The 119,854-nt window shown below is 44.2% G+C and overlaps 4 protein-coding genes across 10 annotated transcripts in view; 1 reads left to right on the plus strand and 3 right to left on the minus strand.

Annotated features, from left to right (window-relative positions):
* xylt1 (xylosyltransferase I) overlaps nucleotides 1-11,111 on the plus strand; it is a 67,186-nt gene extending 56,075 nt beyond the window's left edge. The window contains exons 9-11 of the mRNA XM_061232851.1: nucleotides 1,217-1,412; nucleotides 3,862-4,195; nucleotides 6,941-11,111. Coding sequence (XP_061088835.1) covers nucleotides 1,217-1,412; nucleotides 3,862-4,195; nucleotides 6,941-7,263 — 853 coding nt within the window. The 3' untranslated portion in view covers nucleotides 7,264-11,111. The remainder of the gene's footprint in view (nucleotides 1-1,216; nucleotides 1,413-3,861; nucleotides 4,196-6,940) is intronic.
* Nucleotides 11,112-58,067: 46,956 nt separating this feature from the next.
* LOC133122855 (small ribosomal subunit protein uS8-like) lies at nucleotides 58,068-61,564 on the minus strand. Of its 3 annotated transcripts, none has more exons than XM_061233083.1 (5): nucleotides 61,455-61,564; nucleotides 60,325-60,462; nucleotides 60,014-60,093; nucleotides 59,845-59,930; nucleotides 58,068-58,204 (listed from the first exon to the last, which is right to left on the minus strand). In XM_061233083.1, the coding sequence occupies exons 2-5, from the start codon at nucleotides 60,455-60,457 to the stop codon at nucleotides 58,111-58,113; spliced, it is 393 nt and encodes a 130-aa protein (XP_061089067.1). In that variant the 5' UTR covers nucleotides 60,458-60,462; nucleotides 61,455-61,564; the 3' UTR covers nucleotides 58,068-58,110. The 3 variants fall into 3 exon arrangements, with proteins under 3 accessions (XP_061089067.1, XP_061089068.1, XP_061089066.1); XM_061233084.1 differs by lacking the exon at nucleotides 61,455-61,564 and adding an exon at nucleotides 61,068-61,371; XM_061233082.1 differs by lacking the exon at nucleotides 61,455-61,564 and adding an exon at nucleotides 60,855-60,894.
* A 2,019-nt stretch (nucleotides 61,565-63,583) lies between these two features.
* Nucleotides 63,584-71,941, minus strand: arl6ip1 (ADP-ribosylation factor-like 6 interacting protein 1). 2 transcript variants are annotated; one of them, XM_061231537.1, is made up of 6 exons: nucleotides 71,638-71,941; nucleotides 70,403-70,536; nucleotides 67,918-68,037; nucleotides 66,589-66,706; nucleotides 65,112-65,196; nucleotides 63,584-64,534 (listed from the first exon to the last, which is right to left on the minus strand). In XM_061231537.1, the coding sequence occupies exons 1-6, from the start codon at nucleotides 71,671-71,673 to the stop codon at nucleotides 64,416-64,418; spliced, it is 612 nt and encodes a 203-aa protein (XP_061087521.1). In that variant the 5' UTR covers nucleotides 71,674-71,941; the 3' UTR covers nucleotides 63,584-64,415. The 2 variants fall into 2 exon arrangements, with proteins under 2 accessions (XP_061087521.1, XP_061087520.1); XM_061231536.1 differs by lacking the exon at nucleotides 71,638-71,941 and adding an exon at nucleotides 70,871-70,965 and having other exon boundaries at nucleotides 70,403-70,558.
* A 2,318-nt stretch (nucleotides 71,942-74,259) lies between these two features.
* Nucleotides 74,260-113,089, minus strand: smg1 (SMG1 nonsense mediated mRNA decay associated PI3K related kinase). Of its 4 annotated transcripts, none has more exons than XM_061225468.1 (62): nucleotides 112,906-113,089; nucleotides 108,453-108,610; nucleotides 107,171-107,323; nucleotides 106,954-107,090; nucleotides 105,996-106,054; nucleotides 105,623-105,836; nucleotides 105,404-105,529; nucleotides 105,237-105,309; nucleotides 105,052-105,149; nucleotides 104,683-104,856; nucleotides 104,275-104,499; nucleotides 103,774-103,875; nucleotides 103,236-103,505; nucleotides 103,008-103,138; nucleotides 102,751-102,912; nucleotides 101,945-102,063; nucleotides 101,745-101,832; nucleotides 101,536-101,637; nucleotides 100,594-100,734; nucleotides 99,914-100,113; nucleotides 99,628-99,824; nucleotides 98,879-99,040; nucleotides 97,787-97,941; nucleotides 97,562-97,695; nucleotides 97,128-97,329; nucleotides 96,928-97,037; nucleotides 96,627-96,774; nucleotides 96,279-96,438; nucleotides 96,070-96,190; nucleotides 95,727-95,975; nucleotides 95,210-95,479; nucleotides 94,835-94,979; nucleotides 94,566-94,704; nucleotides 94,238-94,459; nucleotides 93,268-93,448; nucleotides 92,821-92,982; nucleotides 92,218-92,438; nucleotides 91,473-91,627; nucleotides 90,886-91,108; nucleotides 90,357-90,603; nucleotides 90,035-90,264; nucleotides 89,241-89,489; nucleotides 89,010-89,148; nucleotides 88,813-88,922; nucleotides 88,264-88,482; nucleotides 87,946-88,139; nucleotides 87,678-87,850; nucleotides 87,297-87,576; nucleotides 86,377-86,649; nucleotides 85,620-85,854; nucleotides 84,340-84,566; nucleotides 83,400-83,556; nucleotides 82,917-83,106; nucleotides 82,359-82,831; nucleotides 81,307-81,444; nucleotides 80,282-80,614; nucleotides 79,783-80,010; nucleotides 79,132-79,343; nucleotides 78,554-78,654; nucleotides 78,230-78,406; nucleotides 77,930-78,036; nucleotides 74,260-75,698 (listed from the first exon to the last, which is right to left on the minus strand). In XM_061225468.1, the coding sequence occupies exons 1-62, from the start codon at nucleotides 112,920-112,922 to the stop codon at nucleotides 75,621-75,623; spliced, it is 10,875 nt and encodes a 3,624-aa protein (XP_061081452.1). In that variant the 5' UTR covers nucleotides 112,923-113,089; the 3' UTR covers nucleotides 74,260-75,620. The 4 variants fall into 4 exon arrangements, with proteins under 4 accessions (XP_061081452.1, XP_061081443.1, XP_061081434.1 ...); XM_061225459.1 differs by having other exon boundaries at nucleotides 106,954-107,069; nucleotides 112,826-113,089; XM_061225450.1 differs by having other exon boundaries at nucleotides 78,230-78,403; nucleotides 112,826-113,089.
* Nucleotides 113,090-119,854: the final 6,765 nt, after the last annotated feature.

Genomic DNA, 119,854 nt, shown 5'->3' on the forward strand with positions numbered 1-119,854 from the left:
TCGCACCGCCAGACCTCTTCCTCCACGGTGCGGGGGGCTCCCCGCTCGGCCGGGACGGGGGGCTCAGACAACACTGAGCCCATTCACGCGGCCGGCCTTTATTAGATCTCAGCGAGCGGCCATTACGGCTCCGCGGAAGGGGGGGAGCGATTTGCACGGAATTCGCGCCTCCCCCCCTTTACCTTTTGTGCGTTTACAAAGGTTCCTCGGGACGGCGGCGACGGTAATTCTTCTCGCCTCTCCTTAATTTGTTTTTTGAGACGCGATAACGTTAATAGAGCGCAGGGGCGATGGGAGCATTAGCGCATAATGCACGGCGCAGTTAAACAAGCGGAGATAAGGGGAGCGGGGGATTAGGACCGCGAGCGATGAAGCCGTCATCTGTGGTCCGGGAGAAGACAACGCTACCCTCGCGCCGTCGCTAATTTCCTCTAACAAGCCCCCGCCCCCCTCCCCGAATGCAGAGGTTTGTTCAGCTGTCATCTCCGGCATTCGCTCGGAATATACATGCGCTCAGGAATCGGCTGGGCTTCTTACGTGTGCTAATTTCTGCTGCATTCCGTTCCCCTGAATTTCCTGAGGTGGCTTGCTGGGAGACTGTGTCCTTTTCCCCCTCCCTCGTACCTTTGTTTAACCTTCTCTCTGGTGGGACTGCTGTCCTTGGAGCGCGCTCAGTACGAGGAGGTAGCGGTGGGAGGTGAAGGGGCTTTTTTGGGGCTGGGGGGGGGGGTCCTCTCCGTGTGTCTGTTCCACAGGGCCGGGGTGACGTGTAAGAAGCCGCCAGACGGTCAGAATGTCAGCGTCTGGTGACGTCACCGGCTGAGAATGCGTCAGGCTCCGGGGAGGTTGTCTGTGTGCGTCTCGGTGGGTTTGTGTTTCTTTGGGGGGGGGGCTCAGACGGACCGTGACGGGGTCCGTATGCCCGGAGTGGGGGGCCGGAACAGACCGCCGCTCGGTCTGGACCAATCGGACGGGTCTCGCTGGCAGAGCTGGCCAGCAGATGCTAAAGAATAAAGGTCACAGAACAAGGAGGCCTTATCCAGTCCTGCCAGCAGCACACACTGAGAGGCCCCAGATTAGATCTGCATCAGCATAACAGAGCATCCTCCTGACTGGGCACCTTCATGGGCAAGCGGGCGTCCTGCTCTCACGCTTGTGTAGGACAGGAGGTGGAGACGTTCCCAGTAGCCTCTGAATGTGTCCGTTTGTGTCTCAGGTACTTTCCCATGGGCCACCCGGTGTCAGTCCACGCGTACTTCCTGTCCGACCGCTTCCAGGGGTACCTGGTGAGGCACCACGCCACCAACCTGGCCACCAGCAAGCTGGAGACCATGGAGACCTGGGTCATGCCCAAGAAGGGCTTCAAGATCGCCAACCCGCCCAACAGCTTCACCCGCCTACAGTTTGCAGAGGTATAACATCTGTGACAAAAAAGATAGACCATTATGAAATGAACTATTCTCTTTTTTGGTTGATATTGCCATGATGGTTTTACACAGATAGTACACAGTCGTGATGATATTGCATGAATAATATATAGTTTGGTTAGTAATGTTCTGTTATATATACCCATATTGCAATGTTGATAATGCTCGAGTAATACACCACTGATCTGGTGATCTACCATTGGTCCAGGAGCACTGGCTGAGAAATATGTAAAAACCACGTGTGTCTAAATGCTGCACTCATTCCTCTCATTTGTTGTTGTGTGGCGATAGCTCCCATCACTGTCTTTGCGCATTAAGTGTAAAAGATCCTGTTTGCATTTTAATCTAAAGCCTAGAGCCTCCCACAGTCAAGATGTTCCTTTCTTCCTGTATCTGCCTCTCTCCATCTTGCATCACAACACCGGAGCGCGTCCTCAAAGGCGGCGTGTTAACATGCAGGACGCACGCCCTGAAAATCTCAATAATTAGACCAGAAGGAACAGAGACGTTTCTGTTTTTCACACTTGAGTCGCCTTCCCTGGCAGGCAGAATAATTCGGAACGTCAGTGTCAGATGTTGCATCAATTCATATTCTGCCTCCTCTTCATAAGCATTTTAGAGATATTCTGTGATCTCCGGCTGAAAGGCTGGGGGAGAGAACAGCGCTTCCCTTCCATATTAACTCGTCTCGACTGCGCGAAGCCTGCCCTGTTTCGGAGGAGGGCAGCGTGGCAGCAGTGGATATTCTTCCTGGGATGGGGGGAGGAAACGGTGTACGTGTCCTGTTGAGAAACGGTCTGGCTGTGCTGGGACGGAACAACATGGCCGCCGTCCTCAGCACGGCTCTGGTTATACATGTTTCTCAGGCAGGGGGGCTCCTCCTGGTTCGTATTAAACACCTGCATGCGCTTACCCGGAGAAGGCTGCCACTAATAAGGCCCGAACAGACCCCGAGGGCCCTGCCTCGCAGCCGTAAAATACTTTTAATAAACTCCAGCTGTGGCTTTCGCCGCTCGGTAACAGATGATCAAATTGACCTGTCATGTTTTATAGTGGTACTTTATTGGCTAGCCGGTAGGGGCTCTTTTTTCCAGCACTGGAGCGGGGGGGGGGAAAGCCGGGCCATATAGAACTGTGTAAGGAAGCTCCCAGTCTCCTTGGTGACCGGAACATTCCACACTAAGAACTTGCGTATCCTGCAACGGAAAACATGGCTACGAGCAAAAAAAAAAACATACAAAGTCTCTTATTCACGAGGCTGCGACTACTTGCTTAGGCACGCGGTGACGTTACCTGCCTTCCTTAAGCCGCGTTAGCTCCTGAAGAGCGCATGGTGATTTACTGTCGATATGGCTCAAAGCGCAGACGCCAGCAGGCCTCCTTCACATGATAGATAAGTCTCGAGGCAGGCAATCACGATGCGGCGCATAAACAATAAAGAGAAGGCACCGTTGCAGAAAGGATACGACTTCGGCCTGTCCTGCATTAGCTGTTTCCAAACGGCCGGCCCCTCCAGTCGATGGACTCTGTGGTCAAGTGCTTTGTGCTTATGATGGAGGTCAGGGAAGTGCTGAATGCTCAGAAGCAGATGTATTTATAAAGCCCCCCGTTCTCACTTCTCCGCCTGCTTAATATAGACACGTTTACAGGCAGCCATTGATCGGCAGGCTCTGTTAATCAGCCGCTGTAATGACCATCAGATCCCAGAGCCGCCATCCGGCTCGCGTTTCTTAACGCCCCCTCTAGACGCCTCCGCCTCCGCCTTCCTCGCTTTCGGGACGCACCGCGGTCGTTACCGCGGTAAGGCGCTGGCCGATTGTCTTCCACCGCTGTTTGTTTAGGTGTGAGAGCGATCCCGGTCCCCAGGGGGCCTCGGGGCGAGGCGTCCGGTTAACACAGGGATCACCGCAGCGGCCCCTCCCTCTGCATTGATCCGCAGGATCATTTACCTTAAGTGTGTCTCGCATCGACCCGGCCGCGGTGCAAGGTCCGCTGGGAAACCGGCGGGTTCTCGCCCCGCTCCCCCCACCTCCCCTTAGCGCCGGGCTACCTCTGCTACCTCAGGAGGCGGCCACTTGCTTTTGAAGAACATGACTTTTCAATTAATGGCCGTTTGAAGGGTTTAGGCAGGCATTTGCTACTTAGTTGAGAGAGTAACCTCTGAACTCTGCTATTCCTCGCTCTGCTTCCTTCTTCCTGTTTCCCTTCTGTCTGCCTACTCTGTTCCTCTTTCTTGGACTTTTTTGTTTCTCTCGCTCTTACTCTCTGTTTCACTCTTTCCTGCTGTTTCCCCTTCACTCTCTTACCCTCTATTTCCTTCTTCCTCTCTGTCACTTTCTCTCTCATATCCTCCCTATTTCAATCTGTCTTTCTCTCTCATCCTCCCTATTTCAATCTGTCTTTCTCTCTCTCCCTCTCCCCCGCTTTCTCTCAGATTGGGACAGAGTGGGACGCTAAAGAAAGATTGTTCCGGAACTTCGGGGGGCTGATGGGGCCCACAGAGGAGCCGGTGGGAATGCAGAAGTGGGGCAAAGGCGCCAACGTGACTGTGACGGTGGTGTGGGTGGACCCCACTAACGTCATCGCCGCCACTTACGACATCCTGATCGACGCCAGCGCGGAGTACACGCACTACAGACCCCCCCTGAACCTGCCCCTGAGGCCCGGGGTGTGGACTGTGCGTGTGCTGCACCACTGGACCCCGGTGGCCGAAACGCGCTTCCTCATCACGCCCCTGGCCTACAGCAAGCACCAGCCCATCCGCCAAGGTGAGCGACCGACCGCCGCATTGCACACACACGCACACACACACGCACGCACACACACACACACGTGCACGCAGGCACGCACACACACACACACGCACGTGCGCAGATACACACACGTGCGCGCACACACATACACACACCTACATGCACACACACACACACACACACACACATACGGTTCAGGGGGTGGCAGTTATACCTTCACACCAGCACAGGGAGCTCTGAGCTGTGCACAGTTGGAAGCGGGAATTATCCCTCATTCATCCAGTGGCGTGTTGGATTTGCATGAGAACTGTAATGAAAAATCCAAAAATAACCGTATTGATGAGTCAGATTTCAATACCGACTAATTAGAGCTGCACTTGTTTGCTGTCAGCGCCTCAGACGTGTGTTACGTTAAATACAGTAACGAAGCTGGGCCCCCACTGACGGGTCCGTGACACTGCTAGACTAATGAACTGAAAGTTTCACTACCAGTCGGCTGGGAAACGCAGCCAAACGAGTTGGAAAGTGTCGGAAAATGTTGGTCAGCGAGCTCTGTTGCTTTAATTATATATGCATAAACAAATGGAGCTTGGATTCTAAAGTTACCTGCTGTGGGACTTGGAGCATTGCGCCACTGAAGCAATTCAATTATTTTACTTTTCCTGGCAAATGTTACTGTTTGTTTGCTCCTTGTTGATGATACGAAACAGATGCCTAACTGGTTTACATAGCCTCGGTCCCTGAGCAGGGGGCTCTTCGCGTCTGCGAAGGTCAGTCACGCTGGGTCTCAAAGGCACTTTCAGAGCTGCACGCTCCCGCTACCTTTCCCGCTGGCCGTGTGTGCGCATGCAGACCGCCAAACCGCCGGCTCCAGCCTCCCGAGAGGCGGTACACCTGGGCCGGCCGTCTCATCTCGCGGACGCCGAAGTTAGCACCTTCCTCGCCGAAGCCGCGTCTCTCTCGCCAAGCTCGCAGCTCCGTTCCCCCCCCCCTCCTCCTCCTCCTCCTCCTCCCCCCAGATTTACGGCCTGGCCTGGCGTCTGCCCCCCCGCTCCAAGCTGTTCCTCCGTCGCGGCGAGCCAATAAGCGTTTAGGGAGCGGCGTCTCGCAGGCCGACGCCCGCGGTGCCGCTGGCCCCTGAAGGCCGGCAGTCTGGCGGAGCGCAGGGCCCCCGGCCCCTGGGTGCTCCGGGGAGGAGCCCGGAGAAGCGCTGAGTCTGGGTAACGTGTGGGTGCGAGTCTGGAGGCACAATACTCGCCCTGAGGAGGGCAGCTCGAGCCCTGGTGTGAGGAGGGATGAGGAATCTACATCTTTACCCTCAGTCCCCTGTAGTCTTCCTGTGACCCCACCCTCCCCAACCGCACCACCACACTGCTACCTCTATACTGCTGAAACCAGGACAAATGTCCCCCTGTGGCTGTAATCAGACCTGGAAAAATGTCATTGTTTTGGATTCAAATACTTCTTCGTGCTCGATTGATCTTGCCTGGTGCAGTTGGACCAACCAAGAGGACCAGAAGGTGGTGTTTGCACTTTTTGAGAGGTTCCCATACACCAGACAAGCCCAGTAGAGTGTAAAAAAAAGTACGAATAAGAATCCAAAACAATGAAGTATTTGACCCAGGTCTGGACATAACTCTTATGTAGTGCTGATATAGATTGGCATTGTCCTGCTTGTACAGCCTGGCAGCCTCCCAACCTTTGATGGAAGAAGAGGCACCCAGTAAATCCCGCAGTTTAATTTTGCAGCACTGCAGCATAGCCAAATTGGATTAAAAGGCTGCAATATGCAACACACTGTTTTCAAATCTTATTGTGTTAAGCCCATGTTACACAAAGTCATTTACATGCAACTATAATTGTACGGCTAAATCCATCTTAGATTTGGTCTTGTAGCACGGAGCTCAGTCTCTCTGCAACGCACTGGCAGCCCTGCTCAGCTAATTGAAGTAGACATCAGTTATTTTCCACGAAACTGATTTTGTGCAATATCCATTCCGTGCACACAGACTTTTCATACTATTTATCTGTTTAGAATTATATTGGCTAGCCATCTCCCAATTCACACATGGTTTTAGTTTTGTTAGCTCTCATCCCTGAGGATTAACAAAACTAAAGAACATAATGCAAGCTCTTAGGATGAATTTTCCTTGCTGTAAAATATAGCTCAATACTGGTAGCATATGGCCATATTACTCACATACTTCTATTGCATTTCACTTTCCCATAAATCTTATAAAATTTCCTATAAATGTTCCTATAACAATAAAAGTGATCACATGATACACCATCTGTGTATTTGTAGTCCATGGGGGGGGGGGGCAACTCTGTTCCTGGGCAGCCACAGGGTGTGCTGGTTTTTGTTTTCACCTCAAATACAACAACCATTAAGACCAAGAAAACCATACGAGATGAGTCAACTGCAATGGACTACTGTAATGGATAATTAAGTGCAGAGTTACCGCAAAAACCAGCAGACTCTGCGCCTCTCCAGGACCAATGCCAACTATGGTGTAGTCCATTGTTTCTCAACTCCAGTCCAGAAGATTTTTGTTGTAACCAGGAACACCCACACCTGATTTAACTAGTCAAGGGCATTCTTGGTGGTTTGATTGCTTCAGTCATTAAATCAGGCGTGTAACTTCCTGGTCACAACAAAAAACCTTCTGGTAAGTGGCTCCTGTGGACTTGCCAGAGTTTAGAAACGCTCATGTTTCCACAGTCCATTGCGCCATAACTGAATCCGTTTCCGTCTCACAGAGGATGCCCTGAGGTTCCACAACGGGCCGGCCAAGAACAGCTACATGGAGCAGAGCTTCCACGGCCTGAACCCGGTGCTGAACATCCCGGTGCACCTGGGCCAGGTGGAGGAGGCCCAGCGCAACGCGGGCCTGACGGGGGCCGAGCTGGAGCGCTGGGTGGACAGCCTGGTGCGGGAGGTGTGGTCGGCCGTGGACGTGTGTTCGACGGGCCCCAGCGCCTGCCCCGTCATGCAGGCCTGCGCCAAAACGGCCTGGAGCTCCCTCAGCCCCGACCCCAAGTCCCAGCTGGGGCCGCCCGGCGCCGACGGCCGCATCAGGTAGCACCCTCTGCTGGCCAGGAGGCTCCGCGGTTACGGTTGTTTTTTAAATTATGATTTTTTATTTCTGTCATCCCTTATTGAGAAATGAAGTGCATTTTTATACATTTTTAAGAAAACGTTAGGCAGAAAACGCGATGAAATGACAAGCACCAATCCGGGGGGTGTTCTGCAAAAGTTTTAGAGTATTCCCTTCTGGTCTGATAGGCTTTTAGGTTTTATTTTCTTAAGTATTTTTTAATTTTATTACGGACAATACTGTGATTGATGCTTCGGTTCCTGTATTTGGATGAGAGGAAAGCAGTGCTACAGAATGCCTTGCCCATGCTGAGTAAAGGGACAAGAGACTGATCTCACAACATCTGAATGCAGCAAGCGTACTGTAGAGTGCACATTAAACACTGGTAGCCAGACCAAAAGGGAATCTCGTCTGGGTAGTTCTTACTGTCGCGCACTCCAGAGACACTCGAACGCTCCTCCGAACAGGCGCTCGGATTTATTTAAGAAGCACAGATCCGGGCCAAAATCAGCCTGGCAGTGCGCGTATCTCTGGCAGGATCACAGCACTACTAAACCGTGGGAGTTTAGAGTGGAGGTCTGGAGAGAAGGCCTGCGGCCCGGGGCCCTGATGCAGGAGGGAGCCCTGGGTGGAGGCGGGGTGCTGTCGATGTGTATCGGGGTGTCGGAGCGTTGCTCCTGCAGACTGCCCGAAACTTGAAGTGCGGGCGTGTCAGCTGTGCTGGCGCTCTGCTCCTCCAGCGTTTCTCTTCTCTGTTTCTTTTATTGTATGTACACTTATTATTTTTGACCAAGCTGGGAAAAAAAGCTGAAAGAAATTAACGTTGGGTTGGAAAATGAGTAATGAGTAGCTATTTATTTATAAGTTTATATAAATACAAATATTTTTAGTCAATGACTAATGACTTCACGCTGCTTTTGCAGCTTGGTGAATATTTTTTGTAAACAAGCTGCCTTTATTTACAAAGGCCATCGCCCCGATCCGGTACCTGTAGGCAGAGTCCTGTGTCTCAGTGTGGTCCAGTCTCAGTAAAATCCCTATAGCGCTATATTACATATTTCAAGCACATTACTTATAACTCCATAGCTGGGGGCTAACGGGTCAGCCGATCCTTCCAACTCCTCCAGTTTGGAAAGTATAAAAAAACATTAAAAATGAAGATTAATGTTGTGTTGTGCAATTCTTTAATTGGTCGATGTTGGTCCCAGAATGTGAGTGCTTTCAGTGCTGTGATAACATGTATTAATGAACATTTTGGTTCAGGTTGGATCAAATGACAAATTAACTGAACTGTCAGATTAACCCCCAGGGCTGTTGAATTGTAGAGACAAATGTCACCTCATTGGCTCCAGTAGTGATAAGCGTTCTCTGTCCTGCTGCTCTGGTCACACTCACTCTCTGTGTGTGCTTTCTATGGTTTTAATTTCTCTGGAAACCTGCAAGCTCTCTGCTTTGCTCAGTAAAAAATAATCAAAAACCAAAATCAGGAAAATACCTCCTTCTTCATTGGCCTGTCAAATACAAAGAGACTCATCTTGAATGAATCAGTCAAAAAAAAATCAATTTATCATTCCCACTGAGCTTAAAGTGTCGATTACAAACATAGTTCATAGTTATTTTAAGATCAGTCAGTCTGCCCTCCGCAAGCCTTTTGCTGGTGAGATTAAAGATGGAATGAGGTCTGGGACTTTTAATTGAATGACTTTCATGGTGCATTGTGGGATGTGAAGGAGGCCCTGCGCCAGCCCTCCTGCGGAAGGCCTCGGGTCACTGCGGCCCGGGCCCCGTCGTACTGGACTGACACCTCAGCACTTACTGCCACCGATGCTGTATAGTCACTCGTGCTGATGTCCTCCGTAGCGGAAAGCACCACTGCTGCTGCTACATCCCATCTCACAGGCCTCTGCTCACGGACCTGCTCACCGCACTGATGCTCATTGGGCGCTGATGCGGCAGCACCGGAGTGACTGGGGCAGGTGTTCCTGTCCTCTCACACGTGTCAGAGTCAGACAGAGACCGCCATCGAAGCTGAGCCGGGCAGAGAGCCGCGCAGACAGCAGGGTGTGAAAGCTCGCCGCCGAGAGAGAGCCCGGTCCGGCCTGGTCTCACTGCAGACACCAGGGCCTGCGCTCCTGCAGTGAGATCAGGTGTCTCAGCAGCACAGTACTGTAAATACTGTTCTGCACTCATGTCAACCTGTACGTTTTGTAGTAACGGGCCATAAACGGGTGCATTCTCAAAGAGTGCACTCTTTGTACACACTCAAAGTTGTGTGTGTTTTTGAGGGTTGGGAGGACAGAAATGGGGAATCTTCCTGGAACACATGTACAGTGCTGGCACGAATTATGGAAACACTGCATTCGATTTTGATGATTAATGCAATATTTTGCAACAATTTCTCTTTTGGACATGATGTTAAATGTAAATTGAGCAGTCTATTGTTGAACGTTTTATAATCAGCTTGGATTGGTATCTCGTTGTCCGGTGTATTTCTATATACGATAATGATATTCATGCAAAGAAAATTATTTTTATTTTTATTCTTGCCTTGTATACTTTATTTCAAATTACTGATGGTCACATAAGGTCATTTGCCCTTGTGGTTAAGAAGATAACCGCTTTGAATACATTTTTACAGACTTTACAAAATTGCACAGAGAAAACTTAAGAGTACAAAACTTATTTAAGCACAGTGTTTCCATCATTTGCAGCAGTACTATATTCGTCTGATTGTAAGGGAAATTGAGGGCTTCGTAATTAACAGTTGTAATATTGTTTCTGAGGACTTTGTCGTGTACACAACACAGAATCATGGGTTTGAAGCTGATTTCCTTTCCTGTGTTTCACTTCCTGCTGTGGGTAAATTATGTGTTTAACGGCGTTGTCAACGGAGAGATTGACAAAGTAATCAAACATGAATGGTGGGGGCGGGGTAATGCACACAAAAATGGTGGGTGAAAACATCTCTCTGCTGTCACAAGCCGGCTAACATTTCAGCACAATGGAAAATACTTAAGTGGCATTTACATTTCTTGAAAGAGTCGCAAACCGTCAGTTGTTTTCCTTTAAGGAAAATGCCCAAGGGCCTCTGGTGAGCCACGGATGGAGGTAGATCAAACAGGATATCTGTGTGGCCCTGTCCATGCACCTTCAATTGAGTCCTTCATACTTCACCCATTGTTTAAAAATGATTATTTAAAAAAATAATTCTACAAGTTAATCTATGTGAAATAACTATTTTGTTATAAATAATATACATGAAGAAAATGTACATAGGTATTTTGTAATGGGAAGATGTTTAAAAAAAAGTATTGTAAATACTGTTCTGTTCAAAGGTAAAAAATAAATGAAGGTACAGACATGGATAAAATTAAGAATCTCGCTGCCTAGCACATGAAGAGACATTTAAGACGTGGTGTATGTTTTGTAAATGTATCGAATCCACAAGGAAGCGGAATTAGTTTGGACGCTCTTTGTCAGTATTCACCGTTCAGAGAATATCATGTCGGATTGTTGTTCTCTCTGCTGGAATGTTTTGTTGAGCAACTGTTGCACAAACTTCTCTGAATTCCCCATTCCCTCTACTACAGGGGAGCTCTGTGCCTTAGCTGTTGTCCTGTCTAGGGAACTATTACTTTGTGTCTATGAACAAAAATGATATTTCTTTCAGTTCTGCAACAATGGAAAAGTACCATGCTGTATGTGAAGATAATGGTAACAAACCAAAAAGATGTCCGCTGATGTAAATATGAGGCCTTCTTTTTTTCTTTTCTTTGTTTTCGTTTGTTTGTTTTGTTTTTTGAATTTTAAAATAAAAGATATTGAAATATTCACTGCGGAGTTCTTGTCTCTCTGCTTCTCCTTGGGAAATCATTATGCGCATTCGTGTTTCTGAACGGAGATGGTACGGTCCGTACAGTCTGTACAGTCTGTAGACGCAAATGAAATGAGGCTGCAATAACAGGCAAAGTGATCTGCTTGACATTACGGAGTGAAAAGAGGTAATATGATATGACCTTTTGTGGAGCTGGTACGAATGGTATCTTTAGGAATCGGCATTTTCTCATTGAGGAATCCTGCCAGGTGACACAATGCACTTTCAGTTTCTACTGATGATTGATGAGATAGTCGAGACCAATATCGTCGGCTTAGGAAGCTCCATTTCAATGTACTCTCCAAAGCAGAATTTCCATTCACAGGCTCCCGACTCCCCCACAAAAATTCAAACATTAGGCCACGAGTGGTGACCAGCATTCGTTATAGATGAGAGCAGTGCATTGGCTATGTATGAAACCACATATTGTCCGTACTTGGCATACTGTGACATAGAACGAGTATGTCGTATTTATCATGTGCATAGTCCGCTTATTTAGGGTAGGCTACATGTAAAGTACCTGGATACTGCATTAGCAAAAAAATATTGGTATTAATTGGTATTAAATGGTATTAAATGTTGGATTAATATATTGTGGCTGCATATCATCTGGGCAACGATTTGTATGGTGTGATTGCAAGGAATAATTTCTGATGGCAGAGCGAAGAGCACCACTTGGCTTTTAACTGGAAACAAGTGTTTTCATGCTAGCTATGCTATTCTTCAATGCGGGAAGAATTCCATAGGGACAGAGGGCAACCCTAAAAAGTGGGTATATAACTTTTGGTATCTTAAAAAAATATATAAATGAGGGCAGTAATTACCTAAAGGAGAATATTTGGACAGAGACTGAGAGTAATCACAATTAATGGAAAATTATCCCTAGCTATGAATAGTTCATACCTTCTAGCAGCCACCCATTTTGGCTAGTAGTTCCTTTAGTGAGTTAAATTTGTTTAGTTTTTTGCTTATTCCGGGATTAATTGGTAATTGAGAGCAGCATGGTGCCCTGTTGGCCAATCAGGGTGTGATGGCATCGCGTTTGCTTCCGCTCTCGATACGTTTCGCATCCAGAATAAATCGCCGATGTTGAGACACCCGTCAGTAACAATGTAGCTAATATTCAAAAGCGAGAAAACAAACGGTGTTTAGAAGAACTTTTTCTGGGCGAAACACGCCGGATTAGTCTTCAACCTTTTCCTCCACCATCCTCAAATTATGCGCGTGGATGTTAGATGACGTAGTCACTATGACCGGAGGATGCAATCTCTGCTCTTACTATAGAATTCGTGGATCTTTCGCTGTGTGACAGTAATGAAAGACGGGATATTGGCGGAGCTACATCGCACGGTGTGACATGTACTAACCGTTAAAGACGGCCGATATCGCAGTGTACAACCAGCATTAAGAGAGTCAGTAACTTGCTCACCTGGTTGATTGATCCTACTTTTTTGCAGAATGAAAGGAAGAAATTGGGAAAATTTCAGTTTTCTTCATTATGGAAGAGGTATTTGGTATCAGTATTATTGGAGGCTTTCGTTCGTTAATTTTTGAAGTGGTGTTTGTTAATTATACTGCAACAAGTCCATCCTTCTTCCCTGTATTTTATGTGGTCGGGAACTGGTTCTCAGGCTTCTTCCTGATCAGGTGTACAAGGTCATGGATAAAAGCTACTCTATTGTCACAAATAATGAGGTTTATTTCTCTGTGTTTTTGCTTCACATGTCTTTGGTATGCTTAAATATACCAAGACATCATTCCAAAACGTCCTGTGTAGGCTACAACTGTAGCTATTCACACTAACATCTTACTATGTTAGTATGCACTGTGTACTACATACTATGTTAGCATTTGGTTTCAAACACAGCAGGAACAGGAAGCAGGTATTGCTCTTGTGTATACGTATGGTGGTTTTTGAATATAGACAGGTGAATACATTTTACATTTAAGTTTGACATTTTAGTCATTTAACTTTGAATCCAAAAGCCTCTTTCAAGTGCATGTGTGCTTGAAGTGACAAGCATCAAATCCATAAATAGCAAAACACAATACAGAGATTGCAGTGACAGTCAGCATGCTCTCTTGCATGTACTGTACGGTGCTTTTTGAACGCAGACGGGTTGAGCGTGCAGTCTCAGCCGTGGTGTTCAGCTTGTGTTCAGGGTCCCCGGGGGCTTCGCTCTGCCGTGCCGAGCATCCCTCAGTCCGGGATCAAAGACACACCGAGCCATTAGCTCTCACTACATCCCACCCGGCTGGAAACAGGGCGTCTAATTAGTCTCTGAGCACTCCTTTGAGGAGAGCACACCTGCATCTCACCTGCAGCTAAGAAAAGCCGCCTGTCTCTCCATATTTATTTTCTGAAAATGTAAATCTGTGGTTGTTAGTGCAGACCTCGTGGATGTCACCTGTTATTGAGGCAAACTGAATATGTATGCCGTGTGACTGAGATGTTACACAAGGGGACCTGCCTGGGAAGAGTGCTATTTCGGTGGCTGATGAACATGTAGCCACGTAGAGGAGATTAGAATACACATCGACGCAGAGCGTTGATGGTTTTGTTTCGTTAAACAAACAGATATGCTGCTTTGCTGGTGATTATGCTCCCTTGGAATATTTAAACAGAAAATGTAATTAAATTAAAGCAGATTAAATGTAAGTACAAAAAAGGTTGGCTAAATCCAGGAGGGTGACCGTTTGCTTAGATGGCTGCAATAACAAGCTCTGAGTGAGTTTTGTTTATTCAGAGGGGCTGGCTTGTTTTTAAAGCTCTGTGTATTCAGACATTTTCCCTCCACCGAAATATACATGTTTTGTATTTCTGAAGCAGTGATCCAAATACCAATGTTGCCACGAATAGTATACTATACTCAATACTGTGTCTTTGCAATGACATTAAAGTTACTTCAGAGACAGTGAAAAGTGCCAAAATGTAGATTTTGCTAAATATGATGCTTTGTGCAAATGATTGACCATTTCAGGCGCATCTACTGATGAGGCAGTAGAATGGATTAAGGATCTCTTAACAGTCTGCTATGTCCAGCATATAACTGAAAAATAAGATCTGGTCGAAAATAAAATAAAAAAAGTTCTGAGTACAATTGAAAATGGTCACCTTGAACTTTCATTAGCTGGGTTCTTGGGGACACATTATCCTCATTCATAGAGTGTATGGAATATTACTCAAAGGACTTTACATTGAAACAGGGAAAATGGTTCTGAGAATTTGTGGTGGAGCTGAAATGGAGATGAATTAAAAATGTATAAGCCCATTAAGAAGCACAAGTGAACATAAGATATGATCATGGTCTCTTCTTCCATTTTTTAAATCTAGTGCTAGAGAAGATCGTTTCCTCCTCCAGAATGAGAAGCAACACTTTCACTCCTCTCAGAGACAGAGCTAAAAGCTCCACTGCTCTCTGACATCACCGTATGTGGCCTTTGCCAAAAGTCAGGGGCCAAGGGTTGGCCATCATCGACGGCACTGATTAACTCTCCCACCTAGATGATTATGAACCAAGTGTGGACATCCTTCCCTCCTATCCTGTACTCCAAGATCTAAGAGGACATATCCCCAGTGGTTGCCAGGTAAAGTGCTAGCTCAATGTGTTGATTTACCTTACAATCTTTAATTGAATCCTGAACATGTCAGTACAAACTGTCAGCTATGCAGTCAGATATAATTAACTATAGAATCGGTGGGGGGGTTTTGCAGTCATTGGACCAGAGACTCTGGCCAAACTGGTATCTGGACCCTGAAATGAAGGTGTACTTTTTTTTGAGTGATTCGTTGCAGCAGAGCTGGTGGTCTGCAGAGTGGAAAGGGCTTTGGCTGGTATGTGAGGAGAATGCGCTCTGGGCATTGCCGAATAGGTGGAAGACAGGCATACATTTAGGCATTCCAAATTGGACGAGGAAAGAGCAATTGTTGATTAGGAAAAGGTCATATTCTTCATTCAATTTATACTTTGTAAAAACAAAGCAAAGACTTTTCAGTTTTCTTGTAAGAACAAACAAGATTGAAAAGGTCAAAGTAAACAGAATTACAAAAGGATTACAGTAACTGAAAAATCTTCTAAATATACACCTCTGTGCAAGATGAAAAAGATATTCAGCTGCGCTTTGACTTTGTTGCAGGCTAATAAGTCTGGATGTCTCTCCCTTAAATCTTCCCTTGTAACAAAAGGAGAAGCAGCCATTAGTAATCCTGTGATCAGATACACTTCCACATTCCTCAGCAGTGTGGGATAATATGATCCTTGTCATTGTGATTTCTGTTGGTAATACATTGTCCTGCTAGTACTGGAAGGTCATCGTCTGCAGAAACAAATGCAAAGATAAAATATCTATTTATATTTGTTTTAAAAATGTAATCTAAGACACGTAGGAGTATTTTATTGAAGGAAAAACATTAGAATGTGTTTCATTTGAAAAACACTTTGTTGAAGTAGTTGTAATAGTCTATTTGGATCTAGACTTTGTACTGTAGTAGTTTGATAATTCCTGCTGCATACTTATATATACAGCAAAGCATATTGAGTATACATCAAAGGACGTTGCATTGATGATGTACAATGCCTTTTTCAGACCACATGACAAGAAAGATATAGAAGCTTCAAAGCTCTGAAAAACCTATAAAGAAGGGCAATTCAATTTATTCCTGGTATAAAATGTAAAAGTTGTGAGGAAAGAATTCTCCAAGCTAAGCAGAAGGAGAATAAGATGAGTACGATTTTTAAAATAATAAAAGAGATTAACAAAGTTCAAATCAAAAGGGAAAAGAATTGGGATGGAAAGTTGCTAAAGCTAAATTCCTTGGATATATGGATATATTTTCATAGTTAGAAATATGTGGAGTGGCTTTTCTGGCCATGTTGTAGAGCAAGAGACCCTCTGGGTCATTGCTTGGTGCAATGTTGGATACTGTCTAGTAAGGCCTGACCCTGACCCTGACCCTTTCACCACCTTTAGGGCAATTCTGCCGGTTTGTTCTGAAAAATCGCAGGTGAAACAAAGCACTATACCACATGTACAGATGCTATACTATACAACTGTTAAATCCCACCATTAACCATACCATCCTTTAGCTGTTTTTTCTCTGTGTTAATGTGCATCTTGGGCTTGTGATAGTGTATTGGGTGGTAGAGATTGTAATTGCAGACAGGGGGAAAAGGGAGATTGTGAACAAGAACAACATCTCTTTAAGTATCTCTTTCCCCATGACTCCACCATGTTTTAACAGTGGTTATAAGCCGAGAAGGGGCCTTTTTGTGGGAGGCTGCGCATCTATGTATCTCATTCATAGATGTATGGCAAGAATAGATGAACTGGATTTTCATCAGTGTGTATTTGTACATTTTTATTTGTTGTTTTCTTTTTCTCTCTGACAAGGAAAATGGACATGAATCATCTCAAAGGCCTAGTCACTGAATTCAGGACTTAAAATGATGGTTATCATATTCCTCAACATCATCCAAATAGTATTTTTACTGATAATTTTTACTGATATTTCCCCATGCTAGCCACTGAATATCCAATGCACTGGGAATTTGACTTGTAGTTGGCCAGTAGTTGTTCGGTTCTGTTTTGGAGAAGTACATCAGCAGGTGACATAGTTTGCAGTTTTAATTTGTGAAGAGTTTATATTATATTTATATTCTTTTGTAGTTATGAGAGGATTTTTAAAATATATTCAGGTTTTGAACATAGAACAGAACATGAAATTCTTTCATTTAAGCCCCTTATGTTAAATATCTCCCCTGTGTTTACAACGGTGCAGGGCCTGCTTCTTGAAAATCATGGCCAAAAAAACTGCCTATTCAACTTAATATGTATTCTAGACACATTTTCATTAGACATTTACTGCACTCGCATACAATGTACCCAAGGCAGTATAATGCATTTTAGCATTTGCTCAGAATACCAATAATGAGGCTTCTATGAACCCTATAGTGCATTGGAGGCATTCAGCTGATTGTCCTCCCCAGACTCATCCTGTGGAGATGGATTTGCTAAATCTGAATCTACCACAGTCTGGATGGGAGCTAGTTTACATACGTACATGTGAGTGGTGGTGGTGAGTTGCGTTTTTCCCATTCATTTTAAAATAAGTATTCAGATTCAATATTTTTGGTGCCCCTCCCCCTCTTTTTTAGTCACTTACAAGTGTACTTGTGCTGGCGAGAGAGAGAGAGAGAGACAGAGACAGAGGGAGGGAGGGAGGGGTAAGAGAAATGAGAGAGCAGAGAGAAGAGATGAGAAAGACATAGCTCTGTTATTTGAAGATAAATTGTTTGAATCGTTGTTTCTACAAACTCGCTGTGTCCCAGTCCATGAAGCCTTGAGTTCAAAGGATCTTGTAAAAAAAAAAAAAAAAAAAAAAAAAAGCGCTGTGACAAACTGTCATCATAACAAGCAGTCAGTTGTTATACAGTTACATCAAAGGCCCTTTCTGTTGTTCATATGGCGTCTCTGAGCGTTGTGTTCCACTGGAAAAAGAAGCTTCTCTTCAGTGTAGACATTAAAGCGGCCTTCATACGACGTACTGATTTAATTTTACTGGGTGCTCTTTGTAGAGCACCAGTACGACATTCTCACGGTCATGTACAGACAGAGGCCTTTACCCTTACTTCCATCTGCCGGCTACAGTGCAGTCTGCTGCTCTAAACAGCCACTCACATTTGCAGAAGGCAGGCGGCAGCAAATGGAAAATTAATTTAAGGGGGAAAAAAACACTCTTCTGTTGTTTCTTAATGGGCGCGTTCATACCCAATGTGGAATGACAGACCATCAAGTAAAAAACTGCAACAGATGGATCTACCGATCGCTGAAGTGTTCTTGTGTGATATTATTTCCATAACATATGTTTGCGATAATGAATGAACACAATCAGCATTCAGTGCATTTTCTTCAGTGCTGAAAGAAAGCCTGCCTAGCTAGCGTCCATTTTGTAAGAACAACATTTTAGTGGTGGAGCACAGATCACCACTGCCTATCTCTGATCTACTCTGATCTAAACTTGTTTATCTGATGTCTAATGTATATTTTCAAACAATAAAAATCACACTGAAAAATTTCACCGTCGAGCTGAAAATGTGTATACCTACATGAAGTGTCTTCCAAATGTATTCACGCCCTTGATAAAAATGTATTAAAATAAAAAAAGGCTATTAAATAAATAATACTGAGCTATATTTTAATTTCTAAAAACATGGAAAATATTGTACTTATAATGATTTATGAGTTCATGACTCCATTCACCTTCACATGATCCACAGGAACAGTTGCAACAACCTCATAACATCAAATATCCACGATGTACGATAGGTTTTTAAATTATTTGTAACCATCACCTGACTTGAAGGTCAACAACCCTTTGTCTGGTTTCCTCTGGAAGCCATTTGCCTTTCCCATGAATTTTATATGTGTTATAAAAATGAGGTATCTTTTATACCCCAGTGTAACAGAAAGCTACACAAGGCCACAATACAGCACCCTAAGAACTTAATAGAAACTTAAAAAGTGGCATGTTATATCTTTATTTTTATTTCATTAATGATTAGTTGTTAATTAACCCGTTTTTCTCTGAGTAATTGTATTCATATAAAGGAATATACTTTTACCATTTGTTTTGAGAATACAATAGATCTTATTACCTGTAGTTTATTGTATATGATGCTGGTTATCAAGGGTGTGAAAATTATTTTTCCAATTACATTTATAAAGTTTGCCATATTGCATTTACAACCTATTGGATTCTGCATAAAATACTTTAATAATTTCTCCTCTGTTATCCTATCAACATTGAACTTGATATATTCAGTGGATTTTAACCTTTAAGTTAATAAAATATTGACATAAAACAGTATGGCTGAAGTAAGCCAACCAATTCTGTTTGCACAAAAATGATAACTCTTACCAATAGTGGTAAACAATTTGAGAAACATGGTTACCATGATTCAATTAACCTTGCCCATTGCAGTAGTTGTACATGTGGCACTCAGGTGTACAGGTGTTCCTAATAAAGTGCTCTGTAAGTGTATATTTTATTTTGAGTTACTGCTTAGCCATGTAGCTCTTCGATATTCTTTTAGCTCTGCTTTGTGCTGCTGGACCCAGCGATCAGTGGTGATGGCTGAGATGCAATCGATTCCAGTAGCTCATGCACACGTATCTCATTCACTTCTCATTTCCTGTAACTGTTTTAAAAGGTGGCATAAAACCGTTTTGCATTATGGGTAATAACCAACAAACATCCACAGTGGTTTTTTTTCTTGGCACTTATCTTCTGCTTAGCTGGGTCTTAAAATACATTTGCTATTAATGATCTGAGATGTACTCCTGGCCAGCACTCTGGCGGTTGTTTTAAAGTGCACTGCTGAGTGGTATGGGCAGCATATCAGCCATTCAATCTTGTGGTTTAGGATTTGACCGCAGTTTTACCTTATTTCAGCTGTCAAATAGAACCATTAAGCAGCCTTCGTATTTACCGTTGTAAACGTTTGAAATATATTTTTTAGTTCCTTTTTTTTTGTAATGTATGATTAATGCTTGGCGCCCTTAATTGCTGCAGGCGTCTTTTTGTTATTGCTGTTGTTGTTCTGCTTCTTCTGACTCTTCTTCCCCTTCTGGTTCTTCTCATTATTATTACCACAGCAGTCTAACCGTCCTGCAGAACATTTCAGCACAGTACTTATAACACCTCCAGTGGTAGCCCTGCCTCAGACAGCGCCCTCCACCCTAATGGCCTTTAGATAAAGGTTGTTTTGCCAGCAGACAGCTTGGCAGAGTCCCCTCTCTTAGTGGCAGGGCCTGATGGACGGTGTCTCTGGGCTCTGCAGCACTGGAGAGGGCTCAGGATTGATTCAGTAGCCCCTGAATTATGAAACAGAGCACACAGGGCTGACAGAGAGGAATTGGAACATTTGCAGGTGCTGGTAATAAAGGGCTGATAACTATCCTTTTCCACGCTGAGGGTTAATTACACCCAAACAGATAAAGTGTAATAAATCGCTGGGTGTAATTGTGAGAGCAACCGACACGTCGTGTCCCTCGTTCATCTTGCACATTTTAAAAGTCGGAGATGAGCCCGGCGCTGGAGCAGAGAGCACGCTCTAACCCACACGCATTCCCCTGTTTAGGCACATTTTCCAGGCCCGTCTCTGGCAGAAGGGGGTGACATCATGCTCAGAGCTGTGAGGGAGGGAGCGGGGAAGGGCGACTCGTGCTGGGAGGCACGGAGCAGCTGTCTGGAATGATTTTAATGCTTCTGACTGGGCTGTGCGGATGAGGCCTGAGGGACTATTGACAGACTTCTCTGTAGAGGTGTTTGTTAAGAGATCAATTCCCCTGATTTTGCTTGGGGCTCTTCGGAGCTATTTTTCGCCTCAACCGCTGTCCTGGGCTGAATGTGAATTTGACTGGAGGACATGGCATTGCAGGTGAGAGGACATTGTTGCTCAGCAAACCTTTTGTGTCTACTGATCTCCCTCAGTGACATCATGTACTGTACAGTACGCTGTCCCTCATAGGTAGATGGCATTCATCAAATAATGTGGCAGGCTTCAGCTTAAAGACATTACTAATTGGCTTTACAAGAGGAAAACGGTGTTTTAAAAACGCTTCTTATTTATAACCGGCAACATCTGGGACGTTGAAAGATCTGTATTTTCTCCCCTCAATGTTGCAGTCCCCAGAGACGGGCTTTAAGCCGCTGACGAGTCACAGCGGTTGGTGATAGTGATGTGATGGCAGTGTAGCACCAGTGCATCGCTGGCTCAGCCTGAATTCAACCAGGAGTGTGCTGACATGCCAAATCCCCAGCATATACACATTCATTACCAGGAGACCTGGCGCCATTAGGATGCCAGTCAGAAGCACTGATGTTCAGAGCAGAGCTGGCACGGTGTTGAGGTTCTGCTGGAACCAGCTGCTCTGCTCATGCGGGGTTCAGCAGGAGTGAAAACAAGGTCCATTGTAATAAATCCGCTGTGACATCCCCGCCTGAATCGCATAAACACACATTCAGCACCCAACAGAATGTCAACCCCTCAGAAACAAATGTCCTTTGACAAGCCTTGATTAAGAAATAACTGGGAGACACGGATGAGTTGACGCTGATACAGTGATTCTGCTACAATTTACATTGCAACATACAGTACACGGCTAGATGTTTAAAATCAAAGAAAAGTTGGAGAGATAATGTAGAATGCTGTTCAAATAATATTGCTGTTGTACCCACAATCATCCAAGTTGATGCAATGATGTAAATACGTATATTGAATGGAAGGCTTACTGTGTCAAACATGATCTTTCCACTGACACAGATTCTGGATAACATACTGTATGTTTGTTACTCAAGAACTGTTTTGGAAATGTGGGATACTTCACTTTCAGGAGAGGTTTATTTCAGTTTTATGTTCATTTTCAGTTTTGTGTTTGAATAAAAAAAAATCTTATTTAAACATCCTTAAAAACACATCAAAAACTGTGCTAATCAAAATATTACAATGCCAAAACCTAAATTAAAAAAATGGAGTGAATTATCTCATCGACCTGACTGACAAGAAAAACGTAGCTAATCAGTGGGGGTGGATTACATTCCAATTCTCTCAGTTCAGGAAATATAAATCAATGTATGAATAGAAAAATGTTCATACTATTCTGTGAGGATTTCCAACCAGGAAATGGTGGTTCTTGAATTGACTGAGTTGGTATCTGAAACTCCAAACCACCTATTACTATGTTTTGAATAAACCTGGTTGGAGTAGACCATCATACATTTAGCTGTGGTTTCTATAGTACAAGTTATAGTTGCAATTACCAATTATCTATAGCTATTCACATCTGTAACTGAGACCTATAGCTAGAGAATGTGAAAGTTATTCTGACCTACTTGAAACTCCAACATTTTTTTATAATCAATATTATCAAGCTTTACATTTGTTTATCTATATACACTATCAAGCTAATTAACATTTACTTTAGGGTTCATTGTGATATACTGTTGTATTTATATAGCAATTCAAGTATTGTTCTGTTGTTATTGATATAAATACATTTAATATGCATCCTATACTGTGGACAGCTGTAGCCTTGGCAACAATGTGAATATTGCACTGCAAAAACCAATAGTGCTAAAGAAATCCAAACAAGCCAGGCACAGCTTCCTTCCAGTTCAGCCCAGGGCAGTTATATATTAATCATCATGGGTATGTCTCCCTGATGATTAATGTATAGCCCATCTTGTGAGTAGCATGCAGAGCAGTGAAACACAGCACACATACTGTGGAGCATTGAGCTCCTGTTTTCCATGCCAACATGGACGCAAAGGATATGTATCCAGTTTTGGGTATAGTTTGTCCACAATAACATCCTCCAATATACTTTGTTATGAATGAATAAGTAATTACCGACAAACTTTCTACCCAATTTCAATTTCCCTTCTCTTCTTCTCCCTCTTTACCTCACTTTCCCTCCCTCCCCCTTCACCATCTCTTCTGTGGAAGCTGGGCTCTGACAAGTGTTCAGGAGGGAATCGACTGTGCGCATGGCTGGCCACCCTTATTGTATCATTCCTCAGGAAGACATGCTGTTGTTTTAGAGTTCTGTTGGGAGCTTTCTCTCTGTCTCTCTCTCGCCTTCTCACTCTCCAGTCCCCTCTTGCATTCTCTCCCTCTGTCCATTATCTCTCATTTGGCTTTCTCTCCTACAGCCGGTCGAGTTTACTCTTTGAATCTGCTTCTAGTCAATTCCTTACAGGAAGCACCGGAATACCAAGTTTCAGTTGTGACAAATCGGCTTGTTTAAGCAGGCTGCTGGAGTCTGCTGCAGAGGGTAGTGCTGGTCGGTGATGAGATGGCTGAACTCAGGGCTGGTGAGGTTAAACAGCTGCTGTGTGCTCACTGCCCCGGCGTGGTCAGAGTGCCGGGCTGCAGTTCACAATCTGCCAGCTGGTCAACTGATGCCTTTGTTCCAACTGATCAACGACGGGGACGATATTGATAATTACACCACGGCAACGTCGGCTGCTTATGGGCCTTTGTGATAAGACAGTGAGAAGCTAGGCACTGCTGTACTGGTGTGTGTGTGTGTGTGTGTGTGTGTGTGTTGGTGTGCATCTGTGTGTGTGTGTGTATGGGTTCTGCGGTCATTGCAGTGTCCTTGAAACATTGAGACTTGCCTCCCCTGAGACTGAGCCAAAGCTTTCTCACTGTTCATTATCGCTGTTCTCTTACTGTGTGTTTGCTTTCAGTCTTTCATTTAACACAGCATTTATTTTGCTATTTTATTTCATTGCCTCTGCACACAGCAAACATCAATATGGAGATCAAGCTGTGTACGTGGAAACTTCTTTAATCACTCTTAGATTGAGCCTCTGGGTGAATGAGGAAACTTGCCTCATTTATTCTAACATATGCATGTGCTGTGGTACATATCATAGACACAGAAAATCAAATTACTTACAAATTGCAATTCTGTGCATGCGCAGCCTTCATTTGGGGAAAATAAAAGAGATGATTTTAGCACATCTGTGCGATGGAAAATGTCTTAATTGTCAGGAGAGACAATATTTTACAATATGTGCTTTGAAAGTGTACTGTTGGTGCCCAATAGCAGTGCTACTGTAATATTGATGATAACCCCTGGACTGACATCACTGCAGGTGTAATATTGATGATCACCCCTGGATTCACGTCACTGCACGTGTAATATTGATGATCACCCTGGACTGACATCACTGCAGGTGTAATATTGATGATAGATAACCCCTGGACTGACATCACTGCAGGTGTAATATTGATGATAGATAACCCCTGGACTGACATCACTGCAGGTGTAATATTGATGATAGATAACCCCTGGACTGACATCACTGCAGGTGTAATATTGATGATCACCCCTGGACTCATAGCACTGCCATAAAGGTGTGATTTCCCCTGTGTTTCCTCTGCAAGAGTCTGCTGCACTGGTAGAAGATCAATAGACATGGTGACTTAGCTTTATGGGTATTGACATTGAAGAAGACAAATGCCCAAATGTTGGGTGGCATCAACTGCCTACTGGCCCTGTGTGATGATGTATGAAGGAGTCACCAGGGTTTATGGCAGCTTGCATTGACTTGCATTAACTTGCATTGACTAAGCTGACCCATGTGGCCTTGAAGCTCTGTCCTTCCTCTGTCACATCACTCAACTGCTCTACTACCTAGGGCTACCAGACCATGGCCTGCCATGACTGTTCAAGCCTCTAAACACTTTTTTTGACAAATAATGATGAGTAAATAGTGAATCGGGCCATCTTCAATCATGAAGTTTGAACAGGTATTGAATTTAGGCCATTACAGCATGTTTAATAAAAACAGGAGTAGGCATCAGAGACAGGGTTGGCTGCAGGATTTATAATGAGAGTCCCGGGCATAATTCAGCAGGAAAATATGAGAGCTATGATAAATATGATGAATATACAAAAGCCATGGTGGTACATATAAATTAGCAAAAATTAAAAAGATTTGGTGAAATGTATGAAACAGATACAAACTATGAGGCATCTCCAAGAAAATGTGCAGAGAAAATGGATGCTGAGCCCTCCTTGGATTTATCACTGAAAGCTGCAGGAGTTTTACCTATTCCCAGGAAAGCTCTCTGCAAGCTGGTGTCTGTCGGTTGTGGAACAGCACATAGATGTCCGGGCTTAATGCAGGGAGGGAGGCCCTGAGGGTGGTGGTGTGTGTATGTGTGGGGGGAGGGGGGTGTTCATAAACTGTAACCACCTGCCAGTACCTAAAGAGATAGTTCTTCTACAATGAAGCCGTTCTCACAACTGATGTCTGCAGATGGACAGGAAGTGGTATTGGCAATCCCCACATCGAAAACTAAAACAAATAAAGTAAATTAGAGCATACGCTACCTGTGTACGGGCCTGTCACTCCCACTCCTAGCAACAAAAGGAAAGAAACCAGACACAAGAATCTGCCACAAGACTGTCACAAACATGAGCTCAGCCTGACAAGGCCCATGGAATACTTTCATTATTGTACAGTATGCTCTGATTGGGTGTCTCTGCTACTACGGTACACTGGTATGTTGTTATTCAGGCTTTCAAAATACACGTCAAATTTGAAATAAGACGGTTGTTCACTGCCACCATCGCTAAAATATGGTATTCCTTTCCCCCAGGTCTAACAAGAAGGCAGACACTGAAATATTTATTGTTGAACAGTATGCCTGTGTTATGCTCGGCTGAGCAAATTGGAGTGAGAGGACCACAGTCCACCGGAGGGGCCTGTAAGTTTCATCTGATTAACTTAATTACTTTTCCTAAGGTTGTTCAATTAAACAGGCTGTGGTCTACTCTAAACTGTACAGGAGATGGCTGGGAGTTTTTGAGTCTAGTTTGTCCGCTAGCCCAGTGCAATTAACTAATTTAATGTTGCATGCATAAATGCACAGATGGACTCAAGTGCTGCGTGTGCTGTCACAGATAGTGTGAATAACATTCCTGTGCACTTGGTGATTCAAGTACTGAATTAGTTGTTTCAATTCCTTTTTGATCATGTGATAAGAATCACACTTTCTCCATGTAGATTTGATCAATGTATCTGGATGGCTGCCAGTATGAATGGTTACTGTATTTGGAGTTGTTTTGTTTGATTTATGAGTCCTTTCACACTTGGCATTACATTTTGTAGCCTTTTCCTTCTGATGTATCACTTAGGTGTGAAATGGGGTGTGACAGCTTCTTTATTGAACTGTATTTTCAATTCATGTAAACACTCTGCTCCTACATTTATGACTTGTTATTTTTGCTGAAAAACTGGACAGACAAAGCCCCCAAAAAATAGAGTATGCTTTTATAAGCTCTTTCATTTGTCTGGAAGAGCATGGTACTGTGAAGTGAGGATGCAGCCTTGCACATTCAATAGTTTTTATCTTTATTAGTATGTACTTTCAAAATAAATATGTCCTTCATATTTAGAACTGGACAATATGCCATGAGTCATCAATTGTTGTGACTTGCAAACATGCATTGTTGTCAGTCACCACCAGGTGAACCCTAACAATGATGACAGTTTCCTGTTCAGCCATATTTTTCACAAACAAGTATAGATTCTTTAAAGAAAGAAAATATTTGGCAATAATCAGAAAATATAACTCTCCAGTATTTCCTTGAAATTTGCAAACAACAGTTGGTGCAGAAACCTAGGAACTACAATGAGGATTGACTTGGATTTTGGATTTGAAATGAGAGGATCAAAGGAACAATGCCAGAAGCGTTTGGAAAACTGAAAAATAAAAGAGGTGTACTGCTCATCTATTACTAAGTTGTTGAATAAAACTGATGATGTGTTTAGGAATCAATGTTCTGATGTGGATAAACTTGAAGAGTTTTCTTAAACATTGTCTAAAAAAGAAAAGCTATTAATTTAATTGGATAAGGAAATTGAGTCTGGAACAGAGGGGCATAATTTTGATGAGGAAGTGTAAAGTGTCTCAGAATATATGGATGAAATTAGTGTGAGAAAAAGCAGAATCAGAAAATTTATGAGACAGAATAAAGATGATTTCTTGGACAGCTCAAACATAAGTGCCACACGTAGTTATGGAGTGAAATTACCCAACCTGGTCATTGAAAAATTCACTGGAGATATCAGTTTATGGCAGACTTCCTGGAATCAGTTTGAATGCGCAATTCATAAGAATCCAATCTGAGTAAAACTATTCATCTTAATTTTTTTTAATTTTTTTTTGTCTTAACTGGCAGAGCCGCCAATGTCATTGCAGCCTTATCCCTATCAGATGATGATACAATTAAAATGCTTGCTCATAGATTTGGTCAAAAGGATTTGGTGATAAATGCTCATATGAATAAGTTGATAAATTTGAGTCCAGTTAAGAAAACGAATGACAGTTGCACTGCACAAGTTTTATGATGATTGTGATATCCAAGTACGATTCCGATTCCATGGGTCTTATACTTATGGTGTTATCTGTTATCTCCAATATTGATGAAAATATAGAGATAACATTCAGGTTTAGTTGTCAGCGAGATGAATATGACGCTCTAAATGTGAATCTGATGACATTTCTCCAAAAGGAGGTGGAAAGCAGGGGAAGGACATCAAACTTCACAAAATCAGAAAGTTTTCAAAAGGAGATTAATCGGAAACACTATCAAATCATGGGAATTGAAAGGGAGAAGGGACACACCTGTCTTTAACTTTAACAAAAGTCAAAAGCAAGAATTTAATTGCATATTTGGTGGTAATGAGCATACATTTAAAGACTGTTCTGAGCTGACAGTAGAGGAATGAAGGATGCAATGGCTTCTTAAAATAGGTTATACAGATAGAACCGTGATTTTTAATGCTTTCAAACTGTTTATCCTCTTACCATAGTGATTGAAAATTGCACCCTGAAAAAAATGAATGAAAAAAGAAACCTCACTTATGGAGTTAAAGAAAGGTCCACTACAAATGTCAGAATAGTCTTAGTCTTTGCATCTTCTCATGAGAAAGGAAAAAGCTCACCAAATGATTGTTTGGTGATAGGACTCAATTTAAATCCAGACTTAACTATTTTGATCAAGTTCAGACAGCATGAGGTGGCATTTATGCCAGATATGACAAAGGCATTTTTAAACATTTCTATAACTGAGCAAGCTAGAGATGTGCTAAGATTCCTTTGGACAAATGATTTTCCCAGAAGAAGTGAAGATGTTAACCTACGTACTTTGAGAATGACAAGGGTTTCATTCGGAGCATCTGCAAATCCATTACTGTTAGCAGCCATTACCATTCGCTATCGCCAGAGAAATATGAAGACATCTATGCAGACAGTCACTACATTTAGAGAATGTCTTTTTGTGGATGATCTGATTAGCAGAGTGGAGTGTGGAAGCCGCACTATGCACAACAGCAACAGAGACCAATGGTGACTGTAGGTATGTCATTGTGAAAATGGAAAACCAACTCAGTTGAACTTCAGAAAAAAATGGAAGAAAGAGGGAATGAAGGAAACAAAAGGTCAAGCTACTCCTTTTAAAGTTCTAGGATTGATCTGGAGAACAGATGTCTTTTTCAAGAGACTTGAGAACAAGGGTTTGAGTGGGATGACAAAATGCCAGATTATCTGTCAAGTAAGTGGTACCAGTGGTGTATGGAACTCACAGATCTGGAATCAGTAGCCATATCCTGATTTTAGACAGAGTAATGGTTCAGATACGGAAAATGTAAGTGTTTTGTGTTGCCAGTGACACTACATACTGCAATTAAAAAATACTGCATAGTGCAATTCAAATGTAATTTCTTCTAAAAAGTCTCCCCTTTGAAGAAATCACACTCCCTAGGCTTACAGCTCCATTTCTGGACTTATTCAATTATTGTACTGCATTGTATAAAACCCAGCAAAGCAATGGAAGTGACAAGAGCAGACATTTTGAAGAGTGACCTGCTCTGGTGGCATGGTCCAGACTGAGCATGACTCAGACCCAGCAGTAGATGACTCATTTGGGGAAAGCATCACACTGAACCAACTGCTCAATCTGACCCTGGTGATGATCATTCATTCCCAGAAGCCTCTGGAGAACTACAGCAGACTAACCACAGTGTTGAGGTAATCAGATTTGTTTGTAACGTACAACACCAGAAGAGATCCGGAGAACTGTCCTCTGATGAAATTGAGTTTGCTCAGAGGTATTGGATTCAAGTGACACAAAGGAAAAGTTTTGCAAAGGAGATCAAACAAATAAAAGGTGAACAGAACAATCGAAAATATGCAACCTCAACCCATTCATGGATGGTCATGGACAAAGATTTGGTGGAAGAATAACTAGACATTTCAACAGAAATATCCTTGGATTTTGCCAGCCAATGACAAATTTGAGGATGTAACGCAGTCTGGTCTTTGATTCAAGCCAGCAGAATTTTGTAAAGGGGAAGTGGGTAACAAAGAGAATTGTGAATCACTGTCTCATGCAGAAGATTCAAGGTCAGACAAGGACAACAGGTAACTGAACAAATTAATAAAGCCCTTCCTGTTCAGCCATATTATTGACAACTTTTTTACCAAAGAAGTATAGATTTTTTTAAAAGAGAAAATCTATGTCAATAATCATAAAAGTGTTTCCTTGAAATCATTGAAATCTCTACAGAAATTGCAGTAATAGAATTAAGTTGCAGACTTAAAGATTTAACCAAATGAAAGACTGCCCTCTAGGAGTTCATCCCTGCAGCAAAAAAAATAACAACTACTAGTACTCACAGAAGCTAGGTTATGATATCAGTGAATTTGCTTTGCCTTTTTCACAAGACTCTAGTGAGAGAAGGGAAGGGCCTGAATCATCCATTTGCTTTATAATGATTGCACATATTTGAATTTCAACTAGTTTCTTTCAACTTGCTTCTTTTTGAATTAACAAGATTAGCGTGCAGATACATACACACAGAAACTATTTATTGAATTGTATCACTGGCTTGGTAATTGTAATGGGAGCAAATTACAATGATTTATTTCAGCATCATGATTTTAACATATCAACACTTTCTCCCGCTGCACTGATGCAGGCAGCCAACATCACAAGTGACCCCGTAACCTCCACCCATGGACTTTGAGTAGAGAAGCTAAGCCTCTCTCTTCCTCTTTCTCTAATTTCCTCATAGGTGTATGGTTGAGCCACAAATCAGAACTGAAACAGTGTGACTCCATGTAGATTTAGTTTTTTGTTCACGCTGCACTGTGTCAAATATGAGGGGGGGTATCAGAACTGGGCCACTTTCAGCTGCAGTCTGGACATAAAATGACTAAAATGACTTTACTGTGGAGCTCACTCAGCCATTCCAATTCAATATACGTCTGCTTGGCTGGAGAAACCGGAATGCATGTATTTACTCAATTAAAAAAATACTGCAATTATTACATGGCCAGATGCAGAGAACCAGATTGGGAATTTGGCCAGGGCACACAGGAGTGCTCAATTCTTTGCATGAGTGCTCTGGGATCTTTAATGACTGCAGTGAGTCTAGACCACAGTTTCTGAAAGACAAAATTTCTTCTAAGTGAGCAGGTTTCAGCTAAAGTACAGTCAAGCCATCCCAAGTGTGCCTTATAATGAGTCTTAATGAGTGCTTTAGTTTATTTTTCTTTTCACTTAAAACCTTATCGAAACAAGCCCAAATGACCCATACGAATTAACAATCAAGCGTACCTAGATTACATTACCCTCATCCACATAATATAAAAGAAACACAATCTTTTCAAATACTCAATGCACACTATTTTTTATTTTATGTCACCAAAGTAACCTGATGACTCAGTTAAGGTGAATCCAGATATATCTAGCAGCAGAAAAGGAAATTATCCAACCTTTACAAGACTTTTGAATCCCAATTGTTTACATCATATCCTATAATAATCATGTTCTAACACAACATTCAGTGACAGTTCTTTACAATTTCAGAATGTTACCTCATTATGTTGATGTAAAGTATATGCGCTTTGCTTACACCATTTGTCCGTGTTTTAAGTCTGATTTTTACTTAAGCCCATTGTGTGTGGGAAAATGGCTGAAATGCATTTCTATCCTCTCATATCTTACTGTGTCAACAACGCTGCACAGAAGCTGTCTCCTGACTAATACCATATGCAGCAACTTCCTAATTTTCCCAGGAGGTCCCCTGTGTAAATACAGTACTCACCAAACTCAGCCCCCCTTACCTTCAGCAATATAATAATAGAATGAAAATGGGTAGGAGTAGGGCAGCACACCATTTGAAATGTTCTTCCTCAAGTGTCTTACAGTAGGATCGTATATTTGTCAGAACCTGTGCATCCTTTAAACCGTGCCTGCCCTCACATGTGCCATATAGAGAAATACAGGGAGAAACACACAGCTGTGGGTATGTAAGTCTCATCATTTTCAGAATTTATTTTTTATTTAAAAAAATCTGGAAATATTTTTGGGTTTTCTTTTCCATTAAAAAATATTGGGCCTAACAGTGCCAGAATAAGGACAAAGTCATTCTAATACAAAATACTTAGGAATCCGGTTTAATCTCTTAGGCCACATTGCCAGAGTGTGTTTATTTCCATTCAATCATTTTTAACAGTGAAACAATATTTGTATAAACTAGCAACAATGGTTCCTTATTTTATAACATGTGCGGTGACAACAAGCATGGGAGGACCTCAACTTCTATGCATTTTAGAACTTCACGGATGACATGAATCAGGCTACAATTGGTATTCTTTTCATGGTATTAATTTCTGTCTCAGAACTGTAGTTAGAGACATGGGGGAACTGAACCTCTATTCCTTTTTGATTCCAGGGCCAAAGGTGGACACCCAAGTTCACGATTTAGAGGTCATAGGCATTTGCTTTATTTATTACACGGAAGAAAATTATATGAACTCTGTTGTACAACCGGCTTTTCTCCACAACCATGCTCTCTTTCAAAACGCACACCCAACAACCAAAAATTCCACTGTCTCACCCAGTGGCCTCACATAGACATGGACCAATCGGAGCACTCAAAAAAGAAGCAATCTCCATGATTCCCACTCTTAAAGCGGCATATACTCTTTTACCAACAACGCCAATGGTCTAGAGAACAAAATAATAGATTTAAATTCCAAAAACATTTCAAAGGCAGAGAAACATAAAAAAAAAAAAGAAAAACAATAAGAAAAAAATTATAATCTGGGTGAAAATTGGTTTAATCTAAACTGTCCTATTTTAAAAATCCAGGAGATTTTCTGGGGAAATCGGTTAAAACCGACAGTGATGAGCCTTGAAGCATCAGAGGAGGGAACGGAACGACGGTCACCTCTGAATCGGGCAGAGCTGGCAGCTGCGTGCTGGGGTTTTTATCTCTGCCTTTTGTTGTCATTATCGGGCAGAGGACACGCACGGCGATGATTCTGTCCCATTTCCATGCTGATTGACTTCATCAGGCTGCCAGATTAAATATTTATGGGGTCCCAGAGGCGCCGTGAGGGTTGAGCCGGGGGCGGAGCTCGAGGGAGGCCCGATAATGCGGAGAACGCCGCTCACAACAGGAAAGGAATGAGCCGGGCACTCTCGCATTGATTGCAATTACCCCCGGAGGTCCTGGTCTGCGCGTTCCACGCAAAAGGGCCGTGCTTCTCGCTCCGGCGTTTAACGCACGCCTCTCAGACACCGCCATCGGAGGGCAGGGCAGCGTCTCGCTGCGGGAGACCAACACAAACTGTCATCATCTCCTTCACACTTCTGAACCGCTTTCTTTAATCTTCTGAGCTGACAGACTCGTCAAAGCGCCAGCGTGCGCCAGCCGCCCCGATCAGACGGGACGCCGTGCCGATGTGCTCTCGGTGATGCGCAGCTCCACGCGATAACCGCTAACAGGCCCCAGGGTCACTTCCCCCATTTCACGCCATCTGTGGACATTGTATCTGAGTGTCCGTTTGGGCTGCCGACGCGACCTGCTGCCAGAACGCACGACCGGGGAGGGCTGCACTCGCAAAGCGGGGGTAGATGTGCAGGCTGGAAGTGTGCTTGAGCTTGAACCGGCTCTCAGGGCGGCTGTCCCGTAAATAGCCACCGCACAAGGAAAAGAGTCCATCTCGTACACTGGGAGTGTGCATTTAACCCCATTCACGCAACGGGAAGTCACCTTTTCACTGGCTTATCGCACTAACGGAGCCGACTCACTTCAGCGTGAACCCATCCAGCCGCCTAGGAGCAGCCTTTCGTACTGCCTAACCAGGGATGTGTCCTTGCCTCCAAGCTGTGGCTGGTGCAGTGTACATTGCCCTGGTGTATCATCATCAATTGTATCACATGTGCACTGGTGCATAGAACAGCGCATTACAAATACCAGATGGCTTTACCAATCGCAGAGGTCAGACGCGCATTCACTCTTCCGTAGCCCGCACTGTTTCCCATTTATGTTTTTTAAAATCCCCCTTCGCAATTGCAGCACATATATTCTAATTTACCTTCAGTTTCATAGCTTACCATGCACACCTCCACATCTGCTGCACTTGTAATAATAACAGATACTGCTGAAGTAAGAAAAGTCATATTAAAATGAATTGTATACATACTGGAGCGGTTAACCTTTGGGGTGGAATTTCACTTCTACCTCACGGTGTTGTAAATTAAGTTAACTAATCTATTTTAATTTTCCTTATTGTAGCAAGCTTGATGCTTCATTAAGAACCAGTTCAGAAAGTTGTTGGAGTAAAAGGTAAACAGGTCAATATAAACTGACACAGGCTGTTTAAGCTCAATGAAATTAATACAATTCTAGTACACAAACATATGCATGGATAAAAGACTTCTGAATGGGATCACAAGAATCACAAGAGTCATTAGATGGTGTTTAGGCCGACTCAGCCTCATAGATTACTAAGGGATAAAGGTATTTCTTCTTGCAAGTCCAGTCCACACAGTTCTACAGCTAGATGGGTTTGAAGGCTTAACTGGGGGAATAAAATGTACTGCAAGATTCAATATAAAATGTAGTGCTCCATGCGTGCCTGAATGGCTGCATCTCCCCGTCTCTCCCTCTCTCCCTCTCTCCCTCTCTCCCTCTCTCGTCGACCTCCCCCCAGGCACAGGGTGCAGCTGCAGTGTGCTACAGAAGACAGGGCCTCGGGACCAGGGGAAGGGGAGGCCGGTCACGCGTGTATACGCACACAACAGCCAATTTAAGCCTCATATCTGAACCCACTTCTGAAAGGAATACTTTCTCATTACTACCGTAAACATGCAGGCACCTGGGAAAATGAACATCCCAGCTCATGTGGGAGCTCACTGTGAAGATGTGGCGATGCCTAGGGCTGCAGGGGTCGAGAACAGCAGCCTCCTGCTGCCAACTGATAACAAGACAAACAAATGCATGAACCGGCTCCCTGCTTCTCCTTTCCAAACAGAGTGTTTCCCATAATGCACCCCGCTACTGAGCTGTTTTCACATGCACACCCTGCTGAAAAAAAAAGAAGAAAAAAAAAAAAAAAAACAGCTCAAGCTAGGTTTTGAAACAGGTGGTAGCTGGTTGACCAGTTCAGACCAGCTCAATACTCAACATGGTTTGCCCAATCCAAGCTATGTTTTGAAACAGATGGTAGCTAGTTATTTCAAGCTGGTCATAGCTGGATTTTATACCAGGGTATTCACCCATACACTCTATCATACACACATACACATGCATGTACACAATATACACACACTATACACAATATGTCACCCAAGTATGACAACAATGTCTCCCAGGTTCTACAAAAATGTCTTCCAAGTACTACAAAAATGTCTTTCAGGTACTACAACAATGTCTTCCAGGTTCTACAAAAATGTCTTCCAAGTACTACAGCAATGTCTTCCAGGTTCTACAACAATGTCTTCCGAGTATTACAGCAATGTCTTCCAGGTTCTACAACAATGTCTTCCAGGTACTACAACTATGTCTCCCAGGTACTACAACTATGTCTTCCAGGCACATCCAGCCTTCTGGGGGGGGCTTCCACGGAGTAGGGGCGGACGGACTCGGCAGGCAGCAGTGCGTTAATCAGCCGTGGCAGCTCGTTAGGTAAATAAAGAGGTTTCGTTAAATGGAGATTAAGGCTCTGATTGTTCTGAGCTGCATGTTTGTCTCCTCAAAGCTGACAGATCCCCTTGGAAGAATCCCTCTTCCTCGACCTTATTCATTAGAGAAGAGATGTGCGATAGAGCCGGGGAAATTAGATTCACTGACATCCTGCTAATTGAGTCATCTCCCCTGTGCCTGGCCAGGCTGCCTACTTTTAATTAGCAACTAATCAAATCAATATGGTGTCTGCTGACTAGAGAAGGGGGCATCTTGATTGCAGCCCTGAATTACAGTGAACCCTGACCCCTACCCGGAAGCTAACTTTGGAACTTTGGGAAGGAGAGCAGTTGCAAAAGCTTAACTTTGGTGCAGGACTGCACAGGAGAGCGGCAGTCTTCCTCCACTTTGTCATGCTCACAGAAAACTAGGGAGAAAATTAGAGGAAATTACAACATAATCTCGCACCGATTTTTCATGCCCTGGAAATCGGTTCACGTATAACGGAAACTGTCTGGAACACAGGGAAGTGGCCGCTTCCACCAGAAGTTAATGTCCGTTCAATGGTAGTTTTTTTCCTGAGGAATGTGGTTTATGATTATGGTTGCTTATTGACAATCCCAAACACTAAAACGCTTTGATATGAATTGGACCAATAATTATAGAGAAAACGACAACTGCACAACATCCCTGTATTCGCACTACCCCACGATGATATTCTGCAATTGCAAGGAGAATTATAATACATATATAATCGATGTATTTACATATAATCCATGGGCAGACGGCAAAACATTTTAGCAACGTTATGGTTAGGGTTTGGGTTAAGATTAATCATATTAATTAAGCATAGAGACACAAAAATGTTTTGTACGCACGCGTTTAAGTGCCTCAGTTTTGGTTGGGGAATTAGAATGTACTGTTAACTTCAACTGTTAGGGGCGGATGTTCAGATTTTGGAACACAGAGGTCGATTTCAGTGGCCTGAACATTCATTTGCCTGTCACCGAATTAGTGTGAGTCCAGGCTCGGAAATCACTGTATATGCTAAGTCTGCTAACCCCCCTGCATCGTGGAAAGACTTGTCAGTAAGCGTTTTGTTGTCAGATAAAGCTCTTGTATGGCCACATTGTGGAGACCTTACTCATGCACATGTCCATGAACCATAGGAACCGTCATCCCTGCCTCTGGGCCCTGTCTCTTCTTATTGCCATCCACTGCAGAGGCATGCTGTTCCTTATGCACTCGTTCTTCAGATCCTGATGCAGAACATGACTACCTCAAAACCTTTCCCAGCATGAAGTCCAATACTTTTGCTCATCTTTCATGCAAATGTATGCATTCTGCTGAACTGGAATGGTCTCTCTGTTGGAAAGACCTTGATGTCAGGTTACGAGAGTTCGCAGGCAATAAGGAGGCTTTGCGAAGGTGAAAATGCTACTACAAAGGCTGAGAACCCACTGCTAGGCCAGCTTCACACCTGTAAAGGAATGGAAAAAGGAGCTTAGCATGCCACAAGGGCAAGCAGTGATAGAGTTTAAGCACTGACAGTGATGGCTAAGCAGTGACTGTGGGTCTCCTCCCACCACTGCACCTCGCAACACGGATTGACAAGTTTCTAGCAAATGGTCCCTTTACAATTCTTTCAATCTTTCAGTATGTAATTGCACAGGCCACAAATAAGATAATGGATACTTTCCATTGAAGATAGTTCTCCAGTTTCTTTTCTAGAAATGTCAATTTGGCATCTTTCTTAGGGTTCCTATAGTTGCTGAATGGTAATCCTGAAAGGTGAAATTTGTACTCCACTTTCTCCTTGACTCCGGAGCATGTGGCCAGCTTTTCTCCACAGTGAAAGATGGCTTTCACTGCATGCTGCTACACTGCTGTATTGCCACTTGTCAGTTTGAAGAGCAGTTTTGCTAAAGGGGCAACTGTGATCTCTGGGCAGCAGCTTGAATTACTCTTGGTCATCGTCAGACTCTACACTATTTGAACACATCACTGAATGTGCTCTCATTCGCTCCCAGAATGCATGAGAAAATAGTGTTGTTTCAATGACTTCATTCTGAATTCTTAATGTGAGGCCCAATATGAAAAAATGGCATCCTGAAGTACACTTGAAGTGTACCATTTAATACTTCAGAAAACCTAAAGTATAATTGTGGCTTCTATAATCATACTTCAAGTATTCTAAAGTGCACTATTTCTATGCATGGGGCACTTGATTCTAATGATTAGTATCTTTCATTACACTGTGTCCCACCTCATCAGAACATTTCAGGAATGAGGGGTTCCATTTCTCTTCACGTCACAGACTCAGATGCAAACTATTCTGGCTATTTAACAAGTGTTTAGAGAGGGAAGCAACAGAAGTGAGAGAACTGTTGGGAGGATGTATTTTGTTGTCGTCAGTTTCCCTCTGTTCGCCTGAAGAGGCATTTTTAAGTGGGAAAGAAACGAACGGAGCGCACGGATCCGAGTGACACAGATGACAGGTAGGTGAAAGACGGGTTAAAAGCTTAACAGACACAGCTGCTTATATATGCAGTCAAGTCAGTGATGGAAAGGGAAGGGGTTCTGAGGAAGCAGGTGTGCCGCCCGCTTCGGTATAACAAGCCCCAAGACGCGCTGAGCGAACGTCTGGGCTCCACGATGACATCGGTGAACTAAATAAAACGAGCAGTAGGAAAAAGGCCCACAGGGCTTGGAGGGGGAGAGAGCTGCCTGAAGTAACTGTCGGCACACACAGTCACCCCTGGGGGACACAGCTGCGGCCGTCTCCTTCAGCCAGCCGCTGTGCCCCCTTCAGCTGCGGCTCTGCTGCTGCACGGCACTCTGGGAAACTGAACAAGCTGCTCATTCTTCCTCATCTCCTTCCTGCCTTCACCCATCATCATCATGCTGTACTGCGGCTACAGTATAGGCACAATGCACTTACTCCTGTACTCTGTGTTTACATTCACTGCACAGGCCCAATGCACTTACTCCTGTACTCTCTGTGTTTACATTCACGGCACAGGCCCAGTGCACTTACTCCTGTACTCTCTGTGTTTACATTTACTGCACAGGCCCAGTGCACTTACTCCTGTACTCTCTATGTTTACATTCACTACACAGGCACAATGCACTTACTCCTGTACTCTCTGTGTTTACATTCACTACACAGGCACAATGCACTTACTCTTGTACTCTCTGTGTTTACATTCACTACACAGACCCAGTGCACTTACTTCTGTACTCTCTGTGTTCACTACACAGGCCCAGTGCACTTATTCTTATAATCCAAATATTGAAATTTATACACACATTGCACTCCTTGGACATTATAATCTCAAGTGACCAACGTTTAAATTCCCAAACACAGTGCACTACCTTATAAACATAAAATTAACATTGATAAGCATAATGCACTAGTAACCAGTCTAGTACTACCCATATAACTATAAGCATAAGCACTGCCTTTAGAACCGAACCCAAGCCTTTCCTCGAGTAACCCCAGCCAGTTCCTGCTAATCGATGCATTCCTCCTCAAGCACACCCAATACAACTAATCAAGCACTTGATTGATCAGGTGTGCTTGAGGTAGAACACATCAAATACTAGGATCCGGCTGGGTGTGGCTGAGGAGAGGTTGGGAACTACTGATTTAGAAACATATTGATATTAATAAGCATACTCTTACTCTTACTGTATGTCTCTCTTTCAAAACTGACATTCATATGCACAGTAGACTACTTTTATAGTCATAACATTGTTCTTCATAAACAGAGTGAACTGCTGTTACAACTATAAGGTGCTAACACAGTGAACTGTTTTTATACATGTAACACTGATGAGCTCAGTGCATATCTTTGTAACCATAACACTGACACTGATAAGCATGGCTCACAACTGTCATAACCATAATATTGATATTCATACCAACGCACAATCCTTGTAACCATAGAACATGACATGCATGTTGCATTATCCAAATAATTATGCCATACTACATTCATAAAGTAACAAAAGAATATTACTTTAATAGTAGCATTACCTCATAATGACCTATGCACTGGCATCACATCATCTTGAAACACTTTACAATAAGGTTTATGAATTGGCATGAACTACTGTAGCTGTTAATCATTAATTCATGATTTACAAATAAATTAAGTGCAAAATAACTTTTTGTTAGTTAATGTATTTGTTAACTACTAATGTATTATGTATACTTTAACAAACCATAGGATAAACATATAAGTAGTTATATGTATTTACATAGTTATAGTTATAATTATTAGATAACTTTCCAGTGGTTAGTTTACATTAGTTAATGCCAATTCATGAAGCCTTATTGTAAAGGTTTCCATCATCATCACATACTCTCTTCTTTAATAGACATAATGCATTGTCCTAATAACCCATAGAGGTCTGCGTACATAACCATAATGTACTATCTCCATAATCACACCATGTGTCCCTTGTTGTTCTAACAGTGCAGTATTCATAACTAGGGTATAATTAAAGTAACATGCTGTCTACTTGGCTCACAATCTCATTATCTTTAAGAAGTCAGCACACTACTCATAAACACACAGCTCTACAGTTGTTACCTGCATGGCATGTTGCATTTGTATGCTGAAGTAGTAAGGTATATGACCTGCTTTTACGGCAAACATCCTGACATTTTGAGTGCTAAAATTAAACACAGAAATATCTCATATGATGCCCATCAAATTTTGCAGAGGGAAGCAAATGCACTGTTTTATGTGTAAATATATTGCGAAATCTGAATAATCAAAAGAAAAAGTTTCATTTTGGTCAAAGGAACAATAACAAAAGAATAGAATTGGAACAGAATTTTTGACATTAAAAAAAGTAAGCAAATATTTCAAATGGAACAAAAAAGAAGGATAGTTCTGCCAAAGGGAGATCTTCCCTGTCCCACTTTATATTACAGCTATGGTAGCAGTAAGCCATCTTGACAAGTCACCAAAATGACTCCCACAATCTCATCAAGGAAGGGGAAACTGATATCCACCTGATCTCACATCTCAATATAAAATGTAGTGTATTCAATTTCTCAACATGGATACTTCAACCAGTATTGTCAAACCCAGTGTGTGGGAGAAATGATGTGTTGTGGTTATTACTGCCACACAAATAACATCAATATTATAGAAATACATATGAGCTTAAAACTAGTCAGGCATATTCTGTCAGCTGGGCTAAGGTGGAACCCTGGGAGAATGGAAAGATATTAGCTGTCATATACAATGACTCATCATTCGTGAGAACCATACCTGAACCGTGACCAAGCTGGACATTTTAAAAGCGCATACATTTACTTTGCTTTTTCCCCCCCGATAACCTTGCAGTATGAAATTATATTATGTAATAATATTATATTATTTTGCGTGTGTATACTTAATTTATGATAATACTTGAATCACCTGACATTACTTAGGGAATGCTTTTAGTTTTCTGATGAATGAATCAAGGATAAATACTGAATTGTAATCATTTATTTGCAAAGTATATGCAATTTAGTAGCTGTACTGGTAAAGAGGTGATTTAGCTAAGAAAGTTAATGGTTCTTATTTACTTTTTTTGTGCATAAGAAAAAGTAAATAAGAAAAAAACATAAATAGCCATTTATATATAAATACAGAATATTCAGATTAGGTAAAACCCAATGGAGCTTATAAAGAGACCTCACCATTCAAAACACGAAGCATGAAATGGTAAAATAGATGTAAGTGTCCTTAGCTAGTGCAAATAATTTTTTATCACTTTTATGAGGGAGTAGCATATTCTCATTTTCAAGAAAATATATTCAAACAAATTGCATTGCTGCTTTTGCACAATACAAAACAATTATTTTTTACTCATCTAGTTATATATATCCATATCTGGTTCATATGCGCAGTTATAGAAGAATTTGTAAGAAAGCTACTGAGCTATGCACAACAAGCTCAAGGCTATGTTGAGAGCTAATTATTTGTGTCCTATGTTGCAGTAGTCAATTATATTAATCTATAATAAATGCATACAATGAAGACAATGACAGTTTTATTTTTAACAGATTAAATTCAGACATTATTTGGTTTGTGTTGTACTTTTTTCTTTACCTAAGGAGTATGCCTATTTCCATATTGCTGGTTCCCTAATCCTCATCTAAAAAGCACTGTATTCAACAGGAACAACTATTCCTCAAGTGCACTGTTGTGGCTACTAATGCTATGAGCCAATACGAATAATTTGTGCACTAATTGATGATGATAATATTCTCTTTAGCTTTTAGTTGTGGTGAGGAACAGAATTTAAAGTGGGTGCACATTTGGGACATTTAGTCACATTACCAAGAATTTTCTTCCAGCTCATTGATTATGAATTTTCTTCCAGCTCATTGATTATGAATGTAGAGCAGGAAATGAAGTGAGTAAACGCTATTCCAGTAATAAAAGAGCTACTTGTCTTGAAAAGGATAGTTTACTTGTAGGAGTTTTTGTTACTATTTCAGTTTTTCTGTGCTTTTGAGTGTCCCAGACATTTATTGCATGCCATGAAGGACTTTTTAAATAATTGCACCCCCGCTCAAAAGTTTGGGATCACCTTGCCTTTTCCCATGGAGCCCCCGTAGTCCCAAAAAGTTGTATATATTTTTTATCAAGTGCACACAATAAATCATCTTATAGGTACAAGAACATTTTTTTTTTATCATAAATTGGGGGCTCTAAATTTAGATTTCATGTTTTATTTTCTCTGAAATCAAATAATTCACATGTGGTCAAATTCACCATATAAGGATTACAGAAATTTTTATATATAGTCCCCATTTTAATGTTTGTCACAAATTAAGATAGTGTCAAATAAGAGTCATGTTTTTATATTTGGAATTTGCATGGAAATGCCCGGATGTTTGCCGGATGTGGGACTGGATTCGGCTGTAATGCTGATACAGTATGGAACACATTTGTTGGCTGAGTGGCTTTATGTCATCAAGGGTCCAAGGTAACAAATCAGCCTCAAACCACCATGCTGCTGCTTCATATGCAGTAGTTACGAATTGTTTCTCTTGAATATTTTGTCCATGGAGTTCAACAGGACCCTTTACCCTTTAATAAAAGCTGTGATTCTGTGAATCTGTGATTTGACCACATGTGAATGGTTTGTTTACAAACTGAGAAAATAAAATATAAAATCAGGAACAAAAAGGCAAGGTGATTCCAAATTTTCCATTGGTTTTTGTAATGGTTGGAGTGGCCTGGGAATTCCAAGATTTGTGGTTTCCAGAGGCCTTACATTAAAAAACATTAATTGAAATTTACTTTATTCAAAATGATGAACATATTCAAAATATCTGCTATATATAAGGTGCCATAGGAAATAGTTAAAAATAAAATTAACATTAAAAATATTTGTGTTATATATATATATATATATATATATATATATATATATATATATATATATATATATATATATATATATTTATATGAAAAGATATATATCCAGAAAAATGCCCCCCACAGCATAACATAACCTCCAGACTCCACTGTCGGGGTCAAGCATTCAGGCCTGTACTGTTCACCTGGTGAATGCCACACATGCATCGCCCTCTTGTTAAAAATATGGTGAAGGATGAAGGATGACTCATCTCATCATATATCACTTTTAACCACATCTCTGCAGACCAGTGCCTATGGTTTTTGTACTACTGAATTCTTGTAATGAGGGGGTTATGCACTGCATTCCTACTATTATATCCCTCTCTATATAGTGTCGATGGACTGTTCTTGCTGACACAGTCTGATCACATCCTGCATTGCCATTCTCAGTCACCTGAGGAAGAGTTGCTCTTCTTTTTTCCTGCATCATGGTCAGTGAATGTGTGCTTTCAGCCACAATTTCTGCATTTGTTGTTTCTCCACTCCAGTTTTCCCATACTTACATTATTCTGTCGTCTGTATACAGGTACAACCTCTTCCATCATTGTACCTGCTTTGGAATGACATGGAGTCTACTTTAGCTGGTAGTGAAATAATATTTTTAAAACTCCAGAAAGTGAACCATTCCTTACCATTCAGACCTATAGCCCTGCTTGTTAGACACATTTGAGAATTTATATTCAGAATTTAATAATTTAACACACCAAACCAAACCTTCCTGAAGCCAAGTCTGTTTAGAGCACTCTGGTGAGGGCTTGAATTGACAAGCACACCATCAGAAAAATGTGAAGTTGGTTAGTCAATAGTGTTAGACTTCTTCTTGACACAGACAGCTCACCTCTTGGGAGAGGATGAGTGAAATCACTTTGCTGCTAACGCAGATTGATTTATTGTTTAACGTGTTCCAGTGGGCCTGAGCCTTGCCCTGTATCAGAAGAAGATTGGATCCTGTTACTGACCAGCTGTGAGTAAAATTTGTCAACTGCCTCACACGCAGTGTCATGCTTAATCTCATCTCCACATCGGTGCCATACCTACCACTGTGTCTTGGATAACCCTATTAAACATTACATTACCTCAAAATCGAATTTATTGCTGCCCTTTCCACAAAATAATTTTTTATATGACATCATTTATATGAACAACCCATAAAACATTTTTCCGGTTATGACATGAGGCGAAATAACTTCTAGGACAATGGAGTCCATTATTTAACTTAATTCATAAATTTCACTGCTTTTAATAATATGATGAGAGAAGTATTACTGCTATTCAGTGAGAAATACCCAGATAGCTAAAACAGGACTTGATTCCTTGTTAAACCAAATACATATTGTATGTCTGTTCTTTGTACCCCTTACTGAAAGTTAACTATACAATAACTTTACTTTTAATCAGTTAACACGGTAGAATTCGTCATGCACAAAAATAACTAGTGTGTGGCAAGTAGAAGCCAGCAATTGTCAGACCTTCACATGATGTGGTCTGCTGTAATTTTAGTCCTTTGCAGCTCTCACATTTCAGTTCCTGCATTTAATCAAACCCAGCCCCTAGGCCTGCTGTAGGCACAAAACAAACAGAGCCATACTGTATGTAAATCATCAAACCCTACACAGTAGACAAACTTCTCCGTTCTGCAACCTCTGGATGTCTTTGTTCATTACACATGCAAAATCTAATCTCTGGCCATACTCATTTAAATATTAGCTTTATTGAAAGAGTGTGTGCATGCATATACATTGGTATTTTTTACTATTTGCCTCTCTGTCTTTGTCATTGTTTGTAATCCCTGTGACAATAAATGTGGGATGTACTGTATGATCTATCAGCACATCTAGCTCTGACGTGCAATGCAGCATCGGGCTGAGATCATGTTTTCCTGAATACGGGGATGTGCACATCTCATATTTTATTAACATAATGTATAGCTTTTCCCTTTTTAAAAGAAGAAACAAAAAAGTTACTCCGAAAAAGGTTTATTAAATGACCTGTGAATTATGCAAATTATATGTTACAAAGTTATTTCTGGTTGAGCAACAAAACATTTCATTATTTTTACCAAAACACTTACATAGTGCTGCGATATTTATGTTGCTAATTACGGCAATTATCCTGAAGGCGTTTCCCCACCACTGCCAACAACAAACTAACAATATAGGAAAGGATCAATTTGGAAATTTGTAATTCAAAGTGTCCCTTTTAACGCTAAAATAATGTTGTACTAAAATAATGGGCATTGATGAAATTATAATCTTTCCCACATAATAGCGAAATGAATGAATTGGAAAACACCGGTCTTTTTCCGGCTAATTCTGTTTGTCCAGTGAATGGCAGAGGAGAGGAAGGTGTCCCCAAAGAACCAGGCACCAAATCAGGCCTGCAGTTGTGTCCTTGAGGATAGCCTGCCGTGGGGATGGATGGCCGTAGTCACGTCCATAAATTCAAAGCCTTTCTAAACATCCCATCTATCATACCGCGCCTCGGCTCTTCGCAAAACAAACTCCCCGCAAGCACATACGCATACAGAGACAGGCAGGGAGAGGGGGGAAACGTGGGGGGGCGAGCCAGTTTTTAAAACAGCCTCAAAGTGTAACTGTACCCTCCTGATTCTACCTGCCAATTTCGGGGGGGGAAAACAACCCTTTGTAACCTAGATTCATTTTCTATTGCCACACGTTTTACGGGTCCCTTGATAACCGCTTTCGCCTGGATTCCCCGCTTCCTTATTGCTGCCTCTGCTACAGCATGCTGTAAAATTGTTCACTTACATCTGGAATTAGATTATGGTGCTCAGAACACCAGGCATTACCGTCAACACCTGTCTTCCTGGATAAGCAGCAGATACCGACACACAGGGAGTAGCTCAAACATACAGTAGCTCTGGTCTAGAAAATGTTCTTTCAGATGCAGAACACTTACGTCAGAGAACAATTCCATTATTTTGTATTTATTTATTTATTTATTTCATGCTTGGTCACATTCCTCTCCGCTTCAGAATGGTGCAGAATGATTGATAGATAGAAGACACAAGGAAGAATTAGGTTTGCAGTACTGGAAGGATTTTCATTTCAGGCCATTCCACCAGATCAGTATTAATTCTGCTATCTCTGAATCAATCTTAATTAGCGTCCAAGACTTTCCTGTAGAATGCATAAACGGTCTGTCCAATGCAGCAAGTCTGACACTGTGAATGCTTAAGCCTTTGGGAAGTCATCACTGCCCCCAGGCCCTTACATGGGGTATTGCAGCCATTATCTTCAATGACTTCAGCCAGCACGCTGATACTGCCTTCTCACAAGTCAAGTATTTCAGAAGACTGTCAGTCACTTCTGTGTTTTATTGTTCCTTTGGAAATATGATTTGGTTTTGATGATTTCACTTTTGTCCAAAATCTGATTTTGATCAGCTGGTCACAGCGACCATGAGGCATGTTTCCTCCTAGCACTGACATGGAAGTGCTTCCATGCTGAAAAAAAAACTAAAAACAGCTCAAGCTAGGTTTTGAAATGGCTGGCTATTTGGTTGTTCAGCTCAGACAGGCTACCAGCACTAACTGGTTGACTAGCTAGCTTTATGGCCTGCATGACCAGCTCATACCCAGCTAGACCTGCTCAATTATCAAGCTGGCAGGGCTAACATAGCACCCAATCATATTTGAATACTTTCAATAGTTACAGTAGAAAAGTGGTCATTTATTGGTGATTGAATGATGAAATTATTTGTTGCTACTTCCTTATGAGCCTTTCTGGGATGTGAAATGAAAGCCGCACGCTCTTGTTTCCAGCCCACCATGCACAAGTCGCTCCACCTGTACCACCTCCTCCACCCCACCAGCTTACCTCCAGGAGTGGGGTCGCGTGAACCTGCCTCGACCACAGGAGGTTGGTGGCACTGATCTAATCCCCTGTGCGGGGAAAAGGGGAGAAAGGTGGCTACCTGTCCTTATAGCAGCGCTGCGCTAATTAGCTCATCTTCTTCATGCACGGCTTGGGTGAGCTTATTACCTTTAATCCCATCAATATGGTGCCCTGATGGACAAGGCACAGCCCCATTGCTCTTGCACTCCAATACCTCGCTGTGAAATAGCAGCTACATTTGAGCAGAGACACAGAGTGCCTCTGTGAAACCCACACACCATATTTGTAGATGCCTCAGCACAAGTCATGTCTGTTTGATGAATTTGATCAAAAATAAAGATGTTAACACTTGCGATGCAGAAGCCAGAACGATACAAATTACTCGATGTTACACTGAGTATGACAACAGTATTTGTAGTAAAACATTATCGCAACAATTTTTATCAGAGGTATTAAATCACAGCCAGAAGCTTTTATTTTTTCTAAAAATATATATAGGGAGAGACTGATAAGATCGCTTTGTCGGAATGCTCTGTATGAATGCTGTACCCCAAATTTGAGCAGTATGTACAGTATGTAGGCATATATATATATATATATATATATATATATATATATATATATTTATATTTTATTAGATCCATCTATCGAATCCCCTGAAGGACCCATTTTGCACCCACATTTTTGTCTTTTGTCCATACTGACTTAATGAAAAGATTTTTTGGTCACACATTCATGATCTATTGGATTGAGAACTGGGGACAGTTTTGGTCATTAGAGTAAACTAAAGTCACTGTCATATTACTGCAACCAGCTGTAGATGATCACACTCAGTTGGTATTAAGGGGTCTAATGTACACACACACAAACGCATACCTGCCTACACACAACCTTTCTTTCCAGAACACCATCTGCTTGTACTAATATATGACACATTAACTAGCATATTAGCTCTTCAACATGCATTTTTGAAATGTATATATAGTATCATGTTTTGCAACCTAAAGAATACAAAAGCATCATCCATATGCTTATATACCAGCTATGTTTGTAGGTACATGAATGTACTTGAATCCCAAATGTTGTATTGTATGTATTGAAAATCAGATAAGTACTGCACATAAAACCAGAAAAACTGAACGGCTTGACAAAATGCTTCAATGCATCCTGAATAAAAATACAGAGTATATTTTATTACTCCCCAGGGGCAGAATCACCCCAGATTATATTAGAATAGGAGAGATTGATCTGTTGAGTAAGAACGAAAGCCAGCACACCCTGTGGCTCTCCAGGACCAGGATTGGCCACCCCTAGATTAGGATATAGATATAAAGACAGGTTAGGATAGATTAAGATAGATTAGGATGGATTTGGATACAGAGTAGGGAGCAGATCCACTTTTTTCAGAAAATCAGTCCAAATTTTCCCCAAACAAATCTGAACCACTTTTTTCTGAAATCCGGTCCGGGTTTAAAAAAATAATAAACAAATGCTATCCATTTTTTTAAGAAATCCGGTCCGGGTTTTCCAACAAAAAAAATCTGATCCACTTTTTTTTTCTGAAATTAAAAAAAATTAATAATCAATCCACTTTTTGGTTCGGGTTTCAAAAAAAATAAATCTGAGATCCGGTCCGGGTTTTTCAAAAAAAGAATCTGTCCCCCTCCTCTAGTTACTTTACAGATTATTAATAATACCTAAGAAAGTCTTTTGATAGAAGTACACAGCCTAATGCTTTTGGTCTAAATTCACGTACAATTAGCAGATGATTACTATAGTTCACAGATAAAAAAATTCAGCATTTTCGGCTCCATATTTCAATTCTAAATGTACTTTAATTATAGTGAGAAAAAGGTGGCATTTCCTCGTAGGACACAAATCCAAAGAGTTAAGTTTGATAAATGACTACTATATTGTTTCCATCAATGCCTCTCCCTCCCAAAAATGAATTATGACCATATGCTTTCCTTCTCCTGACAATGAAGAGGAGTAAGAATGGCTTTGTCCTCATCATCGAGGAGCTCTGTATCATGGACATGCCAGTAGCAATAATCCTATCCACCAGCACACTCCCTCTCTCCAAACACAGGGCTCAGATGCTACAGGGCTGGGATCCCCAGTCCTGGCACACATGACACAGCCAACAGCCCTATGCACAAAGACCATCAAACAACTGCTTAGCCAGCAGTAGTAATGGACAGGATCTGACTACTGGCTTTAGCAGGAAAAATATAACTGATGTTATATATTTGTAATGCACAATACAAAAAATAGTTAAAGCTATATGAAGCCCTGAATTCAGATGAATGGCAGGATATAATGGAGCATGTTATTTTGTTGTATTTTGAGATGTTTGAGATGGTTTGAGGAACTGACACCCTGAATTCAGCCCTGCAGTAATGACCCAATGAAGGGGAGAATGTTCATGTTTTGGAAATAAATGCCTTTGGTAAATGGCCTGCATTTATATAGCGCCTTTATCCAAAGCTGTACAATTGATGCTTCTGATTCGTCCATTTACCCATTCACACACACACTCACACTCACACAGCAATAGCAAATGGCTGTCATGCAAGGCACCAACCAGCTTGTCAGGAGCAATTGGGGGGTTAGTCGAACCAGCAACCCTCCGACTGCCAGACGACTGCCCAAATGAGAGCTCTTACCTCCTGAGCCAATGTTGCCCCACTGCCTTTCTACAGAGCCCTGTCTAAGGAATAGGCACATTACATATTCCTTCTCAAAGGCGTATCAATTCAGAAAATGGAAAAATATATGATTATACTTGTGCAAGGTGAGTATTTATATATTTGTTTATGCATGCATGTGTTTTTGTATCTGTGTTGGCATTTAGCAGAGAAAACCAGGATTATTTTTTTATTTATGTAATACGCTGTAGCTTTGATCATTACTATCATTCATACTATTTCACCTTTTCCTTTCAACACCCGCACTGTTTAGGATAGCACAGGATTATTTAAATTTGGGACTTGGGGGACAGGGAGGCTCAGACTGCCCAAATGGAAAACAGTAAAGGCTACATATAATGATGAGAGCACTAATAATATTGTTTCAAGGCAAAATTCTAGTAATGGTGGCTTGGGACAGCAGGCAGTGAGGACAGGAGAAGATGTGTAGAAGCACCAGACTGGAATGTCTTTGTTTAAATGAGGTATTAAAAAAATCTATCATTACAGAAAAACTAGAATCATATATTGAAAATAGTAACATTCTAAGGAATAGCCAGCATGGTTTTTATAGGTAGGTCATGACTGACTAACCTTTTGGCATTCTTTGAGGAAGCTACCGAGTGTTTTGATGTTAGCAGGGCTTATGATATTGTACATTTTGATTTTCAAAAAGCATTTGATATGGTACTGCATGACAAACTCATTCTCAAACTGAGGACAGTAGGAATTATAGGAGCCATTTCAAAGTGGTTTCGGAACTGGCTACAGGACAGAACACAAAGAGTAGTAGGAGGGGCCTTATCTGAACAGGGTATTGTGGGAAGTGGAGTGTGTGCAGTTCTGGGGACCACACTATAAGAAAGATAAAGTGGCACTGGACAAGATTCAGAGAAGAGCAACCAGATTGATTCCATGTATAAAACATAAGGGTTATGAGGATAGACTTAAGATGCTTAATCACTTCAAGCTTACTAAAAGGAGACTCAGTGGAGATTTGATTGAGGCTTTTAAATCCATTAAAGGGATTACCAAAGTAAACTAGAGGTGACACGGTGCTTGATACTATTTAGCTTTTAGGCAAACTAAGTAGTGGTACATTTAGGGTTAGGAAAAGGTGAGTATTGATGGGCTGAATGGCCTGTTCTTGCCATCACATTATGTTATGTCATATATTCCTGCAATTTATTTCTCATGATACTTAAACTACTTTTACATTACATTACATTACATTATTGGCATTTGGCAGACGTACAACAAAGTGCATACCTATAACCAGGGATAAGTGCGCTGAAAGACCCTAGAGGGAAGTACAATTTCAATTGCTACCCGTACAACAAAGATAAGGCCCAGGGCCTTTTTTTTTATTATTTAAACAACAAATAAACAAACAACAAAGCAAAAGTGACCAAACTTAACTATCCAAATACTGCTTAGCTAGCCAACTAAAAATACCGAAACACAACGTAATTCACAAAGACAACAATTAAGGTTCTCAGGGAGGTAGGGAGGGATGGGGAGAGGTGCTGCTTGAAGAACTTCCATCTGACAACATACAACAGGCCCGATAAAGCATTGATATTGACTGGAGAAGCTGATGTTACGTGTCATGCCCAAACACACATGCCAACCCCCCAGAATCACGTGCAGCACTGTAACCATGAGGTCACAAGCTGCCCTGAAAAAGAGAAACAGAAAGAAAGATGGCAAAACTTTACAGAAGTTGTCAGGTGCATCCATCAAATGTAATGTTTAATCAATGTTATTAGTTCATAAAACAGTAGCTCATCTTCCAGGCACAGTAAACAATGTTTGACATATGAGGCTAACTCTGCCCATCTCTGATGTATGGGAGCTTCGCCCTGGCTTCGTTTCTCTGGTGCTGCTCAGTCTGGAGGGACGGATGGACAACAAACAGCTGCAAGAAAGACCACAGCCTCGTGGAGCACGTGCAGGGACACACAGGGACCTCAGCTAAGTTTACCGCAGCAGAGACCCTGTGGTATCTACACAAACTCCAATGTGCTTAGTGCTGTGAATCAATATGGGAGACAAGGAGTCTCTGAGCACTTACCCTACATATTGTACCAACAAACTAATGCATTTCTGCGGTCTTTTCATATGAAGTTCATTATAAACTACCAGGCCAGCGCTGGGGTGAAACAGAAGTCTGTTAATACAGAGAATATAGACCTGTCCTGTTCTGCTTTCTCTCGGCAGATGTACATACTGGCAATAAATCCTAAGTGGTCAATAATGAGGCAATAAGCTTTGGTCTTTTGTAAGCTAAAGCATGTTTTATTTGGTTTTAAAAAAATCTGTAATTTTACATCATGGATGAACAAGCAAAATGTAACATTATTGTAGTCACATTTTAAACAAAGTTTTATGTAGTTCTGTGTTGGTAGATACTCCACCAATCTGGAGTGCCTTCTGTATCCACTTTTGCATTTGGTCTACAATACGCAGAGATAGAGGAGATGAAGGACAGTATTATTGATGGCCACAATTCAGATGATGTAAACTATGTCAAGCATAATGAAAATGTGAAGCCCAGCCAAAGAGCCAGAGCTAGTCTGTCCTATATGGATGTGAAAACCAGACAAAAAGCAAAATGGTGGCAATCATATTTCCATAAGTGCAGTATGATGCATCAAGGAGGTCACAGGAATGATGGACCCAAAGGTGTAGCAATGAGGAGGTGTAATATTATAAGATTCCACAGGAGAGGTAGTAATGGGCTATTATATGTCCATTACTACATGGTAGAGAAAATGGAGTGATTGCATCCACTATTAGATGCAGGAATAGAAAAATGCTTATATGTGGAAGATTAATAAATTCAGATCTTTTTCATGCTCCATGTAATTGGAGTAACGTGATCACTGGTTATAGAGAAAGAAAATATTACAGTATTCAGTAATTAATGACAATTTATACCATGAAGATAAATCAGGTAGTATGGCGATAATTGCTCATAGTTTTTCTGAAATGGAAAGCACTATTCTCTAGTTCATAGGACATAAACTCACAGGCCACTTTATTATCTAGACCCATACACCAGCTTGTTAATGCAAATATTTAATCAGCCAATCATGTGACAGCAACTAAATGCATAGAAAGCATGCAGATATGGTCAAGAGGTTTTTCAGACCAAATGTGAGAATGGGGATGAAATTAGATTTTAGTGACTTCGACCATGGAATGATTGTTCATTTGAATATCTCAGAAACAGCTGATCACCTGGGGTTTTCATGCACAGTCTCTAGAGTTTGTAGAGAATGGTGCAAAAAAACAAAAAACATCCAGTGAGCAGCAGTTCTGCAGGCAAAAATGCCTTGTTAATAAGAGAGGTCAGTGGAGAAGGGCCAAACTGGTCAAAGCTGACAGGAAGGTGACAGTAAGGCAAATAACCACACATTACAACAGTGGTATGCAGAAGAGCATCTCTGAACACTTGTCAAACCTCTTGAGTGGATAGGCTACAGCAACAGAAGACCGATAAGTCTAAAAAATAACTCAAATAAATACCTATTAAAGTGCTCACTGACTATATGTGACATACATACACTCACTAAGCACTTTATTAGGAACACTATACTAACACTGGGTAGTGCCTCCATTTGCTCTCAAAACAAACATTATCATGCTGGAAGTAGTCATTAGAAGATGGGTACATTGTGGCCAGGAATGGATGCAGATGGTCAGCAACGATACTCAAATAGACTGTAGCATTCAAGCGATGATTGATTGGTATTAACAGGTATTACTAAGGGTGCCAAGAAAACATTCCCCACACCATTACACCACCGCCACCAGTCTGGTTTTGGTGAGCCTGTGCCTCAGCTTTCTGTTCTTGGCTGACAGAAGTGGAACCCGACGTGGTCTTCAGCTGTTGTAGCCCATCCGCCTCAAGGTTCGACGTGTTGTGCATTCTGAGATGCTTTTCTGCTCACCACAATTGTACAGAGTGGTTTTAGTAGACTTTCTGTCAGCTCAAACCAGTCTGGCCATTCTCCATTGACCTCTTTCATCAACAAGGTGTATCCATCCGCAGAACTGCCACTCACTGATGTTTTTTGTTTTTCACACCATTCTGAATAAACTCTAGAGAATGTTGTGCTTGAAAATCCCAGGAGATCAGCAGTTACAAAAATACTCAAACCAGCCTGTTTGGCACCAACAATCATGCGGTTGAAATCACTAAGATTAAATTTTTCCCCATTCTTATGGTTGATTTGTGGTTGAACATTAACCAAATCTCTTGACCTATATCTGCATGATTTTATGCATTGCACTGCTGCCGCACAATTGTCTGATAAGATAATCACATGAATAAGTAGGTGTACCTAATAAAGAGTGCTCAGTGAGTGTACCTGTAACTGCAAACCATGTAAATATGTAATATTAACATAATCAAAAAAAGTCATTTCAACATATATTGTTGATAGAACTGTGATTATAAAACATGCCAGTTATCCTTGTGAGGAGTGTCTCCTACCTTCTAACATCAAGTTATCATGGCTACGCTCATATCCTTAGGGATTCCTATCCCTTACCGCTGAGAGCTACAGAGTAAAACGATGGGAGACAGACATTTACCACTTTAATTAAAACTGAATTATTTCTGTCATGGACGCCAATCTCTACTGGCTTCAATGCAGCCAGCATTGGGTGATATGTTAGAATGTGCCTTTAATTACTTAATAAGTTTGCACTCCAAGTCTTAAGCAACGATAGTGCAACCACGTGAATCTTAAACAATTTAACAGTTAAAAAGTCTTCAGTATCATGAGAATAATTCGCTTTTAAATCTCTTTGGTAGAAAGTACAGATTTCCTTTTGGCTTTATAGGTGTATGAAGGTCTGACTGGACCAATGTAACATAAAATGAAGGCATGCATATGGACCTTGCCACTTTGTGTGAATTCAACCATTATTTGTAAATGGTAACAGCTGTGCTGAGGCAAGAAAAAAGACAACAGCTCCCTTTTCTTACTGTGGAGCTCACCAGGCTTCTGCACATCCTTTACCGTGTCCTTCAATCTCCAGGAAATGCATCCCCTGGTGGTAGTTAACAGTAATCAACACCCGTAGAGAGATGCTAGCAGACTGATACACAGAAAGAGCCAGGGTGCAGGGAGATCCCTGGGCAAAAGAAACAGGTCTAGCAGGAAGAAAATTGTGATTGCTCACTACAGTTATATATACACGCTAAGGTTCAAGTCCCAAATAAAACACTAGAAATATTTGGCTGCCATCTAACGTCGATAATTACTTTTCAGTAATTTAGCTGATGCTTTTTTTGCAGTTGATTAGATGAAGCAGGGGCCAATTTCCCTGGAGAAATGTGGGGTTAAGGGCGTTACTCAAGGCCCCAATTGATGCATGTATGTTATTGTGGCTACACTTCCAGTTCCCAGTCAAGCACCTTAGGCACGACACTATATGCTGCCCATATTCAAGGCTAGAAAAACTTTCAGTGCAGTACACATAGCAGAAATTAGTGACATTATAAGTGTTTGCATGAGGTGCATGAAAATTGCATAAATTCCACGTAATACATTCACACTGGAGGTCCAGCAAGGGATCTACTGAGATTCTTAGTACAGAGAGATTTTGACCTACATGACAGTCATGACAGAAATGTGCAAATTCCTAATTAAATTTTAAATGATCACCTAAACATTGAATGAGGTAATTGCCTTGTGCATTCGCGCACCATCTGTTCTGACAGGAAAGGCAAAGGATTTGAGGGTCCTGAATCAGTTTTAACAAAGCATGTCTCGGAGGGAGTGATTGGTGACAGGGCCTTCCCACGGTCTACTTCCTCTTTGCCTTTCAGACTTCCTGCCGTGACAGGCATGCATATACTGGATTTTCTGCCAGAGCCCTGCATTCAGTGAGCAAAGTTAATGTACATGAAATTCACAATCCCCCTATGGCCCATCAAATAGCCTCCCAAACCCTATCCCTGGAAATAGCTTAATTATAGAATTCTGTTGTTTTGTCATTATTTCTGATTAAATGCATGTGGGTTTGCAACTGCTATTTTAATTAAATCACATTCATCCAGTATAAACTGTTACCTGGCTTATCACAGCATGCAATTATTACAGAGCTTGGGGCAAAGGCAATTGCTTTGATATTTATATTCTAAGAGTGAAAATTAAATTTTAAGTACTCATTATCCCCATTTGGTGGCCAGCACTTATAACTGCATATCCATGTTATCAGATCCAAACACTTTATCCAGTAGGTACTCTACCCAGCTCATCAAACCACAGCACCATCAGGAAACGCAGAATTGGACCACTGCGCATGACTAGTAGAATACATCTTGTCCGCTACCTGTTTTGCACACCAATTGCAAAAAATAAGAAAAATAAGAAAACGCACACATCCAATTTAACATATGGTAGAAGAGTCCCCCAAATCCTGACCTGGTAATCAGGCATCATTTAGTTCATTTGTTGTTTTCCTCCATTACATTTCCACTACTCTAATTAACAGCAGCCACTGAGATCCTTCCACTCCCACAGTGATTAAATAGATTAACCTATTTCAATTAAATTAAACAATCTTAATTATTTAAACATATTCCACACTGAAATTACAGGATTGAAGATATAGAGTTCAACGTACCTTTGGGCTATTCTAATGTTGTTTTGTGCCAGAAATAAAACACACCATAATCACGAGGGATTCTTTTTAAATAAAAATAATCATTGGCATCCCTAGTTTAATACTTTGTGCAAACACCCCTAGCAAGGATAACAGCAATGTGTCTTTTCTTATAATTTGTAATGAGGTTAGAAAACACTCTTTTGGATTTTTGACAATTTGAAATTTTCAGAATCATTTATATTTTTTCATGGAATTTAAGTCCATGTCCGGAGACCGAGAGAACATTGTAGAACATGGTTGCTGTTTTTACTGAACAATTCAGTGTGGATTTTGTGGAGTGTGGAGTATTTGAGTCGGTATGGCGGTATTGAGGTGCTTCTCCTTGTGCTTCTCCAATTTGCATACCATGCACTTGCATCCTCTTCCTGCCAAGTTTGCAAACATTGCATATGTTTTACACATTTTTATTATTGCTCTTACAGTGCTAAGTTTAACCATTTATGTACTTATGTTTATTACCTGACTTGTGATGGTGAATTACCATCAGTGTCTTCTGAAAAGCCAAAGGGCTCTTCCCAAGCTGATGGTTGATAAAGGGATTTTGCATCCAACTCTGATTGAATAGGATTCTGCATATTTAATGTATTTCAATTAACATTTAGTTGTCCGATGCACCACGACAATAAAACTGCCAGAAAAGAATTCAATTAAATTTGCAGTAAAGCGCATGCTTCTTGCTTTTCGAATGAGAGCATTACTTATTTCATAACATTGCACTAGACACAGCTCAAAGAAAATGTATGCAATAGAAACCGCATCATGTTGCACTTACAGCAGGTTGGTTTGCTTGTGGCATACCATCCAATGCATTCTCCGTTAACCAAGAGTATTCATTGGTGGCTTAAATGTGAAACACATTTGAAAGGGAACTGTAATTAAAGAGAAGGTAAAACCAAGATACATTCCCCTCCAAAAGTATTGGAACAACAAAGTCAATTCCTTTGTTTTTGCTATACACTGAAGATAACGGAGTTTGAGGTCAAAAGATGCACATGAGATGACATCCAAATTTCAGCTTTTATTTCTTGGTATTTTTATCTAGATTTGTTAATCAACTTAGAACATATCACCTTTTGTATCAGACCACCCAATTTGTATTGTACCAAGTATTGGACCATGCAACTGATGAGTGTTTCTTGTTGCCCAGATGTGTCCTGTTAAATTGATTGGTTAAACAATAAATAGTTCTGAATGTCTACTCTTGGTTTTAGCCTCAGGTTTGGCCTGTGAAAACTGCATTTGAGTTAGAAAAAAGAAACCAACATGAAGACCAGAGAGCTGACTTTGGGAGAAAAGCAAGCCATTATGAAGCTTAGAAAAGAGGGAAAAAAGCAATTGCACAAGCATTGGCAAGTGTGTACAACTTGGAATGTCTTGAAAAAGAAACCAACCGCTTCCGTACTGAGCAACAGAGGGTCAACCAAGGAAAACAGCAGCAGGTAACAGAAACATTGTTAGAGCTATGAAGAAAACCCCCCAAAAATCAGTCAGTGACATCACAATCTCCATAGGGCAGGGGTGAAGGGGTCTTAATTCAAACACGTTGAGAGCAGCGATATAGACGCTATACCACAAGATGCAAACCACTAAGTAAGATTCAGAAGGCGAGAATAGTTTCCAAAGAAGTACAGAGATGAGCCACAAAAGTTCTCGAACAAAGTTTTATGGATTGATGAGACCAAGACTAACCTCTAAGAAGAATGCAAGAGTTTGGTGAAGTCAATGGGTTGCAGGCTTGATGTAGTTATTGCAAGCAAGGGAGATGCTACCAAATATTAAACGTTATTTTCTTTCATTTACTTAAATACACTCTGTTCTAATACTTTTGCTTACCTAAAAATTGGGTGGTCTGACATCAAAGGTGTTACGTTCTGAGTAATTTAACACGCATAGGTGTAAATAGCAGGAACTAAAAGCAGAAATCCTGAACTATTGTCTTGCGTTCATCTTTTTATCTCAACCACAAATATATTCACTATATTGCAAAAACAAAGGAAATGGCCTAGCTGCTCCAATACTTATGGAGGGGACTGTATAGGAAATGTACACCGTGGGAATTGAGAATGCACACATTTCTCCAGCAGCACATCGAAAAGGCAGTTGTTCATTTAACATCAAGTGAAACCAACAGGGTTGTGAAATACTCAAGAGGATCCTGATGGAAGATGAAATCTTATTTTAGTCTTCGTCTACCTGTAAATTGAGAACTCTGTACAGTCACGGGTTGAGGAATGGGTTAACGTTGGAGGCGTGTTAGAGTACCACTATTAGGGGCTTCAAAAGAGAGCTAAGACACAAAATTCTAATCATGAATTCAGGTTCTTTGGATTGCAGAAGCAGCTCTTACTGGGAATTATACAAGTTGGTACCAACCTGGCATTGTGACGGGCTGAGACACATCACACTCATAACATGGCAAAATCAACCCACTATATTTACATTTGGGTTGATCAAGGGATCAGAAATACGGAACCTTGCAACACTTCAGAAGAGATCCGTTTTCATGCTAATATTGCTTAAGTTTTAACCTGAGTTACTGTATCGTTCTTTCAGTTGTTGGTAAAACTGTGTATAATTGCAATAACACACTCAATTTGTGACTTACCATGAGATAATGTCTCAAGCAGTCTCATGGTAAGGCACTTCTTGAGTATTATTGCATAAAAAAAACAACATAACCTAAGAAACAGTCGACTAGAATTTGTTTTATTTGCAAGACTGTACATGTTTAGAAAAAGAATCCAAGGATTTTGCCTCCTGTGTGTTTCCGTCTGGCTTCTTCATGGTCCATGATGCCAGCTGAGGTGGTCATTACAATGTATCTGCAGAAAGGCAAACACAGGGTGCGTAAGTACAATGTCCAAGTCTCATCTTTACAATCACACTATACCATTGTAGCTTCACAATCCAGAGACACAATGCTAACAATGTTACCTCCTCAGGTATGCCGACCCTTTGCAGGGTTAATAAACTCAATCTTTGGCTGCAAAATGTTACTTCCCACATGGTTTTTCATTTAAAGATAAATTATTCACAACACATTTTTATCTCCTGTGGGTTATTTGTTTTAAGCAGAGATGCAGAAATCATGTAATTGGAAAAATCCTAATCCTCATCCTCAACCTAGTACATCATTATAAAGTTTCACACAGATCAGTTTTTCACTGAAATATGAAAGAAAATATGATTAAGTAAAACATCTTAAACCATCAGAGTAAATTACAGGATTACAGGCAATAGATGGGCATTAACAGACAAATAAAGAAAACTTTCTTTTTTTTTTTTTTTTACCAAATAGCTATCTGCTCTACATTTCATTACACAAAACACGAAAGTATACCAATACATTTGCATTCTCAAGCATTGGGTTTGTTTTAATGGAACAATGTACAATCCACCAAACTCATTATCGAGACTAAATGACAAGTGATGCATCGACATGACGAACCAGAAAACAATAGGTTAGCATGTCAGCGATAAGGCATATATAGCAAGTGCAGTGCTGTACATCTAATACATTTTGAGATTTTATTCCACGCTGATGCTATAATTAGACAGCAGAGGAATGGTTCAATGAAAGGACATTAATTTGCATTTTGCAGCATATCAATAGTACAAATGCAGCTAATGGATGAGGTAGAGATGAGCCAGTAATGAGGGAGGGAAAGGAAACTTCAGAGGAGCATCACATGAGCATTGTCCTCATGTAGAACTGAGCTTACCCAACAGCAAAAAAGAATATATCCCAAATAAGTACTGATATCGATTTTAATAATCAGCACACTATAACTTTGTAATCAGCATATTTTCAGACCTGAATTTAAATGAGCTTTTTATGAAAAGAAATTGAAACTGCATGGTACAAGTCAAAATTATAATGAATTATATACGGCATAGTGAAAAGCTAAGTTCAGTTTGCTAGTTTGAATTTGTGTGTCAATGAATAAACACCTCTGTCCTGAACCTAAAGAAACGCCATACAATACTCCATAAGTGAACCAACAGCTACAGCTTTAAAACACACAGAAAAACTTTGACAACTACAATACTGCAGAACTGAATTCCCTGTGGCGTTTGCATTCTTAACCCCCTGAAATACCCATAGACCACTTGCTAGGAGAAGCCTGACGGAATTATTACAAAGAAAAAAATCTTTCTTTCAATTGTCTGACCAATTTCTGTGTTGTCACTGGTGTTGAAAGCGCATTTAATTCAACATGAGCTTACCATTTAAGCTCCAGAAAAAAATTGGTTAGCAATTTTTCGGAAACGTGTACAACTCATTAACCGAGTTTCGCACACCACGATGGCCAATGATGGACGGCAACAAGCAAAGACTGTATCTGGGCAGTCAAAGTCCCAAGTAATGTTCTTTTTCAAATGAACACTCATAATGGCAAGCCTCAGTCCTTAGAGTGCATTCTTTGAAAGCGTCAGGTTAAACACAGATGCACATGCTCACCCAAACTGTCGAGAGGGCAAGAGGTTGTTCTGCCACTTCTCTAAATCCTTCAGCTGCAGGTCGAATCGGGGGCTGATGACACCACACTGCCAAAAGGTCACAAAAGAAGTTGGTCAGCTGAGGTAAGCCTTGATGTAATTCACAAGTGCAATAATGCAGGAAACATTACCTTGTTCAGCCTGCCAGTGAGATTAACAACTATTTTTCCAGCTCTGTGATCGTCGATAATCTCAAACTCGCCAATGTAGCCTGGAGGAAAAGAGAAAGTCCATAATGAATCAACACCTGAGAAACCAGGACACAGCAGTGCACACAGCGGTTATGCTGCAGAAGCATCATTGCACAAAGAGTGGAATTCATGAAAAATAAAAGGGAGCCTCCACTATGCGATGGAGACATGGACACCAGAGTAGGAGTACATTCAGGACAGGCTTTGCTCTCATGTATATCATGATGCATGTTGAACACAGCTCAACTCACCGTGCTTCATCATGACGGTAAGGAAGCGCACAATGACTTTGGAGCAAGGCCGGATCAGAACCTGGCGTTTCCCACGTTTCTCTGCATTGTTGATGCTTTTCAGCGCATCGGCGAGAACGTTCATACGAACCATGATGCCTGGAGGGTTCCAAGAGCAAGATGTCAGTATACAATGGTCCCCATCTTTTAATCACCTTTACATCTAGAGCAGCCTCTAAAAACAACTCATGCCTTTCACTGAATGTTTAATGACATGCAAGAGGCACATTATTTCCTTAGCACATAATGGGTCAAGCAAATCACTAGCTAGCTATGTAGAATGAAAAACGTTTTTGTTACAAATGTGCAGAATGTAGGGCCTGAGATACACTCGTACAACATCAGCAGGACAGTTTGGGAGACCGGAGGTTATATTTTTAAAGTCCATTCCGTTACCATCTCACACTTCTGCAACATAATATTATAAAATAGTATAAAAAACTTAACCAACACAAAGATGCTAGCTAGTAGCTAGTGTTAAGCAAGTTTACTTTGAGAAGAAGAAATCCTAGGCATGCCACTGTCTACTAGACCTTACTGTTGGAAAAGCAAGAAAGCAATAACCCTAATCTCTTCACAACCCATAACACAAGATTGTTGGGATACACTGGAAAGATCGATTCATTTGCAAAAAAACACTTGGCTCTCAACCATGAAACATTAAGTTAGCTAAATGTAGCTTGCTAGACGAATAACTAGCTTACGTTATATGGTGGCTCGCTGGTAAAGTTTGCTACAGACATCGGCCGACATTAGCCACAACAATAAAGCTGGAATCACTAAAACCGAAATGTTATTTTCTTAAAAACGCATACTTTTCTTAAATAACTTAAGGCCAAATGCTTATGCATCGGTGACTGAAACCAACCCACGAGTTTTAACACATACGATTCAACTCAATACAGAGGCTAGAGAGACCACAAATATCAGGACATAATAACGTTAAAAAGTCCATCCCGTCAAAAGATGATTTGACCGTTAAATGTCTCTGTTTCTTAGTGTTCAACTGTAGGGACATGCAGTCTGGTTAAGGCTCAGATGACTTTGATATCAACAGGATTTTAAAAAACAGTCATAATCATCAGCCTTACCAGTTCTGCAATATGGCGGAAAGAGGAAGAGGCTTCAGTTCGCGATGCATTTTGGGAAAAGTATTGTTATTCCCATGCGCAGTGGAGAGTTGGTAAAGCTTGGTTAGTTTTAAACGACCATGACTCAAGGCAATATTTGTTAAATAATATACATTTTTTCCGTTAATTCTACAACTGTTAACCTTTATCAAAGAAACCGAATTGGGGAGACTTCCTAGCTGCTCAGTGTATCCCATGTCCAAATATGGAAAGATAGCTTATTCAAAGAAACAATTTGTCTAGTTTTAGTAATCAGACGGTATTGCTCGTGAATTAGCAGTGATAATATAGCAAACGAGGAGACATATTTACATCGGTAACTTGGCGGACCTGCTCTCCCAATTAAAAATGTTATATAGACTACATGGAAACTCCATAATACAAAAACATGCCCTTATTACATTCATATATCAGGCGCTCTTTGCAATTTATTAGATAGCTATTGCGCCTCATTAGACTATATAGGAAATCTATTTAATGCGAACATCTGCATGAGACTGAATATTAAATAAATGGGAATACATTTTTTTTAACAGACTCCTAAATATGCATAGCGAGCGAAGGGACGAGGCCGAGCGAACAAAAAAAGTGTTATAGTTTTCATACACTAGATGTCAGTATGAGATAACATTTATTTTACTTTAACCGAAACCTGCTTTCATTTACACGGAAAAAAACAACGTATTTTATCAAGTTAAATACTTCTTCCGCTTTAATGTAAAGCCCGACGCAATGCACAGTTCCCTTCCTCACACGGTAGTCAAAAGTGTCATGGATTCAATGGGAGTTCACCACTTACTGCAGGTGCTGATATTGTCCTCACTACTGTTCAAAGGTCTGAGAGATTTTTATTTATTTTAAATAAATTGATACTTTTATTCACCAAGGTAGCATTAAATTGATCAAAAATACAGCCACGACATTGATAATGCCACAAATTACTCTTACGGTTTGAAATAACGTTTAAAAACATTTTTAAAAGATTTTTTAAATAGGATTGGAAGATTTCTCAGCGGCAATTACTCCAGTGTACCAAAAGCACACCTCATTCTTAAATATTCATGCTATTGTGCCAATTTGGTACTTGTGCCGTTTAATTAAGCTAAAAAATACATTTCTTTCCGTTGATGTACTGTCTAGTACACTGGCATTTCTAAATTAAATTTTGGTTTAAAAATGGACAAAAAGAAATCGCTTGAGAGATGAAAGCTATTACATGCATGAGATGCCAAGAAACTGAAGATTTTATACAAAGGTATGAAAGAAGGGAGAAAACTGGATATAATCAAGACAGAAAGAGAAGTGGAAGGCCCAAATGCCGGACAATGTGAGAGAACGAGTACATCAGTCTCTCTAGTTTGAGAAACAGACATCTCACAAGTTCAATGAAGCTCAGCTGGCAGCTTCATTGAACAGTACCCACCAAACATCAGTTTATTCTGCAACAGTAAAGAGACAACTCCAGGACACTGGGCTTACAGGCAGAGTTTCAAAGAAAAAGCCAATTCTGAAACTGGCAAACCAGAAGAAAAGGTTAAAGGCCAATAAGACCAGCATCCTGAATTCTTCTCCTTTCATTCCATTTACATTATGAAAACTTCTTTACCATCTCTAAAGTAAAGAATAAAGAGATCTTGTTCTGCTTTTTAGCTGCCTTGGTTGGTAATTTGAGTTGACAGCCATCCCAGAACACTTTCATGGTTTGTGATTTATTGTCGAGCATGGTCTTCAGTCCATGTGAAATTCAGAAGAGATTACATAAACTCACTGGTTAATATTTTAAAATTTGAGAGTAAAAGCATTAAATTTGTCAGCAAAAGGTACTTTCTAGCATATTAGTTATACATGACCCTAGTTGGGATCAGCAGCAAGTCCTCATATTCCTCCCACTACAAGCTAAAAGCCAGAATGACAATGGAAGGCAAGTAAATGCTTCCACTGAGACAAACATAAATATTTAAATGGAAAAACACAACACAAATTTCATTTCCTGTATGTATAATTGATAGCAATGCCAAAGTCTTCACATGATCAATTTAACTGGTATTCCTGTTCTCTTTGTATATACAATATAAATACAACAGCAGCCATTTTCTCTGAACAACTTTTATTAATGATTCAGAAGCCATAAAAGAAAAACAACAAATAAATGAAAGGAGAGGTCAGGGGTTACCCATAGGTGAGCTATACACACAAATTAACAGCAGGGACCTTGCGGTGGTCAGCAAATGCAGATCTAAATGAACAGAATCTAGCTTTCTGTCAGTACAGCAGGTTTGTAATACATGTCAACATGTGGTGCCAGAGAAAAAATAGAATTGAATTTCTCTTGTTCAATCCAGTTTCTGCCAACAATCTCAGTGCAACGTTAACAAGACAAGGGACAACAAAAATAAACAGCACTGGCTGATGGAAAAGTTTCAAACATCATTAAAAAGTAAAGAATGAACGTACACAGCACAACCCATTCCTTTAGAAAATCTCTGTACATGCTAATCTATATGTCTCTTGAATGTAATGGAGCCTGTATGTGGACCATACAGAGAAATACCTTCCTACTTCATAAATTACTAATTGGATTCCTCTCTGTATTCAACATCTGGAATGTACGGAAAACTATAAAATCGCTCTTCAACAGTAAACCTGCGGCAACAAAGCAGGATTATGGGTTCCTCTGCGTGTGTTAATAGTATAAATATACTATATAAATAGTATAAATAGTGAATGGCTGAGGGGGAGAATGCCTTGGGGAACAAGGCCAAAAAGGACCCCATTGTGACAAACGCGTGCACGTGAAATATTTGTATGGTACCCATAAGCCTGAAGAGTTTGTGACTGGGAGCTCAAGCACAGGTGTCTTCAGATGGTCCGGTTCTCACAGGGATTCAAAGGGGATGCAGTCTGTTCTCACTTGTCTCATTCTCACTCGTTCTTCTTCTCCTTCTGTTTGAGCAGTCTGTTGATCTCCCTCTTGGCCATGCCAGAACACTTGCTGATGACGCCATGCTGGTTTAGACCAGGCAGAAGTAGTAGGACAGTCACTGAAAACACATCAGGCAGGAAGAATCAGGAGAAAAAGTCCCGAAAAACTAGCCTGCTTAGGCGTTGGTAGTTTTTCAAACATTTGTTTTTGGATCTAAACCTATACAAATATGTTTTGTCGATTTGATTTGAATATCACACAAAAAATGTGATTAATCACTTCAAAATGGAGGAAGCAATATAATGCTAGTCGGATAACTGCATAACAGCAGCTGCAGATATTTTTGGACTGCAGCAGTGGCCTCCTTTCTTGTGCCAGATTGAATGGCCTGTTTTAAGCGCTAAATTGTGACCATCACATCACATCACATGCAATATGTACATGAGGTGTGAAGGATGCAATGGAAGAGCGTTTGTTGAGCACATAACACTGGACTGTTCACTGGACTAACTAAATCCATAAGGCCGAGCATTAACATAGTATAGAATTTACGTAGGGCTGTTCAATGGAGAAAGCTGACCACATGAGACAATAATACAAGGCATTTATTTACTAAAAGCAGCAGTTAAACAGACTACAGACCTTGAGCTAGTAGCAGGCCAAGAGTGCACAATACACACTTAAGCCTTACTCACCAGTCAGGTAGGTTAGCAACAGGTTATGGACCAGCTGCCCAATCCAGGCGAACACCACCAGACTGCTGATCACACACAGGAAGTACTACAGAGGAAGTAGAAAGTAAGACACATTCAACCCAAAATTTCTCCTTACAGCAGAAGTCCCAGGTTATGATAGCAGGCATTAATGAGTTAAATCACAGTATCAGCTGACAGTTTGTGCATCAGCCTTGGTGGCTAATAACACTGCTGGTAATCAAAGTTTCTTTTATGTAGAACAGTAGCCCTTTTGTTGCACGCTGACAGGGAGAGTAAAGGGAGTCTTGTTGAATCCTTCCATGAAATTAATTAGGACTCCCCAGAGGGCTTTAAAGCATAGCTGCCCAGCAACACAAATTTTTTTTCAATGTCATTCCATTTATGTTATTTTCCCATTTACAGAAATGTTGAGGCTAAAATATGTTAGGTGCATACAACTATAGTGTAGACTATAGTCTGGGCAATTTGCGTCATCTCTTCTGCTGTAAAGCTTATTTGTACGCCAATCAGCTGTCGTGTCCATCAACAGTCCCTTGAGTAGGCATGACAGATGCAGGCTGACTAAACCAGATTTTCATTTTATAAATCACTCCATTGTGTCTCTACCCATACAGTGTACAGGAAACAACTTTAATTAAAATCTGTGGAGCCACAATGTCCTCTGCAGTGTTTTCTACAAATCGGCAAAACATGTGCTCAATGCGATTTGAATGTGTACAATATTGAGACACACGATAAAGCTATCAGCCAGCAAATAAAGTCCTGGTTCAGTCTAAACTAGTGTAATGGTGCTCTTACACTGTACATGAGGCATTATATGCAGTAGTGATACCAGGTAATGTTGTGTTTACTGATTAACATTAATGAATAATGGATTGTATTTATGTTGCACTTTTCATGATCTCAAAAATGCCTCAAAGATAAGTGAACTGGGTTCATCCTCCATTAATGTGTAGCACCGACATGGGTGATGCACAGTAGGCATTTTGTGCAAGAATGCTCACCACACATTATCTTAGGTGGAGAGGGAGAAAATGATTGAGCCAAAGAAACCAGGGAATGATTAGATATATGGCCAGACAGAGAAGGCCACTATTTGCTAAGTGCATTAGGATATTTAATGACCACAGCGAATCAGGACCTTGGTTAAACGTCATATCCGAAAGACATCTTCTACAGTAGTGTCCCCATCATTACGCTGGAGCAGCTGCATGACTGTCCATTCTGTATTCAAGTTCTTGTTGTTCCTGTGGCACTCCATTTAATATACAGGGCCAAAATGGCATTGAAAGATAGAAGATGATGGCTATTCAGGATTCATTATTTTCATTCAGAAATGGCATACAGCTTTAAAAGCCACTCTGTACACTGGTTTATGTTAAGCTTTACTACACTAACAGATATAAATAAAGATTTAAAGAAATGCCATCACATTCAGCTCCCAGTTGTAAATTACCATTTTGGGCTTCTCCTCCTTGAGGGCGAAGATGCGCTGCCACCAGCCCACGGCTCGGCGCCGGGTCTTCGCCATGTTCGCGCAGATCTCATGGAAGCGCTGCTGCTGCTCGCTGGTCCTGGGAGACAGGCGGAAACACACAGACCGTCCTCACACACAGCTCCTCCACAGCACGACGACACGTCCAAGTCCTCAGGAATATCAGCCCCTCTTATTCACAGCGCAGCATGACATGACCTTTGCAGCGTTATTATTCTACACCACATGCCCTTGACAAGGCCAAAACAAAGGATATTTCTTTTATAAACGACTTTACTGTCCGAATACTCTGTTTTCGGTTTTATCGGAAGTACACTATGTCCTACGTGATAATATAATGGGTCTCTAGACGCTAAAACATACGCAGACCACTGGTGGTGGCACACGATGTACACACCCAGTTTTGGATTTGTACACCTAAACCAAACTCCCAACCGCAAATATCTCTGGTACACTCACGACTGCAACTCTGCCACCTCTACTCATGCAGACACAACAGTCCCAGGTGATGAGCTCAGCTAATCACACTAAGTGGCTCACACTGTTAGTTTTACAGCCTCGCACAGCGGTGTGTCCGCGTGAAAATGAAATCCAGGCCTCGGGCGGCAGACAGCTGCTGAACTACGGAAGGGCCAGACACACCAATCTTCATCCCGTCGTCTACACTAACGCTTCTGGGATTTAAGATCATCGTGGGCCAAAAGAGAAACGGCCATCTTGAAAGCATGAATAAAAAAATAAAAAAATGAATAACCTTTGCCAAAAGGATCAAGGACACCTGTGTCTGTGCAACAAAGGCTCCAGTTTCCCTGTCACTCTGAAGCCCTGTTGGAATGTGACAGTCAGTAAGGCACAACAGCCCCCATGGGTGAGCACTGATGAGCCAGGCAGGGCTGCGACAATGCTGGGCTCACACCCACAGCGATAAGAGCCTGCTTACTGCTGCCTCCACAAGGAAGGCTTGGACCCTGAGCTGTGACTCATGCACTTGAAAACATGGGGGCCTGGAAACCGTTACTGATTTGCCACAGCCTGTACCAGTCACTGACTGCCAGGGAGCCACGGCTGCTCCAGATTTAGTGTTTCAGATGATAGCTTGTACATTCAGATGCAAGTTGCATTCTTAACCAATCCGATATCGGTGTTTGAAAAAACGAGAACAAGACAAAGGCAAAACACGTGTGCAAGTCAAGGTCCAAAGAAAAATGGCCGGGGAATGGAGAGATGGCCATATGTTTTTCACCAGACTGCTCTTTTGCAGCTCAGTTCCCCAGATACTGTACAACTCACCACTTGCTGGAGCTAAAAACCTTGGGGGCAATAATGGGCACCAAGTAGTCAGCCAGACAAAGGAACATCACGCAGCAGGAAGCTCCAGTAAGTATTGATGGATCCAGGAAATACACCATCCTGCCAGGAGGGAGAAATTGAAAAATGCTGTGAAACTGTCAGACTTCAGACAATCAGCAACCAACAACAGGTCTCAAAAACATACACTTACACAGCCATTCCTTATAAGGGAGTTATGGAATTTGTGTTGCAACATAGCAGCACAAAAGTGTAAGCAAAACTGACCTACATGAAATATAAAAATGACAGACTAGAAATGTCATAAAAACATTCCGACCTTATGCACACATATTCGTATCCTGGTTAATTTAAATAGGAGACAAGCCAAAGCTCCTAAGCAGTTTAGAAGGCATTCATAGAACGTGTGCCAGCTTTCTGGGTATGGTTGCCCTCAGGGGATATCGTTTCACTACGACAGTTTCTGTTTCCGCCCTTCTCCTATGTGCAGCAATGGGACAACACTGCAGGATCATAGAATGCACAATGTTTCTAACCTTATCTACAGTACTTGGGCTATTCTACCATTTTACCAATTACATTTCCTTTACAACAACCTAAATTTCACCAACAATTTCTAGGCTTATAATTTACATGTTTGCCAGAGAAATTATTTAGCATCTGTTTAAATGTTCACTCAAAAAGCCCAAATGCGAGCAGGCTGCAACATGCTTGTTAGATGCCCCTAGTGTTACTGCTTCTGCAGAGTCTACCAGAATAACTCATCCCAGTGTGAAGATGTGAGGCAGATGATGTTCACCTACAGTCGCTCATATGTGTCAAATCACATGCTGTTACTAAGATTTGTACAAAAGCTGCAGTGTTGCCACAATCAAAACAATCTGAAAGAGTTTAGAGGAAAGCCTACCCTTTTATTAAAAATTCTAACCATTGGAATTATGGGTCGTTCTTAATCACGTGACAATTTCCTTGACGATGACATGTTGGAGGAGAAGCGGCCATAACAACCCATTCATGTTTGTGGTCAAACTAGGCCGAGGCGAGATGGCATCCATGAAAAATTATTACGATGGTGCCCATTCAATTTTCATATAAAGGTTGGATGGTTGACCTGTCACAAAATAAAACAAAGATTCAAGGAGGGGAACTTCCCTGCTGCAGCAACCTCCTGCGTGTCCTCTGTAGAACTGGGTTGCACCAGCTGTACTTCAGTTCAAACGTAGCCTAGTTAGCTATAACTTTAAATCCTACTAAAACTCTTGATTTATGGATGACTAACATAAAATCGGTGACACCACGGAAATACGTAATACATACCAACGTAACTAGCTAACAGTCCTATAGCCTATACCTGCGCTCAGCAGGTCTAATCATACCGTCACTCACTAAGGGTGAAACATATGTTCTGCACACAGCGTCATTTTTCAGCAACACCATTGCATTTTTCAAATTGGTAATCAAGTAGAGGTTTCATCGATGGATATAGTTCAGTAGCGATCTAGCTAGGTAACTAGCTACGATGCCAAGTGGAAGACGGTAACCGCGAGGAGATAACGTTAGGATATAACCAGTTAGTAAGCAATCATGGTCAACATTTATTAGCTGATTTTGTTGTAGAGTACCTCGTAGCTCACTAGTTTGAACTTTACAGTAAAACTGGTCCTTGGGATTTGTCAGCTCACTGGATCATGCTAAATTTAAAAGTGAGGATTTAATGTGAGGAATTGAATGTACTACATGATAGAACGCATTAAAAGGAAACTTAGCAGTGACAAAGTGATCAGAACAAACTCGTATCTATTGTATTTTTTCTGGTGTAAGAGTTTGCCTTCTTATATTGCAAATCCACCTTGCTCTTCTTTCTTTTGACAGCCTTAGATTTTATTCTTTGGTGGGTAATGGTGGGGGCGACATGGCTCAGGCAGTAAGAGCAGTCGTCTGGCAGTCGGAGGAGTGCCGGTTCGATTCCCCGCCCGGGCTGTGTCGAAGTGTCCCTGAGCAAGACACCTAACCCCCAAATGCTCCTGATGAGCTGGTCGGGGCCTTGCATGGCAGCCAATCGCCGTCAGTGTGTGAGTGTCTGTATGAATGGGTGAATGGAGAAGCATCAATTGTACAGCGCTTTGGATAAAGGCGCTATATAAATGCCTGCCATTTACCATTTAATAATCACTGGCAAGTGAAAAAATGACTTCGCTATCTCCCGATCAGCTCGATTTGAGCAACCATAAACTGCACATAAATTAACCATAAGGAATCTGTGTTTTCACTGTATTTATATGCTTTATAAGCTATTTTTGGCGTTTACATTTTGTTGTCCTCCAGCATAGCAGATGAGTCAAGGCCACATGGTTTGTTATGCGTATTAAGAACGATCCATACCCCTGGCTTGTCTTGGCCCAGGCTGTTGTAAGTGGCGGGGTAAGGGTTTGAAAAGAATGGGTGCGACAGTGCTCTGCCGACTCACGTGAAGAGAATGGTTGTGGCCCCTATCAAAACGCCAGGAAACCAGGACTTCTTCCAGTGTAAGATCTGATCCATTGCCAGGATGACCTCTCCCCATCCCTGCAGCTGCTCCTCCAGATGGGCAGTCTCCCTAGCCTGAGGGAAGCAAGGTGGCAACCTGAGGATTTTCCATAGCACAACAGTTGTATATAAAGGTTTGATCGCAAAAATGCAACCCTAAAATTGCAGAAGATTGGTCGCATTATTTGCGATGATACGACACCTGCAACGGCAGACACATCAAAAGCGCCTTATACAAAGATTCTACACAACTTCAAGTGATATTGTATGCCATTCGCGGACAAAACTAAACGGGAATTAGAACGAAAAACGAATTCGGAAATAGATTTAAAATGACGCATTTTGTCGGAGTAAGATATTGCTTTCTCTGTTCTATAATTCAATTTTCCAGACGAGGAATTTGCTGCACCTGCAATACTCCCAGTTTATGCGTCCATAAAACCAAGTTAACCCAACATGGTGACACTTCGTTAAGTTCGCCCACAGCATAACTTTAAACTGTTTTAGCTGGCTGGACAGCAGCACACTCCGCTGGTTAGCGGATTATACCTAATACTGTCAACAAGGCGACTGTCAATAGCATTATCGTATTGTCCCACGGTGGGGCGGGTATGAAAACAGCAGTGCACACGACATTCGAAAAACAAACGTTAACGTTAAGTGCTTCACACCACAACTTAGTTAAAGGGTGACATTCACACAAACTAGTCGACATGGGAAACTTCGCAAACAAGCTTCTTCATCCACAAATGGACAATCAATCAATCAATCAATCAAACGACGAGCCAACATGTTCACGAACATTTGCCAAGTTTAACACAAAATTGCACTCTTAACATAGTACCACTTTACTAAGTTACATGGCAGTAGCTAAAGATAACGCACACAAACGCGTGCTTTCCACATGGTTTCTGAGTTCAAACCGAGAAGACAGAAGAAGTGGCTTGCACGTTGTGTTTGAAAGCAACGTTCGACTTTGTTAGCTATCTAGCTAACTTGCAATGTTGGCAGTTTTTTTGCGAAAGCTACAAGACAACTGAATGTCTTTACATTAGCATGACTAAACTCAGCTTGTCAGCAATTATTATACAGACCGCTAACCAGATAGCTAACAGTCTAGCTAGCTTGCAAATAAACATGATACACCGGATGCTATGTTATACGTGAAGTACTTACCAGCATGCTTGCGCTTTTGTTATCGCCGTCTGCCATTCTTGTTTGTTCGGGCTTTGACCTATTTTAACAAGCTAGCAACTGACAGTCAGAAGAACTCTCCAAGCTCGTTTCCCTCACTTCTCTTTTCGCCTTCGTAAATGCAAAATCGAAGGGTTTAAAGTATGTTTATGGGATTTGTAGTTACACATCGAAGAACAACCAAATAAAGGAATTATTGGATGGACATACATAAACTACAATTCCCGTGGTGCCCCTCGTGGAACGAATGTTCTGTGTTAAGATAGCCTAGTGAGCAATCTAACGGCCAACAAACGCAGTCTGATCACCTATTTTTATAGGCTGGAAAGTAGGCTAAGTACTCATCAGCCCCAGCCCTTCCCCCCAACGGAAAAAAAGAAATGCAATATGATTCTTTGCTAAATAAAATAACTAAAACCGCTGGTATGTACGGTAGCTGGTATGTACGTAGCTAGATGCTGTATAAACTGTGGGGCACAGTATTTAAATTGTATTTAGATTGAAGACGTCCGCAATGTGTCTGTACACGTGCTGTAGGTTGTAAAATAATTGGGTAAAGTATGCACGAAAAAGTAAGTAGCCTATAACAGAATTCACTCCATCAGTGTTTGGAAATCTGTCTGAATTGCTGGACGAACCACTTTTCCACAAAAGTCAAAGAACTCATGCTTGGTTGATGGAATACACAACCTCAGGCATCATTCAGAAAATCCCCAAAATGGTTCATTTTATTCAGATGTGGCGACTGATGTTTCGTCCACCCTGTGTACGAATGGTACGAAGGTTGCATGGTACTGTATGTGATGTTAGTGGGTAGCAGTGTAGAAATGGTATTGGTATGGACTTAAAGTCATATGGTGCTGCTGAAACGCACTTACATTATAATCATGATGGATATAGGATACTGAAGGAAGATGTTTAGACATCTGTTAAGACAGAAAGGTAGGTGATCAAAAACTCTTTCCTCCAAGTTACATACTCCATACATTCTACAATTGGAAAACAAAGTACATGTGTTCATGTGCCTTACACTGTCATGCCCATTTTGGAAAACTAAAACTATTCTTGGGCAACAAAATCTTACATGACCTACTGAAAAATCACCAATTTCCTTGAATAGCTTTTCATCACAGAATCATCATCATCCTGACTACAGGGCCAAATAATGATTATTTTTGGTTCTCCATGCATCCCCCTTAATGTTTCCAGTACCAATACGGACAATTCTCAGAATTATTTCACATGCAGTCTTCTCTTGTGTCAGGTGTATTCTAAGGCCATGCATTTGCACATTAGGTAATGAGGAACTCTTCTTTTATAATCATAAGGTATGTTATAACTGAAGTGAACTCCTTCAAAATACATCGGAGCCAAATAATTTTACAGGTTGACTTTCCACACTTGCATGACATCACAAAATAGCCTACTTGAGTGCATTTGTTTTTTATGCGTTCAATTAGATTTTGATATTGTGATCCTATATTGCCTTTTGAATTTCTTTTTACATCTCAGGTTCGTATTTGGAAAGCCAAATTAAATATGTAGGCAGGTCCCGGAGATGTAAACTTTAAATGTGCGATTCTAGCACACACCCTTTGAAGCAGGTGCTGATACACAGACCCTTCACTATGCAGTCCTCCAGCTGAGCTGACAGAGAGCAACGTTTCTGGAAATACTTCACACAATTTTATCGCTCCAAACTTTCACATGCGTTTCCCAAAACATGATACGAGGAGTTTTTCCAAGAGTAACTCTAAAAAGTTACTTGAATATAGCCATCCCTTCAGTTAACTCTTGAGGTGCGTTTACAATACGGAATCAGTCATTCAGTCATTCATTCTCCTAACCCGCTTATCCCGAACAGGGTCGCAGGGGGGCTGGAGCCTATCCCAGCATACATTGGGTGAAAGGCAGGAATACACCCTGGACAGGTCGCCAGTCCATCGCAGGGCACAAACACCATTTGTTAAAATCAACATCAAACTAGCAGAAGCAGTAGAACATATCACTGTTACATATCAAAAAACCACCACACATTTATGGTAGGGTAGAAGGGGGACAAAGGCTTTATAGATAATGATTTTGTCTTCTGTCTGTACAAAGCTTGAAAGTGATTTAACATGGAACACAATACTTGGAATCTCACGACTAGTCCCAGGATGTTGTGGAAAAACTAATTTCACATACGGCTTGAGTTGCAACATGTTTTGGGAAACACTAGTAAAATTAGCAATTCTTACCGCGGCGACATGCTTTGGGAAACTCACCCCTGAACAGTGACTCTTACACAATGAAAGGGGGAAGAAATAACCTGCTGAGTGAGACCCTCCCTCCCCATTCAGCACCATGGTCAATTCATTTGTGCCAGCCAAGTCTGTACTGGCCAGGTCAGGATCTGACTAGATGCTTTTGCCAGAACACGTTGTTCCAAGAGGCTTTTCATACACCCACCCAAAGATGAGGAAATATTATTACGGCCAAGTGCTCAGAGAATTCCCAAATACTGCTGCGGAGATGAAGACTCAAGGTCACTGTTTAAACCGACTGACCTTCCAAAGGAAATGAACAAAGCACCCACAAAAAGAAACCACAGGTGAAAAAAAATACCATTTAAATCCCAATTTATTCTGAATCAAACAAAATTTAATAAAATCTTTTAATAACAGTTTTCACCATCACCAAAGCATTACTTTATATAATTCACTTATTAATTTCTCCCACTAAAAATGTAAAACTAGAGGGGGACCTAGATTAGTAAAACTCAGGCAAAACAGGGAATATTATATAACAGGAATGGCACATCCCTTCTCTGGCAAGTCAAATAGGGATGATCTAAGTGATTTTAAAAAGCATGAAAGAAAGAAAAGAAAGTCTCTACAATGCAGAAAATCAGATGCAAATCAAGGAAACATACTGAAAAGCGATTAGCTCATTTTAGTCCAATTTTTAAATTCACAATTTTTATCACTGTTCAGAATACCCACACAAACTGTAGCTGACAGCCACCAATCGATCCAAAATAATGTCAACCGACACCGGACCCCTTGTACTGAAGCACTTCATACACAGTGCTAGAACGCTCAAACAAGATGACAGCGAATTCTCCAAAATAACAAAAACAAAAACATTTCTGCTCAAGATCTTTTCAGAAAGTTAAATGACTTACTGCGAGATGCGTGGATTTTTAAATTTTTTTTTTTTTGCATTGTGCGCAAGGGTTACTTTATTTCCAATAAATGTTTGAGACTGAAAAGAAAGCGATTAAATTACACTTTCTGGAAAAAATAGAATAAACCTCTTGTGATCTTGACTTGAGCCACACGGCTTTGAATGGAGTTCACTGAGGCTCCTGATTCTCCAGCCACTCAGCCCTCAACGCCTGCCGACACGTGCGCCGGCTTCGCTGCTGGACAGTCAGAGCTGCCGGAGTGTCAAAGGACAGGACGCCAAGAGGCTCTTCACAGCACTGAGCTCCGTTTCTCCTCTCGAAGCTCCGGTGTGTTCCAGGAGCGTGCTTCAGGACTGAGGGACTGGGCATCCATCTCTCCGCTCTCAGGGTGGGAGGAAAATGAGGCGGGCGTGAAGCCACCTCGTTCCCAAGCCCCTGTGACGAGCCCTTTTCTGCACGTTCTTGGATTTTGGGTGGAGAGGAGTTCTATTTTTGTGTTGTTGTTTTTGTTGCATTGCAGGGGCTGGGGATAGTTCGGGCTTGGCGCCTCATCACCCCCGGCCCCCCCTTTCCCATCCCTGTCAGCCCCCCCACACCCGAGGGAGACGGGTGCAGACCCATTCGTTGTGTTGGCTGGATCGCCGGGTGCAGCTGTGCTACGGGGATCCAGTGGGGGCCCCAGGGAGGATCACTAGATCTTCCCCCCACGGTGCTCTGCGGCTCCTTTGCCCCAGACCCAGTGGATTCTGGTGGATTTCTACCCTCGTTGGACCAGAGAGATCTACTGGCATCCCGTTCACACCCAGGCTGTCCACCCTTCATACAGCTGAGCCAAGTTATCCACGTTTGTGGCCTCCTTGATCACATAATCAACCTGTGGGCAGATGGAGAACAATTTTGGTATACACTTGCATAAAAAGTAAGATGTAGCAATCCGGCTATATGGCCACTACATAGTTATTGTTGGATACAAAATAAAGTCCATGGAAAGGGTTTTGTTGGACATTAACGTTCATGGGATCAAGAGTCCCGAACAAGTACAATTCACCGGAAGTTCTCTTGCTGCATTTTAGGAGGACCGAAAATTCAAGTCTGTTTGGAGCACATTTTCTGTCCCCAGTAGTCATTGCGCTTTCAGAGCCGACAGCAAAGAAGAATTGCAATTTTAAATATGCAATCAAGTATAAAGGAATGCAAGACATCTAGCTAAACATACTACTACATATGCTTGCTAACATCACTGACTAACCAACTAACGCTAGTCGCAAATATCACGTATCCAATAATTTTTTTTTTTTTCCTGAAGCTGAAACGGTAAACTCGGTGTAAATAAATAAATGCGCTTTCACCACCAGTGACAAAAAGCACAAATTAGTCGCACAATTGAAAGAAAGATTCAGCATTTGAAAAATGTTGCACGAGACATTACCAAGTAGGCAAGTTGAAAAACGAAGGCTATAATTGTGTAACCACTGTTCATAAATTAAATCCAACAATTAATTTTTTCGAACTTAATTTGCCGAATAGTGCAATCCCTTTTCATTCTTTTTTTAAGCGTTGTGTTCTATATATCTAATGTTGGCCAGAGCTAGCTTACCTACATTCTCCAGGACCGTGTAGTTTAACTATTTCTAAAACCAAGCAGAATTGTTGGCATAAAAGAATATGATGGATATGATACGCAACATAAAATACCAGTAACGATCATATTCATCGGATGTTGAAAGCGGAAATCCCCTGCTTTAAAAGGACCACATTAATCCTGTCACCACAAAGATAGCCCTGCTCCGTATACAATCAAATGAATAGGCAAAGTTTACGGTTACATAAAAAAAGGCCAAATTGTATAGAAACCATTGCATTAAAGTAAAATCATTGGACCAGTCGACCATGGCGTCTGTACAAAATCCCATTCTTATCTTTACCATTATCCGTTTCCGTAGGATTCCCTGACTAAAATAGGCCAGATTTATCGTGTCAAGACCACGACACGGTGTTATCATGTTACTGTAGATCACGCAAATTTTGAGTGCACAACCCCGTCTGTAAGTTCAATAGCAGCAGATGCAGGTAATATTTCATGCCAATCAAGTCTGCTAGGCAGAAGCCATAGGGAAGAGAGATGAGAAGAATACTAATTTTAAATGATGCATTAAAAAAAAATGACATGATAGGCCAGCAATGCCTGGACGTAGCCTACACGGCTTTAACTACAGACTGCTGGACATCTGTGAGCAGGATGTCAATGTAAATGGCAAGTGGGTCATTATTTTATTTTTGTTCATAAATAAGATGCGACCCCTAGCGGTCATAAGCAGTATGTTACACGGTTCACCATTATCAAAATGGGATGGTAACCGTTTACAAAAACTGATGATCTAATACTGAACAATGGATTAGAAAGATCTGGAGTCAACGTACTAAGCGGAGACAGTATGACAAATCACTGTATTGAAAAAGCCTGATCTTTGCCACAATAAATAATAATATTTTCAAACATGAAAAAAGCACTTGTGTTTCACAGGGGTGCTTTTCCTAAGAATTGGCACAGAATATTTCCAATGTGGAAAATTCGCATTAAATCCAAGTTCCTGTTCTCTTCAGAAAAAACAATCAAGATATGTGGTTAATAAAGAGCCTGATTGAATATGTAACAGATGTAAAAATCAAATCAATGCCAGAGTGGTTTAATAGCACCTAATTTTCCAATAGATGGCATCTAGTCATTTCCATTTTACACAGCGCCAAACCAGTCATAATTTCACTTTCTGTATCCATTTTCTTCCTTTTAAATTAGCTAGAACTGAACTGCAATTTTCAATAATGCAAGCCCTCAAATGTGAATGCAGTTAACAATCGTAAGGTCTAGATAAAACTGGTGTTTAATTCAGCAATGATTTCCATGGCATTTCAAGCATTTGGCTGCAAGCTGTGCCATAATTGCATAACCGAAGGTAAAGGCACTTTGAAAATCCAAATGCAGTTCTCTAACGATGTAGCAAAATGGAGGTAGGACTTTGAGGACAGCAGAATAAAGTGTGGTAAATGGATGACTGCAGGGGCTCTTCTTTGGGATGTGGAGCGTGGGGAAAACTGCAGCTTTACCTGCTCTGTTACGCTCATCCTCCTGTTAGGATCGACATCTCTTCCCTCCAGCTTGGCTTTCACTCGCTTCCACACACTCACTGCGTAAGAGTTACGCTCCTGGACCGCTGCATGACACCAAACACACATCAGAACTCTGAGCAGTGTTCAAACATACTATACATACAGTATGTTCGACCATACTACAATAGCATGTTTACTTCAGTCTTATACATCCAACGATATTAAACCCCGAAATCCTACAATACAAGAGCGAAGCATGATTATTCCAGAACAGAGCAGGTGAAAGCGGGCACGCACCTCTCCCGGTTTTGGGGTCCCTCACGGCCCTCTTGGGGCTGGGAGCCAGGCCTTTGCTGGTGATGAGCAGGGTGCTGGGAGGGGTGTCGGCGGGGGTCCCCAGGTTGCGCGGTAAGGGCTTGCGAGCGTTCTGAGACATGCTCTCCGGCTGAGTCTTGGGCCCGCTGAAGCGCACTGCTGAGATCACAGGGAGACAAATCACTGCCTGTGAAAAGCTTTCGTCTTAATGAAGCAGCTTTCAGGGGCCGAAGAGGCGGAAACGCAGCCATTGGGCTGTTTGTACCCAGCGATGTCCACAGCGTGTGAAAATGTGATGCCTCCTACCTGCAGCAAAGCTGGTCTGAGCGCTCAAGGGGGGGCTGGCACAGTCGCTCGCTCTCTCGGTCACCAGGGGGGACGCAAAGCTCACCAGTCCATTATAAACACTGCGAACAAACAGACATGCGCTGTGAGATTGAGACTCATGTGCAGTGTTGTGTGCAGTGCGATAGATAGAGTTTGGTGAGCAGTGTGATAGAGATTGAGTATTATGAGCAGTGTTGTGTGAAGTGTGACAGATTGAGACTCTTAGGTGCAGTGCTGCGTGCAGTGTGATAGATTGAGTATGATGAGCACTGCTGTGTGCAGTGTGATAGATTGACAATTATGAGCAGTGAGATAATTGTGTATTATGTGCAGTGATGTGAGCAGTGTGATATATTGAGTATTATGAGCAGTGCTGTGCGCAGTGTGATAGAGATTGAGACTCTTAGGTGCAGTGCTGTGTGCAGTGTGATAGATTGAGAATTATGAGCACTGTTGTACAGTGTGATAGATTGTGTATGATGTGCAGTGGTGTGTGCAGTGTGATAGATTGAGTATGATGAGCACTGTTGTACAGTGTGAACAGACAGGCCACACACCTCTGGCTCTGTGCTTTGAGCTCCTTCAGTGTGGCTGGGATCTCCTGCAGCAGCTCGACCTGCTCCTGGCTGCGGGGCTGCCCGGTGGCCTGCACCACGGTGAACAGCACGATCTGCACGTTGTCCTGCCAGGCCTTGTACTCTGAGAGGAACTGACGCACGCTGCCCTCGTACGGCACGGCCTCGCCTTCCGCCAGAGCGCTCTCCTCATCCTGCAGGGGAAAAGGCTTCAGCTCAACTCAATGTACCCCACTGTAGTGTGCTACTTACCTTTGATAGGGCAAATAAATAAAGAATAAAGAATGGACCTATGCTACAATATGTACCTTAAGACTGTGAGACTGGGCAGCAGTAGATGACAATACAAGCCAGGACGTTGCCAGGATATTGGGGAAGCCCCTACTCTTTGCGATGAGTGTCATGGGATCTTAAATGACCACAGTGAGTCAGGTTTAAGATCAAATCAAATCACTGCACTGAGGCATTGCGATTTATTTGACTGGATTGATGACTGAACCCCAACTGGCCCACCAACACCACCTCCAGCAACCTCCTAGTTTTGCCAGGAGCTCCCCCATGCAAATACTTACCAAGCTCACACTGAGCAGTTGGACTGAGCAGTACCTGAGCAGATGACCTGGGTAGACTCACCTTAGCCATGGCACGCAGCAGGTGCTTGACATCTGCGAGCTGGCGGTTGTGGCTGGACAGAATGCCCTTGATGGTGTCCACTAGCACCTGGAGTGTCTCAGTCACACTGTCCAGCTGCTGCTCCCTCTCCCCTTGAACCACTCTCTCATTGGACATCTCCTGGGTCAGCTGCTTCTGCGCGCACATCAGCCAATCAGGGCCGCCGACTGGAAGATCCACTGTGGAGCTCTGGAAGGAGACAGGATGACCGTCAATATACATCAGCACCGTGAGGGAGTAGAGGAGCACTAACAATTCCATTGTTATTTATCAATACATTTACATTCTGCATTCCATGAATTCTGAACTCTAGTTTGGGTGACACCTTAAATGCAAGCATTCAGCCAAATTATCCTTTTCCACTGCAGTCTGCAAACTGCACAGAAAGAGCGTGCCGCTAACACGGCCAGAGCAGGCACCCGATTGGCCGGTAGGGTTTTTGGGGCGAGGCCACACTCACCAGCCTGCGCAGCAGCCGGAGCTCCAGGGGCGAGACGGAGCTGCTGAACTTGGCGGCGTAGGAGCAGGTGGCCTGGCAGCGCTTCAGCAGGTCGAAGAGCGCGCTGTCCATGCTGAGCGCCTCCGGGGTTCGCGTGCGCAGGCCCTCGAAGTTGAGGATGGTGCTGCACAGGAAGGTGACCTGGCTGACGCACTGGGCCTCCTTCAGCACCAGCGCCCGCCGCTCCCCAATGGTGCCCTCGAAGTCCTGCAGCACGGGCGCCAGCGCAGGGTTGGCCCCGCCCGCCCACTTCAGCCGCTGCTCGATGCTGCCCTCCAGGCCCGCCAGCTTCTCCTGCAAGGGAACGCACGTTCGTTTCGCTGCACAGCCACCGCCACTCAACCACTCGCTGCAGTGAAACAAGCTTCCACTTCTCATGGAAACGGTGAATGGACTGCACTTACATACCGCTTCTATCCAAAGAGCTTTAAAATTGATGCCTCTTCGCACACACTCACACCAACAGCAATGGGCTGCCATGTAAATGGTTGGTATTTATATGTAAGGTAGCTAACAATTCATCGGGAGCAATAGTGAGTTAGGTGTCTCTCAGGGACACTTCAACACACTCAGGGGGGATCGAACCTGCAACCATTTGACTGCCAGACGACCGCTTAAGAGTTAATGTCACCCATCACATAATGGCAGCACTAACTGAACAGGATGAAACAGAAGGGGACCTGCACGCTGGTGAAGCAGCACTAATGTAACATGGTGAAACAGAAGGGGACCTGCACGCTGGTGAAGCAGCACTAATGTAACATGGTGAAACAGAAGGGGACCTGCACGCTGGTGAAGCAGCACTAATGTAACATGGTGAAACAGAAGGGGACCTGCACGCTGGTGAAGCAGCACTAATGTAACATGGTGAAACAGAAGGGGACCTGCACGCTGGTGAAGCAGCACTAATGTAACATGGTGAAACAGAAGGGGACCTGCACGCTGGTGAAGCAGCACTAATGTAACACGGTGAAACAGAAGGGGACCTGCACGCTGGCGATGGAGGCCTCGTCCTGGCTCAGCTTGTAGAGCTTCTTCTTCATGTTGCTGAGGATGATGGAGCGTGGCGGGGGGCTGACGCTCATGGGCTGGTTCCGCGTCCCCAGGACGTCCTCGTGCTGCCACTGTGAGGAAGGCCATGTGTTAACAACAGGAAAAAGCACACTACTCCGCCAGGGTCCGCAGACTACATTATTCTTACATTATTGGCATTTGGCAGACGCTCTCATCCCCTGGAGCAATGCAGGGTTAAGGGCCTTGCTCAAGGGCCCAACGGCTGTGCGGATCTTATTGTGGCTACACCGGGATTAGAATCACCGACCTTGTGTGTCCCAGTCATTCACCTTAACCACTACGCTACAGGCCCATAAACCCGGGGTCCATTGTGACAAACGCCAGCATACCCCCAATCTGGGCCGAAGACACTCGGCACCACAGTTCACCCTAACACTGAATAAAGGGACGTGATACGGCCCGACTGCGTGTGCCAGTCTCTTCCAGCTCCAACCACTGGGAAATAAGAGCCTGATGCTGGCCATCTGTGACTGTAGGCAAGGATTACCTTTTATTATTGTTTAATGGGGCAGTTATATCGCACATTTACACAAAATTAGCTCTGTGGGTAAAGCCATTTCCAGGATATATGACATTTCAGCCTACATGCATGTCTTGATAATTTCGGTTTATCACCGTTATTCACAGGTTTTACGGCAGGCTGATCAAGGCAGTTAAAATGTTTTCCCAAAAGTGGTTACCACGGCAGCTATTGATTTACAGAGATTTGCGCTGCGGCAGCACTTGTTAGGAATGTGTAAGCTTCGCTTCGGTCAAATATTTAATTTCATCTCCACTCAAGCACAAAATCACAAGAGTATTTCTTCCTCCGTTGGGAATGAGTGAATGTACGGGGGTAGCCCAAGCATCAATAACACAAGGAAAGCACATTAGGAAACGGCAGCTCAAGTCAAAATTGGCAAGCAGAGCGTGGTGTGGGACGCAGATTGGGCCTGACGTGTCAGAACTGTGTACCGGGCCTCACCTGGAACATGGCCACGTGCAGCTGCGCTCTCTGCAGGCTGACCTTGCAGGCCTCCACGCTGGTCTCCAGCCTGCGCACCAGGTCCAGCTTCTTCCAGGCCGTCTCGAAGGAGCCGGCCAGCACCGTGGCCCTGTTGAGCAGCAGCTGGGACAGCCGGCCGGCCTGCACGCCCTGCTCCACCGCCCTCTTGCAGAGCTCGTCCAGGGAGACCTTTCCCTCCGCGCCGAAGTCCTTGGCCTCCACCTGAGCGACCACGTCGGTGCCCAGCGCGCTGAGGGCACTGCACAGCGCCAGCCCCAGCACCTGCGTGGGCAGCCCCATCAGCATCTGCCGCACGAAATCCGCCGTGAAGGCCTTGATGGGCCTGGCCATCTGCTCCTCGCTCATGACCACCGAGCCGCGGTACGCGGGCTTGGTTAACGCCACCGGGCCGTTGGACGGGGCCGCTTCGTCAGATGAAGGGGGACAGTTTCCTGTGACAGAGGTGAGCGCATGCGTCAAACTGAGGATTCAACACGGCGGGGAAACGGAGGTGGTCTCGGTAGGGCGGGTACATACCGGAGAGGGTCTGAGAGAAGGAGCCACACAGACGGAAGAAGTCCCGGATGCTCTGCAGCCTCTTGAGGAAGAAGATCTCCTCCAGGACCTGCCTGTGCTGGGCTTTGTCAAAGAAATTCACCTGCGCTGCCCTGGCCTCGCGAATCACGTCTATCTTTCTCCAGGCAGCGGGCACCTCCATTTTGTTGAGCTGAGGGAGAAGAGTCAGCGGTAAGAGGCTCCTATCCACAAACACACAGCTGGGCCTGTCGATCTACTACAGCTCTCTACCATATTAGTAATGAGACAGGCAGCCTTATACAATACGGCCTGTCAAATTAGCATATTGCATACACTGCACCTTGTCACTGAAATAGGGATATGATCTGTGACAGCACACGGCCGTTCCAAGCGAAATCATTATACTGCTGATCGTTACATCACGTCATCAAGAAAACTGCAGACACGGAAGCTTTTTGCAGACTGGGTGCAACGGGGCGTTACCTTGTCGATGAGAAGCCCGAAGGCAGTCTCCAGTTGAGCGAAAGTGCCGTCGAAGGCCACCAGCAGCATCTGTCCCGCGCTCATCTTGGGCGTATCCTGCAGGGAACCCTCCTGGCTGCGCGGCTGGATGAGCTCAGAGTACTGGGCCCGCAGCAACCTGAAACAAGGGCAGAGTGAGCGCCACGGTAGAGTACTGACACAGCCTTAACCAAGGCATCTACAGGACAACCATTCAGCCTTAACCAAGGCATCTACAGGACAACCATCCAGCCTTAACCAAGGCATCTACGGGACAACCTTCCAGCAGTAACCAAGACAACTACAGGACAACCTTCCAGCAGTAACCAAGACAACTACAGGACAACCTTCCAGCAGTAACCAAGACAACTACAGGACAACCTTCCAGCAGTAACCAAGACAACTACAGGACAACCTTCCAGCAGTAACCAAGACAACTACAGGACAACCTTCCAGCAGTAACCAAGGCATCTACAGGACAACCTTCCAGCAGTAACCAAGACATCTATAGGACAACCATCCAGCCTTAACCAAGGCATCTACAGGACAACCATCCAGCCTTAACCAAGGCATCTACAGGACAACCTTCCAGCAGTAACTAAGACATCTATAGGACAACCATCCAGCAGTAACCAAGGCATCTACAGGACAACCTTCCAGCAGTAACTAAGACATCTATAGGACAACCATCCAGCCTTAACCAAGACAACTACAGGACAACCATCCAGCCTTAACCAAGACAACCACAGGACAACCATTCAGCCTTAACCAAGGCATCTATAGGACAACCATTCAGCCTTAGCCACGGCACCTAAAGGACAACCGTCCAGCCTTAACAAAAATCATAAATCATTATCTTTCTGCGGTAGGGACACGGGAAGGAGTTACACCTGGCAACATTCCAAGGAGCGGGTCCTTTTACCTGCTGACGTCCAGGTAGTGGTCGTCAGCCTCCTCCTCCAGGCCCATGGCCACGTTGCGCAGGTGGGCCTGCAGGGCGTCGGCCAGCCCCTGCAGGGAGAGGCCGTCAGCGCACTGCTCGATCAGCAGGTCCAGCTCCAGCAGCATGCTCTCCAGCGTGCTCTCCCCCTTCAGCATGCAGCGCAGCGCCTCCGGGAAGATGATCTGCCGGAAGTTGGTGTTCAGCTCCTGCACAGGGGGGAGGAACAAAGCAAACGGCTTTTTTAAAAACCTGGATTCAACACCGGGCACGTTCGGAAAGGGCTCCCTCAGTGGGATTACGTTGAGTTTTACATTACCAAACAATTTACAGGGCCGAGGAGCCAGTAAGAGGACCCGCGTGCTGTGTAATATCATCCGGGGAGAGAGTAACAGTATTCTGCTCTGATAATCAGTACTGACAGGCACTGGCAAGCAGCACATACTGAGAGGGAGAATGCCGTTCCGCTGAAGAAGTCTCAGTTTAATCACAGCTTAACGAATGAAATCGAGCATGTGATAATTTACACACATTACTACTCTGGGGGGAATAAAATACCACACCCCTACATAAGATAACGCTGGAATGCTAACAAAGTAAAATGTTCCAGTAATCAAAACCATCCATACCACATTCACTAGCTAGCCAGTTAGCTACAAATTTAATCTCCACCTACTCTAGAGTAAAAAATAAACGATTCACTACAGAACGACCCACGTACAGCTAATGCTAGCAAACAAAACGGATCGACTAACTAGCCAGTTACCTACCGGCAGCGGCTACGAGGGTTAGCTAACGCTAGATCCATCGATGTCACTGCCCTCCTCCCCTGCTTCCTTCCTATTCATTATATTACATTCATTACATTAATGGCATTTGGCAGATGTCCAGAGTGACGTACAGTTGATTAGACTCAGCAGGAGACAATCCTCCCCTGGACAATGCTGGGTAAAGGGCCTTGCGGATCTTACTGTGGCTACACCGGGGATCAAACTGCCGACCTTGCAGGTCCCAGTCATGTACCTTAACCACTACACTACAGGCCGCCCGTCTTTCTTTCGCACTCTCCTCAGACTGAGAGCGAGAGGCCAAGCCACACTGAATTCTGCACAGATCCTGCACGTCCCTCAGAACCACTCAAAACTGCTCACTGCAGTCCAGTTCTACTTCAGGAAATAGACGTGTTACTCAACGACATGGATAACACTGAAGATGGTGAAGAGTAACTCGAGGACAGGCGGTACGACGCAGCGATGCGCTACCTGCAGGCAGGTGTAGACTCCGTTGGCCAGGTAGACGGCCTGGGCGCTCAGAGAGGGGCTGGGCAGGTCCAGGTCCAGGGGCAGCAGCTGGCACTGCTGCAGGAGCTGCATCAGGCAGGTCACGTTCCCGCTCATGCTGCACAGCTCCTCCAGGAACCAGGCCCCGTCGCGCGACGTCAGCTCCACCAGCTGCTCTCCCGCGCTGGCCGCTGCGCCCTCCATCACCAGGTTACGCCTGCCGAACACACGCACGGGACACGTCACGCTCTGATTCCAGCCAGAGTCCAACAGGTGAACACTAGACCTCTCAAAATGTACCTTAGAGCAAAGGAGGCTGAGGAACTAATGTTAGTACAGTAGATGTTAGGGCTGAATGATTGAGGAAAATATTGCGATGACAATATGACTTGCAATATGAAGTGCGCACAGTTCTAATGTCTTTCTGCTTTAGTTCACTGCTGACAGACCCCAGAAAATGAACAGCCTACGCCCACAGAATAACAAAATGTATAGATTATTTCCAACTTGCTTTTATTGAACAAATTGTACATGAATAGCCAATCAATTTAACAAAACAGTATTTCAATAAAGCACTCTTTTGCGATGGGTTTCTCGCATGTTCATATCTCGATGACTATGAATATACAATATATCGTGCAGCCCTACTGGATGTAATGTTAATGCTAAATGATAATAATTCCTGAAAAAGAGAAGGAATACTTGAGCACAGGCTCCTTTAGAAAGGGAAGGCACGCACCTGGTGAGGGTGCAGAGGGCAGAGATGATGATGGCCGCCAGGCTGAAGGAGCCCAGCTCGCCGTTCTCGCGCAGGAAGACGGAGATGCAGCGCTCGATCTCCTGCAGCTGCTCCTCGCAGGCGGACGTTCCGGCGCCTTCCGCCTTCAGCCGCTCCACCTGCCGCAGGAGGCGCGTGTTGGTCTCGGCCACGTGGTGCTGCAGCGCCAGCTCCGTGCTCGACAGGAACTGGCAGGAGGCCGGAGGCGGCTGGGGGGCAAACTGCATCTCGTACCTGCAGCGCGGTACAACAGGGGGGAACGGTGAGAGGCTGTGCCATACACGCCAGGGGCAGCGGTGAGAGGCTGTGCCATACATGACAGGGCCGTGCTGGCAGGTATTTGCACCAAGTCACAGTGTCAACTTAAGAGAAATGTGCATTTGCTGGACTGGGAGTTTTTAACCCACTCAAGTGCCATGTCAGTGGGGACTGGCAGTGAGAATGAAGGGCTCTAGTGTAATGATAATGAAGGGCTCTAGTGATAACACAGTGCTCTAGCGTAGTGAGAATGCAGGGCTCTAGTGTAGTGAGAATGAAGGGCTCTAGCGTAGTGAGAATGAAGGGCTCTAGTGTAATGATAATGAAGGGCTCTAGTGATAATGCAGGGCTCTAGTGTAGTGAGAATGAAGGGCTCTAGTGTAATGATAATGAAGGGCTCTAGTGATAACACAGTGCTCTAGCGTAGTGATAATGCAGGGCTCTAGTGTAGTGATAATGCAGGGCTCTAGTGTAGTGATAACGCAGGGCTCTAGTGTAGTGATAATGCAGGGCTCTAGTGTAGTGATAATGCAGGGCTCTAGTGTAGTGATAATGCAGGGCTCTAGTGTAGTGATAATGCAGGGCTCTAGTGTAGTGATAAAGCATGCTGGGACTGCGCTCACTTGCGGTAGATGGCCTGACAGTGCTCGCCCGTCATGTCGCACACCAGCTCCTCCATCCACTGCTTCCAGGCCTGGGCGCGGTGGCGCAGCAGCACGGAGCGCGGGTACAGCAGGGCCACGGTGGCGTAGCTGTGCAGGTGCTCCAGGCAGCCCCTCAGCAGGGCCCGCCGCTGCTGGAACATGGCCCCCACCTCCGCCTCCAGCTGCTCGCACTGGCTGATGAGGTGGGCCTGGCCCGCATTCTGCAGGAAGGCCGTGGCCGGCACGTAGCTCGGAGGGCCTGGAACACGGAACACACACAGACATAGCAAAGTTATCCTCTGGTCTGGAGGAACAAAAGCGCTAAGTGAGTGTGTATCCGTCATGGGGAGCGTGTCTCACCCAGGTCAATGGGGCTGCTGATCTCCTGCAAGAGGCTGGCCAGCTGGGTGGCCTCCAGGCTGGAAAAGGCGGCCTGGTACTGCGTGATCCACTGCTCCAGGTCGGACAGCTTGCTCTGGATGGCGTCCTGCACGGTCCTCTCCCGGGACTGCAGCTGGGTGTGCTCAGAGTACCTGAGGGGGGAGAGGGGGGAGAGGAGGGGTCAGAGTCCCGTCCACAAACACGTCCACATCCCCTCTGGAGCCCCCCGCTGGGCCTGCTCCCTCACCTGTGCTCCAGCGTGTGGATGGGGTGGTCCGCCTGGTTCTCCGCTCCCTCCAGGAACTCCATCTCCTCCAGCAGCCTGCCCTGCAGCTTCTCCACCTGCGTCAGCTGCTCCTGCAGGTGGAGGTACTCCTCCACGCCTCCGTCCATCTGCGGCAGCACCGCCAGCATCTCCTCGCGGTTCTTAAACCAGTTCACCTGCAGGCAGACGAGAGGGGCATGAGCGATGGACAGAACTGGGAAGAGAGGGAGGGAGGACTGGGCACAGAACATGGTGCACAGTTGGTTACAGGCTCTGCAGGGCAGGGCACAGACGGCTCACCTTTATCTCGGCCACGCGGGAGGAGAACAGGCTGCGGGTGATGTCTCTCTCCATCTCTCTCTTGCTCTGCTTGCTCTCCGCCTGCTGGCCCCCTCCTCCGTACACGGCGCCAGCGAAGCCCACCTCCCCCCCGGCCGTCCAGTCCACCAGGGGGTCGTACACGAAGGCCTCCAGCAGGGTGAGGAGGGTCTCTCGCCCCCGCCGCATCATGTGGACCACCTGCCATACCGGGCGCAAGAACGTGACGCTTAGTGATGAAGAGGGACTGTTGATCATTCAGCTTCAAAGCATACCTTACCTTTACATAGACAAATCTGATAGCTATTACAATGTTAGAGACAGTTCAAAGATTATTCAATTGGTTTTTACATAAGAAACAACCAACTTCAAAGTAATATCTGATGAGTGATCTTTTATAGAAGCAAAGGCACAAGGATGTGATCAAATCTGGTCTGAGCCAAATTATAAATGAAAAATGAGTTAAACGTCTTTTAATAACAAGGTTTAAAAACACTGCCTGAGGGGAAAGCAGCAGAGTGACTGCCTCACCTGCTCACACGACAGCCTGAAGATGCCCTCGACTCCAGTGACCCCCAGGGCCGTCTCAATGTTGTGCGTCATGCGGAAGGGGACCTTCTCAGGGACCCTCAGGCTCTTCCCTGTAACACACGCCTGGCATTTAGCATTGCGGGGCTCGCCACACACTAAAACACTGTTCAGGAGGCAGGAGGGATTCCTTCACTAACCTTTCTCAAAGCAGACATTGTAGTCGATGTGCACCACCTCTCCTGTGGTCATGTCAATCAGCACGTTGTCCAGGTGCCGGTCACCCAGCCCGATGATGTAACCCACCATAGACATCACTGCGGTGGATCTAGCATAAGCCTGAAAGGCAGGATGAAGACACAGTCAGCCCTCTGGTGCCCACACGGGTGGACTCAAGTCACCGTCATACCCCGGTAGTCGTGCCCTCTGACCTGCGTCACCCTCCACCACTCGCTGGGGGAGGTGCACGAGCACCACAGCTCCTTGGCCAACAGGTTGGGGGGCGTGGCCTCCATCAGCTCCCGCAGCACGTCCCTCATGACGCTGAGCGGCCAATCGCGGCGCGACACGTCCAGACTGAGCCCCACCGTCTTCAGGGCCGGTCCGATCTTGCTGTAGTAGAGCTCGCTGGGCCGCGGGACCAACGGGAGGTTCTGCGGCTGCTGGAAGGAGTCCTGAGCCTGGAGGCGGGAGGGGACACCGTCACTCCTCTCAGACGAGGACACCGGTACACCACTCCAGGAGATTAGGGATTGATGTTCCCCCAGAAGCTCGTAAACTACAGTGGTATTGCAGTTTATTAAGCCACTGGTGCCAAAAAGAACATTTGCCCATTAAACTCCATTCAAAACCATGAATTTACAAAGGCGAAATTGTGGGCTATAATTTACGCAGGTGAAATTATATAGCCCACTTTGGGCCATACTTATATAAAATTTCTTCAAACTGAACCAATTACTCTCCAGGGACCGATCCGTTTTCTGAGCCACAATGAAGATGATAATTTTGTCAATCCTAGTCATCCCTTCCCGTTTCGGCACCCAGCGTGTTCCAGAAAAAGCCTCCGCACTGCCAAAAAGGTCATGGCAGCTTCCATAAAATGCCTTCACGCGCAACTGAGCAGCTCCCAAAGGAATCTCCATGGAACCGGTAAGCAGAAGCTGTCTCCAGTTCTTATACATGTGGAAGACAGCATCATGCACAACACCCTCCCAGGCTCTCTTACCTTCTGCGCCTGGAGCACGGCCTCGCGCTGCTGCCAGCGCTTGTAGAGGCCGAACAGCGGCGTGGCTCCGTCCACCCACTGAATGAGGCCCGAGCGCGTGCCCAGCGGCGTGACCGAGTAGTGGCGGGCGTGGAAGTGCGGGCTCTCCTGCTGGTTGACCTTAGTGAACATGGTGTTCACGATGGACAGGAACTGCATGATCCTCTCGTCCAGATGGAGGTCTTCCAGCCCTACGGGAGGGAGGGAGGGAGGAGGTTCAGGGAGGAAGGAGCTGAAGCAGATGCCGTCCGCTGTGAACCAGACTCCAGCACAAGCGGCCTACCTTTAAACAGGTAGGGGTAGTTCTTTCCGTCAGAGCCCAGGAAGTAGAGCTTCTTGGGCTTGGTCTTGGTGGGCAGGATGGTGATGGTGTTGCCCACGTTCTGGATGGTGACGGCGTCGGTGGCGGACACCTCGCCGGGCAGGGCCATCTCGGTGCAGGACATGGCCGCCAGGCGGGGGCTGATCTCGTCCAGCCTCAGCAGGTAGCTGGCTCGCTTCTGCGCCCGCTGCTGCAGGCTCAGCATGATCTAGGGCAGACAGGACCGTGTAACGGTAAACATACAGTATTTATACTGCGCTTTTATCCACAGCACTTTACAAACGATGCCATGCAAGTACCAGCCTGTTGGGAGCAATTGGGGTGTCATGCTCAAGGACAGTTCAATGCACACAGGGCGGGGGGGGGAATCAAGCAGACAACCCTATACCCGCCAGGCGACCAACCACTCTGACCTCCCAGCATGTCACACTCAGTGGTCCTGTCGAGTGGGAGAGCAGGACAGAACAGCGCTTGCAGGCGGGACACTCACCTGCTTGAAGGGCACCCAGCTGCTGCCGGGGTTGGCAGGGTTGGAGGGGTTGCGCAGGCGCTCCAGGGCGTTGTTGATGCCGTCTCCGTAGCTGTCCTGGAACCAGGTCTCGTGGGGCGTCTCTGCGGGCGCGGCTGTGATGCTGCGCACATGGTCCAGGGCAAACACCACCGGCCGCATCAGAGCAGAGTGCTTCTCCCGCATGATGGCCAGCTTCTCCTCCCTGCGGACAGAGCGTCAAGGGTCAAGGTCACAATGAAGGTCAGTCACAGTTGGGGGGCTCATTCCAATCACTTATCTTCTAGGTCCACGCTACTCAACCCCAGGTCCTGAGGGCCAGAGTCTCTTCAGGTATTTGGTCCAACCAAGCACTACACCACCTGATTTCACTAATAACCTCTCTTCCTGAACCAAGCAGGCAAAACAATGAGTGAAATCAGGTGGGTGTAGTGCATGGTTGGAGCAAATACCTTGAGCTAGCAGGCTCTGAAAGGATAAAAGCAGGAAAATATAAGTGATTGGAAAGAACGCATGGTCTGAGTGAAAGTCAGGGTCTGAGTGAAAGTCAGGGGTCAGGGGTCACTCACTTGCGCAGCGTGTTGTTGTTCTGCACCCTCTTGACCTCGTCCTCCAGCTGCTGGATCCTGCGCAGGACGTACATGTGCTGCTGCTGCAGGACGCCGAGCCACAGCTCGTCCCACAGAACCGTGACGCGACGCAGCTCTCCCACCAGCATCTGGACCTGCAAGCAGAGCCAGGGCCTCAGTACACTCCAACACGCTCAGAGCGCTCGCACAACAGCGACCGCTAACTGCTTCTAACGAAGATACTGCGGCTTCAGGAAGTATTCTCTTTAGGCAAACTGTGTTATAGATTTAAGTCTGAGGTCAGATGCACTCTTGAGCAGGTTTTCTTCAAGGACATCTCGTCTGACCTGTCGCCGAGAAGCACCCCTATAGCATGATGCTGTGACCGTTGGGTACTTGGTAACCACCCTGACCAAGGCTCTTCTTGCCCAGCTACTCGGTTTGGCCAAACAGCCAACTCTAGGAAGAATCCTGGTGGTTCCAAACTTCTTCCATTTCACAATTATTGCACTGCACTCCTGGGAACACTCATATATATATATACCCTTGCCTCAATTTTATCTACTTTAAAGTTAAATCTAGAACACTAAGTTTGCAAACAGTGAAGGGGTCTGAATACTTTCTGAAGCCACTGTATATGAATACATGCATTTAATAAATCCCAACCTTGGCTAAGGAAGGTTAAAAGGCGTAAAGGGTAGGCAATGCCTCAGAGTGGCGAGTGGGAGAGAGGTGGTGGAGGTACCTGCAGCACCATGGTGGGGCTGGCGGAGGACAGCTTGTCCACGATCTTGCTGTAGCAGTCCTGCATCATGGCCTGGTCCTCGCTGGAGCAGGGGGCCAGCTCCTCCCCCGTGGCGCTGTCCTGAGAAGCCGGGCCGCTGCCTGTCTCGCTGCCCCCACCACACAGCGCCTCCCCCTGGATGTTGCTGAGGAACGTGGGTAGTGCCGAGGGCAGCTTGTTTCCTGTGCAGGGGGGAAGCAGCTCTCTTAGCCAGGTATGCACCACATTCCAACCACCCCACCACGCTATACAATAAATATCTATGTCCATTCTGAAAGCAGAGCATGAAATTAACCTTTTTACCCACTGGCCAGAGTGGCTTGTGGATTCTACAAAAATAAATCACCAGTCATTTTCAATAGAACACAACCGGTTACCTGCCAAATTGGCTGCTAGAGTAGAAACTCTTACAAGCCACAATCAAAATTGTAATCAGCAAGATCTTAACCAAAATTTTAATCAATAGCCGGTGAATGGTGTTAATTTTACACCCTGAGAAAGGATGTGGTGATACACGCCCAATACATAATGTATGTTTGGGAAAATCCCCCAAGCGGCAGGTACCTGCGGCCTGCATTTCCCCGCCCAGGGAGATGGAGCCCACGATGGCGGGGTAGAGGATGAGGTGGGGGGAGTCCTGCGCCACGCGGCACAGCAGGCTGCAGATGCTCTGGCGAATGTACGCCTCAGGGTGGTTCAGCCTGGAGAAGAGCTGGGGGATGATGCCTGGCGGGGGAGCGCACAACACTCAGAACAGCCTCAAGGACAAACACCTCAGACACATACACTTCACAAACACATCAATACAAATACAACCCAACTTCACCCACACAGCATTTATCAGCAGTCTTTAACAGGTGGGCTTAGGGTCTCGGAGGATCAGCTGCTTTCCCATGTGTTGATTATATTTCTCAATTGAATCAGCAGCAGAACGTTCTATGTTTTCTATCTGGTAGGAGTACACAGTGTCACCCAGTATAATCAGACCCGCTGTCCCACAATGGACGCTACCTCTCCAGGGCGCAGTGGGCGTGGAGGCCAGGCCCAGCTCCAGCCCCTCCCGCAGCTCCCCCGCATGCTTCACCAGCAGCCGCAGCAGACGCAGGGTCGCCATGACGATGATGTCGTCACTGCTCTGCTTCACGCTCTGGTTGGACAGCAGAAGTTTCGGGTCGTCTTCGTCAACAGGTACCTGCAAATTGCGCATAGCAACGGTCAATACAATGGCATGAATGAAATTCAATGCGAGAGCCAAACCAGCAACCATACCTAAACATTCCTTCCTGACATTTCGGAATAATCAAAATGCTCATCTCAAATACCGATGTTCTCAAACAACCTCTTGGCATCTAATCCTTATATAAAAGGCCAGAAGCCATTGTTCCAAATCTCTATTCTTTCTGCAAATTACATATGCAAATCACACTGCTGCTCATTCTCCAGAATCAATTGTTGTTCCTTTCAGAGAAGAAAATGCAGGTTTCAACAAAGCAGAGGAGAGACTACTTTGTATGCTAATGTAGTCTTGTGTGAGTGTCCATTTTAGTTGATCCCTAGCGTCAGACAAAGCTGACATAAGATTTACACTGAACTCTGGGGAATGGTGGCAGGGAGGAATGAAGAGAGTCCAGTCTCTTTCAAATAAAATCTAAAATAATCATTTCAATTACATAACAAGCCTAAAATGACTTGAGACTGCCACCTGGAAAAACCTGCACTAAAGAGCAAGAAAACGAGCATAATTAATTTATAAGAGCAGGAGGCTCCCGTATCCGAGCATATTCTTCCGGAAGAAAATGGAAATTTCATATTCACTGCTTGTTCATTTTGGCCCGCGGTGCGAGAATTGCCTCCACCATACGGTCTTGTCAATACTGCATGCTTGCCTTTACCCCAGGCGTCACAGGTTTCCTCCAGCAAATACTTAAAACGTGCTGTACAGAACTGGATAGTGTGGGGCCCTTCATGCGGGAGAACTTGCCTGTCCGGCATTGAGCTTGAGAAAGGTGAAGTAGGCCCGGCAGGAGATGCGGTACAGGCTGAAGATGCGATCCACCACCCGCCTCCACACCCTGATCAGCCCCTCCATCACCCCGTCCTCCACGTCCGAGAGCCAGGGGCACGAGCTCAGGAGCTGCCTCCAGATCACGTCCACCATGTCGTCCTCATCGTCGTCCTCGTTCTGGAGGGCCATGTCTTCGTCCTAAACCAACACACACCCACACACTTAAATCACACAACCAATCCTTTTCCAACACTTTTCCCACTCATCTTCCCATGGTGGAGAAAATATTCCAGGACGTGCTGACCTGAATGCCAGCTGGGCGACACATGGCTTGGCCGAGAATGCTGAAGATGGTCTCTTTGTCCTCGTCGTTGGTACATTCTGGGAGCAGCTCTTCGATCTCCTGCTTCTCGCCAGAGAGCAGAGGCACTCCCTCGCCTTGACTAGAGAACAGAACGCCCCGTGCTTACAACAGAAGTGTTTTTACACATCTTTATCTCGAGAGACACGCTGTTCCACAAGTCTCAAATGATGTAGCCATGTTACCCTCAACTAAAATCTGCCGATACCAACCTGGCATTATCCACCACTTTCCTGCCCCATCGGTAGGCCCAGCTCGCCAGGGCAGCCCAGGATTTGGCCAGATCAGGGGCCTGAACAGTGGAGAGCTGGTACAGCTGTCCCAGGACAAAGTCTGCTTCCCCCACACCAACACTCACTTCCAAAGAGAGAGTCCCAGGAGTGAGCAACAAGAGGAATACACTTGCACTTAGGGTCAGTTATATCCTATCCACACACTATGACAAAGACAACTGCATTATAAAAATAAAAAAAACGTTATTTATTATTTTATGTGTACCCATCACTAAACAAGATCGGCATGATTTGCACTGCAGCCTCTCAGCTACAGCACACATTTGGTCTCAGGGTGGCGGTCGAGCGCGATACCTGTGGTCTCGGCAGTGATGCGTTGCATGGCCTGGTCCTCCACGGGCAGCTCCAGCAGGGCGGCGATGTTCTTGCTGAGGGGCGACAGGCTGGGGGAACCGGCGTTCTTCTTCACCGCCTGCTTGAGCTGCGGGGTCAGGTCCTTCCAGTCGGCCAGCAGCCACTTACAGAGCGTGAGCACGGAGCGGCAGGCGGCACGCTCACTCTTCCCAGAGCGGCAGTACGACAGCGCGCACAGGCTCAGCATCTCCATCGCTGAGGTGGTCTGACCTGAGGGCGGTTAGCGTGCCGGACAAAGAGACTTTGGCTCAAAATTCCACCTCAAAGCAGCAATAAGCAAATAAGCTCTAAGCTCAAACAAGTACCATGCACATGAAGTCTAACATTTCAGACTAAACACAATAAACTTTTTAAAGCTTGTAAAGTCTTCATGGCTTCAGGAAACAAACAGGATTTCTGTGACTATAGGCTGAGGGTAACGCTTCTCCTGTTCCCGAGCCCCAGAGGGTCCACTGACCTGCAGTGCAGAGCACCTTGGCCTTCTCGATCTCCAGCTCTGGGCCCCACTTCTCCCCCACGGTGCCCTCCAGGGACAGGCACTTGAAGACGTTCACCAGGTCGGCCGCCCCGGAGCAGCCCTTGATGGGGGTGTCGCTGCACTGGCCGAGGAGCCGCGTGGCCAGGGCGATGTTGCCCTGTTTGCGGGCAAACTTCACCGCTGTGAGAGACAGCTCCACCAGGTGGGAGTCGATGGGAGCAGAGGACCCTGCAGGGGGAGCATGGTAAACAATGCTCAGGTCACACATCAAGACTCTCGGCCAGAGAGAGCTGGAGGACACGTGCAGAAGGGTTAGCCTTACCTTTGAGTTTGATGGACAGCTGCCTCTGGAACATAGTGTACCTGAGGGCGTGGAGCCAGGGCTGGACGTCCTGCTGTTTACAGGTCCCCAGCGCCTGAATGCACAGCGGGATCAGGCAGTCCTGTGGGCCAAACATTAGATTAAACACTGTAGAACGTGAGCTGTGGCGCGTTCGGGCAGGAGACTGTGCGAGACCACGGCTACCGCACCTCTGAGGAGAGCTGGCTGCTGAGGGAGCTCTCCAGGTAGGTGGCGCAGTGCAACTGCAGGGTACTCATGGTGGGCAGCGCCCCCGACAGGGTGAGGGTGGACAGCCGCAGAGGCCCGAGAGAGACGCGGCCTGTCTGCTTCAGGTACTTCACCAGAGTCCTGCAAGAGGAGAGGCCTCAGTCACAAACCAGAGAGCTCTCAAGTTACACGGACACTATACAGTAAAGCAGGATAAATAATATTGTGATCCTATTTGTAAGTGTAATTGGCTATAAATGCTGTAAAATCTCTAACCAGACCACATAAGTTCAGATCTTGCGAAAAAGCCAGTCCTATTGCCAACTCACTCCGTAGTGGGAGGAGTCTTCTGGTCCTCCTCGTTCTGACTGGCAGATGTAACCATGCCCACAGCGCTCCTCAGAAGCTGGACCTCGATGGCCTTCTGCAGTTCGGTGGGGTCTGGACTGAGCACGGCAGGAAGCAGCCGCTTCAGGTCTGAGGTCACAGGACACACACAGTTCACCGAGAGCACAGACAAGTGTGCGTGCAGCCATCACGATTTTCTCCCCTTCCCTCAAATGGAAAACATGGAACACACAGACTCAAGTCAGCCTTGGTGATAAACCACCTGGCAACATAAACACATACCAATCTTGTCCCTCGAGGTGGAGTTGAGGAACCCAAAATCCTCGCCAGGCAGGAGTCCCAGCTGCTCCTGACATTCTGAGAAATCTCCTTCCTCAAAGCTGCTCAGGGCCCTGGAAGACAACGTGAGCAGAAAATAAATGTTACGGCCCTGCATCTGGTGCGGGAATCTGTACCTCACCAGCCCTTTCTGCAGTGCTGACCTGATGTAGTTGAAGTCTGTCTTCAGGTTGATGGTGGAGCCGCTGGACACTTTCTTCAAGGCCAGCACGCTGGCCTGCCACTCCTGCACCGACGGCCAGTCACACAGCGCCACGTAGCACTCACAGGTCTTATTGGCCAGGAAGTTCAAAACCTCCGGGGAGCATTCGCTGGGCTTCAGAAGCACCGTCTTCCTGCCATCGCCTAGAGAACCAAGAGCAAACGAGCAATGACCCACCAAGAACACTGCCCCAGTGTTCACCACGGCTGCATTAAAATGCCCCCAAATCCTCAATGTAGCGCTTGTGTACTTACATGTGCATATATGAACAAGTCAAAATAAACATAAAAATTGATAGTTCAATTAGTCATTAATCGGAGCAGCAGAACGGTTCCAAGTGTCGCACAGGTTGTGTGTTGATGCTTTGGACCTCACCATTGCCCATGTTCTTCGGGCTGCTGCTGGCACTGTTGACCTTCATTAGGGAGCGGTCGAAGCCCTTGATGGAGCAGTCCATTCCAGTGAGGGCCCCCAGCTGCTCCTGGTACTCTGTCGCCGCCTTCTCAAACCTGCAAGCAGAGGACCGGATCAGCGCACCAGTGGGGGCCCCAGTCAGAGGCAGCCCCTCTCCCCCTGTGTGTGTGGAGCGGTGTCCCTCACCGTCCCTCAGCCTGCAGGGCCACGGAGCCCACCCAGCCCAGGCTCCGGCCGGCCACGCTCGTGCTCCAGGCCGCCAAGCCCTGGATGGCCTCCGGGCAGCGCAGCTCACAGAGAGCCTCCACCAGCATCACCACGGGGACCTCCATGTCCGACACCTGGGGGATCAAACACTGCGCTTAGAGCCAGGGTCAGCACTGACCAAACACTACATTTAGAGCCAGGATCAACACTGGCCAAACACTGCGCTTAGAGCCAGGATCAACACTGACCAAACACTGCGCTTAGAGCCAGGATCAACACTGACCAAACACTGCGCTTAGAGCCAGGATCAGCACTGACCAAACACTGCGCTTAGAGCCAGGATCAGCACTGACCAAACACTGCGCTTAGAGCCAGGATCAACACTGACCAAACACTGCGCTTAGAGCCAGGATCAACACTGACCAAACACTGCGCTTAGAGCCAGGATCAACACTGACCAAACACTGCGCTTAGAGCCAGGATCAGCACAGCCCAAACACAGCGCTTAGAGCTAGTATTGACACAGACCAAACACTGCGCTTAGAGCCAGGATCAGCACAGCCCAAACACAGCGCTTAGAGCTAGTATTGACACAGACCAAACACTGCGCTTAGAGCCAGGATCAGCACAGCCCAAACACAGCGCTTAGAGCTAGTATTGACACAGACCAAACACTGCGCTTAGAGCCAGGATCAGCACAGCCCAAACACAGCGCTTAGAGCTAGTATTGACACAGACCAAACACTGCGCTTAGAGCCAGGATCAACACTGACCAAACACTGCACTTAGAGCCAGGATCAGCACTGATCAAACACTGCACTTAGAGCCAGAATCAGCACTGACCAAACACTGCGCTTAGAGCCAGGATCAACACAGCCCAAATAATGTGCTTAGACCCAGGGAAACAGACCAAGCATTGCACTAAGAGCCAGTATCGACACAGCCTAAACACTGGGAATCAACACAGAAACCTACAGAACATACACTGCACTTAGAGCCAGGGACTCGACAGAAACCAAGCTTTAAGTGCACAGACCACCTCCCAGAGGCAAACTCCCAGAGCACACTCACGTGTGGGCTGCTGCTCTTCATCTCCGCCAGCAGGTCGAAGCCGTGCCGCACGGTGACGGCCGGCTGGCCCGACAGCAGCCCCACCCGCATCAGCGCCATGCGGATCCGCGTCAGCCAGTCCTGGCAGGTCTGCCGGTTTGTGTAGAAGAATGTCCTGATGCCCTGTGAAAGGAGGGGAAACGCATCAGCACCACGGACTGCAGAAAAATAGGGACTACGTGCCAGTTATATCACCCACTGACTATCCATGGGCAAGCAGCGTTTTGAAGCCCGGAAAGTCCAAGTTTACCACCATCATGCTGTACTATTTGGTGCCAGAGACTGCCCAGTACTGAAGCCGAAGTGGTTCCTCCACTAAATCTGTGGGAGTAATCACCCCCTGATTCAACCACAAATTATTGCTGTATTGTCTTATAAACACAATAATTTAAAGAAAAATTGTCACATGGAGGCATTAGACAAAGAAAAACTTCTTGTGGCAAAAAATTGACTTCATATTTTGACCGCAATTCTACCATAGACTTTACATTGAAAACTGGTCTGAATGACCTATACGGGAGCCAACCACAGTGGCGCTAGTGAGCACCATCTCTCAGCATGACCAGGAAATGAGCTTTATGAGGTGCTGGCTCCTCACTGGGAGCAAAGTCCACAGAAGCCACCTCACTGCAGGCAGAGAGAAAAACAAATACTGCACAAGCATAAGAATGCGAGACCCGGGTGGGAGTTCCCGCGGGCCGCAAGCTGACCTTAGGGGGCGCTGTGAGCGCGTTGGCGCAGCCCTCGTAGGCGTTGTACATGAGCTTCTCCAGGTTCTCCAGGAACTGCAGCAGGAGCGCCAGGCGCACCTGGTTGGTGTGGTGGCCCTCGTCGCTCTCGCCCCCGCTCCACTGGCTCAGCTCCTGCTCCGGGTTCAGGCTGTGGGCCGCCAGGCTGCGGATGATGCCTGCGGGGGGAGAGGGTCGGGATGAGGGCCCTGAGAGCGCGCGCTAGCGCCAACGCTAACGGAGGCCCTGCCGGCGCCCCGGCGCTCACCCTCGATGGTCTGGAAGGTGTCCTGCGCGCGACCCAGAGGGGTGCGCAGTTTGGACAGCACGGTGAACTGCGCCGCCTCCCACACGGCCCACTGCCACAGCACGGCCTCGGTCTTCAGCAGAGCCCGCGGGACGGTCGCCGCCTCGCGCTTCTCCAGACGCTGGCAGCTGTGGAACAGCCGCTCCAGCCACGGCTCCTTCCTGCGCACAAAGCATAGGACCCACGTCACCCGACGACTGTAGAAAGAACAGGACCCAAGGGCCTGATATGTCACCCACTGACTGTCCACAGCGAAAAGCATCGTCCAGCCGCAGAACTCAAATTTACCGGCGCCGCCATGTTGTATAATTCAGAGCTAGAGACTAAGCAGTAGGGAAGCAGAGTGAGCACCATCATGAAGGCCGGGAAATTATCTTTGAAAAGAAGCCCGGTTTTGGCCTCTTTACACCGTGCACGACACCTGCTGCAGATTTCAGCAGCGCGGTGCACTTTCACATAAACCCAGCCTTGATCACAGCACAACGCAGTAAAATAGAAAGCCTTAAACTCCACACAGTCTTATACAGACCTTACTGAAGGTCGACAACAGAACAAAGCACAGCCAAGTATCTGCGTGCGGCCGAGCATATGTCAGCAGGTGTCACACAAATACTATATTTTCCCCCAAACCTGCGACTTACCCCCCGCGGTGCACGGTCCCATACAGAATGAAGCTGATGAGGTCAGAGAAGTCCTGTGGGTGGAAGGTGTTGCTTGGGGCCTTGCTCATGTGTCGGCGGATGGCCAGAGAAATGTCCTGAATCTCCACGCTCCCCCGGTTACTGTCAGTAAAGCATCGGCACCAGTCATTCTCAACAGGCATAAACAACCCTCTTCTGCTACAGAACTACTTTAACGGCAATGAGGACAAAACCGCGAAAAAGCTTATTGGGCGATTCCCCACCGCCAGATAAGCGGATAAAACTGTTTGTGCTTCCCTTGTATTCTTGTGGTGGTTAAGCTGGATTTATACTTGATACGAAGGCAAACACAGTAAAAATCAGACAACAGTTTAACACCACCTCATATGATTGTGTGTATACTCATTGCGGCTTCAAACTGTTCGCTTAGAGACACCACACCAGTGGGTGCAGACAAAGATTTTATAGTTGTGATAAGCACAGGAAATGCAGAAGCGAAAACACTGCATGCGTTTTTCACAACAAAACCGAAAACAATGGCAGTGAAGTATCAAAAATTTGAGCAGATGGAAGAGGAGTTCATTATTTAACACAGCAAAAAAAGAAAGAAGAAATAGAAAAAGAAAAAAAAAAGAATAAAGAAGATGCTATGTTCACCAGCAGAAACAGACAGGACAGAGAGCATGCCATTTCAACTAAACTGATGAGTTCTCATAAGTGAATGCGGGCGCCAAAAGGATATTTTACACGAATAGCATGCAATCACCAAGTTGATGTGAGAACTAGTCTCGACTAGTTTAGCCAGGAGTGACATGCACACTGACTCGCTTTCGTGCCATTTAGTTTACATGAGCCAACAAAATTTCTTTCTTTTTTTCAGAAAGCAAGAATACACCCGGCTTTCAGCGGGACTTTAAGCGGGACAGACTGACAGAAGCTCACCTCAGCACGACATCCAAGGGGATGGTCTTCAGCAGTTTCCCGAAGGCCTGTCTCACCCGAACAGCCGAGTGGACCAGCTGCACCCGACACACGTCCACACACCTGGAGGGGAGGAGGCCGGTCAGTGGAGGTTCAGAGCAGAACGGCTGAATGACATGACGTGTATGACGTGCATGACGCGCTCGGTGTGGGCGATTCGGCAGCCGTACCTCTGCAGCAGCTCGGTGGACATGGACGGGGACAGCACCTGCAGGCTGCTGCAGGTCTGCAGACACACAGGCGCTTCTTCATTCAGGGCTGGAAAACAGGAAACAAGCAGGTCTAAGGAACTAACACCTAGCAACATGCATAAATAATCAACTAACAAAAAAAGCATCGGTTATTAGAGTGAGAGTGAATTTGCCCTTACCGTTTGCGAGTAGCCCTTTGCAGAATTTGTGGAATGACGGCAGAGAAAAGAGAGGAGTGTAGGTCTCTGATTTCTTCATCACAAGTGACACTTCCAGAGCCCAGTTCAACAGCAGCCTCCTGTGGGGATGTAAGAGGCCTTTCGGTATTACACTGATCCATCTGGCTAAACTCTAGACAGCCGCTAAGAGTACAACATTACACTAGAGTGCCCTGCCCTTTCTACCGTTTTGCGCCGTTTAACACAATAAGCAAATGCCAATGAGTCTCCTTGACCTTCTGGATCCATAAAGCCAAAACGAACATTTGAGGCATTAACAAATTCTCAAACCCAAGCCGACGGTTTGCTTGCAAGTCAAAATAGCTGAATTTACATTTTTTGCTATTTTACCCTTGGGTACTCTCACTTCTGAGCAATACATCAATTAAATTTGTATTTCATATTTTATTTGAAAAGACTTCAATTTGACTAAATTCTACAGTTCACTCCAAGAATAAACATGGACCATCGTTTATCCCTTTCAGTCCCAAGAGTGCCATATGGCACCTAAGCACAACTACCATAAAATCTCAACAGTGCCAATATAGCACTCAAAATTTTACCTTTTCAACCAATCAAAATAACTGCTATACTGTTGTTCTGGGCTGCTATTAAAACCCTACTAAATTCTCAACTTTCTTAACCCCCCAGGGATTTGGGTAGAGTCACTTCATATTGGGCTTGTGACTGACGGGGTTGAGGGCGGAGTGCAGAGGCGGAGTCATTAACGTGATTGGAGCAGGGGGCGGAGTGACAGGTGACCGTACCGGGCCTCGGCGTACAGGTGCTCCTTGGTCAGCAGCATCCCCAGCAGGCTGAGAAGCGTGGTGAAGTGCTTCTTGGTTGCCGTGGTAACCGTGCTGATGACAGCGCCGTCGAACAGAGAGGGAGAGGACGAGCTGAGGCTGCTGGAGATGAAGTGGTCGTGCCTGCGGCAGAGAAAACAGCGGTCGTGTCGCGCAACAAACCAGAGCCACCGACGAGGAGTTGGACGGCAGACTGCGGAGAGCGGGAGGAGCCGTACCTGGTGCAGTGCGAGTAGAGGGTGTACAGAACGGCGTACTGGACCACTGGGTGGTACACAGCCAGCTCGGAGTGCACCACCACCAGGTTCTGACTGAGCAGCGCAAACACGGTGGGGGACAGGGCCCACATCTGCAGGAGCACAAACACAGCCACAGCCATTAAACAGGCCCGCTACACCCACCGCACTGCTATCTGACCACAGGACCCAGGAGGCGAAGCCACTGACCCCGATGAGGGAGTTCTTGGTGTTGCCGATGGTGGTGAGAGCGCTGAGGCTGAAGATGAGGGTGAACTCAGCCCTCTCGGGGGCCAGCTTGGTGTGGGCGAAGGCCGGGTGCTGGATGTGGGGGCAGGCGCTCTGCAGGCCCAGGGGGGAGAGCAGGCTGTCCAGGGCACAGCCCATCTCCCCCAGCACCAGCTTGTACGCAGCCTCCAGGATGGGAATGTTCTTCAGGCTGAGGACCGCCTGGTACACGGTGAGCGCTGCGGCCATGACCTGAGGCAAACGCAGGCAGGGTTAGGGAACACTCCGCTGCTCTACAGACACCGGCAGGAAGGAGCTACTCCTCCAATCACAACATAGGCGCACTCAATCCCTCCGACTCAATGAGGGATCAAAATCTCAACCTACAATCGTTTAGCAGCACGTGTGTTCAGGGAAGTGTAGCCTGGACCTCGGTTTTAAATCGTGGCCGACAGCGCTAATCTCGTGGCCCTCAGGGCTAACGGTGGTCCTCAGGGCTAACCGCCGCAGGGCTGCTCACCTCTTTCTCCCGGTGGAAACGGAGCTCCAGCAGCTGGGAGTCGGGCGCCAGCAGCTTCTCCACGAACGAGGAAGGCAGCTTGGTGTTAATCTGGTCCACAATCTGCACCACAAACCATAGGAGGGGATTCAATCACGCCCATGAAGTCGAGATCTATAGCCTTTAGACCGAAGCGCTACGTTTACCAGCAGAACAAGATCTACAGCCTTTAGACCGAAGTGCTACGTTTACAAGCAGAACAGGGAGGGGTGGGGCAAACATCTGCCGAGGAGGAAGGCCCGGCAGTCTGCAGGCGCGACACACGCCATAGAGACACCCACCTGTGTGTTAACACACCCAACAGTAGCACTCAGCAATAACAAATCCTGGTTTCTTTAAGCGTAGCTTCGGCAAACTTTTGAGCGATAAATGCCACAGCCCTACTGAAGAGGCGCTAGTTTACACCAGCGTGGCCCTGCCAGGCTGCTCTTCCCAGCCTGACGAGGTGGAGGACGCTCTTACCAGCGTGAGGAGGTTGAGCACGGCGATGCAGTACTCGGGCCCACAGGCCTGGCAGCCCTCCAGCTGGTTGAGCCCGTAGGTGATGACCGCGTCGGTCAGGTGACTCATGCTCGAGTCCACGCTCAGCAGTAGCACGCACACGCACTCGTTGGCCGCCGTCAGCACCCCCTCCGAAAAGAACACCTGCTTGGCCGTGGTGACGCACGCCAACACGCGGTTCAGCACCTGCACCGGGGGGCCAACCGCAAGTCAGGGGTCACATTCAAACACACAAACAAACTAAAACTACAGTTGGTAGAAATTGGGAGTGGGGCGAGAGGTTTGAGGGGTTGACCTAAGAGAATGGTTGATTTTAGTGACGATTGATTCGTCAAAACAATGCAGCCTTAAAGCAGAGGAAGCGCTCACATCGGTGACGTATGCCTCGGTGATGGGAGGACCGCGGACGGGGTTGAAACGCTCGCCGATGCTGCGCACCACGGTGCTGAAGACCCGCAGGAGGGCCGCCAGTTTGGGCAGGGACACCGAGGGCGGGGGGATGTCCTCGTCCACAGACTCCCCCGAAGCCACGTGACTGAGGTCCTGAAAGCACCGACATCGAACAACACCGTCATACAAATCAGCCGTGACCGCCCTACCCTCGGAGCCTTTAGACAAACTAAACTGATCTAGGATGTTGAACTAGAACTAAACTTATCTAGGATGTTGGACTAAACTTAGCTAGGATGTTGAACTAAACTTATCTAGGACATTACACTCAGACACGCGTAGTAATACCTCTGCATAAGCCTCCATGTCTTCCAGAAACTGCCCCAGTAAGGTGGTGGAGAACGCCAGGTCTGCCACCCAGAACTGCTCCAAGCTCTGCAGCCACCCTGCGGATCCACAACACACACGTCAGACTTTACCTCACCGTCTGCCGACTGGGGGCTGAACAAATAGGCCGGACGAGCCGTGCTCACCGGACACCTGCAGGGTGAGAGACGCCTTCTGCGTGTGGTCGATATGCCACCCGACCAAGATGTCCACCGTGTCCTGCAACAGAGGGCACATCGAGGGTGAGGGCGCACCCTTCGTCTCGGCGAAGGACCTCACGGGACGGACGCAAAGACGGAACGGGCGTGCTTACCCTAAAGTTGGTGCTGAAGATGTGGGGGTAGCAGTGCGCCACCTGCAGGATGCACTTCACACTCTGGCACAGCAGCTCCGGGGTGTCCAGGTTCTCCAGAATGGACTGCAGGCTGCTCATGACCAGCTGAGGGAAGGGTGCAGACACACAGTTACAGAACGCACTTACTGTGGGTAAAGCTCGAGGCCACGCCAACGGGCCTTCAGGCAAGCTCCCTACCTGCATTACTGATGAAAAGCCCTTCCTCTCCCCGGCTGTCTCCAGAGCCTTGTACGTCGCCACCAAGTAGAGCATCTTGACCTCGTCTTTGGTGGACGCGCTGAACTTCAGGAAGATCCACTTGAAGATCTTCTCGGCCTCGTAGCTGAGAGAGGCGCAGAGCAGGCCCAGGGAGCTGGCTCCCTCCTGCCTCAGCTCCTGTAGCAGTTTACTGCTGCAGACCCAACATGCACACATCAGCTCAGGGGAATTCCAATACCCCACTTACCTCCCAATACTGCCAGTTGGGGTGGAAAAACTTGTTTTTTTGTTCACACATTTCAATGTGAACATGAACATTTGTCAAAAGAACAGTCAATTCAGAAGCTAATACCTTTCATTTAAAACGTCGTTTAGGGCAGTCAGAATTGTATCCAACTGCTTCGCCAGGACCTGTGGAGAAAAACCATATCTGCTCTGCAAAGTATCTCAGCATTTCATGGCAAGAGAAGCCTGAAAAGTAGCCTCTAAAAATGAAGGGTTGGGACACTTTTCCTTTTTTATGCAATGGTGAAAAAACATTGCTTTGGGGTAAAGCATACATATGACATATCTAATGTTGTGATGCAAGTCCAAGCTGCATTTTGGTAGCAGTGCTACAATATTTTGTACTTTTATTTAGCTTTTTATTTTGAATGCCCAGTTGTGTCTGTTCACATTCAACACTGGAACCAAAATAATCCACTGGGTAGCACTGGCGCCTCAGTTTGACTGTCCACAGCTGGAATAGGTAGACCATTAATAGCATCACACAGAATGCAGGTGGCAGCCCAGATCACATGCTAAACTGGACCAGCGTGAACCTCTCAAAAAACAAAATCAATCATCACAAATCAGCGTGAAATTCCAAAGTGACCATCAGGTGATAAAGATGTGCTCTTTTCCCCAATCAAAGTTCATCTACCAGTTAATTATTGCTGATACCAAGGCAGACATGGCTGCTCCACCTACCCCCAGGAACATGCAACTTAGCATCTAACCAACTCTGCTACATCCTCACAGAAAACCCTTCCACTGTGGCCTCAGTGCTGGCTACTCCACAGGAACTGCCCATCCCTCCATCACTGAAGCACCAGTTGTGCTAGCATTCGCAAGTCATTATAGATAAACGACGCGGTAAAAAAACGGCCCAAGAGGATCAGCTCTCGACTGGAAAAGGGGTATGGCTAAGTTATCACAAAATACTTACAACGCCAACAAGGTTTCAGGTTCTGTGGACATCGTAAATTGCTTCCGAAACGAGATGCAAACGGACGAACGACGTGAAAACGGAGCGGAGACGCGTAACTCACCGCTCTGTTCTCAGAGTGCTGAATGAAGTCTTTCAGCTGCTTCATGGTGGCCAGTCGGCGGTCCCGGTCATCCTCCCGGGACACCCTCCGCAGAAGATTGGCCAGCCGAGACTCATCTGAGTGAGGCAGAGATCTATCTGTGAGGGGCCAGAGAGGGGGGACGTCATTCCACTGCCTGCACATCGTCCCCAGCCCGGCGGGGGGGTCTGGCACCTACCCTGTGATTTCCTCATGTCCTTTGAAGCTAAAGCACGGTTTCCATGCTGAAAACTGGTAGAATCCCCGGTCACATTGTTGACTCTCAGCTCTTGCCCCAGTGTCTTCCGATGAAAAGCGTTTTCACTGACACCTTCATCGACTTCATATCCACCTATTGGGACCAAGGGAGACGCTGAATCAGCTGGATAATAATGACAAGGAAAGGAAACCGAGCTGATAGGGCAATGACAAGTAACTACAGTCTCACTTCCTGTGACTTCAGGAAAGTTGGAAAAAAAACCGGGGGACTTTTGATGAGTTATGAATGACAAACAAAAACCCAAATGACATTTTTGCCTTTTGAACAGCAGAGTAGACAGATTAAATTCTTGCAATTCCAAATCTGAGCTTCCATTATTGCACAAAGAGTCATAAAAGCAAAGAACCTATTGATCCTAAATTGGCACAGAATCTGAAATGTGTCGTGTCATCTTATCTCTCAAAACAACTTCAGCAGGAGCATTCCTAGCCAAAGTGCCCGAGCAGCAAAAGCAAACATGAAACATACCAGTACATTCAAATCCGTCAACAGCCTTGAATTCCGTATGGTTAAAGTCATTTCACAAATGTTGAAATATCATGAATTCTAGTTAGAGGATGAAGCTTCAAATGGCTTTGAATACTTGTTTACAAATCAAATTGTAAAACAGCAGCAGAAGAAACAGGTTATCCGAATATCTGTACCATTTGCCCCTGAAAAAGCAGATGGCATAACCCTAAACCTTTACCCTCAAGCAACACAATACATTATAAAGGAATTAAACCAGAAGTCAATTAAACGAGTGCAGGTATTCTCATTAACTTTCACTTTCGAGGAAACCACACCCTGAGCTCATAAGCCTCTACCAACAGTTTCTTTTTCTATTCAGTACCTGCAACACAGCTATAGCTGCCAGACTCACAAAGGGAAACTATCTGGGAACCTAAACATAGAAATGACAGCACACACATATTATTAACCACTCCGCTTATGACTGGGTGTCGATGGAGGCAGGCATGGTCGATATGGAGGGTAATCACAGTAGAGCAGTAGTGAGATGCCAGAGCACAACTGAGCTGTTGTACAGACACAGAATATGATGACAGATTCCAGAAGATAAAATTTTGCACTGCTGTTCAAAGAGCCTACTTTAATTTGATCTACAAAGAAACGTAGCTAGGCAAGGCAATGCAAAATGGGGGACATGAACAGAGCAGGACTCTTTCAGCCGGCACGAGCGCTGGCGAGGTCAGGCACGCACCGCCTTCTCCGAGTGTGCCGGTGGCAGCGAGGGCCTCATCGCGTGGTGGCGGGGAGTCGGGCGGGTCAGAGAGTGGCGTGTCGAAAAGCAAGGCTACGCCGCGGTCTCTTGTGGTACTGCACGTGGCGCCGTCCTGGGTGGCTGCCGCACGGTCACCTCTGCAACACAAAGTCAGGCAGTCAGCCCAGCCTAGCCTGGCACCGGGAGCCATGGCGGCTCTGAGCACCGCAGCCTGTCTGAGTCTGACCGGGTGGGCATTCACAATGCACCAATCAGCATGACTGCTTACTCGGAGGCTTCCTTAGCAACCGTCAAAGCTCTGCAACAGAATGCCATTTAAAGGCACTTAAGACCATAAGACCACTGACTGAAAATAGAATATCAGCAGTTGATAAGGGTATATGGGGTGGGAATCGGTATATGCCTGATGAGCAGTTAAAATATTCAACTGGTTGATATCGCTCTGATAGCAGAAAAGCATAGTTCATATCACAAGCTGGATTTATTTATACAGTTCTGTGCAATAATTTTTAAAAAGATTATTTTATTGTCACAAACACTGAACGCCTCAAGGAATAATGGGGAAATAACTGAAGTAAATCTAAAAACGTATTTGCAAATGAATATTTTCTCACATAAGGCATAGAGAATGTTACAAGATGTATTCATTTTTGCTTATTCTGATCATTTCAGAACTGTCAGCAAATGCAAATTTTCACAGGAAGAAACAAACTTCTAAAAACATCTGTATCACCAGGGGAATTGTCAGATATGGTTGAGCAAATATCTGAAACTGGTGTCAGCTCACAAAGTCTATCAGTGCACATCTGCTGATTTCTAATCCTGCCCAAACTGGGAAAGAGACACAGAAATCAAATACTGCAGCATTAAACAATGTACATTCACAAATGCTCACAGTAGCCCATGTTTTGCTACACAGCAACACACAATTAAGCTAAAAGTCTGTGACAGCTTATACAAAAGTGTCAATAGTCATTCGTATTAATGAATTAGTGATGATGCAGGTTACAAATAACTAGTGTTTTCAGACAGAAATCTTGACATAACAGAAAAAAGCCTCTTTGCCTTTAATTTCATAATTCAAACTATTAGAGAATCTTGAAACGTGCCCTTTGCATTAGTTGAAAATGTTTGGACAAACCCTTTTGAAAGAGCAAGCCAACATTTCTTAAATATAAAATATACCATGGTTCACATAGCGCATATTGTTCACTTAAGCATTTTGAATTGCAGTAGAACAACAAGAGAAAATATAAGCATGCAGTTATTTTGCATTTGCTTTCTATCATGCATTTTTACAATGCACTTAAAATGCAATAGTGAAGGGAAAGATTCTACCAAAATGCATTCAATTGGTGTAAATAATACAGTGAATTCAGTGGCAAAAAAATACTAGTTTGCATAAATCAACATCCAGACTCTTGTAAGAATGTTTTGATCTTGCAAAAACTGTTTCAACTTGAACACGTTCTGCAATTTACATTCATTCACACCTTTTTAACCTAAATCTGAGTTACAAACAACAGATAAGCTCTTGTGGGACTTCCCACTTGAATGAGAAATCCCACTGTACATGAGCTATGTCTTCCTCATGAGTTTCATTTACTGACAACACTGCATTTTGCATGTTCTTTCACTTTCTGTTATGGAAATGCTTTTTAGATGAAAGTACCTTGAATTGTAATGCCGGAAAAACAGGCACGTAATAAAAAACACATAACGGTCAGCTTGTCCGTCTTTATCAAAGCTGCTGATAATTCTTGACCTGACTGTAAATAGAACATAGTGCACTATCAGAGCATTCATACATTAAAAGAATACATCTCCCAAACATTCCTAGGCAGATAGCGGACTTTATATTACTAACTTTTCAAAAACTGATCGCTATATCTCCATATTTATTTATAAACATAAAGTACTGCAAAAATGGAATCATGAAAGTTGGAACATGTACCCAAAGCTTTCATTTAAATAGCTTTTAATAAAATGTAACATTTTATATCAGAAAACTGCATGATCAGACTCCTTCTAAAGTAATGCAAGGATATTTCAGCACCATCATACCTTCACATAAACAATGCATAAACTGTGATGGTTAGCAAATGCTATGGTATAAGCAGGGGTGGTATTTCAGGTAAGAACATGAAGCGCCATTTGAGTGGTCAGATTCCCTGAAAAAAAGCTTGTGCCCACTGCAGTGCCTGGCCACCATACTTGCCCATGGAGCCAATGACTCACAGTACTGGCTATGATGATTTTAAATAATCGAAGAGCCTTAATGATGAGTGCATAGTTCACACAAATTATTCAAAACCTCAGTACACCTCTAACCAGGTTCAAACTATGCAAGACATCTTAAAACCCCATCTCTACATTAATGAAAGCTCTTGGCAATGCCAGCAACTTCCAGTAAATAGCAAGGCTGAGCTGAACTCAAAGCTGTGCTCCCTTACAGACAACTTCGCAGGGCTCCAAACAATGCTGTATATTATTCCTGTTTATTTTTATTTTTTTTACTAAATAGACAACTCAATATAACTATAACTGCCATACAGATATTTGTGTATTTCACCATGCAGAAATAGTGTGTCGGTTTGAGCAGTTAGCATTTTCACCAACCCCTCAAAGGTGTATACGATTTACCCCTCAGAAGACAAAACGGTTTGCATTTTAGCCTGGAACGGTTACAAGTATAACACACCTAAAGGTGCAACCAGTTTAGACACGCCCATTATAATTATTCAGAGCTCTGATCATATTTGTTTCATGAGTAGAGCAGTAAAGCTTATCACAATTTGGACCTAAATTCACCAAAAAATGGCTATGGTGACATCGGAGTACCCGAGATAGGCACGGTCAGCTTCCGTTCCATGCATGTCTATGGTTCAAAGTCCTTCTAGACTAGTACCAAAGTTAAGTTTGAAGTTCATAATGGCAACGAAATAACAAAATCGCTGTACACTGCAAATAAAAAAATGTATTGTAATTGCTCATCCTTGAGCGTAATCTTAACTTTAAATTAAAAAATATCTTGTTTAGATTCAAATTAGCTAGAGACTATACATTCAAATCCATATGATAGGCTAAATTACAACACAACCACTAGCCAAGCTAGCCAATCTCGAGATACCAGGATCATGCAACTAGCTAGCTAACGTTATCTAGCAATATTTTTATGTGATAGTGGTACTCAACTATAGTCTATATGGAGTTAGCGCTACCTTAGCCAAATGGTGTCTTCTAGGTAACTAACGTTATACAACATGTAACGTTACCTACTGCTAGTTGATTTGTATCAGCATTTCAGAAAAATTCAAACAATAACGTTAGCAAACGTAAACTAGCAACATTTTTATTAACGAGCACGCTGTTCGCCAGGTAGCTGGTTAGCCACGTAGCTGCCGTGTTACTAGCTAACTATAGCATAGCTAGCTAGATCGCTAGCTACCCACCTATCGAATAACCAAATCGAACCACCACAGAACATGTCATCTAAGTTAACTATACAAATGCAAAGCAGCAACCAGGCACCATTTTAAATGTTCTTCGAACAGCTCCTTTAAGCTAGCTACAAACGCATGCATTTTGCTAACACGTAGCTAACGATAGCTGCAGTCAGAAGTCTGGTAACTTAGCCATTGCAAACTAGCTAGCTAGCCTGCGAGCTTCACAGGAATAAGGCTGGTAGCGTGTCCAATAATAATGACTTGCGTTGGCGTGTAATTGATTGATTCGTTCGGAAGCCACTTAGCTACCTGTCCGATATTGAAATAAGACACGTAGCTAGCATTAATGTAACAACATCAATAGCTAGCTACATATACATACCAAGTAAAACAGCTAGCTAACAACAGCTCATTTGGATGACTGTAATGTCGCTAGCAAGCCAACCAATCTGATCAATAGTGATTTGGTAATACAATGCGGCCCAAACCAAATAACGTTTGCTAAGTAGCTTGTGACTGAACCGTAAATCGATTTAGCCAACTCGATGCTTAAACATTTGCCAGAACATCCGTAAAATGTTTAAACAATTAGAGTTACTAGCTAATACCTGCTGGTCAGAATTATAACTTGCTAACGGTAACGTTAGCTAGCAAGGAAGTGATTCGCCAAAAATCTTCTTCCCCGACAATCATTTGCTACACAAGAATACTTGGTTAACTAAACAGCTAGCTATCATGTTTTTTGGTCAACCGTCGTTGTCTACTCTGAACTCAACGACATAATGAGCTATTCACATTACATAGCTCGTCAAATATCCAAATAACGTGGACGGAATGGGCCATGTAACTAGGCCCCGTGAATCCTCGTTCTATTTTAGATATATTCAACCGTGGTGCGATACCAACCTGGGCTGCCAATCATTCCACTCTCGCTGCAGTTTGTGGGCGCTGTTTAGCCGAGACCCGAGGGCTCTACGGCTCATTACCTTTGCGAGGACAGCATGACCCGCTCCTCTATACAGGAAAAATCCGTGTACAGACTTCTACTTATGATTTTTTTACTTTATGTCCATAAATTAAGTGTTCGCGCATCCGACACGACTGCATTGACAGTGAACGTGATTCTTGATTTTCGAGGTTTCGCTCCCGCTTTCCCCGCCTCCCACCTTGTTAGCTAGTTGCTACTGACTGTAGCCTCGATTCAACAAGCCAGCGCCACCTATCGTCCCTCCCCAAATTTCTCTCGCCACATGTCCAAAACTACAACTCCCAAAAAGCAAATTAAATCACGTGTATTCTTCAAAAATTATATTGTCTGCTCATAAGCATAAACAATCTATTATCATCCAATGACATATTACTTTTTTGTGTGCGAAATGAAAAATAACAACATTCCAGTGGTCTTACTTGGAAGTCACTCAGAAACAGTAGGCTACCGATCAACTTTTTTTTTTTTTTACCTGGCTGCCATTCTCGCTCGTTCAGTTAAAATCGTCGGTAAATCTGCACAGTTGCTCAAATCTATTTGTATGTACTTTTTTAAAGGTATACCAATGTTTTTTTTTTATATTCAACTCGTTTATATCATTCATGGGATGCTTGCATTGACGACTGCCTCAGTCTGTCTGCATTTGGAAATAGATAAGCTTCTATATCCGAGCCAGGTTATTATAGCCCACTGGTCCCCTGCAGTATGGCTAGGGATTTCAATCTGCCATTGAGATAGCGTGCACACTGCAGGCATATAAAATGAACATAAAATGTAAAAACATTTTGACAGAGACACCACATTAACAAAACATTAACAGTCCTATTCAATGAATGCCCCATCCACTCTTACATTGTTCTACCATTCCCCATGTTCACACTCCCCTTCTATTTGCCACTCTGAGTGTGTAGTTGCCTAGCAACAGTGCAGAGAAGGATAAGGGAGTGAAGAGACAAGGAGCAGCAGGTGTGTCTGTGTGTGTGTGTTCATCGGTGTGCTCAGATGAGCAGAAAACTAGAAGTGTCAAGAGCACAATACTATGAGTAAACTAGACTTCAGTAGGAATGGTTAGTATATTTTATGTGGGTCACCCTTTTGCCAGAATTAGTCTGCACTTGTTAAAGTTAAAAAAAATTGGATGGAAAGACAGTTGTATCCTTACATCTTTTAATTTTGATAGTCAATTACAGTGGTTGTTCTGTCCCGATGTTCTTTTTGGTGTTGTTGATCCAATAATAGGCTGTGCTTATAATTTGCAATTATTAACTAAGTGTCTCACAAATAAATATATCATGTATAGTATTACATGCAGGTAATTCATTTCGCCATTTAGCATATAAAAATATACACTAAATTAATATAACAATACAATGTAAGTTGTTCTTTTGAACTGAAAGTTGAAAGAAAGTTCCATGTACAAAAGAGGTAAGCTTTGTCAAATCAATCAGACCTTGATAAAGTGCAATATAATGTCCCAACGCGGTCTAGGTCAAATAGTTCAGTTCTTCAAAGACCATATATTTATACCACATAGCTATACATGCTTCAAAACCTGTAGAAGACATCATTGTAAGTTCTGATTCTCAGGTAAATTTTCCAAAACATTATTCATTAGCGGTTCATGCTAGAGAGAAGATTACTGTATATCTCAGTATTTATGACATATCAAAGAGAAACTAGGTCTGGCATCATTACGATTTCTGATGGTACACATGCATGTGTATGCACACACACATAAACACACACCACACACACACACACACAAGCACACACACACACACTGATTATAGTCGCATCCAAAGATGAATCGTCAGCTGCTTGTCCAAGAAAATTCAGCACCAAGTGTCTTTACCAGAACCCATCGCATCTTGTAATAACACCAAAATAATATGCTGTTTAAAGTATAGGCCTCAAAATACGATATCTTCTCTGAGACACAGTGATGAAGAAGCCAAACTTTGCAAATGCAATTAGCAGTTATTATTTTACTGTACCCATTAGAATACGATGCATAAACAAGTGTTCAATTTCAGGAACTACATCTTGACAATGGTTCCAGCATTAACCACTAGATGGCCCCATATATTCAAACAGAGGTGCCTGGGGCAGCAGCTGTTTTGTGATTAATAATGTGTGGTACATTCAAAATTGCATTACGATTGCATTTACTGACTTTTTTTTCTTTTCTTTGGACTGAAGGTCAGGATACCCCTGATTCAGGTTTTGCAGCATTTAAAATCTTTTTTTGCGTTTCTATGTTAAGATGGGTAGACATATTATATGTAATATTGACCTAATATAAAGACTTAATTCTGCTTATAAAATGTTTCAAATATTTTTACGAGAAGATTACATTTTTTTATTATTAGGGCACTACATAATCGAAACTCTGTACAAAGATTGCTTTGTTTGAATCATTTTTAGAATTGATATATGGAATTTCAATGAAAGTACTGCTAGCAACTTTTTGACCGAAAGTGCAACAATATGTCAGGTGAAAAACTATGTATGACCATGTCAAGTTTCTTTACATCTTGCTAATTATGAACGAGGCTAATATACGACCCTGCACATAAAGTCCAGGTTGGGCGAACGACTTGCTGTAAGAAGACAGGGAATAGGGCTGGGGTTATGTTTGCTTATCCTTCCCTTCATTAGTTACCTTCCTGTTGCTGCCTTGTCTCCTCCACCCTCACTCCTTCTTTGCCCACGATCTCCCTTGGTACTCCTCTGGAGCGTCATGCAATGACATCACTGGTCGCCGAGCAACAGCGCGGCAGAATAATGGGAAGAGCGGTGAAGAGGCTCTCTGACAGTGACAGAGGGAGTGGAGCTGACAGTTGATAAGAGGAAGGTTGAAGACTCACCATTTCAGTGCCAGAGTTGCCCGAGGCACGGCTGCGCATGACAGATTAGATGTTAACATTTTACCTTGGGAGGTGATTATCGAAATGATGCTCAATTAGCAATCAGCAACTATCCATGCTTGGTACTGTGTCTAGCTGCAACGGACACTGGTTGCTTTTAAATCCATAATAAAATACGTACACGTTGGGGGTTGTATGCTTTGTCATATTAAGGTATATCATACATACTGTAAACTGGAATGTAAATGCATGTTATTGTTAAATGTTAGCAAGGTAGCATTAGTGATGCATGCAAGAGTAACTGGAGTGTTGTAAATTATATTGGAATGTCATATGATAACGTGATTTGTTTGTTCTTCTTTAAGCAAAATTCATGGGTTCCAGCAGGTAATGATTCAGTTCAGTTTGTTCAGTTTGTCGTTCATCAAATGAGTCAATTAGCAAAGCAAACTTTTTAATTCCATTCCTACTTTCTTCATGAATTTCATTATAGAAGTATGAAGAATCCACCCGATACTGAGTTTCTCTGCTGTTTTTCAGAAGAGAAATAAGCTTAGGTCAACACCATGATATTTTCACCTCGTAATTATTATAGGGCTCTATTATTTTGTGGACTGGTAATCATTGAATGAACATCAATTAGAAGGATTTAGTTTGTAGCAAATTATCCTGATCTACTGCTTCTCTGTTCAGCCTCTTTCAGGGCACTTCTAATTACATGTTAATTGGGCTTGGCAGAAGGCCCTGCGTATTAGAGGCATGTGCAGCTGTTCAGTTTCTATGCGCATTGACACAGCTGTACTCTGTCTCTCTAGAGGTCTTAGGGTGAGGAAGGAGGTACACACACACACAGACGCACACACACACACACACACAGTGCTCCAAAAGTGGATATGACTCAAGCTGGAAATGTTTACATTTTAGCCTATGCAAGGCAGAAATGGCTATGCCTCTTTGGCTATGCCTCTTTGATAGGTGTTGGCCAACCCATCCCACTACATATGGACAGAAAAATCAGTCATAAGTAACTTATTTACTTGTTGTGTAATTCCATTACTGAACCCTCTCATAGAAACTTAATGGAACTCCAATCTTCATATGAGGATAGATTCTTAGACGCTAAGTAAATAAATAAATAAATAACGAAATTAATATTTTTTCAATGGGCGCACACAAGATACACAAGATCTAGATTTAAAAAAATGTCTTAGCCATGTTAAAATTTCTATAATATAATGAATGGTAAAACAAATAAACTGCTTCATCTGTAGCCTGGAGTGTGAGATGCCAGGGGCACCAGAAAGGGGGTGGGGTACAGGGCCAATGGCCCCCCAATCTCAACCCCTCGCATTTTTTAATGTCAGCCAATCTCCCCATTTTGTGCTGATAATTCAGTTATAAATAAAAGATTACATATCTGAATGAATTGTGCCATGTGCAAAAAGAAGGGTGTTAAGGCCTCAGGCACCCAGAGAAGTGGTGCTCCAGAGGAGCAGAACAGTGAAAGGCTTTCAGCAGTGAGCTGGGTCAGCAGTGTTGATAACTTTCTGGAGACATTGCTGCTGCCATAGCTGGGTTGGGATTGGGGTTAAATAAATAATCCCAATCTCCCAAAACGGAGTGCGAGTGGCTTCTGAACAACTGGCTGTTAAAGTCTTATACTGCTGTCCCAAGGGTACTCAAAGCCTTGTAAATCATGAATACACTTCCATAGACCTAGAACATTCATTACCTCCAATCCATTAAGCCATGTTTATGGTCAGTCAGTAGCAATACCCAGTGAGCTGCTTGTTCCGCATGTTTACTGGAAGCCTCCGCCTGTTGTGTTCACCCTTGGAGGCAGGGCTGCATATAAAATATAAAATCATGTTGTTATATTATTCCCAGGCCAAGTACAATAATATTCACCACAAGGCTACAAACCATTGGGTCTCCTGTACTCCAGGACGGACAATGTACCCGGTTGTGCCTCACCTCTTTGGAGGGCCAGCCACATGAATCTTGGAGCTGGTATCTAAAGTTTAATGCATGGCAGGGGCAACAACAGGGCTGGGCAGGGCTGGGTGTTGCCCGCCCTCGCCTCCGTCTTGCCCAACCAGTCAGGGAATTAACAGGGTACTAGCAATAGGCTAAATTATTATGATCCTATACATGATTTATTATGAGTTCTCCACAGCCAAATATTGTGCAATAAATGTTCATAACTCAATACATAATTCACATATGCAGTACTTGAAGTGTATAAATAGTGCCTATAATCATGTGAGCAACATCTAGACTCTTAACACAAAACTGGGTCTCAGAATCTGCAATTGTAAGACTATGAGTCTCATGGGATACAGTGTACAAGATGTACTGGAACGCTAGAAAACGTGTTCATATTAGAAAACACAGACGTCCCGGAAGGTCATACTGGTCTTTTCCGGCCCACTTGAAGCATTACTATTACTCAAGACTTGGATTTTCAGCTTCATATAGAGATGTAGGTTAAGGATATGCCCAGAGCTAAGACAGCATGTTAGAAGAGCAGATGTTTGTGTATATAGTGGTATGTGGCAGTGCAGTGATGCACTCACTCATTGCTAGGACAAAGAGCAGAGCCTAACCAGGTGTTAAACAGGCAGCAGCTTCATGTCTTAAGGTATCATGTCTGCGGAGTTCCTGGGCCTGGCCTTATCAGACAGCTGTGGACACAGGCCTCTCTGACATGAGCTGCTGCCCTGGAGGGGGACCCCACAGGGGACAGAAACACAGAACCATCAGCTCACACTCAGAGAGCCAAGTGTCCCATAGTCCTGTACCAAAGTTCACGGAGATAACTGTCACTGATGTGTTCGTAACACCTGCACAGCAATCTCTGAAAATACAAGATAAAGCTTTGACTGAACAATAGCAGCGGTTATAATGTAGCATTATAATTATATCAATATGTTTTTACATGGAGAAATAAATACATTAAGGTAAATATTGGACACATCTTGTGTACAGATGTTGGCTTCAGAAAGGCATTTCATACAAAGGTTCTTAAGAATTCAGTGATGGCATTTGAGCTTAATGTTTCACGAAAGTATACATTTACTAATCTGTATTGTAAACCAATGGAGCAGAAAAATAATCTCTTCAATCACTTTTTACCCTCCCCATGCTCCAAAATGAAACCCGATACCTCAGAGACAACCAACACATGCAGATTTCCAGGATTTAGATCATTAGTCTGGGAAACACACAGCAGGGTTTAGTCATCAGTCAGCAGTGACCAGGCCACTGGCCTCCCCTCCATCCTACTGGGGATCAGGGCCTGGAATGTGGCTCCCTGGTCCTAGCCCAGACGTCTGCTGTGAGGGGGGTGGGTGGAGAAGCACAAGAAGGCAGTGGAGCTGAAGCTCTCAGGGTAAAGGTGGGCAAGAGGTCAAATGCATTATGGATAAAACAGGCATCAACATTTTGGGGATGTGCCCTGATCCACATGTGGGATGATCTGGGGGCAAAAGAGGCCATAGAAAATTGGTGCTTATATCTGAGTGACTAAGAGGATGGTTGCATATCCTTAGCTTCTGTCTTGAATCTTGACATGGTCTCCTTCAATTTAAACACAGATAGAGCAACCAAAGCTCCAGTACTTCTTTTGAACACAGGGGGGGACAAGAGTGTGCAGATGCCATGTCAAGTTCTTCCGGCTGCTCCAAATTCAATTTAATTAGCTGTGATGTCACGCTGGCAGTTCTGCTCATCCTCATTGTTGCTTATTTCATTGCCAGACTGAAGAGCGAGACAGGGATGCAAAAATAAAATATTTAAAAATGAATAACCCATGTCCTGCCATTAATTTGAGTTCGAGTGAACGCAAAAATGTAAATCTGCAAATGTCATTTGTGATAAACATCCCAAATGAGATTGTTTAATATGATTCATTGTTGCTCTGTCAAAATATTTTAAGACATAAATACCAATGGGACATCCAACAGGGTGGAATTCAATGAGGATGGTAAAACTACTTTGGAATCTAAATGGATGTCTATCAGTCCCCTACAATAATGCATTCCTGACAGGGAATTTTTTAATTATTCAATCTCCCAGCTC

The sequence above is a fragment of the Conger conger genome, chromosome 2, assembly GCF_963514075.1.
Source record: "Conger conger chromosome 2, fConCon1.1, whole genome shotgun sequence".
NCBI lineage: Eukaryota > Metazoa > Chordata > Actinopteri > Anguilliformes > Congridae > Conger > Conger conger.

Bases quoted from the DNA above. Each gene is read 5' to 3' on its own strand.
- LOC133122855 (XM_061233082.1), bottom strand. From the start codon at position 60,879: ATGCCTAGGATTTCTTCTTCTCAAA. The intron at 60,463-60,854 runs GTAAACTTGCTT...GGAACCCTCCAG, and splicing joins TAGGATTTCTTCTTCTCAAA to GCATCATGGTTCGTATGAAC. The intron at 58,205-59,844 runs GTGAGCATGTGC...GCCTTTCTGCAG, and splicing joins TTGCCCTCTCGACAGTTTGG to ATACATTGTAATGACCACCT.
- arl6ip1 (XM_061231536.1), bottom strand. From the start codon at position 70,950: ATGCTGTGGGCGAACTTAACGAAGTGTCACCATGTTGGGTTAACTTGG. The intron at 70,559-70,870 runs GTGCAGCAAATT...GAAAATCCTCAG, and splicing joins ATAAACTGGGAGTATTGCAG to GTTGCCACCTTGCTTCCCTC. The intron at 66,707-67,917 runs GTGAGTTGTACA...CCTGTCTCCCAG, and splicing joins GTTTTTAGCTCCAGCAAGTG to GACCAGCGAGCAGCAGCAGC.
- smg1 (XM_061225441.1), bottom strand. From the start codon at position 112,902: ATGAGCCGTAGAGCCCTCGGGTCTCGGCTAAACAGCGCCCACAAACTG. The intron at 102,913-103,007 runs GTACGGCTCCTC...TCTCTGCCGCAG, and splicing joins CTCTACTCGCACTGCACCAG to GCACGACCACTTCATCTCCA. The intron at 88,483-88,812 runs GTGAGGCAGTCA...CCGGTATGGCAG, and splicing joins TCAGGCTGTCGTGTGAGCAG to GTGGTCCACATGATGCGGCG.